Source organism: Perca fluviatilis, chromosome 10, assembly GCF_010015445.1.
Source record: "Perca fluviatilis chromosome 10, GENO_Pfluv_1.0, whole genome shotgun sequence".
In the NCBI taxonomy this organism is placed as follows: Eukaryota; Metazoa; Chordata; class Actinopteri; order Perciformes; family Percidae; genus Perca; species Perca fluviatilis.
Window position 1 is genome coordinate 20,882,504 of NC_053121.1, and position 129,309 is coordinate 21,011,812.

At 41.2% G+C, this 129,309-nt stretch overlaps 5 protein-coding genes and 1 long non-coding RNA gene across 10 annotated transcripts in view; 2 read left to right on the top strand and 4 right to left on the bottom strand.

Annotated features, from left to right (window-relative positions):
- LOC120567463 (dedicator of cytokinesis protein 2) overlaps positions 1 to 41,956 on the bottom strand; it is a 51,603-nt gene extending 9,647 nt beyond the window's left edge. Inside the window, exons 1-24 of the mRNA XM_039814435.1 lie at positions 41,812 to 41,956; positions 39,498 to 39,581; positions 38,935 to 38,975; positions 38,547 to 38,602; positions 38,365 to 38,461; positions 38,131 to 38,279; positions 37,692 to 37,827; positions 36,913 to 37,070; positions 35,368 to 35,449; positions 34,835 to 34,970; positions 34,157 to 34,232; positions 33,934 to 34,010; positions 31,919 to 32,169; positions 31,398 to 31,496; positions 31,061 to 31,133; positions 30,689 to 30,792; positions 28,517 to 28,715; positions 25,331 to 25,428; positions 25,140 to 25,229; positions 24,775 to 24,875; positions 16,601 to 16,735; positions 12,399 to 12,507; positions 11,610 to 11,680; positions 8,866 to 8,972 (exon numbers count right to left, since the gene is read on the bottom strand). Coding sequence (XP_039670369.1) covers positions 8,866 to 8,972; positions 11,610 to 11,680; positions 12,399 to 12,507; positions 16,601 to 16,735; positions 24,775 to 24,875; positions 25,140 to 25,229; positions 25,331 to 25,428; positions 28,517 to 28,715; positions 30,689 to 30,792; positions 31,061 to 31,133; positions 31,398 to 31,496; positions 31,919 to 32,169; positions 33,934 to 34,010; positions 34,157 to 34,232; positions 34,835 to 34,970; positions 35,368 to 35,449; positions 36,913 to 37,070; positions 37,692 to 37,827; positions 38,131 to 38,279; positions 38,365 to 38,461; positions 38,547 to 38,602; positions 38,935 to 38,975; positions 39,498 to 39,581; positions 41,812 to 41,854 — 2,572 coding nt within the window. The 5' untranslated portion in view covers positions 41,855 to 41,956. The remainder of the gene's footprint in view (positions 1 to 8,865; positions 8,973 to 11,609; positions 11,681 to 12,398; positions 12,508 to 16,600; positions 16,736 to 24,774; positions 24,876 to 25,139; positions 25,230 to 25,330; positions 25,429 to 28,516; positions 28,716 to 30,688; positions 30,793 to 31,060; positions 31,134 to 31,397; positions 31,497 to 31,918; positions 32,170 to 33,933; positions 34,011 to 34,156; positions 34,233 to 34,834; positions 34,971 to 35,367; positions 35,450 to 36,912; positions 37,071 to 37,691; positions 37,828 to 38,130; positions 38,280 to 38,364; positions 38,462 to 38,546; positions 38,603 to 38,934; positions 38,976 to 39,497; positions 39,582 to 41,811) is intronic.
- Positions 41,957 to 52,225: 10,269 nt separating this feature from the next.
- Positions 52,226 to 64,600, top strand: hrh2a (histamine receptor H2a). The gene is made up of 5 exons (XM_039814441.1): positions 52,226 to 52,328; positions 59,207 to 60,825; positions 61,193 to 61,364; positions 62,296 to 62,459; positions 63,535 to 64,600. The coding sequence occupies exons 2-4, from the start codon at positions 59,790 to 59,792 to the stop codon at positions 62,303 to 62,305; spliced, it is 1,218 nt and encodes a 405-aa protein (XP_039670375.1). The 5' UTR covers positions 52,226 to 52,328; positions 59,207 to 59,789; the 3' UTR covers positions 62,306 to 62,459; positions 63,535 to 64,600.
- An 8,233-nt stretch (positions 64,601 to 72,833) lies between these two features.
- LOC120567470 lies at positions 72,834 to 78,389 on the bottom strand. The gene is made up of 3 exons (XR_005640582.1): positions 78,278 to 78,389; positions 77,972 to 78,177; positions 72,834 to 74,148 (listed from the first exon to the last, which is right to left on the bottom strand). It is a non-coding gene; the product is annotated as an uncharacterized LOC120567470 (long non-coding RNA).
- LOC120567467 (T-cell leukemia homeobox protein 3-like) lies at positions 76,247 to 79,977 on the top strand. 2 transcript variants are annotated; one of them, XM_039814443.1, is made up of 3 exons: positions 76,247 to 77,033; positions 78,002 to 78,236; positions 78,910 to 79,977. In XM_039814443.1, the coding sequence occupies exons 1-3, from the start codon at positions 76,607 to 76,609 to the stop codon at positions 79,091 to 79,093; spliced, it is 846 nt and encodes a 281-aa protein (XP_039670377.1). In that variant the 5' UTR covers positions 76,247 to 76,606; the 3' UTR covers positions 79,094 to 79,977. The 2 variants fall into 2 exon arrangements, with proteins under 2 accessions (XP_039670377.1, XP_039670376.1); XM_039814442.1 differs by having other exon boundaries at positions 76,252 to 77,033; positions 77,999 to 78,236.
- A 908-nt stretch (positions 79,978 to 80,885) lies between these two features.
- Positions 80,886 to 121,466, bottom strand: LOC120567468 (Kv channel-interacting protein 1-like). 3 transcript variants are annotated; one of them, XM_039814445.1, is made up of 8 exons: positions 121,215 to 121,466; positions 84,946 to 85,070; positions 83,522 to 83,591; positions 83,347 to 83,417; positions 83,140 to 83,247; positions 82,920 to 83,024; positions 82,423 to 82,485; positions 80,886 to 81,932 (listed from the first exon to the last, which is right to left on the bottom strand). In XM_039814445.1, exons 1-8 carry the CDS (start codon positions 121,300 to 121,302, stop codon positions 81,885 to 81,887), a joined length of 678 nt encoding a protein of 225 aa, XP_039670379.1. In that variant the 5' UTR covers positions 121,303 to 121,466; the 3' UTR covers positions 80,886 to 81,884. The 3 variants fall into 3 exon arrangements, with proteins under 3 accessions (XP_039670379.1, XP_039670380.1, XP_039670378.1); XM_039814446.1 differs by lacking the exon at positions 121,215 to 121,466 and adding an exon at positions 105,805 to 106,330; XM_039814444.1 differs by lacking the exon at positions 121,215 to 121,466 and adding an exon at positions 93,856 to 94,117.
- Positions 121,467 to 127,211: 5,745 nt separating this feature from the next.
- Positions 127,212 to 129,309, bottom strand: part of LOC120566893 — a 15,259-nt gene continuing 13,161 nt past the window's right edge. For both annotated transcript variants that reach the window (XM_039813575.1, XM_039813574.1), the window contains exons 15-17: positions 129,275 to 129,309; positions 129,011 to 129,165; positions 127,212 to 128,662 (exon numbers count right to left, since the gene is read on the bottom strand). The exon at positions 129,275 to 129,309 is cut by the window's right edge and continues 19 nt beyond it. In XM_039813575.1, the coding sequence (XP_039669509.1) occupies positions 129,037 to 129,165; positions 129,275 to 129,309 (164 nt within the window). In that variant the 3' untranslated portion in view covers positions 127,212 to 128,662; positions 129,011 to 129,036. The remainder of the gene's footprint in view (positions 128,663 to 129,010; positions 129,166 to 129,274) is intronic.

A 129,309-nucleotide genomic window follows, 5' to 3' on the forward strand; every position in this document is an offset into this window, starting at 1 on the left:
ACATTGCTGAATGCACCAATGGTTTCACTTTTATATGCAAACCTGTGTTTTTATGTTCCACTAGCCTGTGTGATTTAGTTGCATGTTAACGCAGTGCAACAATGCAGTAAATCCATTCAGCCATGCTGTGGAAGAAAGTTTTGCCAACAGGCACTGACAGGCGAATTGAAATGAATGTCTTTGGGCAAACATTGGGGGTGCATTTTAACTTCTTCTCATCTAGCTTTCACCATGTGTAGATATACACACTTGTTCAAAGAAACAGAAATACACACAGGTGCTGACGCACAACTCTCAATGTGTTCAGAACGCACACCAACAGAGCTTCAAGTACTCATCTATATTCAATTGGAAATGTCTATTTATTCTAGCTTTAATCTTGGGCTTTCAATTTTAATACCAATGCGTGTCTGTGTGTCCAAGTGTGATTTGTCCTTTTTGTGTCTGATTTGGTGCTTCACCGCTAGTTGGAATCTCTTTATGCCTGTGTGAGCATGTGGTTATGTGTTTGGGTTACCAAGTTTGTGCGAGCAGACAGCCACCAGTGTTGGCAGGCCACCACACAGAGAGCAGCTTTGATGGCTCAGCAGCCAGCTCATCCCTTTTCTATTCCATATTTTTTTTCCATTTGACAGCCAAACACAATAAACTATAGCACATGATAATGAGATGCAATATCAGTTTCTAAGAGGCATGTAAATCTGAGTTGTCTTCTTCTTTCTCTCCATCCCTCGCTCTCTCCCTCCCTTTGGTTGTCCTCACTTGCTTTCAGGAAGATAGAGTGATAGAAAAGATGATAATGAGGAGGTTTAGAGGCGCAACAACAAGTAAATCTTGTGAGTTGAGAGGGGCTGGGACCAAGCCAACTGTCAATGCGCTTGGTGATGACTAAATGTCTCTCTCAGCAGGTTTTTCATCTCTCCATGTCACTGTGGGTGTCTCCTCTCATCCACTCTGCCTCCATCCCTCATTTGTCTTCCTCCCTCCTTCCTTACTTTTACCCTTGCTCCAACTTTAAACCCCTTTTGAAATATAAAGCCCTACATTTACTCTGTTCATATTTAGGTTGTGGCTGTCTGTCCACACCTCACTTTTTTTTTTAAATTGCTGATTGCTGACATGGTGTGGTGGTAAAATATATTTGGTGAATGATTTGTAGAGCAAGATAACTGTCTTAAAATGGTTTAGTGGGATGATATTCTTTTTCATAGGAATGCATAAAATTGTCATGCCTATGTGAATGAGTGCTCTCCCGAAAGTATAGGACGATAAGTTACAGATGAAAGAGTGCTCTAGTGGTGAATGATGTTGATATACAAGTATGCCTTAAATGCATTTTTACTGTGACTTTTGCTATGATGCTGATGACACCTGGCACAGAACAAATTTTGTCAGCAAAAGCAAAGTAAACACAATCACAGTAGAGGGTGCAGTCTTGAGTAAAATTGCTTTTCTTCACGACTTCTTCTATACATACGCACAAAACAAGACCAGAGCTTACTATAACAAGAACAACATAGATGTACAACTCTATGTACACAGTATGTTGATACAGTATTTGTTCACTTGTCCAGACAGAACCTAGCATGTGTGTCATGTTTACCACTAAAACAAGGATAACAAGTACTAGATTCTGCTTATACTGATCCTATAATCCCTTAAACATTGCTTCAAGATGCAGCTTTTATTTTACCCTGTGTTTCAAACAGCATGCAAATTATCTTTCCACCTTAGTCACAGACTATGAGTCACCCTCTAATTGCCACCCCTCACCCCTGCCTTCCTCCCAAGCCCAGTCTTCCATATGACTTTTAAATGGATTGACCAATTAGTCTGTTGGTAGCATCAGAAAGTGCTTCAAAGTTTTAACGATATCAAGAAAGGTTGTGTTAACCATTATAAACTTACCTGATTTCAGTTTTTTAAGTCCAGCTTTGTATTTGTTCAGACTGGATAGCAATATTGTGATACCTAAGCCAAATCTGTAAATTGTATTTATAATATCTCCAATTTACTGAAGTGTTGAAATCATTTGTTGTAATAGCTTCAATTCGCTTCAACTGTTATCGCTGCTGCTGGATAATGACCCAGCATCCCAAAGGGAATCATTAAGGTTTAATCAGTTCGAGAAATGCTATTGTGCTGTAACCTGAGAAACATAACAGAAAGCTTAGCTGTGCAGTGCAGCAAGTCGCCTATTAACAGGACACTAAGCTGTTCTGTCAGGTTTCTCCTGTCTCTGGTTAACAACAAACCACTCTCACATCTGTACCAAATTAATTAATGGGTAAGTGTGTTGATACACTGACTGTTGTGTCCCTCTACTGTCCTTATCTACATTGGGTTGCCGTTGAGATTAACCCATAGACACAATCGTGGACCAGAATATAAATGAGACGAGGAGGGAGAGTGTGAGACAGAGGCATTTCCCAAAATGATTAAACTCCACTCACTTTGCTCCATTAGCCTCATCCATCCCTCTTTTCTTCCAGCATTTCATCCACAACCTCCCAAACTGCAGTCTCCGCAGACTCTAAATGAATGGCAGAAACTACCTCCGTCTCTCTCATTAAACCTCTGGAACCATCAACCCACAGCTCTACAGTAAGCACAGCTACTTTGGGTCAGTCTGTACAACAACAGTCTAAAATCATTTGTGGCAGATTGCTCCTCTGCTGTGAAACACACACACACACACACACACACACACACACACACACACACCCCACTTTTACCCACTTTACATTCATACATTCATTACATTCTGACAGGTATGGCAGGCAGTTTTTGCTGGGTGTTAGTAAGATGATCTCAGTAAGATGATGCAGTTACAATAAGGCGTGACATGAACATTAATGTGATGCAACAAAAGCTAATGTAATGTAACACAGCATAAAATAATATATTAGAGTAAGACAGTGGGAGGTAAGGAGAGAGGAGAGGAGAGGAGAGGAGAGGAGAGGAGAGGAGAGGAGAGGAGAGGAGAGGAGAGGAGAGGAGAGGAGAGGAGAGGAGAGGAGAGGCTGAGGGGACACAGCATATATATTATGTTTTTTACGATTCACATACAGTATCTGTCTCTTAATAAGTCTATATAGCTAAGGATATAGCTTATGGGCACATGGCGGCTTACTGGACCACCAAGCAACCTGTTACACACTCACACACCCTGAAAGCAGTAAAGGGGATTGCTTTTAAAGTACAGCTCAACCATCTGCTTTGGGAGAGGCTTGGCGAAATACATAACAATAAACGCAGGTCCCTTGTGGTTCATGCAAATACTTGTTTACCCTTAGGATAACCCTCACACATACATCACATAGTTCCACTATTAAACACTGGCTTTTTACATCTGCTTAAAAAGAAGATTTTGTTAAAATATTAACACAGCCTAATCTTACTTTTATACCACATTTAGATTCACATCCAGATTAATCCTGCTTGTTTATATGGTAATATCTTTGCCATCTAAAGCTCTTTTACAGGCCAGATGTAGAAAACCACATTCAGTATCATTATAACTGGGGCCTAAAGTGACCTGTCACTAATGCTGATTGGTAGAGAATGCGGGAACAACAGAGATCACTCAACAGTGATTAAATCCTGACAAAAATAACTGTACAGTACATCACTCATCCATATTCATCAAGCACTGACATGCATATGTTAAGTAATCACTGCAGGGAATATTTAAACATGGGTGTGAACAATGTCAACAATACTGTATAATGTGCTGCAGTAAATCACAAGCAATTTAAGTAATGGGATGGCTGCATGATATGAATGATACATTTAAAAAAATAATCATTTTACACTAGTGATGGCATGGGCAGCTTTTCTGATTTTCTGTATTATAGGTTTTATTACATCATGTTACAGAGATACCTAGCTGTAACAATTTATCTTGCAAGAGCATTTTACTAAAATTAATGGAGTTTCCTCTAATCTGTTTAATATGTACTTCAAGACAGGTGACTGTGACAAAGTAAGATGGCAGCCTGGCTGTGAAAATGCTGAGTTCAGTGTTTCTTCTAGGATTTCTTTCAGAAGCAGGGGGTGGTGTTAGTGTTAGGGTTAACAGAATGTTTGATGATCCCGGGGATTGCGCTGACTGAGGCGGGGGGGCCGCGGGGTGCACAAGCTAGCTAATTCTTATCTCATTTGTGGTTTGATAAACAGTAAATTCATCAAATTCAGTTCCCCATATCGTTATTTTCCAAGCTGCTGCAGCTGTCATATTTTGCGTGAGCGCTCTGTTTCCATGGGAATACAGCCATCGGGGCTTTTGTCCCTGGGGTTAGGGTTTGTCACTCTGTATGAGGAGAAAATGCTGTAGGCTACTTGTGTTGTTATTTGGTTGTCATGACTTCACAAGTGATTGGCGTCCTGTCAATGTTCCAGTTGCTCATCCTCAAAGTTGAGAGAGCGCATGACCGTATGTTTGAGTTCAGTGGAGCAGACAGCTCCGCAGAGTCTTGTAATTGCGCCTTCATGACATTTCATAAAATTCTAAAGCAGCTGCGGCAATAATTATAATGTATATAATGGAAACACTGGGGTTAGTGGATTGAATCAGGGACTTTGGCCAGCTTTGGGAAATGAGTGGGGGAAAAAATGACAGACTCATCCTCCTGCGTCTGTTCGCTCTTTGCTCTCCCTGATCTCTTGTTCTTTTTTTCCCCCCTGATCGGTGTGGATGCTCTCAATCTGTCACAGTGATTGCCTGGCGGCATTATAATTTGCCTAAATTGAGCCATAATGCCAAATTTAAATTTTGTCTCAAAACCAGATTAACCTGTATGACAGGATGCAGACGTGTATCTGTGTGAGTGCCAGTGTGGGTATTGTGTTGGTATACAGTATGTGTTTGCCAAAAGCCTTAATCCCAGGAGCGTATTTTGGAATAAGAGAAAAAAAAATCCAATCCCTTCAAACACTGCCCATGGATGCGACCAGTCATGAGAAAGCCAACCACATGGACAGGCAAAAGCAAGTTCAGCATGTTGGGCGCAAACACAGACAAACATTAATTTTAAACCAGGAATAGAGAAAAAATAATACATGTGACAGGACCTCATTACCAAAATAGCAACTGCTTTCTCCCTGAATAACAGCACACACAAAAAAATCTTACATACATACATACATGGTAGTTAAGGACGTTTATCGGTTTTGATGATTTTCACCAAAATATATGCAATATTTTTTCAGAAAGGAGCTAATTCATTTAAACCCATTTTCATCCAGATTTTAGTCCACATACACCCAAAGTGTTTGTGTTTTCTGCTGAAAGACGATGCTGACCAATGCCTTAGAAAATCCTTCAGTAATAGTATGAGAGGAAAAAACTGTGGAGCAAATATGCTGCTCATTATGGACTTCAGAGTGAGTAAAAAAAAAAAAATTAAAAAAAAAACAAACATAAAAAAATAACAAGGACTGGTTCAAATACAATGGTTGCATTGCATTTGGTACTTTTATAGTCCAATTACCCCCCAGATGTTTTGTAAAATTGATTTATCTGTTTATTTATATCTACAATAAAGAACAAATGAATTCACAGATTGTGTGTATGTATATGTGTATATATGTATATGTGTATATGTGTGTATATATATATATATATATATATATATATACAGTAAAAAACTAAAATAATGATCCCTAAGATCATTTATTCTCCCTCTCTGTTAAACATGAGCAGGTGATCTCTTCACACTGACACACAAAAACCATCCCCTTCCATCATTTAACTTCTCCTACACTGTCAGTGGTTTGACATTCCTCCCTGGAGAGCGAGCTTGGCAGGCCTGCTCAGTCAGACAGTCAGACAGACAGGTAGGGTTATTAAATATGTATTGCAGAGCAGTGATAGGACACCGAAGGCCATTAGCCATGATAAATATATAATCTGGCTCTGCTGCATATTTCAGCTTCCTGGACGATTGGCACCCCAGCATACAAGCCTTCTGATTAGCATCACAATACTAAAATGCATCTCAATTAGACCGAGTGTCAGCTCTCATTTGGTGGGGCAGGGATTGAGATGGAATGGACCAATGTATAAAAGAACAAATAAATATAAATAAATAAGCACTGTGGCAGAGGATGGGAGAGAGGGGGGCTGGGTGTCCCTGACCAACAGCATGCAGGTTTGCTGATAAATTATGTGTGAACAGGCCTTAAACTTTAATCACTCCTGGTCTGTTTAATAGCAAAACAAGGCCAGTCTCTCTTTCTCTCACAAACTCTCCTTTTTTGACTCTCTCCAAGAGGTTTTGTTTTGTCTCAGCACCACCATTCTCTCCTCTCTCCTCTCTCCTTATCCAGCTCAGATCTCTTGTTCCTTCTTTTTCTAACCAGACTTTGTCTCTTCCCCACTCCTCTGTTCCCTGTCCCACCTTCACCAATCATTATGTCATCCCTCTTTCCTCTCTTCCCAGTCTCAATTTTTTTATTTTCACAAAGATTATTCCCTTCTCTTTCTGTTTCCCTCCTGTCTCCCTTCTACTTTCCATCCTTTCCTTCTCTGATTGTTTGTATCTTCTTGGTCTCTCTGCTACCTCTGCCTGACTATCGCTATCATTTTTGCATCTAAAGGTTTTGTTTTTTTTCCCCAACAGGAGACTTCCACCATTTAAAAAATGACAAACACTCAAAATGATTCTTGGCATGAATTTAAAACACACCGGGCTGTGACTAGAGCTAAAAGTATTTTCCAAATCTTTTCAAAACGGTTGCATGACAGTCATCTGCTTTTCCATATTGACTGATAATTCAGGAGACTTAGTCTGCCAAAATTGATAAGTAGCATTTTGGCACGAGGTCCTACATTCCTTTGCTCTTTATCCTGATACTTTCCTGGTGACAGAGTATGGCTCTGAGTGTCTTGACAGCTAGCCAGAGGGCCGAGCCTGTCGTCGCAGCCCCTGGGGTATCAATCATCTGAGCCAGGATCAATACCAAAAGACCGTATCCTGGACCGGCCACTGACTTGGCTGGCAGCATCTGACTGATGAGCAGACCCACTGCTACACTGGGCAAAAACAACATTCAAGGCAGTGCACACACCCATTTAGCATGCACCACTGCACAAACACTGAAATGCACAAATATACTCATACCCAGATATAGTGTCATCAGTCACTCTGAAACAAATACATATAAATGTATTTGCTCTCTGTGTGCATAAATGTATCCTCATACACAACCTGCAATGTCCATGATGTGACGGAATCTGTCTAGCACAGCCCGGCATGTATCCTATCTCAGTCCGACTTGGACGATGACTCAGACCGATTTTTGTCTGAAACCAAATTTGGTCTTCTGCAATCATTCACATCCTACTTCCAATTCTTCAGTTTGAACTGCAGAGCCCCGATTATGGACCCCTTATCGACAACATTAGCACACTCTATCCATCACCGTGTGGTCCTCTGCAGGGGAAACCACCACTTATCAGCCCACCTCAAGCAAATTAGACAGACATAATAGGGCTGAACAGAGGTAGGGGGGTGGACTCAGACTGGTGTGGAGTGTGTGATCATTGCTGTGTACTGCACTTCAAGGGTACGAAACAGACTAGATCATGTGTCCCTGGCAATTAGGCCAAATCTAGTGAAAATCATTGAAAGGTAGAATAGGCATGGTGTGAAAAGTGACACAATAATGATATTATAACTGCAGCGTTCTGAAAACACTTCCTGTCTTATCTGCCATCAGGTGATATTACTTCTTCTCCTTTGGCAGACTGCAGGTATCACCTGTGACATTAATATGGATAACACTTATCTTTCTCTATATTCACCACCAACACCTACTGAGGCGTGAACGGTGTACTCAATTTATGCTTGCAATAAGGTCCATGGACGTTTTCAGTCTGGGCGGACAGAGAATGTCAACACCACAAGGACAAAAGAGAACCATCAGAAACTGCCTATGACTACAAACATAAGTTAAGGTCGATGTTATTTTAGCCTTATGACTGTTTATTCTCAGCCAGAGTGACTTGAATTGATCTTTACAAGTACATTAATTGGTGCCACTTCTGCTGATTGTAATAAGATAGTATCTGACCGGGCTCCATTGCACTGATTGTAATGTCAGTGGAGGTGAACATAGTAGCACTGCAATTGTGTGTCACAGCGTCAACGTCAAATAACCATATTGTTTTCTTTATCTCGATAGAAAAGATCTCCTGTAGAAAAGATCGTTTGGAAAACTAAACAAATATCCTTGTCGTCTTTATTTGAAGGAGAGCTGTAGCAGCACATGAGCTTAAAGTAGGTTAATCCTTTATTTTCTTTACCTAATAACAGACAATATATTTACATTGCAAAATATTTTGATAGAAATTATGCAACATGTTGGGTCAAGTCAGTTCTGTGTAAATGAACTTGACTTGAATGTGTGTGTTCGTTGCAGTACAGCAAATGAGGCATCCATGCATAAACACCAGTTGTCCTTTCACCATTTGGCCAACACTTTTATCCAGAGTGCTTTACTGGATTGCCGTCCAGGGAATGGAACGTTACCCTTGCAGTTTTAGCAGCACCACACTTTGCTGTATCAAGATTAAACCTTTAAAGCAAAGGACATCCTTACATGGTCATAAAGTACATTGGGAACAGCTGTCTGCCCAGTCCTGTTGCTGGGCTGGAATAACTTACTGTATAATAGACCTTTTAAATGTGATCCCAACCTTTAAGTGAGAAAGAACAAATGCTCTAGAGGATCCCACACAGAATGAGTCGGTGTTTCTTTGGTACTGTGCACATCTGGGAGTGTTTTTTTCACCACAACCGTTAAGTCTGCTATTTGTTAGCAGGTCAGTGCTGAGTTCTGTAACAGGAACAAATTACGCACCTTGTTTCTGGAAGAGTTGGCTGCTGACGATTTCAGTCATGGAGGCCACCTTCTGTTTCTGGAGTTTCTCAGGGGGGATGCAGGAATAAAAGTCATGCAGCAACTCACTGGAGACAGAAAGCAGTAGGCGGTGGAATCAGTAATCATCAAGATCATTATACGGGGAAGAGCAACAGGTTTGTTTTCTTGAAAATGAGCACTATACATTTTCAGGAATAATTTCCCCACAGATTATTACATGTGTTTTAATTTGCACAAAAGAACATACTCGCTCTGACTAACAGTGTTGTAGTACAAGTACTTTTGTCTCAGTCTCGGATGAAGAAGACTAGGGATTTTATTTCAAGACTGGTCAAGAACACAACTGCAGGGTAATCACTAAATTGCCTGTGTATCGTCAGATTTATGTTAACATCATTACTGTGATTGAATGTAAAACTTGCTGCTTCAAATCCAACCAATTACATGAATCATTTCTAGTTTGAAATTTGTAACTGTTAACCCCCGTTCCCCACCCCCCTTAACACACACTCCCAAAGTGAATGGAGGTGACAGCAGAAGAAGCTCTGGCTGTCTGGGAGATGTCTGCAATAACATTTTATTTATTATATATTTTTTAAAGAGTTTATTTGCAAAACAACATCTAAAAGAAAACATACAGCATTGTGTAAATGCTGCAATGTAACGCTACCCGACACAGCTGGGACCACCTAAAATTTGTATCTGCACTTAGTAAGGAAGCATAAAGAGTAAGTGACGCTAGCGAAGCTAGCTAGCTAAAGTTATCAATCTGCCTCTGTACCAAAACTATCCCGAAATCTCTTCACCCCTCAGCCAAAGGGATTTAGCGAATATTAACTATACATATTAGTTAGTTGTGTATATTGTATGTTTCAGTTGTCTTGTCTTGGTCTTTTCTCGGTCTCAATACACTCTGTTCTTGGTAATGACTTGGTCTCGGTTTAAGTGATCTTGACTACAATACCGCTGCTTAATATTCACGCCATGTAATTGATTCAAAGATCAAAAACCTGGTCATAAAATATGCAACCACTAAAAGCAAAGTGTAGCGTAGACGTGAGCAAAGCTGTGTCTGCTGAATTAAAACAAATAAGCCAAAGCCTAAACACGCTTTAATGAAGACACAGGTTTGAGTCATCCTCCACCCCAAATTCAATTTATTCAATAATTAAACAGGCTGGTTGCAAGCTCTGATGCCACTTAGAAAGATTGAATGCTCAGAACACGGCAAACCCTCCGTCTCTATGTATTGGTCTGTCTCTCACTTTGTCTATGTCTCCTTAAATTATGCTGCACAGGTTGCAGAAGCACTTTCAGTAATGGTATAAAAGAATGAAATGCACCACCTCTGCTGCCAAACACAAAGAAAAGGTTTGTATTACGTTTAATGTGCAGGAGCTGTCTTGAGGACACGCTGGGGCACAGTTCAGACTTATCAGGCCCACTGATCATATGAGCTGAATTTAATTAAAAACCCCAAATGTCTGCCTATTCCCACATGGACATACAAAGGACACCTAGAGCAAACAAAACACAGGCATAGCTAACAATGTCTGCGCTTGCACCACTCGGCGGATCACACTACAATACAAGAGGCAGGAATGGGACAACACAGAAGCTGAGACAAAGCTTTGATGTCCACCTTATGTGCGGTGATTGTAATTCACATGGCTTGCTTTTGGAAACTCTGCCTGAGGCAATTCTGATCAGGAATGCAATGGGGACCTTACTTTCAAGTTTAGATGGCTCGGGTATATTTGTGCGTGTATGAAGAAGTGCAGAAGACAGACAATAGCGGTGAGTGAATGTGTGTGGAAGAGAGGGAAAGAGAAAATGAATAACATAAAGCGAGAATATGTATGCTGGATTTTAGCCCCTCATCACCTTTCTACCTGTGTATGTGTGTATTTGCTGGTGTGTGTCTGTGTGGCAGGTGTTAAAGGTAGCACCTCTGTGAAACTGTGTTGACATTGAGTCACTCCAGGGACTGAGCTAGCAGATGTGGATAATCCACAAAAACACAAAAGCACACACGGGTCACAGAAAGGTGAAAAGAGAAATGATGAGGATGAGTGTGTTTGAAATGGAACCTGGCCAGTCAAGAAAACAAATTCCTTTCGATAAAGTAACAAGGTCAAATAACAGAGGACAAATAAAGTGCCTGAAATTTCCTGGTTGAAAAAAAAAGGTGTTCCAACTGGTGAAGTATATACACTGAGGTCATTTCCTAGACCAAACTGCATATTCTGCGTTTGATTCGGGGTCAAAGTGAGGTTAAACAAGCCATTCCAAGTCGTTTTGCTCTTCAGGAGGCTGAGAATAAACCCGAGAGAAGAGGTTCAAATGAGTTCTATTTGATGGTTTCACTGAAATTGTCAATTCACTCAGGGGCACATGGAGGAGGCGCAGCAGAGCAGGTGTGTTTGAGTGTGTGTCCTTGTGTACATGTCAGTTTGATGAGATTTTTATCACCTGATAAAAAAGGTACGGCTCAACCAGGATGGAATGTGTGGGGGACAGAAGAACAGGGGTCACTGAACAAAGCCAAGAGGAAAACTTCAGCTGAACTGAAAGCTCCAATATATTCTCTCTGTAAGGTGTGTGTGTGTGTGTGTGTGTGTGTGTGTGTGTGTGTGTGTGTGTGTGTGTGTGTGTGTGTGTGTGTGTGTGTGTGTGTGTGTGTGTGTGTGTCGGTGAGTCTATGTGTCTAAAGGAAAGCTTACCTGAGGAGTTTGGCATCAAACACTTTCTCAACATCATGCAGGACTGTTGGCAGGTACTTCAGAGCAGCAACCTGATGAGACACACACACACACACACACACACACACACACACACACACAAGTAAGTGTCTTGCAATCCTGTGGAAGCTGTTGGTGAATAGAAGGTGGCTTGGTCATCAAACTCTGATCACAAGTGTGAGAAAATATCTGCTGTTGTTTCACAGGGCCACTTGTGTGTCTGCCTAACTTTCTTTGACTCGATCTATATGTCTGCCTTGGTGTAAGTAGTTAGAATGATAGGAAGACATTAAGCAGCAGAATAGTGGCAGTGGTGGCCTAAAGGTTAGAGATGCAAGCTTGTGACCGGGAGGTTGCCGGTTCAATCCCCAGACCAGATAAAATCTGGCTGGGGAAAGTGAAAGAGTTGTCCCTCCCTCATTACCCACCACTGAGGTGCCCTTGAGCAAGGCCCTTAACCTCCAACCGCTCCAGTGGAGCTGCTCAGTGGCCAGCAGATCAGACTGTGGTTGTACTGGGAAGCTTCCAGGTATGAATGTGTAACTGTGTGAAAGTGATCAGGGTGTTCCTGAAAATGAGAGGCTACCTCTCAGTGAACCTTCCCTAAATATATAAAGGTAAAAAAAAAATGTAGTCAGAATCAGGTTGAGAGATCACATTAGAGAGGTTGGAGCATGAGGAGGAGCAGGAAGATGGGACAGGTATATGTAAAAAATTAAAATTAAAACAAAAGGTATGTGCAGAGTGAACACGTCATTCACGGCTCATTACCCTAAGCAGCAGAGTGGTGGTGTAGTCTGTTCTCATCAGGCTGTTGATGGACTCAAAGAGCCTCCTCAGCGAATCTTCAAACTCCGCCTGCTCCTTCCCCTCGTACAGCCTAGAATGGCAGGAGGAAATTAATAGAAATGCAACAGAGGAAAAAGGTAGAAAGACATGACACGAGATTCAGAAAACATGACGTGACATGATTAGCAAGAAAGATGGAGGGAAGGATTGAGGATGGAATTGAAAGAAGACAGAATAGAACGGGGAGGGAAGACAAAACAAGGATGGACAATTCATTCAGGGTTTAGTTCACAGTATCTCTTATACTTGCTTCCTTCCTTCCTTTGCTTGTTCCCTTTTTATCATCTGTCACCGCCATCACTTGAGCCAGGGGTGAGTTCATGACATGATTTTTATATCTAGTCAATTTGTCAAAGTGCATAACCCAAAGGATTATCGTGCAAAATAAGCCAATGCGCCGTCCTACATAGGCACATGTTGCTTTTCTTTTACTAAAGCATGCACTTATGGAAGATCTGCTTCTAATAAACAGGTCAGGTTAGCAGTCTTTAAGCCAAGCCTCACATCCACACATTTCATAAAGAAACCTTGTTTTGTACTGACTCATCCCTGTTGTGCTTCTCTACTTTGTTATACTTTTTTTTTCTAAGAAAATTTAGTAGAATAATACATGATAATGACATGATAATTTGGTGTATAATAACTCACATCTTTCTTTGGAAATCTATAACAAACCTACCTTGTATTATCCCCTTGACAGAGTTTATTCCCGGCTTTAAGGCGTTCTGTTGTTTCTAAAAACAACCAGTGACTCCTCTAGGACATAAATTATTCTGCAGTACTATAGTTGTTTTTCATCCCAGTTTAAATTGATTCCAAGTTAGAAATGATAATGTTTTCTAACTTATCTTCAATTCAGCCAGTGCTTTCTCTGCGCTAACTCAGAGTAATCTAGCAACAAGTGAAATTACACCTAGATCCTTGTGTTTCTATGGAAGTGGGGCATCAACTGAATTAGCTGCAGTTCCTCACTTCTTCTTTCAATAATATGGTTGAAAATGAATTTAACATGAAGGTGCTATATTGCACTTTAACCTTCAAGTCAATATTTAATTTTATTAATGAAGCTGTAAGACCATGACAACAAAAGTGTCTTATACTGCCTACATTACAGTAGGTAATGATAGAGATACCCAGTACACACTTGTAATTCAATGCACTATATTCTATTATAGGGATGCAGCAAACTAATGCAGTATTATGTTGCCAGGGTAAAACTAAACATTACAGACTGCAGTGATTATCACAATCCTCCTCTGACTTAACAAAAAAAACTGGGTTATCTGTGTTGCTGCAACACCCACACATTCCTCTACCATCCCTTCAGTCTAACTTCCTCCACCCCAAGCAAACTTCTCTCTCATCCATCTCTCCGCCCCTTTCCTTCCCCTCGTCTCCTCACTGTCTCTGTGTGATTCAGTGGAGCTGTGCAGTTGTTAATTACAATAGAAGTTATGAGAGCTGGAGGGAAGGATTATCATGTGGCACACTGTGAATTTAGCATGTGGGGGGAGGGATTACGTGGTAACACATGGAGGTATTATCACAGGGCTCTTTGCAGAGTACAGTTATGATTATAGACGCATTGTCCTGCTTAATCCAGTGGCCCTGTCTGTGCATGAGAGTTTGTGTGTGTGTGTGTGTGTGTGTGTGTGTGTGTGTGTGTGTGTGTGTGTGTGTGTGTGTGTGTATATAAGCCATGGGCTGTTGTTACAACTTCTACACACACACAGGCACTCAATACCCACACATGAGCACAACAAAACATATACGTCATACTAGCTCAGTAAACTAATTCTGGAGACAGATGGAGAAAAGAGAGAGAGGGATGAAGGGCAGTAAATCAACAGGGGGGGAGGGAAATGAGTGAGGGACACTGAGGAAAAGTCTGAAGAACGGAGGGAGTGGGAGGGAAAGTAGAGAAGTGCACTGCATGTAGTTGTTGATCAGAGGAGGAAAAGGAAAAAAAGAGAACAACAAGGCAAACATGTCCCCTGTGAATTATGATAATAATATTGATAATTATCCCTGTCTAATCAAATCATTCACAAATGTCTCCTTGTTCTGATTTATAATTTCAGTTCCTCACTGGAACAATCAGTAAAAATGTTCAATGGAGCAATAAAGTAGTGAGATACAAGGTTTCCTCAGGTTTGGTCAGATTTGAAATGCAGATATTTTGCGTGACACATTGTGCAGTGACCAACATTGCTCTGATGCATCAAAAAGTATAATAAAAATGACATTGCTCCTCTAAGGCTGATCAGTGAAACTTTTACAAATGCAAGAATGGTGCAATGAGTCACACAATTACCCTGAGTATTGTCAAATCCTATTTGTGTTTTAGAGTTTATTCATGCAGACAATGGAACAAACATTGTAGACCCCTTAGGGCAATCAGTATAACTCATCAATATAGTGTTTGCTCAGTAAACCTTGGGATTTCTGTATCAAATGGATGGAATAGAGTAAACAGTCTGCCTCACTGTGATCGCAGCTCTTCATGTCATGAACGTTATGTTATTATGAACTATTTGTCAATATTTATGATATGCTCTCATTATTATTATTATTATTATTATTATTATTAGATATTATGTCTTCCAATCACAAGATAACAGTTAGAAAGCCTTTGTGATAACTAAGAAAGATTACATAATCATAATGTAAGATCTCATTCATAAACTGAAGTAATAATAAGATCCTTCATCACATTAATGAGAAAAGAAGTTTATATAAAAAAAAAGATTTTTATGTGACAAGATGAATGCAATGTGCTTCCATAGAAGAAAGTGTGAAAAAAAATGAAAAGTGAAGTAAGGAAGGAGAAGAGGTGAGATTTAAAGATGAGGGGAGGGATGGAAAGAAAGAGGACGAGGTGAGACAGAGGAGAAATATAGAACATAGCAGGTGCTTCGGGGAAGGAAAAAGAAACAAATACATCTGATGAACCAGAATACAGGGAAGTAATGTGAAAGCTACAGAGTGTGAAGGACAGAAAGAAGGTGAAGGAAAGAGCAAGATGTGGTACAGCAAACATCACACGTTCCTAATAGACTTTGCATGAACATGAAGCCAGTTTGACAAGCTAATAAATCTTCAGTGCCGCCTATTTAACTATTAAAGACTGCTGGTCTTGATGGTGATGATGATGGAGCCGTACAGATGCAGTGGCTCCCTTGAATACCTGATTCTCTGATGGCATGCCAAGGCCTTATAGGAGGAGAAATTTGCTGTGAAAACTTTAGATGCAGAGCAAGTTGAAGTTGTCGGCTGCAGGTAGTTGGGGGATGACAGATAGAGGAGGAGAGAAAGAGAGTGAGATTTATCGCTTCAGAGATACCCAAGGGAGGCTGGCGACTAGAACTCACTCAATCCAGGAGCAGTAGAGCTATATACACACACACACACACACACACACACACACACACACACACACACACTTAGAAGTATGCTTAAATGTATGTGTGGGATATTATACGTGCATGCTCATAAACACACACACTCATCCACACTAATACATCCATTCATTGTGCGCAGGATCCACACAAATGCGCACACACTGAATAAACAAACAAACACAAACACCACATTGATAAACAAACACATAAATTTTGACAAACAAAGCCCAGGATGCCCTCTAGAAAATTAAAAAGACAGACCTCATTGACCACACACACACACACACACACACACAATACTCAAGTAACCCATAGGCAAGACACATAACGCTGTATATCATATTTCTGATCTGTCAGCATCAATTCTTGCACTGCAGTTATAAATGATGTTTACATTTATCGTATGGTGCAGCTCTCGGCTCATCACAGTGGGTGTCATAAGTCTCTCCTGCAGGAACTTTGTCTGTCTGGTGTTTCGTTGGCTACCCATTCAGAAGCCCTGCCCTGTCATTAGCTCTCATTCGGACGCTGCACTTCATCATCAATGCTTATTAGCAACGTTAGTGCTTTAATCAGCAGCCTTTTCTCACAGAGCTGTCAAAAACGATTACTCCTGCAGTGTCACTGGGCTCTGTGTGTGTTCAAGGATCTCTATTTGCATCATTGTAGGTCCAAAACGAAATTAGTAGTCATTATCATAATGATCAGTCCACAAACACTCACTGGGAGTAGAGCATGCGTGAGCGGACGATGAACTTGAAGATGTACTCGAGGGCTTTAAGGGTTCGGAGGATGGGCTCACACTGTTCACCTCTGCTGGACACATCCAGATACCTCTTCAACACCGACATCAGCTTTCTGAGAGAGAATGATATGAGAAAGAGATGAGAAAGAGAGAGGGTTGGGGGAAGAAACAGAATCCAGGCAGAAAGAAAAGAGAAAAAGGAAAAGAAAATCAAAATCATTCAGACAGAATTGTCATTTCCTTTCTGATGCTCCACAAGTTGAAGCATTAATCACCAACTCTATTTTTCACTTCCATAGAGCAGAAAGACAGAGTGCAACAGAGTGAGAGTTACAGAACGAAAGGGAGGAAGACTGGCAGGGATGTGGAGGTGGAAAATGGCAAAATAGTATTTCACACCTCAAAAGATGTACCGTTCACACAGCTAACACACAGTTTTATTTGCCCTTAGATGCATGGTGAAAAAAATCATTCTCCAACACATGCCCACCCCACAGCCGTCTTTAGAAACAGACATATTCCGGTGTGTCAAAGCAGTTGGGGTTGTGGGTGGCACAGAGTTCAGTACAAGTTTATGACCTACCAGCATTTCTCTGCCCAAAATTTCAACTGTATAATCTCTATGGCATTCAATTCTAGCATATTCATAACACACACACAAAAAACAATACTTTAGGCCTAAAGAGAGTGGAGACTTTTGGCTTTGTGATGGCTCTATTTCCAGGAAATGGCAGCAGGGGATCACCCAGCTAACTGGTTTAAAACTACCCAATCCTCTTAAACAATAAAAGTCCCCTTAAAAATGAACTCTAGTCTGGCCTCACTGCTATCAGGGTGGCCTTGAAATTATTACCAACATTATAACCACTCATTCTTCCCAGGTTTTGTTTTGGTGCATGGTTTAAAGGCAAGCACAGGAGGATTTATTCTTTTTTAAGAGCAAGAGATATGGAGTTTAAAATGTAGTGAGAGGGAGTTAAAGAGTTTTACATAATAGCCTCTGGGCTGATAGGCGTTAAGCCGCGTTGACCCTCTTAAAGAGGGTGAACACCAACACACTGGCAGGGGAGGGATGATGGAGGGACAGATGAGTAGATGGAGTGAAGAACAGACAGCAAGAGAAAAAAAGCAGTTAAGAGAGCAGGAAGAGTCAGAAATGCTTTTAATTTCCTAACTGAAGCTTTGGCACTTGTAACAAATGTTGTCTCTAGCGCCCACTGAATCAAGTTAAGTGAATTAACAGAGAGTAAGAAGCAGACAGAAGTGTTTGGTGTTCATGCCTGAGTGCTTTAGCTGCTATTCCCCAGAGAGGCAGGGCTAAAACTCTAATCCTGTTCAGTCAAGTGCTCCAAAGGCCAATACACACCACCAGTGGCTGGCAGCTGGATGCAGCACCCTATTAACATTAGATGTTCAGGTGACACTTAATTTACCACAATAGTTCTTTTTCTAACTTCGTTCGGTGTTTCACTATGGGAATCGCCTCGGCGTGACCAACTAAGGAAGCTCCAATGACACCACGTCTGTCCATGACAGACAGGTCGAACTGTGCTAGGGCCACGCCCCCTCATTTAATTACAGTCGACCGGCTCCTTGCAAATCATTCTCGCTTTCTTCCCGTGAAGAAAACTATAAGCTCCTTCAGCGCTTCTGGGCTAGCTTGGTTGGTTATCTGCTAACAGTTCACAGACGGACCGTTAAGGACTACGTCGCCGAACGCAGTTCCCGACCCAGTCTGGATTCGCTGAGTAAGTACTTCGCAAGAAGTTTTACCTGGTGGTTACACACTTGAAGCAGTGTCCGCGTCAAGGCGAACTGCTTCTTCTTTGGCTAGTCGGTATTTGTTTATCGCTAGCTAGCTGTGTAACTCATTTACCCTCGGGCTAACGCGTTACGGCGAGCCTCCCTGGGTTCTTTTGTTAGCATTTGTTTGTTAGCCAAACCCGGTACCGGGAGTGAGCTAACGTGTTACGACGAGCTAACTCTTACGGTACACTGATAACGTTGGCTTGGGCTAAACCCCGTGTGCTAATCTTGTCGACAGGCTAACGTGTTACGACGCGCCTGCTAAGGTTGTTTATTTACGCCGATCTTCTTCCTTTCCAGTACCATGTCTTCAGCAGCGGCCCCCGCCAAAGGGCCGGAGCCGAAGGCTATTGAGGCTGTATCCCGCCTGTGCCCCGCGTCATGCGGGGCATCCATCTCGGGCAGGGACCCTCACCCGATGTGCATAGCCTGCATGAGCATTAAATACGCTCAGGCAGCGCTGGCTGACCCCCAGTCGTGCGCCCACTGCGCGTCAATGACGGAGAAGATACTGGAAAGGCGGCTGAGAGTGGCCGTGGCCAACAGTCATGACCCATGTCTGTCGGGAACCACCCCAAAAGCCACAAGCAGTACCCATCAGCCGCGAGCTACACCCAGCTGGGCGGACATGATGGACGAGGAGTCCTCTGCCATGCCTCCACTTTTCGAGGACCTCCTCGAAGTGGAACCGGGCGGCGAGGACGCAGAGGGTGATGCCATCTCTGATATCCTCGACATGGATGGGATGGAGGACGAGGAGGAGGACTCCACATTCCCCATTCCACAGTCAAGGCCTCCTAGTGCAACAGACACTGCTCCCCCAGTGGACAGCAGCTTGTACGAGGTCTGTAAGCGGGCCGCTGCCAAATTGGGAATACAATGGCCGGCAGCTCAGGACCCCGAGGGGGAGGAGAGAGACCTATACGACGGCAAGAGGCTCCCACCTGCCCAGCCGCCTGCGAAACAGCTTCTGCCGGCGGTGCCTGCCTGCATGAAGGAAATGAGCCGGTACTGGTCCAGCCCATTTAAGAGTAGGCTCCCGACTAAGGGCTGCTCTAAGCTGGAGATTCACGGGATGGAGGCACTGGGGCTGACCGAACCCCCAGTGGTGGAGCCTTCAGTGGCTCATCACCTCCACCCAAACCGCCGCTCTCTCTCAGCTTCCCACAGCATTCCTCTGCCTAACAAAATGGAGCGCCTCACCGCCTCCATGTTTCAGAGGATGTACAGGTATGCAGTGCAGTCTGTGTGCTCTCTAAACGCATGACTCTGCTGGCTGCGTACGCCAGGCTGAAATCCTTGGAGGAGATGGGCGCCGTCAGCTGGACTCAGGGGCTCCTAACCCGGTCCTCTGGGGACGAAATCTGTGTGGTCAACGCACCTGGTGCTGCGCGCCCCTCACGGGGGTGCGCAGGGCTGCAGCCGTGTAATGGGGCTCGCAGTCGCAGGTGAGAGGGCCTTGTGGCTGAACCTGTCGGGCCTGAGTGACACACAGAAAGCAGAGGTTATGGACGCAACATACGACCCCACCAAAGGTCTGTTTGGCCCAGCTTTGGAGAAGATGAGAGAGGCCAGCACCCTCAGGAAACAAGAGGGTGAAGCCTTTGACCTCTGCCTACCCCGAAAACACACACCCCGGCCCCAGCAGGGTCAGAGGGGTGGCTTTGCCGCAGCGGCAGCGAAGGCAAAGCAAGGGGCTGCAAAGCCACATAGACAAGCCGCTGGTCAGCAGACTAGCCAGCAGTCTTGGTCGGACAATCCTTCGCGGCTGTGGCGGCAAAGAGCCGCAACTCCCACCCCGGTGAGGGGAAGAAAAAGCGGCCGTCCTAACCCCCCCAGCTTCTCCCTCCACCCCTTCTACAAAGAGGAGGAAGGTTGGAGAGGTAGAGCAGAGCCCCGAGGTTTGTGGTTCAGGGCCCCTGGTGTTTCACAGTTCTCCAGGAGGCCCCTCTCAGTTTCTCTCCCTCCTCATCCAAGAGGAGAAGAGTCAGGGGCAGAAGGTGTTCCAGTGTCACCAAGCACTTTCACCATGTTCACAGTGTCACCAAGCACCATGTTCAAAGAGGCAAATAAAGCCTGCATTCTCGCATCCAGGCGCAGAGCCAAGGGCGAAATGCTACCCTCAAAACAAAATAAAAATAAAACACAAAACGCTGACCTGCCAGGTCCCTGCAGGGGGAGCTCACGCTCCTCCCAGGGCAGACCGCTCCCTCCAGCCCAGGGAGGTGACGTCACTGCAGTGCGGCTCCAGGGGCCCCCTCTCTGCTCAAGCGGACCGGTGGCGCGCATGCGCAGTTCACCCGTGGGTTTTATCCACTGTTTGTCAGGGTTACAGGCTACAGTTTGCTATGAAACCACCCAGATTCAACGTTGTGTTAGTTTCAGTGACGAAAGGGGATGCAGCACAAGTCCTAGAGGACGAAATAACATCCCTATTGAACAAACGGGCCATCAGGGCGGTGCCGAGCGAGGAATCGCATCAGGGGTTTTACTCCCGCTACTTCCTCATTCCAAAAAAAGGGGGCGCATCACTTCGCCCGATTTTAGATCTCCGTGTGTTAAACAGACACCTACGAAAATACACGTTCAGGATGTTAACACACAAAGTGCTCTGTCGTTCAATCCGCCCAGGGGATTGGTTTGTGACGATAGATCTTTCAGATGCATATTTCCACATAGCCATATATCCCGCACACAGAAAATTTCTGAGGTTTGCGTATCGGGGCAGAGCCTACGAATACCAAGCCATCCCATTCGGGCTGTCGTTAGCACCGAGGGGTTGTCACCAGGTGTGTGGAGGCAGCGCTGTCACCGTTAAGGAACAGCGGTATCAGAATATTTTCGTACATAGACGACTATCTGATCTGCTCCCACTCCCGGGAGCAGGCAGTCAGAGATTCCACTACGGTGATAACTCATCTCACGGATTTGGGGTTCAACATAAACTGGGCAAAGAGCCGAGTGGAACCCACGCAATGTACGGAGTATTTGGGTCTGAAAATAAACTCCCTCTCCTACCGCGTCACGCTATCGGAGGGGAGATTGGCGTCTCTGGGGCAGTGTCTTTCTCTTTTCCGGCTGAGCAAAGCCGCGTCGCCTGCAACTGTGCCTACGCCTGCCGCGGCCTGATGGCGCCAGTAGTGTCTGTGGTACATTTAGGGCTGTTAATGATGAGGGATTTTCAGCGTTGGGTTGCAGCTTTACATCTGTGCCCACGCGGCCATCTCAACCGGAGGGTGAAAATAACTCCGGCGCGCGTAGCAGCCCCTCCGGCCATGGAGAGACACGGGCGCCGCGATCGGGTCCCGCTTAGGGCGGTGTCATCCAGAGTAACCATGACAACGGACGCTTCCCTGTCAGGATGGGGAGCGACACTGTTGGGGAGAACAGTGAATGGCACATGGAGCCGGAGATTGGCCCAGGCTCACATAAATGTCTTGGAGCTTATGGCGGTGTTTCTGGCTCTGAAACATTTTCTGCACTTTCTCCAAGGTTGTCATGTGTTAGTGAAAACAGACAACTCCACCGTGGTTGCGTACATCAACCACCAGGGCGGCATTCGCGCTCTCTGCAGCTGCACACGTTAGCCCGCAGTGCTTTTGTGGAGCAGCGGGAGACTGCTGTCTCTTCGAAACACACGCGCGCAGGCGTTCTAAACAGGGGTGCAGATCTCCTGTCACGGGAAACCCTCTGTACGGGGAATGGACTCTCCACCCACAGGTGGTGGGACAGATCTGGCAGAGATACGGTCAGGCAACCGTCAGATCTCTTCGGCCTCGCAGGAAAACACGCAGTGTCCAATGTTCTTCTCTCTGGCAGACAAAAATGCACCGCTGGGTGTGGATGCTCTAGCCCACCCGCCAACGGGCGCGGCTCTATGCATTTCCCCCTCAGTCTGATCTCCCCCACCCTGGCGAGGGTGAGAGGGTGAGAGTTCAGGGCCGTCGCTAATACTGATAGCGCCGCGGTGGTCGTCCAAGCATTGGGTGGCAGAGATAATGCAGCTCCTGGCGGGAGAACCATGGCCTCTCCCCATTCGCAGAGACCTTCTCTCCCAAGCGGGCGGGGAGATCTACCACCCTCACCCAGACCGCGTGGCGCTCTGGGCTTGGCCCGTGAGAGGTGGAACCTGAATGCATCAGGCCTGCCAGAACGGGTCATTGATACAATTCAAAGCGCAAGAGCCGCGTCCACCCGCTCTCTTTACAGCGGAAAGTGGCGGGTTTTTGAGGAGTGGTGCGAACATAGGGGTACCATCCCTTACCAGTGTTCTGTGGTGGACCTGCTATGTTTCCTGCAGTACCTGATGGATAAAGGGAAAGCTTTCTCCACAATTAAGGTGTACTTGGCTGCTGTTTCAGCTTGCCACGTAGGTTTTGGGGATAAGCCGGCAGGGCAACATCCCTTGGTTTGTCGCTTCATGAAAGGGGCACGCCGCAAGCTCCCAGTTTCCAGGCCCCTGGTTCCTCTGTGGGATTTGTCGGTCGTGTTGGACGCCCTCTCTCATCACCCATTCGAGCCTATGGAGGCAGTGGGGATGAAGTTTGTGTCTCTTAAAACGGTTTTGCTCTTGGCTTTAACCACTGCAAAGCGAGTAAGTGACTTGCAGGCTTGGTCGGTTCAGCCTACCTGTCTACAGTTTGCCCCAGGGCTCTCCAAAGTCTGTTTGCGGCCCAACCCAGCATTTGTGCCTAAGGTGGTGGAGTCAGCCTACAGGTGTCCCTCAGTGGAGCTCTTGGCCTTCCACCCGCCTCCTTTCTCCTCAGGAGAGGAGCAAAGACTTCACATGCTGTGCCCTGTCCGGGCTCTGCACATATATGTGAGTCAGACGGCTGGGTTCAGAAAGGCGGATCAGCTGTTCGTGTCCTGGGCTACTCCCCACAAGGGTAAGCCATTGTCCCGCCAGAGGCTGTCCCACTGGATTGTGGAGGCCATATCGTTGGCCTATGAGTGTAAAGGTTTACAGGCCCCACAGGGTCTGAGAGCTCATTCCACAAGGGGCATGGCCGCTTCATGGGCCCTTTTTAGGGGTGTGTCAGTGAAGGAAATTTGTGCGGCAGCGAGCTGGGCTACACCTCACACTTTTGTGAGGTTTTACAGGCTCGATGTTTCCGGACCGTCCTTGGCACAGGCTGTGCTGGGGGTTACGGCGCCGGGGTTAGGGTGACTCTCGGTTCAATTTTATTTGGCTTCGGGAGATCTCAGGCAATCCGGGAGTGGTCTATATCTCCCATAGTGAAACACCGAACGAAGTTAGAAAAAGAACTTTAGGTTACTTAACGTAACCCCGGTTCTTTGATAACAGAGTGAGGTGTTTCACCAACACGTCCCTCCTTGCATAGACACGGAAAGAAACCTATCTGGAATGATTTGCAAGGAGCCGGTCGACTGTGATTATATGAGGGGGTGTGGCCCTAGCACAGTTCGACCTGTCTGTCATGGACAGACGTGGTGTCATTGGAGCTTCCTTAGTTGGTCACGCCGAGGCGATTCCCATAGTGAAACACCTCACTCTGTTATCAAAGAACCGGGGTTACGTTAAGTAACCTAAAGGTTTAACTTGTATACCTATGGCATGGAGTACGGCATATGCTTGTGATTCCGGATGGGACAACCAACATTAATGCCATGTGTGCATTTCTGGTACCGTACTTTAAGCTGCTCTGTCCAACTTTCTAGGAACCACAAAACAGTTGTTTTTATCACTCGATGACAAAGTATTATTGAGATAATCTAATCATAATTCCGAAGAGGTGGGAGAATTGCCTCATGAAAGATCATGTAGAGAACATCGCTGATACACTGCTTATGTTTTCACACAAAAGAAGTATGGTATGTTTTTTGTTTGTTGACATGAAGTCTAACACTGTCATTACACATAAACTTAGGTCCTACCTAAATTAAGTACTCAGCTGGCATTTTATGGAGCCCAAAGTAAAATGATATAAACCTTAAATAGCCATTTGAGTTCAGTGAGTGTTGCAGATTCAATAAGAAGATGTATTTGCTTACTCAAGACATTAACAGGATGGTTGCATCAGCATACTGATTTGCAACTGACATTTATCTACTTATTATATTTTGCTCTTATACACCTTATATGTTGCATTCCTACAATGTTTATATTTGTCTCGTTGCTTCTTTCATAGTCAGAATGTTTAAAATGTAAATACAAATGTGCCTTTATTTGTCTCATTCACATTAAGTTTTCTGATGAAAAAAGTTGTGTTCTGATGCAAGACATTCACTGTAATGAGAATTTTGCCTTCTGTCATTCAGGAAGTGCATACAAAACGTAAAAGAATGACATGAAAGGAAGCGGGCTGTGATCCAGGAAGTAACCTACTTGTAGGCCAGTGTAGCGCTGAAATGCTGCTTGATGTAGGCCTCCAACACTGTGTTGAAGTGCTGAAACTTTCTGTCAGCGATCAGACCTATGATGTATATCTGGCAGACAGAAGGGAGAAACAGAGAGACTGAGTGGGTTACTTGTTTACATAGCAGTAGACATTTACAAGGCAGATAAGAAGTTATGTACAATCATCTGATAGACATGTCTATTTGGAGAAAGATGGATAAGTAGACGCAAAGATGTCAGACTCGATACGCACAGAGACAGCCTGTCACGAAATCAGCTACATCTGTTGACAAGCCACATACAAAGAGTTACACACACAACACTATCCAGGTAAACACACACCACACACTCACCAAGGCGTCAAACACGAGGATGTCATAGTCGTCAGTCTGAGAGTGTTCCATCATGATGTTGAACAAGGCATCCAGAGTGTCCTGCAGAAACTACACACATACATACAGACAGAAGAGAGGTTTGGTGAGAGCGCGCGTGCGCACACACACACACACACACACACACACAGACTTGTATTCACACCAGTCACCTTGACCACCTCCTCTCCATCAATGATTTTGAGTTTCTCCAGGTTTTCTCTGAGGAGTTCGGGTCGAGTCCTCCACTTGAGCAGCCCCAGCAGGCCCACTGGAGAGGAGACACACACAGAGTCAATTTTCTGTTCAGTTGTCTTAAACGCAGCTGTCTTGCTTAAGAGTGGATGCTGATCAAGGGTATTGTAATGGAAATGTATTCTTTGTTGTATATATATATATATATATATATATATATATATATATATATATATATATATATATATATATGTTTTTAAAGTTCATCTCTGATTGATAAGCAACAAAGTAACAATTTGTCAAGTAATAATTTGTCATAGTAACAGTACCTGTACCTCTGCTTAGTGAGACTTGCAGCTGAATATTGAAAGCCACAGTTACTGTCATTAATTCTACTACAGTTTGACATGGGGCAGATTTCCAGGTCTCTGTAGGGCTGCCCGCTTGAAGCTCACTGCTTTTCCTGTCCAATAATTTCTAACTCACCAAGCCAAGTTGCACATCTGGTGGGTGGCCCTAAACAACACAGTGTGCATGCATGCCTGAGAGTCTTTGTGTGTGTGTGTGTGTGTGTGTGTGTAGTGTACAGGTGATTAATACTGCAGGATAATGTTCATTATAGTGATGGACTGGCTTCCTCAGTAACAGCTGTTACACTGCACCTGTGCCTGATGCACCTTACTGTCTAGAATGTACGTGTGCATTTGTGTGTTGTAAATGCGTGTGTGTGTGTGTGTGTGTGTGTGTGTGTGTGTGGATGTTTGGGTGTGTAGGTGTGTGTGTCTGCCTGCCAGAGTGTGTAGGACAAAATGACGACACTCCTCACTACTGAAACCCATGTATACACACAGTTCGCCCTATACTGTGCTTACTATCCCATGACCATAACACGTCACGCATACCCTCTAGTAGTTCTGGCACCATTAACCTAATTCATGTTATGGAAAAACTCTGGAGCATCACAACTCCTATTCACATAGGTGAAAAATGTTCGGGAGACTTTAATGACTTACACAGAAGCATTTCATGGAATCTCGGCCTAGGAGAATTTAGCATTAAACAGCACAGTATAGTGCCATCCCAATTTCTGAAGTTCCTGTCTTCCTGTAGGTGTATTTATTAAACTCATTCTGGTTAGCTGGACCTTCAATGTAAACAAAGATATTGTGGGCGCTGTAAACACATATGCTTACCTAATTCATTTACCAAACACCTCAGCACAGACCGAAAACAATGTCAGTCTGACAATACTGCAGTAGAGTCTAGAACCATGTGTTAACTACCTCCCCTGACCTTAGCAGGATGGGGGAGCTTGAGGCAGCACTGTCTTATCAGTGGTTATGTCTCCCATCATCTATGGAGACATAGGGCCCTATCTTGCACTCAGCGCAATTGCCTTTGTACACCGACGCATGTATCATTCCTATTTTGCACCCCACGCACAGCGGACTTTTCCCTCCACAGACGCACGTTGGTAAATTAGGGAATGTATTTGCGCTCCAGGGGGCGGTTCAGCGAAAAGAGGAAGCGTGTTCAGGCGCAAACGTTACGTGGTGCTATTTTGCAGTTTCAGAAAACAATTCCGACACTGACCAGGAAAAACCTGGTCTAAAGTCAGTGGCGCTAGTCTAAAGTCAGTAGCGCGTTATTCAGATGCTATTTTAGAGACGAATGCTTGGCCATAATGTAGCGTGTGCACAACGCGCATACACTTCTCTCATCTACAGCAGTTCACATTTTTGAAAACCATACATAATTACAAAGAAAAATATTACTGAAAATGCGCTTCATGTGTTTGTATAGGTCAGGAGGCATTTTCATCAGTACAATCCTTAAAAAGTCGCAGCATTCTTTGTGGCTTGTTGTGTTTTACACAACATTTCCATGAATCATGGATGTGTTGATGACATAAAAGAAGAAATATTAGAGGACTTAAGGAGATGTGATGTTGAACTACTTTGGGATTGGACACTACGGCGGAATCTGTTCTTGGAGTGGCAATGCGCGATGCGCTCCTGATGGAGCGGGTGGACGGAGATAGAGTGGGGGGAGGAGGAAGGGGCACAACAGGAGCAGGTGGTGCGTTTGGAGGCCCACGCTGCATGGCTGCAGCAATCCTCTCCAGACTTGAGGAGACGCGCCCGAGAGGCCACAGCAACATCGCCACCCGGACAGGCAAATCCGCCGTCATAATAGCAATCCGCCACGGAACAAGCGCGCCTGCTCTTAAAGGGAATGTGAGATGACGCTCTGATTGGTTATTTTCACGTTACGCCCAAACCACACCTAGCTACTTCAGACCAACCCATTTAAGATTTGCGTCGGGCGCAAGACTCATTTATCCCGCCGGTATAATAGCAACAGCGCCCGAGATCCGCCCACAAAGCTACTTGCGTTTTGCGTTACACAATTGCGTTTCAGATCGTTAAAATAGGGCCCATAGAGCTGAACTACTCCTCTGCCTGAGACTGGTTATAACCTACTGCTGTTATGTTGGACACTGACCTGAATGAATGAGACCTGGGGTACCACTGTCTCAACTTACATAGCATGAGTTCGTAAGCTGGATGTTCCACCACAATTAACATACGTTTGACTCACCGTTAACTGGCTGGACGTCTCCTTTAACCTAACCTTGTCTCAACCTTTAGTCATCATGACTCAACTTTTAGTACTAAACCTAAAAATAACACTCGGCCTAATGAGGTCAGACAGGGTTGCAGGTTACCTGCATTACACTACCAAGTCTATGGGTTTTCTAAGGAGAAATGCAAATTGCCCAACCATTTGGCCCAAGAGAAGACGGTATGCATTATGAACCAGTAGTGATTTCAGATTTCAGATATGTCCTCTACCAATTTCACAGCCAACAGATGATTCATTGTCTTGGCCTGGCCTTATAACTCTGTTGAAAGAAGATGTTAATTCATGTTTTCTGATGTGTCAGGTTTAATTTTCAAACACTCTGCTCCTCATAATTTCTGCCCTAACCTTTCTTCAACCTTTGTGTGTAGAAGGGCGCGTGTGTTTCTGAATGAAAATGTTTTAGCCTGCCAAGTCTCTAGAGTAGCTTAATGACAACCCGATGTTACAAAGGGGCTATTTGAACACTATTAGACCTGTCCCACACACACACATACAAACAACAACACACATACGCCTACCATTCTGGGTGAGTTTGGTGGAGCAGACCAGGGTGGAGATGCTGAAGCTGTCTCTAGAGCTGACTGAGAGGCCTCCACTCCCTGACACGCTGCTGGAGCTGCGGCTCAGCGGTGCCACCTTGTGGGGGTCGCCATGGTGGTGGCGGGTCGAGGGCAACGACAAGTAGCAGTTCACATCTTCCATGCGCTTGCTGTCACCCTGAGAGGACAATGTGAGCGAGTCATTTTCAACCTAATAATGTTGACACACCAGTAATCGCTACAACTTGCTAATGACGGCATGGTGGCTTTCGCAGCAGCATTGGGACGAGAATTTTATTTTCTGTGTTTAGTAAAGGAAGGAAGAAGTGACAAACAATAACTGAAGTTGCCTCTGTGATCACTATGCCTTATCTACCTCTACCTAACTCAACTTTGGTTTGTAAACTCATAACTTTGGAAACACTGGGGCCAGGACAGGTTAGAAAATTTGGAGCACAAACATAATCAAAACCAACTATTGGTACAGTAATTTCCTTGCTAAAGGTGCTGAAAAGCTAAGCTAAAAAGCTAGAGTGAACACAAAGAAGGGAAAAAGATATGAGGAAAAGAGACAGGATATCTTGGCATATTGATTTTCTGTTTTCTTTATCCGTTTTGTTTACGTGATCATACTTTACCTACATTACAATAAATTTACCATCTTCAAGTCATAGATTCATTTGGGCCTCAAACCTCAACTCTGCCCTCTTTAATGCCAAAGCAGTAAGTAATAATGAGTGAGTGGATGGGAAAAAGCAGGGAATAAGAGATTTAAGCCATGAGTGGCACAGAGATGGAGAGGAATGCAGGGATAACGAGATATAATCGAGAAAGAGGGCACATGCGGACCATCCATTTGGTCTTTGAGTGAATCACGAGTAATTAATCTTCATTGTGTTTGGCATTTAATCAATAGGGGGATTCAATCTTAGCTTAGGCTCATTTGGCAGGAAATCTATTTGGCTTCACTCAACCTGCGTGGCCATAATCTACCATCCAGACTCACTATGTCTGGGTCTGCTTTGATAATGGTTATAACAACTGTTACAGTATATACCAGAGATCTTCAAAAGGGCGTCCGGGACCACTAGGGGGTCCTCACAGTTCGTTTTTCTTTCTTCCAAAAGTTAAAATATGTCTGAAAATATACATAAACATGAACCCAACATCTTATTAGCAAAGATATATCTGCCTTTTTTGTGATTTGTTTTTATTATTATTATTATTATTATTATTATTATTATTAACACAACATTGATAATAGGCTTACTGGCCTGTAAGGTAGCCACTTAGGAAGCCATCCACAAATACAGTTAAGCTTAAGGATTCACTGTGCCACATGTATGTTTAACATTAAAACATGATGTATACATATATACATATGTCAATAATTATTCTTTTAATATCTTAGTACTGTATGTACCATAAAAGGTATGTGTAGGTTTTGGCCGCCCTACACGTCATTGTAGGACCAGTTTAGTATGCAGCTCAATTTTATACAACATGTAGCAGGGGGTCCCTGCTCCGTCTGTCTTTCAGCTATGGGTCCTTGGCCTAAAAAGATTGAAGAGCCCTGGTATATACAGTATATTTCAGACAAACCGTGTATCTGCCTTTTTCTACCATGTTTCAGGCAAATAGTTCAGTATGCTTTAGGGACTTGTAAAATCTATCATTCATTTTTTATTCACGATTATATAACCTCCAGAATTAGGTGGTGAATGGCATTGAGCTGTGGTACAGTTAGAATAATCTTTCCTTTTGATTCATGTCTGACCATGAATGATGTATACAAAAAAAATTATTAACCACCAGTTGGTGAGTCACCATTGTCATCTGACATACTTCTTAAAAATTATTCCAGGTATATTGTAGTTGGGCTGGTTCAAATCCAAAACAGGTTGGTCCAACAAAAGTAATGAGTTGTGACCCCTTCTCATAATAAAAGGCTCACCGTGTCATTTATTACTCTCAGAGGAGCTTTAGCATCTGTATAAGTCTGGAGGGTCAACAGGGGTGGAATTTGGGTGACAATAAATAAGTTGCACATCCACTTTTAAATGAATCAGGTTTTCAATGAGCGGTCATTTGTCTCATTTACTCTTTATTTGTCAGTTTCCTTTCTGCAATAGTTCAATTTCTGTTTTTTACCTTGAAGACTACAAGGTCATGCAGTCCATCTTGTAGAACTGTCCCATCGTCCTTCATCAGACGCACAAAGGCCATGGCAAAGTTCTTCTCGCTCTTGTCCTTGGCTGGAGACGAAGGAGACGGATTTGTAGACAGAAAGAGGGAGGGTCAGGGGAGAAACACCTCAGGGAAATAGAAAGAGAGGAGGGAGGGGGAGAATCCAGGCATGGGAGGAAGAAGGACTACTGATTTGTATAATCAAGTGTGCATAAAGATGCTTAGGGTCATTTCCCAAATTGCTTTCAATCATTCGGTCCTTTCATTGTCCCATAATGCTCAGAGTGGAGGAGACTGTGTGAGATGACATGCATTGGAAGAGAGGCTGATACTCACACTCCTGGGAAGAGCGGTGTCTGAACATGAAGCGTAAATGTATTCTGTGCATTTCTTCCAGAGGGACTGCCACCTGGAGGACATATCATTGTAAAATATATATATAAAAAAATAGCAGGTATCTTCAAATGTTACAAGTATACCATGAAATTGTGGGATTTATTTTTTTGAAAGTTATGGCTGAAATGAGGAATGCAAATGCTATATAAACACCAGACACCTTCATGGAAACTGAAAAAAAGTGTATTTTACAGACAGAGGTAATATTCTACCACCAACTACTTTTGAATTGTTAGCTCTGCAACTCCCTCTACAACACACACACATACACACACACCTTAATTGTCTCCATCCAGCGGGGCTGTTTGACTTGGTAGTAGATGACGGATCTGTACTCACTGACCGCCTTATCCCCTGCTCCCAGACAGATGGAGTTCTAGGAAAGAGGGAGAGAGAAAAAGTACATGTCATATTGAGCTGAAGGATTTTATGTTTGTGTTTGTGTGTGTGTGTGTGTGTGTGTGTGTGTGTGTGTGTGTGTGTGTGTGTGTGTGTGTGTGTGTGTGTGTGTGTGTGTGTGTGTGTCAAAAATGGATTTTCATTCTGGGATAAAGCCACCTCAATGTGCCCCTGACTATGAGAGGGTGAATAAGCGCTTGATCAGTGCCGTGTTTGCTCACTGGCCCATACCACCTTAATCTCTTAAACACTGCACATGCGGTACACACACAATTCTGCACGTGCACACCCTCCCTCAAACTTTACAGGAATACACAATTCCATCCCTGTTTACACAAATCCCTTTCATACTCTGACGTGCTCTGTGCGTCCTCGACCTCATCTCTTCATGCTGCTCACCTGTATGACCTTGCCCTCCTCATCACAGACCCACATGATGACCTCCACGTTTTTCTGTGTCGTCTTGTTGTATTTGTCGAAGTCGCCGCCTTGTAAGGTGAGGTAGATGTCATTGCGAACATCTCCCGGCATAATGATCTCTGGGAAGCCCAGCTTGCGGGCCACCACGGTGCTGCGGTCCACCAGGTGAGGGTATTCCTTCCGAATCTGAACTATGTCCCCCACCAGAGCCTTCATAGTCACCCACAGACCTGGAGGGAGTTGGGGGTAGAGAAAGAGGGTAGGCTATGAATTCTTGTTTTACCAGTATACCTTTTTCAGGGACTTATTAACAACAGGATGTTTGCAATGAGTTCTCTTAAAAATACATATTCTTAGCCCCCTGACAAAGCATTTACACAATCACGAGACTCAGAATTGACTCAAGACTTGTGACTTTTTATACAAATGGCCGACTGATGCATGGTACATATTGTCTAGGGTATGCAGCTACGTTTAAATGGGTTGTTAATCTGAAGAGTAATAACAAGTTAAGTTAAGAAGTTGACTAGAAACTCCATTTCATTGTGGGATTTGATATAAGGATGTCCATAACATAACTGTACAGTGTCACAGACCTGGAAGTGAGAAATATCCTCCGGTTGTATTTTAATAGTGACCAAAGCTGATCACCCAAAACAGCTTCAGAAAGGGTATGTGTAGCGATCAGAGAGATGAATTTAATATCTCACAGAACTTTGTGGGACCAAATATCAATACATTTAAGAACATTTACTTGGAAAAAATAGCAGCCACTCCAGGCTATTTTAAATGATGGATCCAGAGAGGAGTTTTTATTTCTCTCTGCAGTTAAGTAAATTCATATTAAAGCAAAATAAATGAATAAGAAATGTCAAGGCCCAGTACTGTTAAAACTGAATTGAAAACATTTAAAGACGTTTTCAGGACCTACAGAAACCCTGAAACATTCAGCGTGAGAGCTGAACTTAAAGTGAGATCCACTTTGTGTAAAATGCTAGTGCTTATCTATGGGGAGCATAATGTTAAAGTGTTCCAAGGTGAAGCAGGGATGTGAACATGTCTGCTGTTGTTACAGACTAGACTGTAATCAATAATACTATAAAATGTCTGTTTCCTGTTTGCGAAAGGGATGTAAAACTGTTAAAAATAGGCTGGAATTTAGTCCTAAACAATGTGGGCTCTCAAAGCTTTCAAAGAAATTATGTGAGAAAGTATAGACAAAGAACATGGAAAAAGGGGTGAGCTATTTTAGGGAAATTCATAGTTGGTGAGATCTAGACTATGTCACAAACCCACATTTTCAAGGCTAACCACATACCTACAGGGAATACTGTGTGTGTGTGTGTGTGTGTGTGTGTGTGTGTGTGTGTGTGTGTGTGTGTGTGTGTGTGTGTGTGTGTGTGTGTGTGTGTGTGTGTGTGTGTGTGTGTGTGTGTGTATGTGTGTGTTAGAAGTATCTCAAAGTAAGAGGAAGGAGAGTTTAGGGGCGAGTAATGTTAAGAACAGACATCTGGCAGCCTCACGTGCTCCTTCCATATCTGCTCGTATGGGTGCCCCTTTCATATCTAGGTTGTGCCCAGGGCTTTCAGGAGCGAGAGGAAAGATAAAAGCTGAGCAATATGACAGTGCCGTCCAACATGTGGGGTTACTCTATGTGGAACAAGACCGTGCCACCCATAGGGGCTGTCAAAGTCAGCCATAAACATGAGGTAGCAGGCAGCAGACTGTCACTGGACGCCGATTGAGGGAGAAATAAAGTATTATGAAAACATCGGCTCGAGGGTGCATGCTATCCATCAGGATAATGTCCTCCTTTTTTCTCACCCACAGAGCAGAGCAGAGAGAGGTGATGAGAAATGGCTATTTTGTCTGACCACAAACGACTGCAGCATACACAGTCGAGTGGGAACCTTTCATGCGCACAGGACCACTAACCTTGGCAGAATAGTCACAATAGGAAACAGAGAGAGAAGCCTGTAAGTTCAGAACAGTACCTTGTCCACCACTGTCTCCTCGTGATGCTGTCACTTTGTTCAGCAACGTGTGGAGGAAGTCATTCTCAGCAACTACACTGGAGCCAAACAAACACACACACACAAAAATGCACTTGAAAAACACAAAATTGTGCAGATGAAGAAACCTTCACACACAAAATTGCAATATTGCTATTTAATTACAGAGGATTCGTGAGTCATGGAAGGGGAAAACAGGACATACGGGAAAAACGGGATGAAAAACTGCTTCTCCTCATCGCATTCGATCTTCCCTTTGATGAGATCAGTAATGTCCATAACTGCCAAGAAAAGGAAAACAAATGTGTCTGTGATGAGGAAAAATAAATAAAATGCTATAGTCATGTCTGATGTGGATTCACATCAGTTAACACAAAAGCACAGCCTCTGTGAACATTTTGTACATAAATCTCTATCACACACTAGTCTAGCAAAACAGGCCAGACTATTGTACAAACACTGATAGCTGTTTTCTGAGGTAATTGAGGATATAGACAACTTTGTTGAGCCTGTGGGAGCAATTATAGCCTAAGGGTAGGGGAAAAGTAGTGGACAATCACCATCAATGTTTTAGTTTAAATATGGCTGATAATACCTGCAAAAGCAGCAGCGGCGGACAAAACAGAGAAAATTACTCTGGCCTTGAGGGAACAAAAACAAAAATGACTGAAGCAACTAAAGGCCAATATTGTTGGCTAAACGGGTGACTAAACGGGTGACATTTGGCAGTGAAATGACACATATGCACATATACTGCAGCTTTAAGAGAGAGGCTACTAAAAGCAACTAATAATAATACTTTGCACATTTCTTGAACACTTGGATTGGTAATTTAGCAGCCCCATTAACCAAAACAATGTTTTATTGGCTGATCTTCAAGTACCTGCCACCCCGAATGGCCGCCTCAGGCCTTGAGTGCACTTCTTGTTGTTTGTCTCTTTCAGGTCCATCCTGCCCACTCTCACTATCTGGCAGATCAGATAAATCTTGTCTCTGCACAGGTCCTTGTTTCCCAGGTCCTGGCAGAGAAAAACAGAGAAAGGAGAACAGAGAAGAAAGAAAGCAAAAGAAGAAGTATAGCAATGAAGTGAGAATAAGAGATACAAGGATGGAAAGAAGGAGGAAATAGAAGTTGGGAGACATAAGGTTAAGTAGAAAAGAGAAAATGAAAAAACAATGCCATCTTCTAAATCCATCCATTCATCCATTCATGCTCGATGGTGTTTTAAGCCCCCACCGTCAACTTCAAGGCAACCCTAACCCTAATCCTTGCCTAAGCCTAGTGCCTTCCATGTGGCGCTGCCTGGAAGATGACATTGGGGGCTTAAAACACCAAACACCTCCATTCATTCCTAAACAGTGGAGTGTCTGTAGTGCTAAGAGACGGTGAGATAGTGCCCTCCTGTGGTCACTTACTGTAAAGACAACCTTCAGGTTGTTGAGCATGTCAATCTCCTTGGGGAATCCTTTGCTGCCCCAGCGTACCAAGTAGTTCTCACTGCACAAAGCATGGAAAAGAGTTGTTATTACTGTCCTGTAACGCTATAATACACAATATTTAAATATACAGACACACATAGTAATAGAGATTGCAGTTGAAATAAAGATAATCTCATTCCCCATGACTGAAACTTTTCCACCTGCAGGAAGGGATAAAATAAAAAGATAGAAATTCTATCTCTGTCCAAGTCAGGACTGAGCGAGTGCTTGGTCCAGATAAAGCTGGACTGTTTGCCTCCCTCATATTAAGGTACTCTGTCCGGTGTACATGGGAGTGCTATGTGCAGTTTACGGACGTGACATTACATGATTTCTAGAAAAAATTAAGCTCAAATGTTTCAGTCATAAGCTGATAGGTACGTGGATCCACTGTTAACCAGTGCAGCTGCATACAAATTTAGACTGAATCGCTAAAAATACAAGCCCTCTATTCCCCATAGCATGTTCCTTCATGTGCCAAATGCTGATAGAGGGATGAATAGGAAGATAGACAGCAAGACAGACAGACAGAAAGTGTATATAGGCACAGCAGGGTAAATCAAAGCTGAGAAAAAAGTTCCTAAAACATTCCTGTCATAAAACCCACAATCTACCAGTTCTTTCAGAGAGAGACAGCCAGGTAGACAATGTGAGGAAATGGGTAGTACAAAAGGAAAAAGCTAAGCATTTAACCAATCAAACCAACATAATAACATTAAATGAGCCAGGACAAATGCCATGAAAGTAAGAGACGATCGAACGATGGTAGGGTTGAGAAAAACATGATTGATCTTGGTCTATCTATCTTAATACTCCCAGCAGCAGTGGCTGAGACTGAGATATACCCCAGCATGACAGTGAGTGACAGGGCTTAGCATCAGCACTGTCAGGCACCACATAGCGCTGCCAGTCAGTATCTGCTGCCCTATAATTTGTGTTTTCTGTATTCTTATATTTGTCATCCCATTGTTCTAATTTAGTGGGGTTCAACAATGAATGAGAGATGACAAATGAGGGAGCAAGTGAAGAGAAGGAGAGGCATATAGACAGCTGAGCTGAGGGATGGAGGTGAGGTAAAGAAAATCTTAACTTCAACAGTATTTTCATTAATTTCAGTAAATCGGTACTAATAGTGGAGGCTAATGTAAACCCACTCCATCTTAATTTCCCCATATTTTTATTTTATTTCATGGATGAAAAGGACTTATTTTATGATCTTAATCGTTGACATATGAAATTCAGAACAAACAACAATAGCTGTTTATAGTCACGCACTTTGTTTTCTATCTCAATGTAACTCAATGCTACACCCCAAAATTGATTAAATGCATGGAGGGGGAGTTACATTAAATATGCCAGACTTCAAAATCAGTTTATTATTTACATTTAAACTAGCATATGAATCTGGGGCTTTAAATCCTCAAATCAACCTGAAAAGAACACACCCGTATGAGGTTAGGGACTGAAGCTAAGAGAGGACACCTGATGATGGTCTGCTTGATGGGGTCATAGAGGGACATGAAGAGCTCAGAGTCCTCTCCGATGCGACAGACAAAGTTCCTGACGAAGACGTAGAGGCTATGGGTGGGGGAAGATTGGATCCGTGCTGAGATCCCGCTGTGGTCAGTCTGGACGTTGGACTGCAGGAAAGAATAGTTGTAGGAGGTTAACTTGGGACAAGGGTTTAACAGGATAAATTGCCAGCCAAAAGCCTTAATTTCAAGTTCTTCATAAATCTGGTTGGCTGGTATAACAATTAATAATAGTTGGTTACTTCATTCTTGGATGTACCCACTGCAGCATCCAGATTTTGAGTTTGTAAGGGAGAAGAAAATCATGGAAAAAGAAATTCATAATAGAGTACTGTATGTCCTCATCTTACTAATGAGTACATGTGAGGTCAAGCCAATTTGTAAGGAAGGGAATTCTTAATTAGACTTGGCTGGCAGAAATGATTGGCAAGTAAAATGTATTATACATGGCATTTTCATGCAGATAAAGTTTCATTTGACTACTTTCTTATGATAAAAGATTAAATAAAATGACATTTTGATTTCATCCCATGGTGTACATGTCTCTGGGAAGTCTAGTGCAGTCAAACCAGAGCAACATCAAATATGTTGCCAAAGAAATGAAATTGTAATAGCAACATCTGCCGTCACATCCACCCATGAGATTCTCTCTCTTTCTGTGTGCCCCTTTCCCTCATAGTTCTGTTTTTTCTGCTCCCCACTGCACTGCCTTCTCATCTCTTTTCTGACCTGCTCTTCTTTGATGCGCTCATTGATCTTGGCTGTGGCCTCCTCGTGGGCCCGAAACAGACTGATGACACTAGCCCTTTCTGGGTCCAAGATGTTTCCATTCTCGTCCCGAACCACCTGGTCCAGCTCCAGGATCCTGTGGTAGGAAGTAAGAGATACCGCTCAGGTGAGGATTGGGGAGATTGATGGAAGGTGTACAAAGGACAAATGACAAAAAAGGCAACAAGTGGAGGTGGAAATGAGGAAAGGAAGAAGACAAGAGGGGTGATGGGGCAGGAGGGATAAGAGAAGGAAGAAAGATAAGGGAGAGAAGAGTTTGAAAATGTTGAAAATATGTAAACAGGTAGGTGAGATGGGAGATATCTAGTTTGCTTAGAAAGATCAGCTTCGAACAGTGACCATATTGTGAACAAGTGATTTTGCTTTTGAGCAGACATACTTGTTGCCATAGTCAATCTTGGAGGTGACTTTTTGCTTAAGCTCCTTGAATTCGTCATTGGGCAGAGTGCCAGACAGGAGCTGGGAACGCCACTCCATTAGCTCCCACATCAGCCTCTGGACCTGCTTTACACGCATCCGTTTATTGACCTGCACAGGTAGATGTATGGTGTTACAATCAGACATACACACATTCACATGCACAAAGTGTATTTGCTTGTATGTTTGTTTTTACCACAAAGAGCTGCTTCCATATGCTTCCCCACTCCCTCAATGTGGTGGTCACCTCCTTCACCAAGGGCATCTCTGAAGACATCACTACCTCATCACCTCTGTAGTCGCACACACATACATGAAAACATCAATTCATCAACATAACCTTTTGTGTTAGATGAAGATTTTTTTAAGTCCACTCACTCTCGGTTTTCAACGATGACCTCCTTAAGATGGACATAACTGGCAGGGAACACTCCCTGAAGAGAAAATGTGTGGGGGAGATGAATAAGAACAAAAAAAAAATCAGCGGTAGCTCTCATATTTCCTATGCACAAAAATAAACTAGAAAAGATCTCCCAGTTGAATAATAATAATAATAATAATAATAATAATAATAATAATACATTTAATTTATATAGCGCTTTTCACAGACTCAAAGTCGCTTATAAAGCTGGTTGAATGTCATGCATTGTGTTATTGTCACCTTTCTGGAAAAATCTATGTGATACACAGTGTGTGTGTGTGTGTGTGTGTGTGTGTGTGTGTGTGTGTGTGTGTGTGTGTGTGTGTGTGTGTGTGTGTTTCTTACCCGTTGGGACCTGTTCCTAACCAAGTAGCCTCTATACCATCCTGAAAGACAAATTGACTGTCACCTCGCCATATGACATCATAGTGTCTAGACTATATGTTGGAGGACTAAAACCTAGAGCCAAAACTAGGATGCATACAATCTTTAACTGGTATAATAATAACCTATAATAATAATAATAATAATAATAATAATAATAATAATAATAATAATATATAACCTATAACCATGATAGTTATTTATCATGTAAGTTATTTAAATTCTCTTATCCTGTGAAATGTATAAAATACTGACATACCGATAACATATTTTACTTTAACTCTGTAAGTACAATCTGTAAGTAGTATTATCTTTTTCACAATAGTTCCCATTTTGTTCAAGGCAGCTGGTTTATATTTAGGACAAGCCACATGTATTATAATATTAACATTTCTTAAATGTTTCACTGATAAACAAGTACAAAAAACAAAAAAAAAACATAAAAAGGTTTATAGAAGCACCATACATGCAATATACGTATGTGACAATAATAGTATATTTTTTATGTTTTGAGGTATTCTCACCATCACAGACCTCCTGGACCTGGACCGCATCTCCTATCTCGAGGGAAAGCTGCTTCTCTCCTTTGCCAACAAAATTCCACTTAACTGAAAAAGAAATGGTTACAATCTGATGATTGATAGACCGTTGTTTAAAAAAAAAAAAAGAAAACGGAAGTTTATTCCACCAACATTTCCTTCTTTTCTCTTCCTTTTTCCAGACTCCTTTACTGCACCAACAATGTATTTACATCATGAATGTATAATAAGAACATTTACATGAGCGGCACATGACATTTAAAATGATTAACATAGAGCCAAAATGAATAGATTAACAGCTTATCGATTAAACTACTCAATTAAAAGAAAATCACTTGGATGTTATTTTTGATAGCCTTACTCATTAACAATTGTTTGAGTACCAGCCTCCAGCTCTTCAAATGTAGGGCTATTACATATCTTTGAGTTTGGGACTGTTGGTGGCCTACGGAAGAGAATTAGAGCCACATGTGAAACATTTCAGTTCTGAGAATAAAGTCAAAATTCTGACTTTAAACTCTGAACTCAAAATATATATATATATATATATATATATATATATATATATATATATATATATATATATATATATATATATATATTTTTACATGTGGCTCTAATCCTATTTCATAGTGGTCAGATAAAACGAGCAATCTGAACATGTCAACTCGGCCTCTGGGTAAATGTGATGATTAGGGGAAGGCGAGGCAGCTTCATTTACATAGCACATTTCAAACACAGAGGTAATTCAAAGTGCTTCCCACAGGCAAAGAAAACCATTAACATTTAAAACAATAAGCAATAAAATTTAAATTAAGATTTTAAAAATGAGATGAAATATAGAATACAAAAAATGTAATTAAATACAAAGGAAATAGACTAGAAATGATGGAAACTGTTCACTATTTTCTGAAAATTCATAGACTAAATGATTCATCTAAAAATGAATCTGCAGACGACTCAATAATGAGTATAATTGTCAGTTACAGCCTTGGATTTACTGTACAAGCAGTGGTAGTCACAGGTGTTTGCAGTAGGAATAAGCAAGGCAGCAGCAGAAAAATGGCAAAGGACAAGGCAGCAGCTACAAAACACTGCCTCACTGCAAGGAATGCATTGGATATCAGTTTGTTGCAGATAGTAAACGTAGCAGTGAAACTGGCATTGTCTGTATGCACTAACTCACAGGCTTGCTTTGCTCAATCCTATACTTCGTGGTTTTGGTACTGAACAAACAGTTACACTGCTACAAAATGACTGCTAAATAACATCATTCTTGTGTCTGTATAAAAGGTGGCACACAGACTAATACTTCATTTGAGATATATCATTCTTCCAAAATGAAATCGTACGTGCGCACATTGAATGCCATTATGTGGTTTCTACAGTATTTAGATGTTAAAAAAAAAAAAAACGTCCTTCCTTCTTCCACTTCCTGTGTTGTAGTCTTACACAGAACAGAAAGATATTCAGTCTATATATATGTATAGTATACATACAGTAGATACAACACTTCAATGAGTAATCTTATCAGTAATTGATTCAAAATGGCTTATATAATTCATTGCCATTTTCACCATCAATCTTAAGATATAAAGCGGTAGAACAGCTTAAAAATTGTCTTTACTCACCATTTAAAAAGCAAACTATATGCCTGACTTTTGCAAGTAACTAATAAATCAATGCATTATCAGCAACAGGCCAGTGAACCTCTGCTATTAAAATCTATATTAGAAGTCAGAAATCTGTATTCCGTTTGTGTCTGTCTCGCATATCTAACGGCAACACATGCAGATCAGCTCGGCCATATTCAACCCACATACCAGATAAACTACAGGATTTGTTCCTGGTGCCAAAATCAATCTTTCCAAACCTTAAATTGTAATTTTCGAGAATAATTTATTTTCTTGCTTATGCGCAACAAAATGTGTAATGCATAAAGATTGCCTACTAACTGCCACTCATTTTTTAGGATGGTATTTTGTTTTTGATTTTATCCCACACACAATCCACTGTAGCTCTTATAAGTTCTGTTGCACTGAAGTTTAATGGTGAATATGATTTTAGGATTCAAGTTCTTTTGGGGGAATTACAGCTGATGTGTATATCCTAAAGTTCTGTGAGACCGTTAGCACCTGTTCACATCCTGTTAAGCAGGAAGTGATGGGCATCGATTTTTCTTGTACTTATTCACAGCACGGAGTTTACCATCACGACTAAACAGAGAGACACAAAATGTATGTGCGCACACACGCGTGCACACGTACACACACAGTCAAGTGAGCACATACTGACTTACCTACACCATACCGCTCCGTAGTGGTACTCTTCCAAGGAGCCATAATTGCATGTAGCCCTACTTTCTATCTGAGTCTTGTCTTTCTGATTCACCTCATATTTCTCTCTCTCTCTCTCTCTCTTTTTTTGAGGGTGTCTGCTAAACTTCTCACTTCTGTATTATTTTACTTTAAATGAAAGCAACAAGCCCATCCCCCTTTGTCTCTCTTCCTCTTCTGCCTCTTTTCTCTTCCTGCCTTTAGGCCGTTAAGGGGAAGTGGGTGAGTACAACAAGGTGGAGTCCTACAAAGCCCACAGGCCTGCGCAGTATGTGAAGTCTCTCCATTTTGCTTATTTGGACTAAGTGGATTACTTTATCTATAATTGAATGTAAAACATCAATAAATAAATTAATAAGGTGACAATGTGTACAGTATGCAACATTACTGGGGGAAAAAACTGCACTTCTCATTAGAGCAAAAGAGGGACTGAACATGTAGTTTTTTAAGATGCAGATGTTAAGAAATGTGACAGAAAGCAAGTCAACATCTGTGATCCATTCTTAAATCTGAACAAAATAACTAGTGGATACCACGCGATGTACAAAGCCATTGAAGCGTGGATGACATCAATCGACTGCCAGCTCACACTGTGTGCCCTAACCTCTTCTCTTTGTGCGTCATCCTTCAAGCTTGTGAAATCCTAAGTGTTTGAAGCTAAAAGACGCAGAACGTCACGTCACAAAAGGCTACTATCGGTCTTGCTGTTATTGCAAGAGTTGTCATGCAACAGGTGTGCAGTATTTATATATTGTATATTTTGTTTTACATTTAATAAGAATATTATTTTCTAGGTAGTTGAAAAACAACATAAAAGGACTGCAGCTGTGATCATGCATGCAGCAAACGGTCATCAGTTTTAGAGTACCTAATATATATCTCTTCAGTAAACAGAAACAGAAACCAGCAGCTCAAACAGCATCTGGACTCCAGCTGTTCATCAAATACATGGTATATAAAGAAAATGTGTAAAATAATGTAGGTCCTAACTTGTTTCTGAATTTTTCTGAATTTGCTTGTTTCAGGAATTAATAAGATTTCAAATAAATACAGATTTCCCCTGTACCCCCTTCAGATGAAGTTGCCAGGGTAATTTATTCATGCTGAGAACATCCTTAATACAATAACTGGCAACAACCATCCATAATAGAAAGCCCCTTTTTGAATATCATTGACCATTCTCTACACTTTAGTTATAGACTACACTTTTAAAACATTCAAGTTAAAAAACAGGAACATAGTTTTCTTTAAGATAGTAACATGTAGCATTCAATTGCTCCATTTCTAAACTAATAATCATCCTTGAAGCCTTGAAACCCGATTTAATGGTTCCTTTTGGAGTTTTGACCTATAGCCCTATGGAGCTGCTTTTCTATGAGTGGGTCCCTGTTTTGCTTATCTCGTGCCTGTGCATGCGGCAGGTTAGCAAGTAAACATGGATGTAAACAATGCAGGATTCAAATTAATTTGTTTCTGTAGAGACACAAATTGAGAGTTTCTTTAGCTTGTTACTTCTCAATTCAATTTGCCAGTTTTTATTTAAGAAGCATTTGGATTTAGACAGCTTTTATTCTCTTGATCATCATCATCATACGCAACATCAATAAGTGTTTTTTTTGGCTGAATTTGTCTTGCCTAACAAATGGCTGATTTGCTTAGAAATTTGTTACAATTAGCAGAAGATAGTGGACCCAAACGCAGGGATAGGCAGGCAGGCAGGAGATGGTTTGAGATTGAGAATTTATTATAATAAAAAACGGTAGCACAGAGACTGGAAAAAGCACACGGAAAAACTCAAAGGGAAAACTTACAAAATCACGCAGGAAGAAATAAAAAACAATGGCAACAGGCTAAAACATGCTGACAGGACCAGGACCACAAACTGACGGGCAAAACGGACAAAGGGAACACAGAGGCTAAATACAAGAGGTGATGAGCAAACAAGGAACAGGTGATACAAAAGGTGAAACACATTAGGGCGGGGCAGGACAATCAGGCAAGGCGGGAAAATGCAGGAAGTAAAACTAGACACGACAAGACAGAAAACGGACTATCACAATAAAACAGGAAACAGAAATACACAATCCACAGAACCCACAGTCAAAACAGGATAAACAGAAACACACAATGAACAGGGAAACAGAAATATACACAACAGGGGGACTTCCGCTTCCGCCCGCATGGAGTGAGTAGCAGAAAAAGGGAGCTCCTCGAATAAATACATGATTATTGCTCAATAGACTATAGTCAATCGTGTGAAAAAGTTACCATTTTTTTGGCAAAGAGTTGTTGTTACAAACCTTTCGACATGAAACCGAGCTCGTGCAAAAAAGTTACACCGACAATCCGTAATACGAAGACAGAAAGCGGTGAAAGGAAAATGGCCGAACAAACGCAAGATGACGATTCTCCAATTTCACTGCGTGCTCTCAGAACGGAACTGCATATGCACCGAGAGGCTGTAATTAAGGATATTAAGTCTCAAATTGAAAACCTTCATCAGGAGGTGCAAAAGAATCGAGAAGAGATGAAAGAAGACCTGCGTGCTCTCCGAGAAGAAATCTTTCCCGAGCTTGCCGCCCTGCATAAAGCACAGGCCGACTCGACAAACGAAACCACAGAGATGGGAAAAGTGCTAAATGACACGATGGAAAGGGTGACGGCACTAGAGCAATCCCACGAAGTCATGTCCAAAGAACACAAGAAAATGCATGAAAAGTGTATGGATTTGGAGAATCGTAGCCGGAGACAGAATTTAAGATTTGTTGGTGTCCCAGAGGGATTGGAGGCGGGAAATCCGAATCGATTCATCAAGGACCTGCTGTTGGAGATATTCGGAGGTGATGACTTGGGAGATTCCAGTATGACAGTAGATCGCGCGCACAGGACTCTCGCACCAAAACCGAAGCAGGGAGAGAGGCCCCGAGCAATAATTGCTCGTTTTCATTACTTTTCTGACAAGGAAAAAATCCTGAAGCTGTCTAGAAATAAAGAACGTCTCTACTACAAAGGATCCCCTGTGCATATCTTCCCCGACGTGAGCCCGGAAGTTGCCAAACGCGCCCGCGTTCAATCCAGTGAAAGCAAGCCACGAGCGGCGCGCCGGATAAACTACAGTTTGTTCTACCCAGCCAAGCTAGCAATCACCTTGGACGGAATCAGGTACACGTTTGAACACCCCCGAGATGCGGAGAAATTTATTGGGAAGAAGATTCAAACCTGAAGGCCGAACTGTAAGTCTAGAATAAATGATAAGCTGATGTCTGTTATCATTTTCAGCACGCACGTAAGGCGTTTATACTTTTAAACTCATTTCTGGACTCTAAGTATATTAGTCAAGTTCATCGGGAAAGGAAATGTAACTTAATCACCTACCATGTTAAAGATAAAAAAACAAAAGAATGTAAATAGTCTATGTAGAGCTTTTTGTATTTTATTATTGTAGAAAGGAGCTAAGTAGAAAGTCAGGTCGTTTGCTAACTTTTTTGTTTGTACCGTACGATGAGCAAAAAGGGACTTCTAAACTTGCTCTGTCCTTGTTTTTGTAACTCTCAGTTAAGGAAAGGTAAATGGAGCTATTGTTCAAATTGTTCAAGTTGTTTGAAGTTGTTTAGGAAAACGAATTGGCACTTTTTTTTTTTTTATATAACTTCTAAAAATCTGTTCTTTACAGTACTTTTTGAATGATCGATTCTGGCTAGAATGAAAGTAAATGCTGTTAAGAAAAATTCAGTTCGGTTTGTCTCATGGAATTGTAAAGGGCTTAATGGAGCTATAAAAAGGGGTAATGTACTTGCTCATCTGGGGAGATTAGGGACAGATATTGCGTTTCTACAAGAGACGCATATAAGAAACAAGGATCAGGGCCGATTGAAGGGAAAGTGGGTGGAACAAATCTTTCATTCAAATTTTAACTTTAAGTCTAGAGGTGCAGCAATACTCATAAAGAAAAACATACAATTTACTGCAAAAAAAGTTATTTCTGATTCCAGTGGACGTTATATTATAGTAGCAGGAAATCTCTACAACACACCAATATTGTTAGTTAATATATATGCTCCTAATATAGATGATGAACAATTTATTTCATCTATTTTGAACATTTTGCCTAATCTAGATACTCAACTGATAATGGGGGGTGACTTTAACTTCGTATTGGACCTATTGTTGGACAGATCTTCAAATAGAACGGTACCCCTACCTAAATCAGCCAAACTGCTACAAACGTTTATGAACAGCCTTAAAATAATAGACCCGTGGAGATTTACCTTCCCAAACCAACGAAAATATTCATTTTTCTCTCCGGTCCATCACTCCTATTCTAGAATAGACTATTTTTTAATAGATTATAAACTTTTACCAGCCGTTTTACATTGTGATTATGAGGCAATGGTATTATCGGACCACAGCCCCTTAGTTCTTCAGATATTATTTGACACTAAATATGACACTTTTAAATGGAGATTTGATAATAGTTTATTGGCAGATAAGACATTTGTAGAACAAACCGAAGCTGAAATAGGATTGTATTTAGAGACAAATAATACGACAGACGTTTCCAAATCCACAATTGGGTGGGCATTTAGGATTTAAAGCATTATGATTGCGGACAAATCTACTCACAGTGTCTCGATTAAGAAACAATGTAAAGAACCCAAAAAAAAATTAACAGACCAAATTTTAGAATTAGATCAGGAGTATACAGTCTCTCCCTCAGGAACTGTACAATATGTAGAAAAAAAGACTCTCTCCAGTCAGAATTTCAATTACTCTCCACCTCAGAAACTACTGATCGTTTAATGCGGGCAAAAGCCACATATTATGAACATGGAGAGAGAAGCGTAAACTCCTTGCTCGGCAAATCAAAGCGACGGCAGCATCAAGAGATAACTAATAATTTAGGAACAGAACGGCGACGGGACAAACTACATCTGACCCACAAGAAATAAACAAGATTTTTAAACAATTTTATGTCAAATTATATTCCTCAGAATCTGTTAACGACCCATCGTGTATAGAGCAGTTTTTTGAATCACTTAACGTCCCGTCCTTGAATACGGAAGACAAGAATGTCTTGGAACAGCCAATAACTATTAATGAAATAAATCAAGCGATATCCAAAATGCAATGTTCAAAGTCCCCAGGCCCTGACGGCTTTACTACTGAATTTTATAAATCCTTTAGAGATCAAATCTCACCATTGCTTCTAGAGGTTTTTAATGAATCGTTTGAGAAAGGCTGTTTACCGCCAACATTTTATCAGGCAAACGTTTCTTTAATACATAAGATAGATAAAGACCCTTTAGACCCTGGTTCTTATAGACCTATCAGTCTTCTTGATGTTGATAGCAAAATACTGGCCAAAGTTTTGGCCACTCGTCTCGAAAAGGTTCTTCCATCGGTGATCTCCACGGATCAAACAGGATTTATCAGAAATCGCCTCTTATTTTTTAACATTAGAAGGCTATTAAATATCATTTACACATCAAACACCAATCCCACTCAGCCCGAGGTACTTATTTCTATGGATGCCGAGAAGGCCTTCGACAGGGTTGAGTTGGATTACCTCTTTGCTACTCTGGGAAAATTTGGTTTTGGTCCCAATTTTATTTCATTTATTAAATTGTTATATGCTCACCCCCAAGCTTCTATACAAACAAACAATAATAACTCTAGTTATTTTCAATTAAGCCATTCAACAAGACAGGGTTGCCCTCTTTCACCCCTGCTATTCGCTTTAGCAATAGAACCCGTAGCAATTTCTCTACGTGCATCTACAGCCTATAGTGGAATAAGGAGAGGGGGAAAAGAACACAAAGTATCCTTATATGCTGATGACCTGTTAGTTTACATCTCCAACCCCTCACAATCAGTGCCAAACATAATGTCAATTTTAGATAAATTTGGGAAAATCTCAGGATACAAGATTAATTTTTCTAAGAGTGTTATATTTCCAATCAACCCTAAGGTTCAATTCGCCCAAATATTTATTTGTTTTCCAGTGTATCCCAGCTTATATTAATAAATAATTTTTTAGAAATTTGGATAAGATAATTACCCAATTTATTTGGAATAATAAAACCCCCAGAATCAAGAAGATGTATCTACAGAGGACTAAACCGAAGGGTGGGATGGCCCTGCCTCATTTTCAGCTGTATTACTGGGCGTGTAATATAAGAGCTCTCTCATTTTACATACAGGAGGGGTCAATAGAGTAGTGCTATATGGAAAATAAGTCATGCTCACCTTCCTCTTGGCCAGCTATAATTTATTCAGCCTTATCTACCCCCCGTCCATCTCGACTGAGTAATCCAGTGGTTTCCAACTCACTCAAAATTTGGAACCAGATAAGAAGGCATTTTAAATGGCAGGAATGCTCTATCTTAACTCCATTAACTACGAATCATTCTTTTCTCCCTTCCCAAATTGATCCAATATTTCAGACCTGGTTCAAAAAAGGGATACGCTCCTTCCAAAATTTGTTTATTAATAAATGCTTTCCAACATTTCAGCAGTTACAGCAGATATTCGATCTGCCTTGCTCACATTTTTTTAAATATCTACAAGCTCGCAGCTTTGTTCAAAAGAATTTTTCATCATTCCCTAATGAACCATCAACCTCTCAGATGAACACACTGTTTCTACAGAATCCATTTATCAAAGGAGGAATATCCACCATATATAATAAATTATCACAGTTGGAAGGTGATGTTTCACTGGAGCATGTAAGAGCAGCATGGCAGGAAGACCTTGAATTAGATATTGCAGACTGGCAATGGGAAGAAGCACAAGAACGGGTTCACTCTTCTTCTTTGTGTATTAGACACGGTTTAATACAATTTAAGATCTTACATAGACTTCATTTGTCTAAATTAAAGCTATCCAAGATGTTCTCCTCTGTGGACCCATTATGCAATAGATGCAGTCAAACGCCAGCATCGCTAGGACATATGTTCTGGAAGTGTCCCAATATTCGTAATTATTAGATTTCAGTTTTTCAATTACTGTCAGAGGTGTTGGGAAAACCACTGGACCCGGACCCAATTATGGCTATTTTTGGTGTCAATAGTGACAATGTTAAATTGTCTAAAAAACAGTGTATGATACTTGGAGCTGTCACACTCTTAGCACGTAGACTGATTTTGCTCAACTGGAAACAAAAAAATCCACCAAGCTGCTCTGCCCTGATTAGAGATGTTATGCACCACCTTCAACTTGAAAAGATTAAATTTTCCTTAAAGAGTAGGACTGATCATTTTTATGCAGTATGGAAGCCCTTTATAAATTATTTTAATAAGACCGCAATAATTGAACCTTAACCCCGCTACTACTACCAACCTTTTTTTTTTTTTTTTTTTTTTTTTTTCTTCCCTCTTTCTTTTATTCATATTTTTCTTTGTATATTATTACTTGTGTTAAAGTGTGAATTGTTTACATATAAGAATATTTTTGCACACTGTATTTACAAAGTGAATTATTTTTATTTTATTTTTTTTCGTGTGTGTGTATGTATGTGTGCCAATGTAGAAAAATGTAATAAAGAGAATGTTAAAAAAAAGAAATATACACAACAGAGAACAGAAATACACAGAATAAAAATACAAAACAGGGAACAGCAACAGAAATGTCCATAACCACAACAGAAATTATGTAATTTCTTTACAGATCCAAAAAAGAGTGGCAGAGTTCTGAATCATTGTTTTTGGGGGGTTTATTTGTTTTATTTCCCTGGCATTACCTCATCTTATCTTATCAAGTAACTGCATATTTTAAACACACTGTTGACCTGGACCAGGAGCTGTGGTTTAACCTCCCATTAATAAAGATTTATATTACAATGCTAATGGCATTTTAGGTATTACTGCCAATTGCCTTCTTTCACACTACCAGTTTAAATAAACTAGTCCCTTTCTGCATGGGAACACCAGGGCACCACCAAAGGCGTCAAAGCTACGAAATACCCAACCATGGTGTTAATTATAAAAGATATCACTTCCATAGCCGAATGACTGAGGACACGTTGACCCAGAGCTGGGAGTACCAATCAGGTACCTTCACCAACTCAGAAACATCAGAAGGTATGTGGCAACATGGGGGGAGACAGAGCTTGTCAACACACTATGGATTTAACACTGACAGAAAGGTGAGCTTAGAAACACTAACAAGTACGTGTTCATGTGAGGAGGTGACACTTGGAAATAAGTGACACTTATGGCGTTTTTCCATTACATGGTACCTGTTCGACTCGCCTCAACTTGACTCGCCTTTTTTGGTTTTCCATTATGAAAAAAAGTGTTTGGTTTGTCTCAGAGTCTATGGCTCTGGTTTGTCTGTTCTGAGCCACAGTAGAAAAATGGCGTTGTATGGCGGACTCTGTGGAAGACGACCCGCTCCCTATGTAGATATGAGGAGCTCATTCTAAGATAACGATAAACACAAAAGATTATTGGTTCCCAGTGTTTATACACAGATTATATTTCATTATAATGAAAACATATTTATGAATATTACATTCAATTTCTGCCAATAGATCCCACTAAATCCTACACACTGGTCATTTAAGTTAACTCTATAAACTAAGTTATCTAAAGTGTTGAAGAAAAAAACTAGTCTACCTTGAGTTAAAGTCCCCCAAATTTAAAATCTGGATTCAATCAGTCCATCAGTGTGTAAAGAATCTCCAGTTTACCTCCGAACAGTAGATATACTGTAAGTGACTGTTTCTCCATGTCCTTAGCATTTTCAATCAGCCAATATTGTTTCTTGGACAGCCAAATTAGCATTTATAATATAAAAGGCTGCTTTGCAGGTTGGCTCTCAACTAATGCGGCTGTCGAAACTTGACAGACACACAACAGAGCTGATTTATAGGATTATCAGCATTTGACTGTTAGCGTTATATCATGCTGAATATGATTGAAGAGACAAGCTTTCACCTCACATTAATATTAGCTACCCATAAAATGTTGAAGAATATTGTACAGTAACCTATCATTTAGTTGTAATTATCTATCACAGGTCCTGTCACCACCGTTATTGGGCACATTTACTTGAACCTCCCCTTGTTACACTTGACAATAGAGCTACAAGTCTGACCTCACAGGTAATATCATTTGGAAACACAAATGTCAGTTCCGTGAAATGATCACAAACTGTTAACACCGCATTACGTGGTGGTGGCACAGAATGTGTGAAAATTCTGTGTGGTCACCACGGAAAACAATGCCAATGTAAAGTCAATGAGAAGATTACGTAGCATTAAGAGCGACTACGATAGTGAAAGACAGGCAGTTAGATGAAGAAAAAAGGAGAGAAAATGATAAAGAAAGATATGTTATCGCAGAGTTCTGTGTAGTGGAACAAAACTGGAACCTTGTTGCTGTGATACAAGGAGAAATTAGGGTGGAGCTTAAAGGTGTGTGGAAAGACAAAAGTGGCAAATGTAACTGATATAACCAGAGGTGAAGCGATATACAGATGAAGGAATAAAAAACAGACAGCAAACAGAGGGATCATCTATAACATAAATAAAAAGGTACAAAAAGACACAAAGAAAGATTATAATCAGCACCAGCTAAGATTTGAAAAAGGCCACGAGAACTGAGCCTATGACAAGACGGAGATTAAATAGATAGGAAAAGGGAGGCAAAAATGAACAAAAGTTATGAAAACAGACGTGATAATGAGTTATGAATGTTAGCCTGCAGCCCAGGAGATGAATTGACATCGGAAATGATAGAGAAGCCACACCAGGGGCCAAAGCACGTGGAAAATAGATACAGAGGCCGAGAAAAAAGGCTGCACCATAAATAGATAGTTTGATTTAGAAATCTCTATGACCTATCGGGTCATTGGCATCACGCCAGTGCAACTAGTGCCAGTTCTCATATGAGTTACCCGAAAAGCCATCCATGCGTGAAGCTCTAAAGAGAGTTATCAAACTGTTTTAAGTTTAGACAGCAGTGGTATTTGTGTCAGCATGAGACATGAGAAAAATCTTAAAAGACAAGAAATGATGCATGAGTGAATACCATGCCTTCCTGTGTCTCTGCCCACTACAAGCTGGACTTTTTTGTCAGTGATTCCAGTAAGGCTGAATGCAACAGGTTGCTTGGATTATTCAGGGAAAACAGCCCAGTCTCCAAAGACTTTATCACAGCAGCTGGCACATGCAAGTTAGAAGGCATGATAAGAGAATGGAAGAGATATTAAAATCATTTCTAAAGCAAATTACCCTCATGCGAAAGAGAAGAATAGGAGGAGAAGCAGAGAAAGTAAAAGAAAAAGAGAGAGAGAGAGAGAGAGCTGTTTCTGAGTTACGCAGTTCCCTCACTATTTTTCTCTCGCTCTTCTCTTTCCCACACACAGTTACACACGCTTCATGCACACACATCATGAGCGAGACTGTGGTTCTCTCTGCTCTCAGGGGGCACAGCAGAGCGAGTGTTGGCTGTCTCAGAAGAGGATAAGCTGCACTAAGGTAAGTTGACAATTCCTACTTTGTACTTGCTGTAATATATTTGATATGTTATCAAATTTGTGTGTAAAAAAAATAGTTCATCCAGCTGTCTTTGTGGTGTAACAGCATCAATATTTGCTCTAAGTCTGCATCGATTTGCTGGTAAGCATTTCAGCAGCCATACAAGAATATTATGGATTTAAAATCTGGATGAACTAAATTGATTCAATATTTGTCAGATATTTGACTAACCCTTTTATTTACAAAGAATTAAAATGTTGTTTAATTCTCTTTTATCACTTGTAGATATCAGGTTTATATTATTTTAGCATTAAAATGCAAGAACAGGACAAAGAAATGTAAACGACAGAAATAAATATATAGAAGAAGTATGTGTGTGGTTAGTGACATATGACCTCAGGCTTATAGCATCTGTTCCTACTCTGAACGTGTGTCAGCTCAGTTTAGGGAAACAATTAATTCCTTATTTGGTAATTGTGTTTTAGTTTGGATTCATATCCATAGGTTTGTGGTTGTGGTTAATCAATCCTGATCCAGGTGTGAGTATGTGAACTCTGCACAATGACAAATATACAAAGGGGTCATTTAATCAGTAATGAAGATCAGGAAGTGAGATTATTTTGTGTGTGTGTGTGTGTTTTATCTTTCACTTGTTGCATGTCATACTTTCAAGTTCTACATTTGAACTTCACTTTTCCAGTTTCATATTCTAACACAAATACAGTGTGAATTGCTATCGTCGACAGACACATAGGTAAACAGATAGATCATCACAGATGCATACATAGATAGACATAAAGAAAGAAAAAACATACTCTGACCCAAAAAGTGCAGAGGAGTTGGTATTAATGTTATTTTGCTTATTTCCTTGTACTTTAGGACAATGGGATATCAAAGTTGCAAATTAGCAGATATGAATGGTTTATTATGATATGTCTCTGACTTGCTCACAGACCAATTATAATGATAATATCCCCCTTTCTACTGGAGTACTGGGATCTAAAGCATAATAATGACCTCCAAGAGAATTTCATCTTTATTTAAAGCATTAATTCACAAGCTCCCTGATTTTGTCATTAATTTATGTTTCATATTGGCCACAAAGATAAAAAATCTTTATTGTGATGGTTTTCCTGCTCTGCATTCCTGAGAGATTACTCAAATAATCTGGCCAGTACTGTGACATCCCTTTCCTTAGTTTTTATGTTGATAAAGTTTGAGCTTCTGTAGCTGGTGCTCTTTATTTCATATGTTTAGAAATTGTTGTCACTTGTCACTGCTAATGCTAACTAATGCTAACCACCTTGTTTTTCTTCTGTAGTACTATCCGACATTAAATATTAAAAACAAGAAATGTAGAATCTTTTATGAACTGGCACAAATCTAAATAACTATTATGGCAGTAGCCTACAGGATAGCAAAATGGGGCTAACCCAAGTGAACAACGAAAGTGAACCTGCAATGTGTGTATCAGCTGAAGCCACCAACAGAAGAGAGAGAGGATGTGGTTAAGTGTCATGACTTGGGCAGGGAACCATATGCGGTGCTGGGGAGCTCCGAAGACAGATGAAATAGCTACTAGGAAGTGTAACTGTAAGATATGACAGGAAATTAGTTGATTCTGGACCTGTGAGAGTGTGTGTTTTTCTATCCAAATGTCTCAATGTGTGTCTATTTACATTAAGTTGAAGCACTTTATACGGAAGCAGTAATGTTGACATAACAGAGGTTTGGTAAAGACAAGATTGACAAGGCATATGCATTATCCCAATGTGACCTGAACTTATGTATGTCTGTGGCACAGCCATGCATGCTGTTAGTATCTATGCATATTTTATGTGCCTGCCTGTGCTCACGTCTGTCGCTCAGTGTGTGTCGTTTTCATGCTTCATCAAGATTCCACAGCTGCCCTGCGCTGGTGGACACACAACTGTTACCAAGCAACCCACCATCTCAGAGCCCTTCCCCTCTTTCTCACTCTCACTCTCTCTCACACACACACACACACACACACACACACACACACACACACACACACACACACACACACACACACAAGAACATTCACAAAAATGCAGACAGCTATAGATTGCTTTGGAAAAGCAGAGGAAGTGAATGAGCCAAGTAGTTTTGCTCAATTGAATTATAGTAGGATGAATGAAGCATTCAGATGCCTGCTTGCATTATGTCGCCCTGATGAATGCTACTTGCAGGGACAAAAGTTGCTTTCAACATCTGTAGGCCTTTTCAGTATGACAGTCCTCACTAATTAAATGTTTATTGACCTAACAGTTACAATCCCTTGCTTTTCTTTAATGTATAGTAAATCTAGAATAAACCAGCTACAGCTCTGCTAAAAAAGTTCAGAAGATTTCAGAATAAACCCCAGCTACAGTATACTGCCAGCCGTTTCACTCTTATGTTTGTCTAATCCACCAACTGAGAAGTGCATGTCTTGAACTGCTTGTATGTGTGCCATGCAGTACTGCGGACACAACGCTCTTCACTCATTTCAGCAGCATTGCAGAGACAAGGCAAGTGATTTGGGACACTGTTATACTGCCTGCCAACCGTTAGGTGGCAGATATGTTAACTTTGATTGAGTTTTAATGGGCTGAATGAATGAATGGGTTATTTCCTGTATCTGCAATTAGTCTGAAGCAACCGCATAAAAGAAAGTTAATTTTACAACCTGCCGGCAATTTAGAGCTTATCCCAATAGTGCAGCGATTTGAGAGGGCAGAATTATTAAATTTCCTGACTCTGTGTAAACATATTCAAACACTTTGCATTTGTGGCAATACACGTGATACTTATGTGATGATCAGGCTAAAGAGCAGCAGATATTCCATATGTTTATTTCTCAAAAAGACACATCTGGCTGGTAAAAAAAAGGTCAGAGATTGAATACATGGCATTTGGAGGATCTCACAAATCAGGAAGCAAGTCCCAGCTAAGAGGTAAATAACCTCATTACTCATCTCCGGGCTTAGACCATGTCTGGTTAAGAATTCGAGCCCAAGTCATTTTTTTGCCTGCCTTTCATCTCAATACCAAAATTGGGCTCTTTTCACCAGACCACTTACTAAGTAATGGAAGGTGTAGATGGGGCAGAATGAAGTCTCTCCAGCTCATTTACATAATGTGTATGCTGAAAGATAGGAGACAATGAGAGGAAGCTGTCTAGGAGCTCCTTAGGTTAATCACTTAATATTTCATCTCTGTTGTGTCCACCAAATCTTGGGTATTACACACAGAGTTGACCTGTCCCCCTTTACTCACTGTCCTCTACACCACAAACCCATGGAACCTTGTGTTGTCTCTTGAAAAACATGAAACAATATTCAGAAAACCTCTAAGAGTAGAGCAGCCTGTACATCCTGTGGAAAACTCAGCACTCAGCAGTCATTACAATCCATTACAGTCCTCAAGAACCATTACTAAGGCATATGTTTCGGGTTGTTTTATAGTGTGTGCATGCACATGCAAGTTTGTGTGTCTGTGATTATATATACAGATGTAGTAACACTCACCATTGTTTTCCATTGGGGACAACTAATGAGAAGTTTATGAAAGAAAACAGATGGTCAGTGATACAGGAGCATGCTGTCTGAATGAATGATGATTTATTTACAATTTATCATATTCTAATATTAAGGTAAATGACTGTGACTTTCTACTGTAACTGTAGTCTGCACAGACCAACAGTGACTTGATAAAACAAAAAAGCATGAAAGTAATTCTACTAAAATAGGTCTTGTGCTTATTTGTGATTCTTGATAAGTGAGTAGGCAGGGTTGTATATTAATATAGTTGTTATTAAAAACACAAATGTTTATGTAAAAATAAACAGGAAATGAATATGGTTATGCTCTCACACACATGCACTGTAACATGGGAAAATGAACTAATGCTTCTGGCTGAGAGCAGATAACAAGAATGCCTGTGTGAACACATACACATACACACCCTCATATGTCCCAGGGTTGAGACGAGGTTATTGAAAAACTTCTAGTGACCGTGATACATGTCCATATGTGGACATCCCTCACAGGGCAGCGTAGGATCCAAGCCAATAACTCATTCTAACTGAGAAAGTGTGTGTGTGTGTGTTTGTGTGTGAGACAAAGTAAGAAAGTGACAGTGTGAGAGACAGATTTTGATGATGAAAACAGTTGAAATGTGTGGTCTCAGTGAGTCTGAGTCTGGTTCTGTCAGATATAAAGGCTGAGATGTCATGTGCATTTGAGAGCTGCACTTCACAGGTTAGTGGCTGTGTTATCAGTGTTTGCTTTGGATGAAGTTCAAAGCAGCGAGTCTGTGACAGAAATGTGTCCACGCAGAAACAAAGATTAGAAGAGTTCAGAGATTAGAGATGGTATTCTGGTTTCCGTAGACCCAGATTTAATAAAAATCTTTCCTTTATGTGTTTTTTTTCTTCATTATATAGTCCAATGCTCTTTTTTTCGCATATTCATGTAAAGCCCGCAGCCACCCAGCTCTCCACGTCACTCTCTCTCTTTTAGGTGATAAGTGAGCTGCTCTGGACCATGTCTGGCAAATGTCCCAATATCCATTACCGTGTTAGAAAATAGACGAGCAAACATTACCCACCACCCACTGACGCAAACACATGTACTACGCACGCATGCACAAATACACACCCACCCACACACACACACACACACACACACATACACACACACACACACACACACACACACACACACACTAATCAAGTACTTACCCTCATTCCACCAAACACACATTAAAATGAGTGAGTTCACACAGGACAAATAACTCTCTCGACAAGGTAGAAACTTAAACTATTCATAAGAAGTATTTACTTTACAAAATTACGTTTACTTTTATTATTTTTGGCCTGTACTGTATTTATCATCATATTATTATAATTATATCTGACTGAGTTGCTCTCATCAGTCATCTCATCTAAATGTTAATCATATTTAACGATATTGAAACCAAAACAAGACTTTGCAGAGACTACAGAGATAGACTGCTCAGAGATACTTAAGGCTCTGACACACCAACCCAACGACCGATCTTCGGCAGAAAAGACAGTCGGACTGACTGCCTCCCCGAGTTGGTCAAAAAAGTTCCTTGGAACACACCGAAGCAACGCTGACTTGAGCGTACGTTCTACGCGTGCGCAAGACGTAATACTTCTCCATAACAGCAGGCGGCGCAAATCTGTATTGTTGGCCAATGATTGGACGAACGCGTCACGTGGGTCTGGTTTCTCCCAAATTTCAAAACCGACCATTAATGGCGGCTCGCTCGTAATACAATCTCATATTTTACGAAAATAGTTAACCGGAACATGTTTCTGAAAAAATTTTAAGCGAGAAATAGGCAATGCAGTTGCTGTATCTGTCTTCATTTCAGATGGACAAAGGTCAGTTTAAAAGATTTTCGGCAGATTTTGAGAGGCGTTCTTCACGCTCATCCCGCTCGTCATTTCCAGTAACTGGCCATTGAGTCTGACAGTCCACTGGCCAATTCAACAAGTCAAATCGGTCCAAATGAACACCAACGGCTCCTCTGACGGACGACGGGACGGAACACACCAAACAGACTCGGGTCACCGACCTCGCCAGACTGTCCGACGGTCGATAATTGGGTTGGTGTGTCAGCGCCTTTAGCCATGCTGGCTGTTTACACAGTTGCATATCTTGTCCTGAGCTAAACAAACTACTGTCTTGGTTCATGGTTTTATTATAAAGAGATTGGAATTCCTATTAGCTGACTGTCTAAAATAGCAGCTTTACGTTTGCTTGCAAGAAAATGACCAACATGAAATAACTGAACATTATAAATACAAATACCAATACATTTGACAGCGACATGTCTTTCTGTTTTTTTAAAAAGCAACAAAGTCCTTGTAATGCTACATAATCATAATTGTGACTGGATTAACCATGGTGCTCCCATACTTAATTATTTATCATCATACATCATGCATGCAAGGCTTGAGGCTTTAAGTTTAGAATCAGACAAACTACGTAGAATGTTCCAAAACTCAGCAATCATGCAAGCCAGAACTAAATGTAGTTTGTGTGTGAATGTGTGTGTGATGGTATTGCTGTCCAATTCCATTTTTAAACCATTAAAGAAAGGACATTTCTTTATTGTGAAGACATTTTGGCCGGTCCTGTTTGATGGTTGAGACTTGTTCTTTCTGACCATGTTTGTGTGTGCTTAAGGGAAGGCTTAGTCTCGAGAAAAATCTTTTAAATTAATTACGCAGTTTATTGGAAACTTAGAGTTTTAAACCAGTGTTTAAACCTTGCTCTTCAGAGTGTGTTCCAAAAGCAGATTTCTATATTTTTTTTCCAACACACTGTGAGTCATTCTGTAACTGGTTACTAATTTATTATTTTAAATCAGCTACTACATCCCTGGTGCCAAGTCAATACTTTTTTTCTTTCACTTTATTTATTTTTATTCCCATTGTTATGACAGTTTGTGACACTGTTTATCCAAAAATATTTTGAATACTCTATATTAGTGTATTCATCATTTAGTGTACTGTATTTATCCATGTGTGCCCAAGATATAAGCTTGCCTGTGCAGACACAAAAACACACACATGCACTGATAAAATACTGTGTCTCAATATTTTTTCAAACAAGAGTAATGACAATCAATGTATCAATAAATGTTTTTTTAAATGTTCATCCAGTTTTGGTTGTTGTACCTAGCCTAATCTATCATCAGGGATTGTAATGCATCAACTATAAGTAAAGCAATAAGTTATATAAAACAAAAATTACAGTTATAACCAAACCAAAAGAAACTGCTCTTTGTTATAGTAGGTAAGATGATTACTAACTGTGTTTCTCATCACTGTCCACTAGGTGTCCCTACAGCCATATAAGATGCAGTTGAAGCCAAGACCACCAAGAATCAGCCTCACAGACAGAAAGCTGTGTGACAGCCATCAGACATTTCAGCAGCCAGGCATAGTGCTGATTTGCAATTCCCAGTAGCAGCATTTGTCAAGACACAAATGTTGTTCAACCAACTTCTTGCTAAACTTTTTTGATGAATATTGTCATGATTATGAATGGAAATGCTGGTGTGGTCGAGTCACAGGAAAGCTATGGTTCAGGCCCATCAAGAACAGCAAACAGTCACGTTTTTAGCAGCTAAGGCAGAGGAAATATTGGGAGAGAAATAGACAGAGGGATCACATGTGGCCAAGCTCTTAAGTCACATTTGATCATGGAGACATTGGTATTAGATTGTATGCACCTTAATAAATTGGAGCATCCAAACACTGAGTAAACATATGTAATAGCGTCATATGTGAGCCTGAGGCATCTCATGTGAATGTCCTGTTTGCAAAAAAGTTAGACCTCTCATCTAGTTCAAAACTGAAAAAAAAAAAAAATGCAACAATTGTTTGGATAAAGCTCCAGCAGTGATGTCATCAGATGGATGGATGTCTCCAGTGAAGCACCAGTGATAATGTTGTCACAAGTGATGCTGGGTGTTACCCTGTCCCTCTTCATCCTTCTGACTGTCAGTGGTAACGTGCTGGTGTGCCTGGCTGTATGCGCCTCTCGACGCCTCCGCTGCCTCACCAACTGCTTCATCGTGTCTCTGGCGGTGACAGACTTGCTGCTCGGCCTCGTGGTCCTCCCTTTCTCTGCCCTCCTCCAGCTTAACAACGAGTGGCCGCTCGGCCCAGCCTTCTGTAACTTCTACATTTCCATGGATGTCATGCTGTGCACAGCCTCCATTCTCACCCTCCTGGCCATCAGCATTGACCGATACCTGGCAGTGACCAGGCCTCTGAGATACGCCTCACTGGTGTTACCATGGAGAGTTGCTGTGGCCATGGCCAGTGTTTGGGCAGTGTCTGTGGCCGTGTCTTTCTTGCCCATCCAAATGGGGTGGAACACTGTTAATGGGACAGTGCAGAACCACGGGCCTTGGGCTCCAGAGGGGAAATGTCGCTTTGAGCTGAACAGACCCTACGTACTGACAGACTCTCTTCTCACTTTTTACCTGCCTCTGGTGGCTATGTGCTGGACCTACCTCCGAATACTTCGCATTGCACGGGCACAGGCCAAACGAATTATCAGTTCCCGGCCCACATGCATCACCAGCAACAACTGCAGGAACAATCCTTCCACCAGTACCACTGTGGTTTCCAGTGTTACAGCAGTGGCTCTGCGGGAGCACAAAGCCACAGTGACGCTGGCAGCAGTGATAGGGGCTTTCGTGGTGTGTTGGCTGCCGTATTTCATCCTGTTCACAGTGTTGGGTCTAAATGAGCATCCAGATCCAAGCTCTGTACCAGAATTCCCCATTGTGTTGTGGTTGGGTTACGCCAACTCGGCCATCAATCCTATCCTCTATGGAGCCCTCAACAGGGACTTCAGGTCAGCCTACTCCCGTCTACTGAGATGTCGATGCCCTACCTACAGTGGGTGGAGGAGCCGACAGCCGTCTCCCACTGTGACAGCAGGTAAAGCTGTAGAAAGAGCTTAAAGTGTGCAGATACATCTGTGCAGTTTAAAGCTCTTCAGTTTAAGAATCAGGACTTTTCTGACTAGTCTCACATTGCCAGACCTATCTTCTGGTCTGGCTACACCATTTATATATTCTGGGATAGGGGAATAAAATGCTCTGGCTTGTTTGTATTTCTTTAAACCAATCACAACCATCCTGGGCTGTCCTAAGCCCTGGAAGCAGCGACACACGCCGGATGTCAGGCTTTATCCCAGCACTGTACATCCAGGTAGCCAGACTTATTTCTGACCAAGAAATAGTTGTGTGAATACATTATATGTTCTCTCCAATTTTTTGTCTTCCTTTTCTTTTCCCCCTCTCAGCCAGAGACCAGTTTACAGAGGTGACACTGCTGTGTGGCCACACCCCTGCCACCTGCAGGGCAGGTCTAACAGAGCAAAACCTAATGCTTCAAGAAATGAACAGCGGGACAGCCACAGCAACTATTCAATTTGCAAATGGCACTGCTGCCACCGATGTCAATGGCAATGAGAGGTATATTTTTATTTAGTATATGAACAAAAACACAAGATGACATCACTTGACATGATGGAGAGAAGTCTTGACTCAAAACTCATCAAATATGATACAACTACGTTAAAAAGTGTGATACTTAACATCCAAATTGAGGTGAAAATGCTACAACACTCACATTCACTCATAATGAGTGAAACACCATGCTATGAAAAACTAAATTGTTCCACCAAGAAAATACATTAAGCTGGCTGTATGCGACACCTCGCTCTCAGTATGTGAGTGCACTGGTTCATATATTTACCTCATCCAAGGAGGTTATGTTTTCAGTTCGGTTTGTCTGTTTGTTTGATTGTCTGTCAGCAGGATTATGGAAAAACTACTGGCCCAATTTTTATTTAACTTGGTGAAAGAATGTAGCATGAGCAAAGGAAGAACCCGTTAAATAATGGAGCGGATCTGAATCACGGGGCTGATACAGAAATTATATTTCATTTTCATTAACATTGCAAGATAGGGCATTTGTGCTGCATTCATGTGGTGTGGGGATAATTGAAACAAATGATTTCCCGACTGGGAAAATTCACACTATATTAACATTGGGGGATAGTGCATGCCTCGTCAGAGGTCTGCGCTCTCTGACTGCCCTTCTAGTCTGTCTCTTTCTTACTTTCAAACACAATATCTGATCAGTCACACAAACAAATAAATTACACAGCCTTCATCATTGGAGATAGATTTTATTGCTGTGACTTGTTGTTGTTTTTTTAATTGATATAGCCATGCATTATTCTTTTGTTGCTCATTGATTTGACATGTGTCTGCATTTGTATGTACCTCAGAGCATTGAAAATGAGGGTTCTCCCTCAATGGGTTTTCAGGGGTTTTAAATAAATAAAATAAAAATGGTAATGTTTGTTCTCTAATCTTTCATTCCTTTCAATAAACGCAGGTCATGCTGAGCCTGTGCTGGTGAGGTGGGTGCTTTGTTGACTTTTCTGCGGTTGCAACCAAGAACCAGAATCCATCAGCCTAAGAAGAAAGATGGATAGAGATTTACAGCCCCTCTATTTGCAAGCCTTCATTGCCACAGTAGAAGCACCCATAACACACCACGTAAGTAGATACACACCGACATCCCTATAACCCCCACAGACCATGTCAGGCCCAGAACAAATGAACTGTGACACACAGATCCTAGCGGTGTCATCCACAGTGCATCAGGCCATATGGCAATATGCTTATTAGGCCAAGAAATTTGCTTTCAGCAGAGAGGAGATACATTATCCAGTTTCACATCCTGCTCTCATTTCTTTGTTCGCACTTTGTGAACTGTATCGACTAAGTGGTTTTCTCTTTGTATGCGCTGCTTTGTAAAGTGTGTATTAGTTAAAGCAACAAAATTTTGACTACCAATACATTGTAAAGGCTGCCTGTTCATTGCCGTATTTAATCTTGAGATCAGTAACACACTTTAAATACCTAAACTACATTAAAGGTGCAACATTATACAAAACTTTGCCAACATTAGAACAGTGGTACAATATTTTTCATATTTTATATAGCCAGATACAGTTAAAACAACAACTAATGATTGCTCATTATGACTTTAAGAGGAGAAATCCTCACAGCACTCTTTTTATTTACCATTATATCTTACTACTGTCTTAAATCTTTTTGGCGAAGGATTTCTCTACAGCCGATACCGCAGTTAGTTGATTAACTTTTCTTAAGGTCAACAAGGCTTAATTGTAACCAGGATAATTTATTATGATTCATCTTTTGTTAATTTCTCCCCTTTTTCTGAACTATTTGTTTTAATTTTTCACTTACTAGTGAATTTATTGATAAAATAAAACTATTCAAAGTGATTCTCTGTTTTGTTTTTAACAGCTAAAAAAACCTATGAAATTATTGTTTCTTAGAAAAAATATTATTACAGCAGTTTCTGAGTGCTACAATAGTCTTATGTCTAATAGTCTATGTGCACACAACTTTTAACCTCCTTAAACATGAATGTGCAGCCCTGTATTGTGATTGTTGATGAAGCAAACTGACTAATCTCTCTACCAAGACTAGGCGCTAATCCACACTCCCCACAATGGTTAAGTGAATGATTTTTTTCTTCCTGCATATTGTACACCCAAAGTGATTGAATCCTCTTGATTTGTGTGTCTCTTCCACCTGTTAGCAACCACTCAATCTATAATTCAACGAACAAAAATGGGAGAAAATGGGATCTCAGCAACTCCACACCTCATCAGCAAGAACCAACTGTACGCACACAGCTGACCTCTACCTGTCCAGGAGCGAACAAATGATGATGCTTCTACGTAGAAATGGTCTAACAAAATCCTTCCACTGCATCCAACCATCACACAGGGCAATACGTGGCCCAAATATGCTCTCGAACTAACTGTGGATAGTATTAAAGACCAGCCGATTAACTTGTTGGCCATCAACTTCATAAACTATATTTTTTATGCTGACTCAAGAGTGCACTCCAGTGGAAACACAAAGTATCACAACTTCAACCTGGATAAAGTAATTGGAAATAGATGTTTGACAAAATTAGAGAATGGAGAGTGTAGAATATTAGCAGTTCAAGTTATATTTGTGGCTCTTCAAGGGAAAAAGGTGATGAATGGACTTACACTTACGTCTTTATGTAGAATGTGTCACATGTGAACATGGGTGTTAAAAGTATTCACATTCATTACTCAGGTAGACGTATAGTGATAGGGTTTAAAAAGACTTCTGTAGAAGTTGAAGTATCAACTCTAGCTTTTTACTCAAGTAAAAGTGTAAAAGTACTGGTTTCAAAACTACTTAAAGTATAAAAGTAAAAGTAATGTAAGGGGAAAAAAATAATATCAATATGCTTTTTCAAATTAGACGGCGAGTTTTGAAAACAATTAGCTCATGGTACTTGGGCGCGCAGAGCTTGCAGCGCATTCGAAAGGAGTTCTTCCAACCATTTTGGAAAAACTAATTCCAGGTACGGCCAGGGATGTAGAAGGGTTGGCTGGTCTTCCTGGCTACCAACCTCCTCGCTGGTGCTTGCTTGGGACATTTCGCTCGAGTTCTCTCGAGTCTCTGCCACGGACATCTTCATACTAGGTTACATACGTCTGCTATTTCCTTGCTGGAGTGTGACGTGATTTGTGTCATGTGCAGGTGCGATGAATCGTATACAAACCAATAGGGTGTCGGAATGGTATACTGTATGTTTATACTTCTCATCCAACCACAATCAAATTCCCTCTATCCGGATGGCACGATTTATCTGGATAGGTTTTTGTGTTTTTTGTGTTTTTTTGAACGATGACAAGCCGGAATGAAAACAAAGCCAAACTGAAATAGGAGTAACAAGGCTATTTTTAAAATGTAAGGAGTAGAAAGTACAGATAATTGCGTGAAAATGTAAGGAGTAGAAGTAAAAAGTCTGCTGTAAAATAATTACTCCAGTAAAGTATAGATACCCAAAATTTCTACTTAAGTAAGGTAACAATGTATTTGTACTTCATTACTTGACACCTAAGCATGTGAATGTGTAGCATGCAAACTAATGCTATGTGTCTATTTCGAAGAATGTAGACTGTGTCTTTACTGTTGCTCATTCAGTGGCAAATGTATTATGTATTGTATTGTATATACATACTGTAAAAGTAAGCGTGGATTGAATAAATGGCATGTTCTGTTCCTCCAAAATACAAAATTACAACCATACTGTACCATTAAAGGGCAGCTTAAATGAAGAATAGAATATTTACTACCATTTTTGGAGGCAATACACATGGGCTTTAGTTAAGTATGGACAGGGATTATCATGTGGGATGATGCAGAAAACACCATATGAGTGGTAATACAAGTACATTGTAAACAATTCATCACAGCTGTCAGCACACATTGCCTCAAAATATTGCCACATTAACACTTAACCTTCTCCATACTTTAAGCTATTTCCTTTGAGGACTGACACAGAATTGTACATAATATCCATCTGCATGTCAGGTACCAGCTGGAAACAAATGATCGAGGGGGTTTTACAACCCATTCAACCACATGGAAACACTTATTTGGAATTTATAACAACTAGGGTAGGCATTTCTTCAATTCAGATCCAAAGATTTTACTCTAACCATCCCTCCTGTCTGTTAAGAAGTGGCCCCTATCTCACGCATTAAAATATGAGGCACAAAAATCATAGGACAAAATGCACAGTCCTCGGTCAGTCAGAGACGTCGAGCACTTTTATGCTTAGATTTGGTGGAAAAGGATCTGCTCTTTATGGGAGAGTTACCCCCAACACAAACAGTAATGGTAAAGAATAGAGAAGAGATAGCTGTAAACGTACATTAACATTACAGCTTAGCAAAACAACAATACCAAACCCTAAATCATATAAGCAGGAGGTTGCGGCAGCAAGCAATGTTGGCATTACTAATCAGCAGGATAAAGGTGAAAACTTGCAATTTTTAAACACAACTTAGTACATGTGATTAGATGATAGTTTCCTGATTCAGTGCAATCTCCAGCAGGCTCACCTTTGCTTAACTTTGACCAAGATCAGCCAATGGAAACCCTGATGCACTGTGTTTGAAGAATGTATTATTCTATCGTTTATACTTTACAGTACTAACACACTACCAGACAACAAATTGTAGGGTCGCTCTCAAACACTGTTTACAGTTTGTGATTGCTCGGAGTAATATTTATGTATTACCAGGATCAGAAACATAACATTACGTCTTTTTTCGGGCTGTGTGCAAGGCAATTTCGTTGAACAGAAGGGTAATGTGTCCATATCTTAAGCCTGGCAGATTGTAGCGTTATTGTGTTGGGAAAAATACAGACATGCGACTACCAGGACGTATCTCTCCAGCGTGGCAAAGGAAACACAAAGGAGAATTTCACACTAAAGAGACTGTAACTTTGAAAGGCTCGGCTGTACGTTAGAACAAGGACTGGATTTTGTCCCCCATCACTTACAGTGTAGCAGCGCTAGAAGGGATTACTTCTTGAGGAGGAATGATTGCAGGAAACAACTCTTTCCATGTTCTGAGCAGTGAATATTTTATTAACATATTAACAAACAATGTATAATTTAAATGCCTTTAAAAAAGGCTTTTTCTTTTAAATCTGACTCACAGTGAGAAGAAAATGACAAACAGATGCAGTAAATGTTTCATTTAGGGTTTCTATGGCTGAAAAACAGAGTAGTTAATAACTCAGAGCGTTGGTCTTATCTGTGCCCCGTGCTCTCTAACTGTAACAATTTTAATTGTTACAATGTGACAATTATAATGCTTTTATCTCCTTGAGTCTCTCTATTCCTACATAATATCATGTGTCTCTTGGTAATTCTGGTCACTTGCTACCCATCTCCGTCTCTTGACCATTGACAGCTCGAACTACATGAAAACCATTCATCATTGCTTCTTTAACATCAGATTAATGTGGGGGGAAACTAAACATATGGACTCTCTCTCTTTCTGTCACTCTAATGCGCGCGCGCACACACACACACACACACACACACACACACACACACACTACACAGTATACACACACACACACACACACACACACACACACTACACAGTACACACACCCGGCTAGCTCTGTATAAGCTATCAATCATAGATATTGTCATTATTCAACTGTGTCATCGACAAGCCCCTCTCCTTCTCTCTCGCTCCAGTCTTTGTCTCTCTTTCTCCCTTCTTCATTCCCTCTTTTCTCTCTCTATCACACACACAAACACACACACTCACTCACTCACACACACACAGAAGAGAGGGAATCATGAATCATAAATCTTATGAATGCCATCTAAAGACTGCTGCTCAGTGCTATGAGAAAGACAAATGATTGATAGATGTGAGTGACTGTGGCGAAAGCAAAGAAGATGGCCAGAAGGTTGCAACGAGCAACACCGAGGTCAGAAACCGCAGTTCAAGGGTCAAACATATCAGAGGAGGCACAATATGGCCAAGAACGATGGAGAAAATGGGGGGGGGGAGTAAATGGTTGAAGGGGAAAGGAGAGAGCAGGGAGGAGGAGGAGGGTGTGGGGGGATGCTGCCACAGTGAGGCTAAAGCCATAACTCATCTTTTATTAAAAATAATGAAAAAAACTTAATGAGTTAATAATATCATGGAGAAAGAGATAGGGAGTGAGGCAGAGATGGAGGAAGGGACGGAAGAGAGGAAGGAAAAGTAGAAAGGAAATGAGGAGATAGAAAACAGAACAGGGTCAACGTGTGTCTCTTTTCCCCCTTTGGTCATTTATTCCAGTTTTCAAAGTTCACACAAGATCCATTACAGCGGTGGGGACGATCTTAGCGATCCCCCTCTTTCTGCCGACCTAAATCCCAAAGCCTGCTTGGTAATTAAAGGCACTTAACAACCAATTAACAGTGATGAGCTAAATTAGCAGGATATTGTCTCCTTTGACTAGGCTACTGCATTATCAGTGTATTGAAACAGCGATGAACAAACCTCAGTGGCCCGTGTTTGCATGTCGGCAAATGACGGATTAATTACTATTAAAACATCAGCATCTTAATGAGCTTGGAAACAATTAGAGAGGTCGTTAGCATGTGGAGAACGGCTGAGAACAGAAGAAGGGGGGAGTGAGCACAAAATAAGAGAGAAATCTTCATTGGGAAGCAATGCTGATTAAATGGACGTACGGTCGCACTCATCGCCCAATATCTGTGGACCTATTAAATACATGACATCACCATTTGTCTTTTCTTCCATCAAGCTACTTTTCTGCTGCCATTATCTTTCCCCTCTTCTTCTCCGGCTTCCCCAACTCTCTGCCTGCGTTTCGCCTCTCATAAAAGCCTTTTTCTTGCTCTTCCACTCCTTTCTCTACTTTCTGCTTTTTCACTCCCATTTCTTCCTTCCCTCCTTCATGCTTGGGGGGCACAGTCCTGTGAAGGAATTTAATATGCAACTTTTATATGAGAAACCAATCGCATACGTCTGGGTCTATTGGGCTCGCAATCTATCGGCCCGGACGGCTAATGCAATAGAGAGAGCCGGGGCTATTTATCACACAGGGAGCTATCTTTTCCTCTCTCCCTCTCTCTCTCTCTCTCTCTCTCTCTCTCTCTCTCTCTCTCTCTCTCTCTCTCTCTCTCTCTCTCTCTCTCTCTCTCTCTCTCTCTCTCTCTCTCTCTCTCTCTCTCTCTCTCTCTCTCTCTCTCTCCCACTCTGCCCTCACTCTCTCTGTCTTTATTCAAGCCCAGATTCCTGGCTGCCACTAAATCAGGCCAACTATGAGCTATGGCTGCCCAGAGGGCATCTCCTCTTTTATAGGGGGATTTGGATTTTGTATCTACTGGTTCCTCAGTGGTCGTTGAGACTGTGCTAAAGGAAGCTATAAACATTCAACAAACAAAAGCCAACCACTTAAATGTTCCTCCGTCCCCACTGTAATGATCATGAACGTGTAGAGATATATGGATGTAGGGGGATGCATAAACCTGATGAATAACAATATCAATGGTGTTTACAGTGATGCTGCAAAGACTTGTTTGTGAGCTTCAGACAGAAAGAGACATGTGTACACATTCTTTTACAATTATAGTAAGGCGCTATAATTCACACAATAACACAGCAGCAGCAGAACTTCAAAAGTTTCCTGATGAAAAACAAAAGTGACAGTGTGCAGGGGAGGCTGCCCACCTGCAGCAATTAAAATGCCTCAGAAAACCCAAATTCATTTCAACAAATTAGCCACATTACTGGCCACAGTGTAATCGCTGATGGCAATTAATAAGAAATTAGTCACAATCAGCCCTATATTAACATCTCACCCAGGGGCCGCGGCTGGAAATTAATAACCGGAGATTCATCTCTCTTACGGTCTTTCTGGCTCTCTCTCTCTCTCTCTCCCTCTCTCTCTCACACACACACACACACACACACACACACACACAAACACCTTTTCCCACCTATATTGTTAATGAATCTCCTGTAAGACAGATTTTTTCTGTGTGGATCGACTCATATGATCCGCAATCTGCTCATGTCAGCTAGCCAGCTTCCTCTTTACTGGGGTGTGAAAACCCCCTGAAAGACATGAGTGTGTGTGCATGTGTTTTCTCACTAGTACATGTACAATCAACACGTGCTATGAAGTTCATGGACATGCATATATAGAGATAGACAATAATATACAATAGACTGTATACAGTATCTGTACAGTGTGTGTGTGAGAGAGAGAGAGAGAGAGAGAGAGAGAGGTGCTACACAAATGGGATGGGGGCATCGGTGGAGACTGGGCCCGCCTCTAGGGGTCCTCACACCAATCAGCAAAGCGCACCAAGAATCAATTAACACCAGTGGGAGGGGGCAGAGGGTACGGCACCACACACACTTAGACACACGCTGTCCACATGGACACTGCCCACACACATGGTACTGTCTGAGGAGATATCCATCAGATTACACATTGTGCCAATGTGTGTGTCTCTGAGTGTGTGTGTCCCTATCCTGGTGTACCCCGGTCTCTCATGGTGTGAGGTTGGGGAACAGATTGGGGGTCAGCAGGGGGGTCAGGCCAGGGTCACCCCCATCTGAGCCGTGTGTGTGTGTGTGTGTGTGTGTGTGTGTGTGTGTGTGTGTGTGTGTGTGTGTGTGTGTGTGTGTGTGTGTGTGTGTGTCAGTCAGTCTCTATGTGTGTGTAGCCTGACCACCACTTGCAGGGCTCAGTGGCAGGCAGAAGTAAATAAGATGGATGGTGTTGATTCATACTCTGAATTCATTGCTCCCCCTGAATCCATAGAGAATAAATACATCCACAGAAATTATGAAGCAAGGGACCAAAATGAGTATCTCACATTTCATATTGCTCCTTTACTTTTTCTCTCTCGCTTTTGTCGCTCTCTGGTTTGGGGACAGCTGCTGGCAACATGAAAACCATTCATCATTGCATCTTTACCCTCAAATTATTGACAGAGAGGAGGACAAGGAGCTTTATTGGCTACATTTTACAAGGTTGGACGAAGAGAAAAAGTCACCCATCAGTGAAAACATGAAAACTTGAATTAAGCAATAACAAAAAGGTAACCACCATTTTTGGGACAGAGTAGAAGCCGAGCTGAAAAAGGAGAACAGAGAAGAGAGAGCAAGAAAGCAAGACAAGACATTTCCGATACAACAGACAAAACAGAACGGCCAAATAAAGTGATCAAAGAGTGTCTACCATTTGCCCATGAACGTTCCACTGCGAAACCCCACCTCTTTCCTCTCTCTCTCTCTCTCTCTCTCTCTCTCTACACATTGCCGTCTCCATCTGTTAGCCCGTTGCACTCGTCCGTCCACTAACCCCCCCCCCCCTTCTTCCTCGTTTCCTCTCCTTCTCTGGCCTTCCTACCCTCAGGGAGGTAAGGTGATCTCCCTGTGCTGGTGTAAGTGACTGGTATTAGTCTCCTTCTCTGTCTGTCTGTTTGATCCCAGCACTAATGACTCCACAGGGACTGGGGTCTGATAATGGGAAATCAATACAGAGAATAGCGCTCTGGAGTGGCCTCACTTAGCTCTCGCTCTTTCACGCCTCACAGCAAAGTGCCTCTGTGTATTTGTGTGTGTGTGTGTGTGTGTGTGTGTGTGTGTGTGTGTGTGTGTGTGTGTGTGTGTGTGTGTGTGTGTGTGTGTGTGTGTGTGTGTGTGTGAGCATGTGTATCAAGGAAATCTGCATTGTGTGTGGAGCAGAATTTAAATATAGGCCCATTGTCCAAAATACGTATATAACTTTTTATTTTCATGTTTTGTAATTTAACTGAAGGACTACTGAAAAAACTCTGTAGATTATAAAACACTGGATCAAATCAAAGCTACTGGAGAGTTGACATTTTTGGGGTCATCCGGCAGTAATATGCATATGTGGCTGTGTATATCTGAGCGTGTGTGTCTAATCGGTCACTCTTGCGCCTCGAGCCAGACAGGTGGAGCTGGTGGCATGAGGCTGGTGCCCCCCCTCCACCCTGAGGGGCCAGAAGGCCCAGCAAAGCAGGGGGCTGGAGTAGCTCCCTCTGCCAGGCACCAGAGCACTATGAACTGGTGGCAGCTGGTCCTCTGTCCCTCCCTCCCCTCCTCCCCTGCATGAGCGCCCCGCGGGCAGGCAACAGGAGGGGTGAGGAGGTCAAGAGGCAGGAGAGAATGGGTGGAATGGCAGCGACATGCAGGATAATCAGCTTTTATGAAGCGGAGAGGACACAGACAGAGAGAGACGGGAAACACAGCTCTGACACAATGCAACTGACTACAAGCCGTAATGAATTAACACATTAGCGCCATGACCAGGGGCGTTCTGGAGCACTCAGCTGCTCTTAAACACAAACCCGCACTGGCACGCTCCCTCACACACAGACACATAAATCAGTCAGAAGTCATTAAAGCAATAGCAAACTCACGCACTTATTAATTACATCAGTCATTTTGTGGATCCCCCTAAAAGGCCATTGAGTGTGATGATAGACTAAAAATGTCTCCACAATATCAGCAGAGAAACTTTTACTTAGCACTCAGAATAGATAAAGACAGAGATTAGCTCTTAAAAAGTACAACACGCATAAACACAAGAAAATGCGATGGGAATCCTCTCGTCCAAACTAAAGCCATGTGTTCAATTATCATCAGCCCCAAATGATCCCCATTAATGCTTTAACTCTTTCTCTCACATCTCAGTCTTAGCCATCCTTCCATCCTGTTTTTGCTCTCTGCTCTCCGTCCATCCCTATAATTCACGTCTGTGCGGTTTACTTACTTCCCTTTCTCACTCTCTTCCTCTCCATCCTCCTCTCCCCCCCTCCCTGACTTTTAACCAGCGTGAAGAGGCAGCCATGCATTCAACCATCAGACAGGCTTACATGGTCTACCCGCACGCACGCACACATACACACACACACACACACACACACACACAAAGCATATTGTTTCTCAAGTGTAACAAGAATGCAATGTTCATTGAAACAAATATCTACCATATCAGGGCATCTTTATGTGGTTAAATGTGCATACTGATACTTGCAGAAAAAAAGCTTACATGACTGATTTGTATACAAGAAAATCACACTGAAAGTCTGTCTATTGGTTGCTGTTTGACTCCATGTGAAGAATATATCAAATAATCCACCACTATGTTTTTATAGTCAGATGCTGCATTTGAAGAGCAACATTTTTGCTTTCATCCAATACAGTAAAGAGAACCTTTAAGATGACAGCTTTCATATTTGGTAATTAAAATCCTTTAATATCTACCAAGTGGCATTTACACTGACATTTTACATGGTTTATCTGCTTTTTAAGTGTCTGGCAGATAGATTGTGTCCACAGTGTACAGAGCAGTGGTCCTGTGATAGGATGATGATGGCCCTGGCTGAGTCCCTGATGGGGGATCCCATTCCTCTCTTCTCATCCAACAATCCCACTGAGCATGTCAATATGAAACACTATCCCCCCTACACTGGGACCGAGCTAGGCTATCCCTCCCATTACAGACAAGACAGGCTTATATTGATAGGATGAGCCTGTAAACTGCTGCATCTGTGTGTGAGAAGATGCATGGCCTGCTATGGAGAAAAGTGTAAATTAGACTAAATCAAGTCTCCCAAAAGTAAAACACATTTTCTCTATATTGCACTCAACGTGAGCGTGATTTACTACATGACTTTTGTTGTATGTGGGCTGAAGGAAAACGGGCCATAAAGCTTTGTTTACCCAACTTTAAAAATCCACAGCCTTGTAAATGTTGTCAGATGGCCGATGCCAGTGTCTTTCAGCTTAATACTGCCTATATTAAATAGTTTAAATATTTCATAAGGGCGGGTTTTAGAGTGAGGGAGGGGAAATCGTTAGCTGCGGTAAAGTTTCATTAACTGGTCCCCATTTCGCTGCGAGGCAAACTCATCTCCTCTTATTGTAATAAAACAATCTCTCTCTCTCTGGGTGCTGCTATCCACTCATCTCTCTCTCTCTACCGCCTCTCTCCTTCTCTTTTACATCATAATAATACACTACATCCCCTTTAAATGCACTATTACTTACCGCTGCCTTTTCATATTGTAACATCACGGGCACTTTAGCGACAATATAAAAGCGTGTCATTCATTATTCAGAAGCAGCCGGCCTCGTCCCCCTTTTAAAAAGTCAGGCGCGCTGCTGAAATTGATAACGGCGAAGAGACGCGCAATAAAAACGCTGCCCCCGGGTACCGAGCTGCAGCCCAGACCCCCGATTATGCAGATCAAGTGGTAATTTCTCAAACAAATCGCACTCTTTCACTCTTTTGTTGTCGTTTCTTTTTGGACTTTTGGAATCAGGGTGTCAGCTTTTATATTGCCTGTGGAAAAAAACGAGGATTGATGCGCATCTTAATTGTTCGTGTGGGCTGCAGGCTTTTCAGAAACACGAGCTAAATATTTTGGCCTGAACGAGATAACCTCAAGGCTGCTTTGTACAGGGGGCTGTGTGGGGTTTTCTAAGTGGACTCTTGGTATCAATTATTTTTTTTACATTTTCTTCTGTAATCATGAAGCAATGAAATGATCCGACACTGTCTATAACAATCAGACTATCAATAAATTCAGAAAGGCTGGCTGGAGGCGGGTTGGGGTTTCTCCTGGTGGGTTGTGGATAACCGGTGTCACGGTGGTATCTCGGTAGGTCAGAGCTAATGTGTCATAATCACTCATAATCATTGGATTACAACGGATTACTAACACCCAACATCTGCAACCAGTGGGGCCCCGTCTGCTGTACTACAGGCTGGAGGGACTGCCTTCATTCTGTGGAGGAGTCACGATAAACGCAATTATTAATACTTTTCATGAAGTAGTTGTAGGTTGTCGTCCTAAAAGTGGCCATGTAATTGTTATAAATAAAATAAAACTATTTAAATGTGTTTTGTTCGATTCACCAACTGCCATAATTATTGTTGGGGAATTATTCTTGCAAATGCCATGAAGATAAACATAAAAATGTCCACAAAGATGACAGCTATAACAGACCAATTCTCCCCCATCAAAAGCCACCGGTGAGCTCACATATGGCAGGGTGGACCAGCCAGCACTCAGAGTCTGTCCATATTGCCAAACAAACACCTCGGGCCTCGTCCAATCTCATATTGCTTCATAAGACTTTATTGTGAAGGGCGAGATGTGGATCTTTTTTAAAATATATATTACCTACTACAGTATCTTTGCATTTCCGTGTGGTTTTGAGGCGTATAACCTCACAAATTACAAATCAACCATTTTCATCTACTTTATTTTTAGCTGTTTTTTTTAATGCAGATTAACAAATCAGGTAAATTCAGGCTGCATTTAAAAAATGGATTGTGATTACAAAAACACTAAACACTGACATAATAGCCAATAGCCCGCTTAAAAATGTTGACAAGAATACAGCAAAACCCAAATACCAAAAATGTATTATTTACACAGTTGAGATTCAAACACATGCCTACAAAAACGATGATTGATGAACAGGTTGAGCAGATCTTTTAAAAGCCTACGAATAAACCCCATTGTCACTAAATGAATATGTTGGGCGTTAGCTTGTTTAAGTACTGTAATGTGATAGCCTAAAAAGCCACCTGCCGTATCTGAACCCGACGCGCATTCGTCTGTCCCTGCGACAAGTTAGTGAAAATGTGATTATCCGGTCACTTTGGGCGCCTGTTCCATTGAATCTGAGCGGTTAGCAGCTTCCAGAGCCCGGACACTTTATCTGAAGTAGCCCATGGCCTTCCCTTGTCAGGTCATTTAATGTGGCACTGGCCACCAAGAAATAAGGCCACACAATGCTTTACCCTGCTCAATAGGTGCTGGTGATTCACTGCCAGTGTTCAATTAGGCTGCTGTCCTTTTATTTTAAAGAGAGATATGATGGGTTTTGTGTGCGTAATTACGCACAGGTAAAATGATAATCTGACTTTATAATTATATTTTGTCTCAATAATCTCACACGTACCATATTTAATAAAATCTGTTGAAATGGATTATTGATTAAATGTTTTTCAATGATTTTACATTATTTTTTCCATAACTAGACATTCAAACCATCATGAATGAACGTGGGTGAATGCTCTGCAACTGGTTATAAGATGTGAACATTTAAAGCGTTAAATTTGACGCATACTGGAAAAACATTTCATAATTTTTGGTTTGAGCTTAAAAATCTAACATTTTGAAACAGTTGGCCAATAAAACGCCACAGTGCAGGCGGATGTCAAAGAAATGTAAAAATAACTCCACATATGATTATAAGGCGTGGACGATGTGAATGATTTTAATTAAAAGGAGTAGAAATTCAGACCGACATTTCTTCCTTTTGGTCTCTCCTTTATAATACATCCATGACGAATAGTCTTCAGGTTATAAAGCACTTCCTAATAGCTTTCAACCAGTTTTCATGAAAACTTATTATTCACGTCACGTGTATTCCACATGTGTCAAACGATACGGATTGAGGAGGTGACAGCAAGAGGACAAATGATGCGCACTTGTGTCTCGACTGAAAAGTGGTAATAGGCAGAAGCATCAATTCATCGGATACTAAGGTGTGTAAAAACTTTTTCCATTGGATATCACTTGTCACCAAAACTTATAAACCCGTGAGGACATGTATGGAGACGAGCGGAACACAGACAGATGGCTGACCAAACACCACTCGGTGGAAACGATAAGAGACGCTTAAAAGAACATTGACCTTCAGTGATCCCTGGTGCAATTATTTTACATATGCCAAATAAATTTCCATGAAGCTGTCGAAATTGACAACATCAAATTCTCACTCATTCAGAAGGCATGACGATGCCATATCTTGCCATATATATATCAAGCTGACGCCCGTGGTTATGGGAAATATTGGTTATTGTGCCAAATTGTGGGCTATACCCCCATTAACATTCAATCAGTCATTCCGGTGCCAGCCAATGAATGGTGGAGAGGGATGGAGGAGGACGGAGCTGCTAGACTGAGCGTTTTGACGCGCTGAGAGGAGGACAGAGCGTCGCATCTCTCCAAACGCCCATCAAACTTTCACCACAGCATGTAGAGAGGACCCAGTCCTCTGAAAGAGGCCTGTTAGAGACAACAAGGACACGCTGGATTCTGGGCAGACGGCTGGACAGCGATGGAGACACTACTGGCAATTACTTTTGGTACAGTTTGACCCTGCTGCGATTCCCCCTGAAAACATCTTGTTCATTTTTTTCGTCCTTTTTGCGACAGATCGACAGGAATGGAGCAAGCACCCAGCGCGCCGAGCCCTCCACCAAAACCAGCCCATCACGAGCCCATTAGCTTCGGCATCGACCAGATCCTGGGAGCTGGTACAGAGCCAGAAAACGGGCGCGCGTCTGGAAGACAAAGTGGATCCGATTTAAGCAACGGGGACGGTTATTACAGTTTAGGAAGCCCGACCGGGGCAAGCGCGCCCTCATACACCGCGCTGTCTATCTCCCTCTCCGGTATAATGCCTCCGGTGGAGGCGTCAGGTTCATATGGGGAGAGCAGGAGTCTGGGAAGCCGGGGAGTAATTCGAGTCCCGGCCCACAGACCCATGACAGCGCCGGGACCCCCGGCCCCCGTCCAGAGCGCTGTCCCTGGGTTTGGAGGGCTGTGCTTCCCCTGGATAGGAAACAGGTTCGCCAAGGACAGAATATCAGGTAGGCCAGCTGTTCCACCTAACGAGTTCCCCTCATTAATATTGTATAATGTGTAAAACAATAGTAACTGCTGCTGACTAAAAAACAAAACAAAAAACACCTGTGCCAAATACTTGTAAAGGCTTTTACAGCCAACTGAAATGTTGTCACTTTAAATATTTTAAATGGCTTATCGTTGCAACATGACCTACGTTTTTCTTTTAATATTTATATTAAAATAGAGTAGCCTATACTACGTTTACACATTATTATTTAACGCCCAGTGTCATTACTGACTTCACTTGTGTTTTAGGAGTTGAATATGTAATTTCTACGAAAAGCAAAACAAATCAAGCTTTCTTTTTAAATACCTAAAGAGCTGAACTGTTATGATTTATTGCTGTAGTAAAACATAACTAAATGTTATTAATATGCTAAATTGAAGATAAATAAAAATAAGCCTATTGGGCTGCCAAATAATTTACTTTAGATATTATAGAGAAAAGGAAAATAAAAAATAGCCTACTAGGTCTATTCTAAAATAATAAAATGTGTGATATGTTCTCTATATTTAACACAAATGTTAAACAAATTGAAGATGAACAGGAGCCTTCATTAGCAAAGGTCTATAATATAGTATGTGAAGAAAAGATAAATAGGCCAACAGGCCTGCTGCCCTCTCTGTAATTAGCAGTGCGGATATTATCCGTTAAAGCTCAAACACCTTTAAAATGAGTATTCATTCATTTTTTCATAATTGCATTGTTTCCAATACTTGGCCAGACTCATCTTTCACAATAAATTTCATCTCACATATTTCACATATGGCTTACACAGTCTAAATAGGGAATTGTTGTCAAACAGGGCAGATATCTGTGATATATGGCCTTGAATTTCCATACAGAGTGGGGAGTGAATTAGTCTGTTTGGTGCTGTAGGAAATCTCATCTTCCACTCACCGGTGTGTGTCTCTCTGTTCCCTGCAGCAGCTCTGGTGCCGTTCGCCGTTACGCGGCGGATAGGACACCCGTACCAGAACCGGACACCGCCCAAACGGAAAAAGCCCCGCACGTCCTTCTCCAGAGTTCAGATCTGCGAGCTGGAGAAGCGCTTCCACCGGCAGAAGTACCTGGCCAGCGCCGAGCGGGCAGCCCTGGCCAAGAGTCTGAAAATGACAGACGCACAGGTCAAAACCTGGTTCCAGAACCGCAGGACCAAGTGGAGGTTGGTATGACGTTTCATATTCAAGTCTAAGTTGTACTTACATTTGTAATCGCATTTCATCACACTTCGCCGTTAGAAACCCGCACTACAGTCTTTTTCCGCAAAGACTTAACATCTGTTTTAGGCGTCCTGCTCAAAAATCAAACTTTCCTCGTTCTGCAGATGACCCCACGCGCCATTTCCTGTGCATTGAGCCCGTTGACACGGAACAAAAAAGCTACAGGATAAACAATAATAATAATAATAATAATAATAATAATATATATATATATGTAATTTATATATGTATGTTTTTTTAAATCAGCGTTCATATAGTTTTATTATCTTTTCTTTTTTCTCTTCATATTCTTCGTCTTCTACAATTCAACATTAATATTAAATATTAAGTAGAGAAAAAAAATTGTAATCCCCAAAATGTAGTTTTTTTTCCAATGAATTATTATTATTATTACAGAGAGTCAATTCGCTGCTGTATCTTTTTTTATTTTGATAATTTTTCATGTTTGAAACAAACCTTAACATTCTTTTATCACTTAAACATTTTATTTTTATTCTAATAACCTATCACTGCTGTTTTATGCAGCTTATGGGAATTTTCGCAGTCTTTGTTGCTGTCCTTTAAGTTTACATAACTTCACTTTTTGTTTAATTTTTTTCTCCTGTCTTTTATCAGGAGACAGACAGCCGAGGAGAGGGAGGCGGAGCGTCAACAGGCCAATCGCCTCATCCTGCAGCTGCAGCAGTCCGCCCTCCAGAAGTCCCTCAGCGAATCAGCGGTGTCGGATCCACTGTGCGCGCATAACTCCTCCCTGTATGCCCTGCAGAACCTCCAACCCTGGGCCGAGGAGAGGGAATAGAGACCAGCCACCACGCTGTAATCAATAAGCATCATCTAATATCCCTGGGAGGATACATACATTAAATTAGGCCTACATGAGGACAGTGGGACTTACTTTGATCCATGCAATGGATAAAAAAAAAAAATGTTGGACCAGGTAAACTGAAGAATGGGTCACAGGCAGCCATTTGATTGGACGGTTGTGAAAATGGACCTGTGGGTGAGTGATGCCTGTTCTGAAAGATAAACAGAACTTTCTTGGAATAAATCTTGCAAGTCTGTACTGGGAACCGTGAGACTTTTTTAAATCCAAAAAGGAAACAATACTTGTCATTCAAAATTCTCGTGACCCTGTAATACTGTAATGTACTTATTCTGTTCATAAGAATAAGATAATTTACCCCATAGACTTGAAGGAGGCAATTCATTCTCCCCAGTAAGACACGATTAAGTGTTTTCTGAAGCTCTTGCTCTCAACAACCAACTCCTTATTCTGCAACACTTTGAAAGGGTTGGCTCTGTATTTTTAGGGGAAGAACACCAGCCATATAAAGGCAAGGCCTACACCCCAACACATATACAATAGAGTACTTGCATAAAAATGTGTCTGAGTTTTAAATAAATCTCCTGCTATTTTATCAAAATACACAAAAAGATGTCTTCACGAAAATGCAGATAAAAGCGGGTTCAGAATTTTTTTTTTATTGTACTGGTGCTTAAGCGTTCTTCCGATCTCATTTATAAATGTACCCACTTCAACTACAATGCACCACCACATCCACCTATACATACACAGGTGTGGTGCACCAACTTAGCCCAAGAAAATTATGCCTAAAATGTTACATTATGGGGAAGAAATGCTTTTGTGCAAAGTAATAAAAGGAAAATAGATGTCAGGATAAGAGGAGAGAGAAGTGAAGAAAATATGAAAGAGGCAGTAAGTTGGGAAATTAAGGGAGTGATGCATGTTCAGTGATGGTGGTGAAGTTTTTTCATATGCACATTATCATGCTTTATTTGTGTGTCCTTTGGGATAGAGAGGCACAAATGTACAACTCTTTTTGTACTTTCATTGTATATGTGTAAATAACAATATAAACTGTTCTTGTGACCCTTTTTGCCCAATCTCTTTATGATGCACCATAAAAAAAATATTTTTTAAGGTTTTATTACACCATAATTATAAGCTAGAAATTTTTTTTGGAGTGACAAGCTGACATGACATTTTTTTTTCTTGAAAACTTTATTGATAAATATAATGATTCTATACAGTATTTCATTACACACATTATTTCATTCTGACAGTTTTAAGATGTCTATCTGTTTGTGTCTTCCTGTCTGTCAGTCTATCTGGGTACATTTGAGATGAGCCGCAACACATCTCAGCAAGGGTTATCATTGGTAGCACAGTGAGTGGGCATGACAGTAAATCATTTATAAATCTGCATTTTTGTCCTGCTCAATCTTCCAAACTATGGCTCTTGTTCGAAACATGGCTTCCATTCCTTCAGAATCAGTGACAAGGTCTCTCTCATCTCCTGTCTTATTTTCTCATCTTCCTCTATTCTTTCTCCACAATCCCTCCATCTAGCGCTCATCTCCTGTCTCTCCCTCACAGTGAAAGGTTGGTCGCTCTGAGTTGACATTTTTAATGGACAAAACAGACGACAAAACTCTCCTCTCTGGATGGATTGTGGTGTCCACAAGATGAAGCTAATTGCTTGAAAAAAATGTTAATATTCAGGCAAACAGAAACTTTACATCAGGACACCACAAACACACGGACACAGACACAGACACACACACACACATCACTTTGCATCTGTACGCCAGTAAACCTCTAAATTGACTTTTTATTTAACAAAGAGTGTCAGATAGAATAATTACAGTTATATCCAATTTGACAGATAGACAGACAGATAGTCAGAATCAGAAACACGCAGACAAGACTGTTCCACACGGCCACGATACAATACAACAGTTAAATATCTACAGTTGAGTCGTTACAACATTGAAACACTGACTGACACCACTGGAACACCCACAATAGGTGTAGAGAAGACTGCTGCAAGCTGTCACGAGACTTAAGACTGCAAGCTTAAATTCAGCTCTGCAAACCTTTCCAGGCCTGTGTCTGAATTCAGAAACGGATGAGGTGGCTTTGTGAGATGCTACACCCAGACCTTAGCTTTTCAAATGTATCTACTTAGCTGAATATATTGCCACCAAGTTTTTCATGGCACATGTATGTTAAATATGTAGTAGGCCTCTGTCTCGCATGCTTCACAATATTGCTCACATTTGTTGTATTGACACAGAAATTCATGATGAAAACAGCTATTAATTACACCTCTAATGCACAAAGTATGCATTGGGTTGATCTCACTGCTTAGCTGCTTTTAGGAATTCCAGTCCTGCTTGAGAATGTGGTTCAATATACAGAGAAGTATTCGACTAAATGTGTGAGAATCAGTATTTACACGATGCCATGAAATACGCAGTCTGAGGCGACTGTAAGCGTAAGCATAACGACAGCAACAAACGAGGGAGATGGAGACGAGGTAAATTGTTACAGAAAGGTCAAATGAAGGGTTTAAGTCCAAAGGACATTTTTCAAAATGTTTGTCCCTTAGGATTTGTTACAGCAAGATGCCTTCCATGAAGATTTGTGGCAACCGTCCCACACAAAGCTACAAGATCCATGTTTTGTCTCAAGCTATGCTGTTCCTTTTCTCTTGCATGTTCATCTCTCCTGCTTCTCTTTCTTCCTTGTTCCATTCTCTTCTCTCGTTTGGCGCTTTCGTCTGGTTCTAGATGACATTTTCAAAGAGCTGTAGAGACCTCATGATGTTTTCATCCTGTGCAACAAAGACGAAAAATTAAGAAGCTGAGTGTGAGGAGAGTCATACAACAACCACCATTTCATTCAGTTTTCTGGCCATTAGGGGGCAGTAAAAGCCTGTAAAATGTCGGTCAGTGATCTCTCTGCAGATAAACACTGATATAAAAGGTTGCAAAGGCCATAATTAATAGCCAGTATAGTGAGACCTGCAGAGGAGGAAGATAAGCAAATAATCTGAGAAACCTCATGTAAATAGTAAATAAAGTAAGTGCAAATATTACAGTAGGCCTTTCACACGGCATACATTTTGTCACAGCAGAAAAAGCACAGGTGATCCGAATTATATTAACGATGGCCCCGTTTTAACAGAATTCATCCATCATTAATTTAATAATTTACACCTGTGTCTTCCTACTGAGACATGTCCAAATGTCTTCAGTGAAAAAGGTCGATTGGAGAGGGATCCTTAGGATTATGTAACTTTAATAAGGAAAAAAGGACAGTACCTCTTGACAAGAGAGGATGAATTCATCCAGAGTGACCACACCGTCTCTGTTTTTGTCCATTTTCTGTGGTGAAGAACACACATACCGTCAATCCATTTGTCAAAGGTGTGTCAGAAATTAAGATGTTAATCAAAGGTACAAACGCTATCAACAAAGCTTTTGTAAATAAATACACGTCCTACTAAAATCAGTGGCCTATTCTGTGAGTGTGTCATTGTGTCATTTTGGCAACTTCTTTGTTACTCAGCTCTCTTTGCTGTGCTGTTTCTGCTGTTTTGTTTTTTTTGCAAGTTTAGTCTATTGCCACTCTTTTATTTTTCATGGTGTACTTTGCTGCTCATGCTAACTACCCTTTTTTTCTTGCTGGTGCTGCTTCCGTAAATGTAAAGCATGTGTTTGACTGATGCATCCTTGTTTGCTTAATCATCAAAAATGTGGTGGTGTTGTTGTTGTTGGCGTTTTTATTAGACTCAAATAAAGTACTCAGATGTTGTTACCTGAAAGAAGGCATCCACATGCTGTTTGGGTGCGTCATTTTTCAAGGCAGGGTAAGTGTACTTCCCCATCATGTCGTATATCGCTCTGACGATGCCTGTCATCTCCTATCAAACAGACACATAAATGGGACGGTAAGTGTGAGATTAACATAAAAATACCCAAGCACAATTGGAAAAAAAGAATGGAGGTTAGGCATGTGCATATACACAAAACACACACCTCTTTGTTGATGTATCCATCTCTGTTGACATCGTAAAGGTTGAAGGTCCACTGTAGCTTCTCAGTGATGGAGCCCCTCAGCAGGATGGACAGAGCTGCTACAAAGTCCTGATGGAGACAAAAAGGACAGAATGAAACACCGACAAAGGAGGGCTAGTTTGGAAATAAAAATAAGAATATTACTTGAATAGGAAGAATCGAGCAAACCTCAAACTTTATGGAGCCGCTTTGTGCTGTGTCAAATGCGTTGAACAGGTAGTGTGCGTAGGTGCTGGCATCTGCAGGAAGAAGAATTTAGTGTGTCAATACACTGGGTAGAAATAATACAGAGGCCAAGACAAGTGTAGACTCAAACAGCACAACACACACTCTCTGTCGTTACCTCCCTGTGGGAAGAACTGGGAGTATATTTGCTTGAAAGTATCCTCATTCACGACGCCACTTGGACACTCCTGGAATGAGAGCGGGAGACGGAAAGAGAGGGTGAGGAGGGGGGAGATGTAAAGTGCAGATACCAACCTGGACAGAGACTGATGGAGGACTGAAGGGTTTAACATATGAAGAGTGTTGATGGAATAAATCAAACGTTGATGGGAGATTGGCTGTTGGTTAAACCTCTATGTGATAAATTTTTTTGAAGTACAACATAGTTTTAAATATTACCAGTTTGTAGTTGGTACAAAGCATTCATGTGTAATACCATCAAAAGTAAAACAGACTGCAGTTGCAAAATATGTCCGTCTGTCCAGGGTGTCACTACTGAGTCTAGTTTTTACATAGAGCTTTAATTTAGCTGTAAGTTTGCAAAAGAGACACCAAAAGTGTCCCTAGATGACACTTGGTTTTATTTTAATACTTTGGCATGTATTACAACTTAAAGGCATATTTAAATGGTTAAAAAAAGAAAAAAGAAAAGACTATTGCAAACAAGAGCTACATAGAATTAACAATGCCAACTATAAAATGAAGAAAAAAGCACCAAGCGTAGCGGTAAACAAATAGCAGCAATGAAATCTAAAGAGGTCATGAGGTCATTTTTTATCCAATGAAAACGCCCTTAATTCATCCTCTAATGTGTGCCTTTCATTGGAGAGACATACAGGCTTAAACTGTGGACAGCTCCTGGTGCAGATATAAAGTCTAACTGATTTACCAGAGGAAAAAGACAGGTGATTAGTAAAACCACTTCATTTATATTACGTAAACAAAATGTGTTTGGTTCAAAGCAAGTGATGGTCAAAGCATTACACACCCAAAAAAAAGGGAACTTTGGGAAGCTTATATTCTTTTATAGAAGCACCAGTTTTTGTTACGCACCTGTTATTTGCTCAGTTTAGAGACAGAGATGATGGATTTTACCCAGGAGGCCTAATGAATCTATCGCACAAGGCCATGTTTGATCCCTCCATGTCTGTCTGGACTTTAACCTGTACAGTATATCGGGGCAGCTATGGGTCTAAGGTCAGTTACTGCGCAAGCCAGGACGACACTGAATGACTGAAGATGTTTAGTAAATCTTTTGTTCACACATGAATGAAATCATTTTCAAACATAATATTTCTTGGGTGTTTTTTTTTTTTTTTTTTTTTTTTTTTATTTTCACAAACAAAAGGGAATTACCCCTTTGGTTGTTTTTAAAAATTTTTTTATGAATTAAATAGACAGAATAGAGAAAGATCTTTATTGTCATTGTTAAAAAAAAAAAAAAAAATTAAAAATTTTTAATTACAATATACTGTAAGTAACAAAATAAAAAATAGCAAAATATAAATAGTAAAATATATAAAAGAAAGTGCAGTCACTTACATTCTTAAAGCCCCGGTAGAGCACTTGGAGCTCTCTTTTGCTGAAGTTGGTTATAGCTTCTAGCTGGTCGAGGCCCTCGGGTCGATGGCACACCATGGTTATCTCCAAGTCATCATCAGTTTTGTCTGAAGAAACATAAAGCAATATTCCTTAACATAATTCATACACAACAAACAACGAAAGATTGAGAGAGCAAAAGAACGGAAGGGTAGATTAAAAGAAAAAGAAATTTAAAAAAGAAGGAAGACACAGTGTTCTGAATATCTTAAATACCTATTCTACTGGATAAGGCAGAAATAATAAGACTCTAGTTTTAAAAGGGAAGGAGACGAGGGGAGAGGTAGAGGTAGAGGTCAGTCTAACAGCTCCATGTTCCTCCTCTCACCGGCCCGATCATTAACAACTCATTACTCTCCCCGCCACAGGGGAGGGGAGAGAGGACAATCCACTGACTCTAAACCGCGCGTGCACATGCGCACGCACGGGCACACACACACACACACACACACTAACATAAAAGCACATTTGTCTAAACACATACTCCCTGAAGCAATCTACAATGTAATCATTATGCATAATACTATAACTATGCATAATTTAATATAATAATAGTCATACAAATTCAGAATATGATAAAGTGGTCATAATGTGCAGTAGTAAAATGAAAGACATTAAAAAACACACACAGGTGGTTAATAACACGATACACTTCGTTCAGTCTGATTGTCCGTCACTGACCTGCCTGAGCTTGCTCAGCTGTGTTTGCTTTAGTGTGGAGCATCTGAGAGAGACCTGAAGTTATCATCTTCTCCTGCTTCATTATATTTTGTTATATAATCGTAGAGTGATATGAATGTTTTGGAGGATAGACAGTTGGTGTGTCAGTTTAGATTGCTGCTGGCATAGACCTCTAATTATTTATAAGAGCTGACTTCCCATTCATAGGACTGCATGGCGATCAGGTACAATTTCCTCTGTCTTTTTAGCATTAACAAATTACAGTCATCAGTAAACAGATTAAAGCACTGTCGTCGGAGGATTTAAGCAGGCAGCGGTTTGAATGGGTGCTGGTGGCGCAGGTACAGTGAGCGAGCTAAAGCATTTAAAAAAAGGCTCCTGTCCTGCTTTAATGAAGTGTCACAGAGTGCAGTGTTCACACTGTCCTTGGCACTCCAGATTCTGAAACATCAACAGTCCTAAAATAGAATGTGTACCAAGACCATTAGCGCTTTGTGAAGCTTTATTACACCAATACTTCCTCAGCTCTATTCTCTCAGAGAATCATGGGTAGCAGGTCGGCATTTTTACCGTGCCAGGCAAAGACAACTTCCTCTCACTGCTTAATTAAACCTCAGTCAACAATCCAGTGATCCCATTTAATACATTAGCAGACTTTTTCATGTCTGCGTAGAAGTTCTTTTGAAGTGGGTTTGAATTTAAATGTTAATTATGATGGTATGTAAATGATGATGACATCCCTCTAATCTAATGTTGCACTGTACACCAGGTACTGATGAGATTGGTGTCACTGTGCATGCTGATACGATTATTTAGCAAAACAAAATACAACTAATTTTGAACTGTTACAGCTCACATAAAATACAATAATATAGTATGTTCTCCAGCAAAAGCTTATTACACTATGCCCACTAGTTTTCTACATTGTGGGTGCATTATTACATCATGACTTTGAATAACTTCTGTTTAGTTGTTAAGCAGCCACTCTTTACATCGCACACACACACACACACACACACACACACACACACACACACACACACACACACACACACACACACACACACCCCTGAAGGCCATTCAATTCATCACTAAGGCAGTTGAGCGTTTCAGTGTCACATTAGGGTGGAGGTTCACAATCATGGTTCAAGGTGAGATCCTTTACACCCAATTAGGGCACACTTCCTGCTTACACAAAAAACTACCACATCTCAAAGTGTAATGTATAGTTGCGTGAGAATCAGGATCAGTTACAGTAGTATTCAGGTTTAAAATGGTTTTCACCTTCACTCAGTCCATTATCCGTTATGATCACATTGGTTAGCAGAGCAACACTTTTCAGCATGTACAAAGTTATATGTGCATGTCGTTAAAAAAAGCCCAGAAGGTGAAATAATGCAATAAATGCAAAGTTATGATTATATTAAGAAAACAAATAGGTATGTAGAATACATTAAAAACACTGGCTAGAAAGGATCCATACATGAATACACACACACCTATACAACTTGAGATTTGTACAATTACAAGCTGTGGAACACATCCAGCAAAGGTAAAGTTGTGATATGAACATGAGTTATCTCATTTGTTATGACTTTTAGTATTTATGTATTAACACTGCTAACTTTCAGTTAATTGTAGCTGTTTTAGACTCCGTTTTCTGTAAACTGGATGACACTAGATATTGAAGTAAATGTTCACCGAGTATGAGAGATTTAAAATATCAAAAGCAGCAGAGAAAAAAAAACACACAAGCCCTCTACAGCAAGCCTATACTACGAGTGATTGAAGGCAATAGTTAAAAATTAATTACAGTACATGCAGTTGAGAGTGCAAACAGTCAGTCTGCAGCTTCTAAGATTTACATTAATTCACTGTTTGTTTATGTATTTGTATTCCATTGATTTTCTCAGAAAGTAGCAGCTGAATACAAGTGATCTAAGTTCCACATATCACATCATGACTAATCCAGATCTTTAAAAAGAAATCAATAACTTGCTCACAGACAGACAGTAGTAAAAACCTTCCAACTTTGCTGATAGTGCTTGTTCGGGTGATGGTAGTTGTAGTATTGACTCACCCTCTACAGTGATGACTCCCAATAGGTGCAGCATTTTGACGGCCCCACAGCACAGCAGAATGATGGCTATAGTATGTAAGCTGTTCTCACTCTGCTCCTCTCTTTCCATTTCTGATTCACTTCTTTCTTTCCACTGGCCTCTAGAAGCTTTTTGTCTCCAACAATTCCTTTACGTGGCCCAGTTTTTTTTTTTATCTTTTACCATGTTCTGTAGAAATATGCAAGAACAAACACATTCTAAACTTTTTAACTTGCTATAGCTTTTTCACCCAAATCGGACTACAGTTAGCTACAGAAAGCTGTTTCTCTCACCTCACCTCTCTCATGCCTTTAAACTTTCTATCCATCCTGCCTTCTCCTACAGCCTCCCTTTTTTTTTTTTTTTTTTTTTTTTTTTTTTTTTTTTTTTTTTTTTTTCTTTTTTTTTTTTTTTTTTTTTTTTTTTTTTTTTTTTCTTTCCTTTTCTCTTTTTTTTTTTCCCCCCCTTTTTTCCTTCATCTCTTTGGGGAACGCAGCTCTAACTTGTGGGTCCGACCTGAGCACACTGTAACAATGATAAACTCACCTTCTACTGTACGACCGTATGTTTGTCTTGTAACTGTTCACACATGTGCGTGTGTGTGTATGTGTGTGTGTGTGTGTGTGCTTGCGTGCGTGTGCATGAGCAGATCAGCACTTGATTAATTGGCCCCATTAAGACACACAGTCATCCCCGAACAACAGAAGGCTTAATAATTCACTACAAAGGGACTTTTCTATAACCAAACATGACTGAGTCCTTTTAAAATGACTTACTCTACAATGTAAACAACACTTTTATCTAAATCAGTAATTATGAATACACCCAGTGAGACAACAGGATCCTTCCCCCTTATAATGTCTTAATATTGTAATGCGTCTGACTGAGAAGAGTATAGATATAACCTGCTATAGCCTGCGAGTACCAGCAGGGGGAAGCAGTAACTTACACATAGGACACCAGTGTGCGTCAAAGCTTCTAATAAAGATGTGTTGCACATTTCATTACATGTGTTACCTCAAATTTAGCTGATATGTTCAGTCATAACATGATAAAGCTCAGAAAATCTGAACAAAATGTCAAAAATAAAACATACCATGTTCTTAGCATAAACATTAAATAAACATTTTCTGTAGTATCTTTGAACTGTGACCAGCTGGCAGTCATTCTTGTCCAAATGTGAATGTAAAAAGGAGCTGTGATTGCCCAACGAGCTGAAGTGTGTAGTCACTGACTCGCAGGCTGCAGGGGGCTCTGCTGTATCGAGAGGTTTCCCACAGAGTTGTCAATTGAAGGTTTGCTTTATTTACCGTTCTGGGATTAAAGCAGAACTGCTGGGTAAAATTAAATTTAGTGGCAAGAGTAGCATTTAATTTAATTTGCCAGACATTTAAAAAATGCTCCATAGTGTACACATCACTTGTTAAGGATGATATATTGTGTTCGTTCAAGTAATCAGCCTTCAGCTGTCTCTCACTGTGACCAATCAGCAACATTTCTGTCATGGTATAACACACAGACATAGTGAAGGAGAAATCTTTTTTTTTTCACACCGACACTCCTTTCCTTTCCATGGATAGTACTGTGGTATAGCTGGATACTATACCACAGAATATTAAAGGAAACTTGTGACGCATGTTATATTTTCCCAAAGCAGACCTTTAAAACAGATTAAATTTGTGTAATGTGGCCTGAGTGCTTACAACTTCATCTATATAGCATATTTCATAAAAAAAATGCACTAGAATGTGCAGTGATAAAATATAAACATAAAAGACAGATGCTAATTATAACTAAAGCAGAGCAGAGCATAAAAGTAATTATTAATTTACACGTAGGCTGCGTGTGTGGTTTTCGGACATTTCACACATCAAATATAACATGTGGTGTGATGAATTTAAAAATATGTGATTTTTAGACCTTTTCCATGTGATAACATGATTATTTTGTTAACAAAGTGGTTGCAGCAGGCTGCAGGTCTGAGATTAGCTGAATATAAATGTTGTTCCTGAACGAGCGCTTTTACTTTCAAACAAAAATGTTAAAACAGTCACTTCAAAGGAAGGCTCCTGCTTAGTGTCCCCCTGACCCACTGGGCCTTTGCCTGTTCAGTAATCCATTCACAGATATTAGGGAGCGGATGATTCACTCCTGCTTTCCTTTGCCAGTCAAAGTGCACAGAAACAATTCTGTTTTTCTCATTGTTGAAAATGTGAATAATTTGGTTCTCAACGAAGATAATTGGCAAGGTCTAATTGCAAGATTTTGATATAAGAAACCTCTTTTAAAAGTGTAAGATTACCATTAATAAATGGCAGTGTATAACTGAGTTGTTATAGGGCATACTTACTACTACAATTTTTTTTAATTGTTAGAAACCTGCACAATTCGTGTTCCAAACCTAAAAACTTAGGAGGTTATGATAACCAAGATAAAAATCTACATAAAACTCCACCTCAACAGCTTCACTTCCATCTGTTAAACAAGCTAGTATAAGGCATGGAGTTTGACAGTAACCAAAACCCAGAACCCATTTCTTTCAGAGCTTGTTTTGAGTATTAAACCATGACCTTAACTGTCAGCAAAGAAAAGACTGCCTGTCACTGTCTCCAGCCAGCATCCTGTCACAAAAAATACCTCATACATCAACACACACACACACACACACACACACACACACACACACACACACACACACACACACACACACACACACACACACACACACACACTTGCTCCAGCCCAGAAACAGGATTTAACTCATAGTTTTCCTCTGCTGGCTCTGGCTCTGAAACTGAAGCTTCTCCTCATCCAATCCTACTTTCTCCTCCATTTCTGATCTCTCTCACTCTGCCAAATTCTCTCGACTCACTCTGCCACTCTATCTCTGCCATGCTCTCTCTTTCCTTCTCATACAGTGTCCTGTAATCCTTGCCAGAGAGTGTGTCATTTGCATAATCTGAATTAGCCTAATCTGCTGTCCTGGCGGCGATGGAGAGGGCTCGCTCTCACCAACCTCTTTAATGGCGGAGAGGGCTCTCCAAGAAAGTAGCAGCTCTACTGGCTAAGGGCTCCCTGGTGATATGGAGGACTTAAAAATAGATTCCGTCTGCAACTGTTCTATTTACGCCATGCAAAAGCTGCACAACATAATCATGTTCCACAGCATGAATTCAAGCTCTCATTTTGAGAGGCATTGTTTTCCACAGTAAACATCCAACCCAGTGGCCATGGGGCCAATCCCTGAGTGGCCTTTGGGTGGTTCACTGAAAGTCCAATGACTCACTCTGCTTTAAAACACACACACACACACACACACACACACACACACACACACACAAAAAAAAAAAAAAAAAAAAAAAAAAAAAACATACCCACACACACACACACACGCACGGGCCAACACATGCATCCAGTCGCACACCCTTGAACAAGACAAACATGAGCACATTATTTCTAGGGTCATAGATAAAATATTAGGCACCCGTGTGCATTAAACAATATACACTCCCAAGTTTGCATGCTCACCCATCTCCCCCCCCCCACACACACATACACACAAACACTGTTTGCTTACTAACCCTCACTGTGATTGAGGACTGAAGTGCTGGAGGGTGTTTGCAGTGTTGTGTGACTGACACACACACACACACACACACACACACACATACATACATACATACACACACACACCTTATGTCACTTCCTCACATATTAGTGTGCCACTACTAAGTATGTTTGAGAAGAGTTAGTCAAATGCTGCTCATGTACACACATGTAGCAGTATGCCAATATTGATCTTTGAGTAAATACACGTCTAGACTCTGCAGAAGTACACAAACACGTGCACACACACTGCTGGATGCCAAGTGAGGAGAATGACGAGATGACTTAATAAGCACTCGCACCAGCTAATGGGAGCGTGGGTGATGGAGAAAGGATGCACATGAGAGAAAGAATGGAGGCATAAAAGAGAGAGAGGAGAGGGAAGAGAGTAAGCCAGGAGCAAATTGTGGCGGTGGCATGTGAGTGGGGGGGAATTTGAAGTCAAGATAAAAAAACAAGCGTGGAGAAGGAGTGGGAGGGAGAAAAGGGGGGAAACAACAGTGAGAGGAGACAGCAGCAGGGTAAATTGAAGAAAAAAGATGTGAAATGATGAAAAAAACAAGAAAAGGTTGAGGGCTGAGGAGCGAGGAAGCAGAAAACACAAAGAAAGCTAGATAAGAGGGGGAACCAGAGGAGTGACAGAGAAGTACAGGAGACAGGGAGATGATTGAGACAACATTGCTGCAGGGAGTAAGTGAGGGAGACAGATATATAAGAACTGAAAAAGAAATGAAAAATTCACCAAGGAAGGGCGAAAAATGCCTGGTGAGAATGTTGCTGGAGAGATGAGTGGTCAGAGGCCATCACAACAGATGTGAAGGAAAACACAGAAGCTAGCCTGCCAGACAAAAACCAGGCAGACAAGACAACAGGTGGGAGGAAACAACAGACAAAGAGAGGCTGTCAGGAAGAATAAGAACACTTGACAGAAAATAAAGAACAACAAGCAGCCTTGATGAAAACAGACAGAATAGACAAGCAGGCATGAAAATATTCAGGGAGACGCAGGACTCAGACGCAGCGAGACAATTCTTTTTTCTTCTTCAGAGCACAGTGATGAGCTCGTGCTCAGAGGATCAATCATTGTAGGAATCTAATCTCACAATATTACAGCCGTGCACCGTCTCGCTTTCAGTGTCGCTGTCAGTATCATGATCCCAGATAACAAGTTATCTGCAACACCACAGAATAGGGGGCTGCACACAAACAAGCCCTGCTGCACTAATCCTGCATACATCCAACATGTTAGAGCGAGAGAGGGGGAGACGCTCAAGCACCACAACACAACACCAGAATTACAAATAACCTCCAAATAGCCCCAGCTTTACACATCCACACAACCCATTCTTTTGTGTTTTTTTGCCAGGCATTTGTTGGGGTAAATAAGCTTGTTTTCCATTTGCGGGAGTCAGATTTCACCCGTTTGCACAATGCATCTACAATCACCTCATTATTCAAAATAGCAACACATTGATGCCTTGCCTTTTTAACACCCACAGGGTTAGGTGAGAAAAAAAGGCTCATTAAAAAGGAGAATATATATGAACTCACTGGGAAATTGTCCTGTATGGTCTAATTTGCACTAAAAAACTGATAATAGCCTGCCTTAACAAGTACGTTTAAATGACTGCACACAATTAATAGGTGATATTTTCACTGTGACAGTGGTCTTCTGCTCAGTGTGCCCATTCACTTGAGCAGGCAGTTTAGATTTGTTATTTATATAAATGAGGTTTACCGGCTTAAAAACATTTCTCAGAGGCAACAGGTCTTCACTTTTGTTGTGTTTGCATATTTGCATCTCTCACTATCTCTTTCACATGGCCTTGACTTACTTTGGAATACCCCAATCTCATCAAACCTCCCTACCCCTCCCACCCAAAAACTGACATCTATTGTTGCCATGGCTACCGTGCTTCCAAGGTAACAGCAAGAAGGAACAGCAGTGTGTGAGCAGAGTGACAAATACCTTCAACATGCGTGTTTACCAGCGTTGATGCCCACATCTGCACACACTGCTGGACAGAGAGCAGCACACACATACTCAACCACACACGCATGCATGCAAACACGCACGCAAGCAGACTCAAACACAGTAAAAGAAGCCGTCTCTCCCTCACTCTCCTCCCTTGGTTTGCTCTGTCAAAAAAAGATAAGCTCGACAACATTCACGTGGCTGCACGCACACACTGTCGCACTAAAACTTTGTTGTGGAATAAAAGGATGCTCTTTTTCCTCTGGGAACACCTGTTGGTCTCTCTTTCTCTCTCTCACACACACACACACACACACACACACACACACACAAACACACACAAACACTACGAACCATATGCCCTCTTTCTTTCACTGCATCCTAAAATACGAGCAGTTATTAATCTTTGGTCTGCTGCTTGCACGCGGCGCAGTATATTTGTACTGGAGTGAGTGAGTGTGTGTGTGTTTGTGTGTGTGTGTAGTCCCTCACCCCTGGACAGCCTCCTCGTCTTGGCTTGCATTGTCAGCGTACCCATCACAGCCCCCATGCTTGCTGTCGTCGTCGTGGAAACAAGCGCGTCTGTATGCTGAAGTCTGTATCTCTTTTGACACGTGTTTGGACGGTAGGAACGCACACATACTCCCTCGCCCTCTTTCCTCTTATCATCCTCCTCTCCCTCCCTCCCTCCCTCCCTCCCTCTCTCAATGGCTGCTCTCGACAGAAACCCCTCTATCATCCCTCTTTTCACGCTTTCTCACTCCATCTCACAGCGCTCCTCCTCTCTTTTTCTCTCTCTCCTCTTTTTCTTCCCACACTCTCCCACTCTCTATATCCCTCCCTCCAATTTCCTTGTTTTTCATTAGAGGTTGTAGCCTCCCTCCCTCTCTCCCTCTCTCTAGCTCCCTCCCACCTACACAAGCAAGCCAAGAGCCAAGCAGAGCATCAGTGATTCATATGAAATCGCCAGGATCTTGTTTCACTAAATTATAAATGAATACGAGTGTAGGCTACCCACTGATTTGAAAACACTCCGGGAATCACTCTGAGAAAAACAACAACAAACATGCCCTGTTACATTTCGCACCTATATACATCTGTATCCCTCTGATGGAGGACAAATATGCAAATAGATGCAGCCTGAAATATTGATTTGAGAGGTAAATATGAATTATGGAGTAAAGGGAAAACATGTGGATGTGACAAAAATTATGAAGGGCCCTCATCCTCACGGTTTGTTCATGAAAAGGCCACTTCAATCCATCAACACCTTCATTCACTCAATCCATCATTCCTGTTCATCCATCCATAATACCCCTATATATATACACACACACACACACACACACACACACACACACACACACACACACACACACACGTTAACAGGGATAAAGGGACAGAGAGTGTGTGAGTGATGGCAGATTGGCTCCCAGGACAGGAAGAAAGGAAGGAAAAGGGACGGGTAGGCAGGCAGCAGGAGAGCAGAACGGAGGGAAAAGGCTTAAAGTCAAGGATGTAAGAAGAGAGAGAGATTAAAAGCAGGAAAAGGCAAGACATGAGAAGAATGAGATATTTAATAGGGTAGAAATAGAGGGATCATGACAAGTGTCAGATTATACTGCAGGAGTGTGCTCTTGCCTGTGAGAACTGCACACACACACACCAGATAAAATCACATTTTAATTAAGCCTGATCGAAACAAACATGGTGTACTTGATGAAAGTACAAACTAATTCGAAGACAGTTACAGATGACAACATGTGTGATAGCAATACCACACTATTACAAGTAGAAGTCCTGCATTTTGTACTACCGTATTTTCCGGACTATAAGTCGCACTTTTTTTCCTACTTTGGCTGGTCCTGCGACTTATAGTCAGGTGCGACTTATATATCAAAATATATATAATTTAACATGTTTTTAAATGTTAATTCATACTGAAAACAGTACCGTCTACAGCCGCGAGAGGGCGCTCTAGGCTTGTAACAACTAGAATGCTGCTGCTAAAGACAACTGAGAAAGAAAAGAGATAACAAACTGAAGGTAGTAAAATATGCCACCGCAAACGGTAATCGAGCAGCAGAAAGAAAGTTTGAAATGAGGGAGAAACTTGTGAGGGACTGGCGAAAAGGTGACTCTTACTGCAATGAAGAAATCAAAGAAAGCTAATCGGCTAACCGCGGGCTGAAAGCAAGATGGCCAGAGCTGGAGGAACGAGTCGGGAGGGGCTTGTCAACGGTGCAGTTACGTCTCCACGCCTTTTAATACATCCATGCTCCACGCCCTGGTAGCTAGTTGTTCTGTGTGCTATTGTATAGTTCAATAACTGTTAATGTGTTACGTTAACATACCGGACACCTACCGTATTCAGCCTGTTGTTCTGTGTGCTATTGTGTGGTTGACAGATGGAAAAAAATAAATAAAAAAATTCTAAATAAATGCAACTTATAGTCCGGTGCGACTTATATATGTTTTTTCCTCTTCATGACGCATTTTTTGAGTGATGCGACTTATACTCCGGAGCGACTTATAGTCCAGAAAATACGGTAAGTAAGTAAATGTACCAAAGTAGTAACAGCAAAATCATCTTAAAGCTACATTGTGTAAGAATTTCTCCCATCTAGTGGTGAAACTGTATATGACAACCAACTGAATATTACTTTCTAGCCCTTCCCATTCCGAGCGTGTTTCAACTCCTTTGGTGGCCAAACCCAAAATTAGCTCTTAGTATCTCCATCGTTTACGCGCAGCTGTTCTAGCCACTCCAATTGGTCTTGTTGCTTTGCCTGTCACGTTGTTGTTTTAATTCTCTTTTTCGCTTCCCTTGCAAGTAATCTCTCTCTGGCATTCGTCACGTGCCACTGAGTTTAAAATTGCGAAAGGCGGAGGTATGTCCCTCTTTGGCTAATGTATTTTAAAGATGGAGGCGCTACATGGCTGCCGTCATTCGAGCGACTCGCTGTATATATTCTGAATGATTCTGAATGGCAGATTCTACGCTTAAGAGAATACTTTGATTAGCTGGTGGATTACACATGAATGAGCACATATTTGTGAAAGAACAAAGTTTTTTTTGTTAAGAATCAACTCAAAAAATTACACAATGTAGGTTTAAGCATAAGCGTGAATGCAGACTGGTCCCTTTCAAAATGTTTTATTGCTATTTACACTCTATGGCCACTTTATTAGGTAAACCAGTATAATCTAATGCGATACAATACAACTGCTCTGCCATAAAGTCTACATTTATGATGACTAAAAGAATAAAATCCTAGTTTTTGTGAATTTAATTACATGTGTTAGCATCAAGGTCATAGTTAGTGGTGTGTTGTGTTGGACTGCATTATAAGGTTTCTAATATTCTGCCCTCCTCATGTATGTAAACAGGGAGGACAAAGGAATTAGAAACACCTCTCAAAATGATGTCCAGTACAACACCTTAGCCGTTAACTATGACCTCAAAAATGAAAATATATTTTAATTTACACATTTACAACAATGTCAACATAAACTGAACACTATTAAGGTCAAATTAATGGCAGAGCTGCTGAATCGATTTGCAATAGATTGTACAGGTATGCCTAATAAAGTTGCAACTGAGATAATTATATTATATTATCATAATTATCAATGCAGTACTGGGAGAGACGCATAGTTGCTAGTTGTGGTAGAACAACTTTTAACTTCCTTATACAATGTTTGGTCATATTTTGTAAACTGCGTGTGTGTGTGTGTGTGTGTGTGTGTGTGTGTGTGTGTGTGTGTGTGTGTGTGTGTGTGTGTGTGTGTGTGTGTGTGTGTGTGTGTGTGCTGGATGCTCAGATCTCATCCACTCATTACTGGCTGATGACACAAGCTTTCCAATATAAGCCACTAGCCTGAGGACATGTAAAAATGTCACTGTCAACTATGATCAAAGTTACAATTTGCTTCAAGGGTGAAAACATTTCAAATCTTATTTTTGCCAACACATGAGCAAAACATAACACATTTTACAGCCAAGTTTTTCATACTTGATTTAGAGAATAGACACGCTTTTCCATCAAGCTAGTCATCCGTAATAATGCTTCTGCAAATGTGGCAACTGCTCCGAATATGGGCCACTTTTTGTCTGCTGATGGTGAATAATGAACGAGGCGTGATTGTTTGGAAGCCATATGGGAAGATTTAGCTGGAAAGATTTAGTTTGGTGAGTAAAAAAAAACTGCAATCTGCTTCTATGAAAATCTGCTCATGAATGCTCGGATGTGTGTGGTTTTTTTGCACAACAGCGAGAGAGACAGAATGGACAGCAGCAGGGAGTAAGACTTTCACCCTGCCTACACACACACATGCTTACACACACATGGAGAAAGACACATATGTACGCACATATACTGCACATTCACCAGCCGTGGACAGAAAGAATAGCAGATTATAGGATGAGGTGCAATGTAGTGGCATCAGCGTGCAGAACCATGGAGCATGACCATTTCCTGCTACACAAACACATCTCTTCCTCTCTGCTATATGAGACACTGCATGTTTTGTGCCTATATGAATTTACAGGCTATCAAAGTAAATGTTTCCTATCTTCACTGAACCCCATTTCATCTTTAGCCTTAAACCATATCTATCCATCTCTCTCTCCTCTCTTATCTGTACATTTGTCTCCAGGCATACAGCCAACACCGACACACCTTTATCTGCCCATCTCTCCCTATAAATCTCTGCGAATATATCAGCCTAGTGTTCTTGTAGTTTCAAACACAGCTCCCAGCTTGTTCCAATCTCAAAATCTCCATCACCCTCTATCTCTCTCCGGTCTCTAACAGGCCCGTTTCAACACACTGATAGAAATATTTCTCTTTCTAGTAATCACTTCAAAGTATGTATGTAGAGCAGATAAAGAGATCCAGAGGTTGGAGTGAGTGAGTGAGTGAGTGAGTGAGTGAGTGAGTGAGTGAGTGAGTGAGTGAGTGAGTGAGTGAGTGAGTGAGTGAGTGAGTGAGTGAGTGAGTGGTGAGAGAGTGAGTGAGTGAGTGAGTCAGTGAGTCAGTGAGTCAGTGTGTGTGTGTGCAGGTGTGTGTGCAGGTGTGTTGGTTTTTGTGTTGGTGTTTCCCTGCAGGCATGAGGGACAGGCTGCAGACTGTTTTACAAGACCGTCACTGTCACACTTTTGAGGAAAGGGAGGATAAGAGATAGAAGAGAAGAGCAAACAGCATTAATAGGAAGAGGTAGGACAGTAGCGCATCAGGAGGAAGGAAAAAAGCAGCGAAGGCAGAGATGGAAACATATTTGGCAATGAAAGATGAAGAAGGAGAATGAGGAAACACACCAAGAAAAGCTTCCAGCTGGAGATTAGAGTGCAATGCAGAGAGCGAAAGAAAGAGAAAGAAGTGGGTAACAAGAGCTAGGAGAGTGGGCGAATGGCATCGCAGAAAAGAAAAGGCAGAGAAGAGAACGATTGAGACATGCAAACACTACATTTCCAGAGAAGGGGATGGAAGAACAAAGAGAATGAGGGAAAAATAATGGGTTGCAAGCTTTTATTAAGATCAAACCGCCGGATGGAAGCTTCAGGTCTTCAAAGCAGCACATTCAGACCAACCTCAGCGCTAACCCGCAGGACTGCAACATAAAAACTCCCCCTTTTCCTCCTAAAAGGCTCATCTCAACAATTATGGATTATGAATCTATCATGAAACTGTCTTGTTGGCACACCCGGCTTTCACTATTACTCATCAGGGACAGCGTGGCTTTGGACAGGAAAGAACATATCTATTGGGAAAATCAATACTAATATCTAGTGTTGTCCAAATGACTTCTCACACTTGCCAGCTCCCATCACATTATGAAAAAGGGAATAATTAAAAGAGCCTCCAATATTGATCTGTCAATATCTCGGGTGAGAGGGAAAAGAGAAAAAGAGTGGTGGAGAGGCATAGATAAATGTAAGAAATGGTGATGGGTGTGAAGAGGGGAAATAATGTGGAGTGAGAGAAAGCAGGAGATAAAGTATGAAAAGGAGCTATAGAGTGATTAAAAAGGGAACCAATGAGAGAAACTAAAGAGACACAGAGAGAGAAAGACTGGGCAAAGGGAACAGAGTCATCTTCTCATTCAACGCAGTTTCTGCTCCGCCATTATGCTGCGTTTCATTTACCTCGAGATCGGGACTGGGAATGACGTCACACCCGAGTTGATCACGTTCCAGTTACAAGTCGGAAAAATGTGGGTAGGGGGGCTGTAGCCAGGTTAGCCATTGTAAGCAATACCAGTTGATAACAATGCATTAAGTGGTATTTTGCACATGCAAACACTGTAGCAACATGACACAAATAAGACAGAAGTGCTAGAAACAGTATATTCATACAGCTATCACTACTGTTGATGCGCCAAGCAGCCATATTGGATTGTAATGTCGGGGTTAGTGAGGTTCTCCTGACTTTCTGAGTGGGAAATCCAACTTCAGGGGGCATTCCAGTTGACGTTTTTTGACTGGGAACTCAGGAAAATCCGACTTCCCAGTTCAACTGGAACACATCCTAATAGATAACTAGTTTGACATGGGACAAAAAAGAGATTTCTTTCCTGCAGGATTGAAAGAGGAACATAAAGAGCTCAAAGTGACTAAAGTCACTAAAGATGCTGAGTTCCAACAGTACATATTGGGTAGGGTTGAAACAGTACATTAATTGATAAATCCATTAGTCAATCGACTTGCACCTTAAATGAGAAGATTTGTTGAACATGTTTTGCAAAATCTGATAGTAAACTACATTTCTGTTGGACCGATGGTCGGATAAACAACCAATTTAAATATGCCACCTTGGCATGACCCTTAAATTGTCAGACATCATATATTAGGGAAAATGATTGCCAAAACAAACATAATTGCCCAAATAATAAGTTAGCTGCAGGCCTACGGTGCAACAATTGGAAAGAAAAAAAAGTGTTAAATTGTAAACTTGCTAATTTTGTATTTATTTGTTGCTTTGTTTTAACACATGTAAAGATGAATATGATATCAAGTGCATGACACAACTGTGAACCATGAGTCACTGACCTGATGCTTGTAAGGGCATCAACATTATTTACAGCAAAAACCACACACACACACACACACACACACACACACACACACATGTATACATACACACACACACCGTTATTATTACATAAATGATTAGAGTCAGATGAGATGACGTGTCAGTGGGTTACTTCCAGTGTAAATTGTTCAGCGGAGCAGTGAAATAAACACTACATAAAGTTTGAATGTCAGAGATGATAAATGGCCCCCTATTGCTTATTTCTTTTTACACATTCACTACATTTTTTTTGTATCTAGCAGATAATTGAAGCTGTTCATCTTTCCTCTGTCCTTCCTTCACACGGCAACAGATTTGTATTTCTCAGCGGTCACAAACCAAACTCAGAAGTATAGATTTTTGGTGACATTTGGTCCCCTCAGTAATAGCTTCTCTGGTGACAATTTAAAAAAATTAATAAAAAAATAACAGCTCTGTGACATTACTTAATTAGTTTTTTGTTTCTCTGCTGCCACATAAAAAAAAAAAGTTAAAAAAAAGTTCCTATAGGGCTTAATTACATTTGTTGTGTTGCATAACCTTTATCCCCTCATTTTTATATTACACAGACACTGTACAGGTTGGTATGGGAATGCAAGCTAAATAAAATTAAAAACAACATAACACGTCTTTCCAATGTGAAGTAAAAGTGAGTCTGAGGAAGTGTTTGGAGTGTTTTTATTTTTGTTTTACTCAATGGATTCCAAGAGCTATACTGACTACATGCTCAATGGACAGCTTGCTTACTATTAATGTCCAGTAAATGTTAAAAAGAGAACAATTTTGATTTTAATTCAACCTTTCAGTTTGTCATAGTGTATGTGGTGTAAAATGTTACTTTGGCAACATCTACAGTTGAGTCTCATTTCAGCTGTCACATTCATTTAGTTCAAGTGACTGCAAGTGATGTGCGCCACTGCTGTCATAACTGTGCATACAGGCCTGACCATATAGTCGGAGTGGCTATCTATATTCATCAACTGCATTTCTCTCACTGGCTCCAGTCTTACAAAGGCCGGAAGGCAAGCACAGGGCTGAGCTGTCTAAGGAGATACCATTGCATGGAAAATGTTGTTTATCTTTGAAGAAGTGAACAAAGCATTTGCATGCAAATATTATGCAAATAAAGTATGCCTATCTTTATTTATATTGATTTCTTTATTTAATAAACTGCTCCAACGTGGGTTTAATTTGCAACAGTGAAAGATCAAACGCTGACAGAGGATCTTAAATGACAGACAGATTATTTTAAATGGAAATTATGCTTTCTGCAAAAATCTAGTTTAGACCAGATTGTAAAGAAATATGAGATATGAGGTTGTAATATCACAATTCCATCATCACACGCTCATACTAAGTTACACACTTACACAAACATGCTTCTGGCATGGGATTAACCAGAAACCCGTTTTCATGTTGCCATGTGCCTAATAAAGCTCTTTTGCTGTCCTAATTGGCCCTTTTGGTGCACTTCTTTTGATGTGCAGGGATGAGAGAGAGGGGTGGAAACTGTAAAGCATATTTAAAAAAACAGGGCTCTTCTCAGCTATTTAGCCCTGCAGCAGATGGAAAAATTGAACCAAACATACTTGTTCTCCAGAAGACCCACATACACACTCACGTACACTCACAAACACATTTACTTATATTCTGTCGGCCCCAAACTACAACTCTACATGAAAGCAGTTAGAAGGATCTTAGAGTAGGGCAAGGCTATCTTCTGTTCAAAAACTCACAAAGAGATGTGAGGGTTCTAGAGAGTGAAAGAGACACACGGAGAGAGACAGAAACCCTGAGATAAACAGCAAAGGCAGAGGAATAGCCATAGATCAAGAAGATAGAGCGGCTCTGGGAATAGAAGAGAAAAACTTGAAGGGGAGGAAAACATAAAAGACAAAATGAGGTAAAATGAGGTGAGACCGAGCAAGACAAAGAGAGAGACTGGGAAAATTCACTTGAAGGAGTGAAAGAGTAGCTACAGAGAAATGAAAGTATAGAGGCAAAAACAAATGGAGCGAACGGCAGGGAGATGAATGTGTCGGCAAGCTGCAGGTTTTGTAGTTTATAACACACCCGCTGGGAAAGAGTTTGGGCACAGTGACAGTGTATATATTTCTTTTTTGTCCCAGGTGACAACACATACAGATACATTCTTTAATGTTAACCTATAGCCATATGAGCTGGTCAGGACTCTGGCTAATATCTCTGTATATAAAGCTATGACTTTATGCAGGCCACAGCATCAGCTTCCTTTAGTACGCCATTCTAAAAACAAAAACACCTGCTTCAGTCTGTACAAAAATTCTCTGGAATTAATTTCAGTCAATTCATCACTATAAACGGCTCTGAATAGGACTGTAAGTGGAGTACATTTGTTTAGAGCTTTTACACCAAAGCACTGTACAGAGTGCCTCTCATTCACCATGTACGGCACAGGCCTGGATATGGAGAGCAATTGGGGTTTAGTGTCTTGCTCAAGGATACTTTAAACTGTAGACAAGAGCGCTAGGGATCAAACCACCAACCCTGCCATTCAGAGTCATGGCCGTACCCACAATGAGGCCACTGAGGTCCAGACCTACCTTTACCTTGTTGCGGTCCATTGATCCAATAGTGAATTGATAAACAGTCAACAAAAGTTAAAATTTTCTTCTTTCAATTCAGTTTGTGTAATGAAATGGCCACGTCAATCACATCTCAGCTCATAAGGGAAAACATACGGGACAAGAGTGAGAGAAAAAGAAAGCGAGAAGGTGATGGAGATGAGAGAGGAAGAGCTCACTGCGTAGTACTGCTCACTGTGCCCAGGATAGGATTAGCATTATGTCCCTGTGCTGTTTAACACAAACTGACCTGACTCAATTCAAACAATGTAATTACTACAGAGATATTATGTTCTTTGGTAATTACAGTCACACATATAGGCTTAATTTAACAACAACGCAAACACCTAGCATGAGGTGTTAGTGGTGTGAGTCTACATAGACATGGTTGAACCCTGGCCTCTCTTCGGATGATCTCCACTGCCCTCTTCATAGATAATCAACACACGGACACACAAGGTGAAGGCACCTTCCTACAGGTTTGAATGCATGCTGTAAGCTCCACAATAGTTCAGATAGGAGTCATTTCTTAAAATAACTAAGCAGCTCTGTAAACCAGTTTGATAAATAGTTACATATTTATTGTTTAATCATCTTACGTAACTACACTGTATTATATGCTGTCAGAGGGGCCTGTTCTTTGTTCTTGACTCAAGTCCCAAGTCTTGAACTAACAGGTCTTAAGTCAGGTTCAAATACAAAATCGAGTCCTAAACAAGTCGTTATGCACCACTGCCATTCCACATCTGTTAACAGAACAACAGTTAGTATAGACAATTTACAGAAATAATGAACACTTAGTAAATATACTGTTTTTTGTTGACCACAGCATAGTCTCAACATCTAAATGTGACAATCTCAGATATCATCTGATGTCTGTCTGTTGGTCGAAACTGCCAAACGCACCTTAGTAAGAATATATCTGTAATATATCTATTATCTCTTGTCAGGAAAATATTACATTTATGATTGGCTGCACACTTTTTGGTATAATTTTCATTCTTTGTGCTATGGCAGGAAATCGAATCAGTCCAGGTCAGGAGTGGTTAGGGTAAAGTTAAGTCATGTCACAATCCACAGTCTTTTTGATTTTGTCTCATCACATCTTTTCATGCAAAATTAATCCTGCCCTGCTTTCATTTGGACACTTTTTATAACAGCAGCAGATGGTGAAACACACACACATTCACTTGACACTCACACTGCAGCCCCATGAGGAGCAACCTTTCCTCCTCTCCTTAACTTTTCTCAATTTTTCAGTCCCACTTTTACTCGTCTACCGCCCTCTTTCTTACACCCTTACAGTACAAACTTCAAGGTGGCTGCTATTTAGAAGTTACCCGAACTAGAGGAGAGCTTTCCCCCCGTATAAATGCTAAAAACACATCTCAGTTGATTTGTAAGCATTGTTGCCTTCCCTAACTAGTAAATGGGATGGAAGACAACACGGCTTTCTCTGTTGTCTTAGTAATCTTTCTATAGGTTTCATATTTTAGGCTCCACTTTGAAAATGTGTCTCAAGTATCTGTAGGCACAAATCTAAAGTATCTGCTGAGACCTGTTGCCATGCACTGAAAAGAGACACAGGTCGGGAATTAAAATAAACAACCCACGCAGGATGCTATAAATGCCTGTATTTCATCAAACCATTTATTGGCTCTCTAAAGTGATTTTGCAGCTATTTCGAATACTCAGTGTTGTCTGACTGCAGTGTTTGACAGGTATACCCCAGAAAATACAGACAGCTGAGAAGTATTTTCCTTACACAACATTCACAGACCATAATTTACATCACTTGCATCGCCTCCACAGTTTTTGTCACAGCATATGTAACTCACAGCCTGTTTTGAATAGATCTCACTGTGGGTGAATGGTCCAATAAGGAATTTCTGCATTTTTCTCCCTCCTCTTTTCCTACATGTGACAGTGTGGTGATAAATGATCTGACTCCTGTTTTCTGTCTCTTCAGTCTGTGGGATGCAGCTCTGTGTCTGCTGGAGATAACCATCAGGTTTAAGGTCAACAGACGCAGGACAGACCATGGCCAAAGGCTGACGGATTACACCACACTGGTTTACTGCACACACACACACACACACACACACACACACAGCTGCCACAGCCGGCACACAATATACACAAAATCCATGCCCCACTTACACACTCCTACATTTCACGAGTGAAGTATGACATAAATATTTTGATGGACAAAGCTGCACACACTTATTTATGTCTATGAACACACACATTAGAATGCATGTGCCAAGTGTCAGTGCCAGTTTCCTCCTGTCAAACAGTAGTAGGGCAGACAGGAAGCAGGTTGGTTTGGAGAGCAGACAGGGGTAAATACCATCACCTTTTATAGACATGCCCAATGGCACAGCTGCACACACACACACACACACACACACACACACACACACACACACACACACACACACACACACACACACATACATTGTATATATTCCTAAATCCACAAGGCAGATGGCCTGGAGATTGCATCATAAACCAATAATGAATAAAACTTGTTTGCCGACTTTACATTGCTGTATGTTCAGCTCATTCCCATAATGCACTTTTTGTGCAATATTAATGATTCAGAGCAAATATACACAACTCCGTCATAAGGCACAAACACGCAACATGACAGGTGCTCCTCTCATATGACAGCCGTATGCATGTGAACACACACACACACACACAAACATCCTAAATGTGTGTTTGCGAGATAAATTTCATCATTTGAAAAAAGAAATTCTTACCTTTGAGGTAGTTCACCTGCTTGGATTGCATGGTAAATGTTCCCATCACGACACCCATGTTGACTTCTGGTCGCAAACAGGTTGTGTGTGCTAGCTTGTGTGTGTCTGCCCGCCTATAATCAAGGTGTGCTAGTGAGTGTGCGTACAGTAGCTGTGTGTGTGTGTGTGTGTGTGTGAGTGTGAGTGTGTGTGTGTTTGTGTGTGTGTGTGTGTGTGTGTGTGTGTGTGTGTGCGTGTGTGTTGTAATTAAGTTAGTCCATCAGCCAGCTGTTGTATGTGTAGAAGTACAGATATCACTTCTCATGCTGCCTCACAACCACACTGCTCTGCTGCTTCTGCTCGAGGGTGTGTGCGTGTGTCCGTGTAACTGACTGAGTGAGTGAAAAAGAGAGAGCGAGAGAGAGGATGTGTGAGAGAGAGGGAGCGCGAATGAAATAGAGGGCGTACACGCACTCTGAAGCTACCTTTGTCTACGCCGTCATTGAAGCTGCCTATTTTACATTCTTTCGATCTCGATCTCTCTCTCTCTCTCTCTCTCTCTCTCTCTCTCTCTCTACCGTGCAGACCCTCCCTCTTTCCTCCTCTTCCTCTCTATCATCCCTCTCTCTCTATCTCTTTCAGTGTGTGCCCCCGCCACCAGTCATTCCATCAATTTCTCTGTGCCTCTTTATGGATCTACCTCCCTCTGTCTCTGCTTCTCTCTGCTCCCTTTTCCCTTACTATTCGTCTCAGTCACTCTCTTTGTCTGTCTGGTGGGGAAAGAGGGATTGCACACTGTTGCACGGTAAAAGACAGAGACAGAGAGAGGTAGAGGTACTGTAGAGGGAGAGAAGGGTGTGTGTGACAGGAGGGGAGGACAAAACTCTGTGTGAGAGAGTGTGAGAGAAAAGGAAAAAAAAGAGAAAATTATGAGGAGGAAGAGCAGAAAAAGGGAGGAGAAGAAAAGAAGGAAGTGACAGAGACAAATTAGTAGGATTCACAAACGGCGGGGGAGGCAAAGTGAGGTGGTGAGGGTGGGGGTGAAGGGGGTGAAAAGGAGAGATAGAGAGGGATGAAGAGTGCCAGAGGTGAGGGGAGATAAGGGAGGGCTAGACTGATCCATTCCGCTTTTCTATACAGCAGGCAAACGGTCTGACTGTGGAAAGGGTTATTTGCTGCTTTATCTCTGTATGTATGTATGTATGTACGAGTCTGGTGTGTGTGTGTGTGTGTGTGTGTGTGTGTGTGTGTGTGTGTGTGTGTGTGTGTGTGTGTGTGTGTGTGTGTGTGTGTGTGTGTGTGTGTGTGTGTCAACGCGCTTCATCAGACATGTTTTTGCTCTGGAGTCTGCTGATGAATCCATCACACAACCAGGCCACACGCCCTCTACGACAACACAACCAGGGGAATCACGCCAGTCCACCACACACATGTACTACTCTATTAATCACGCTTAACCCCTTGCTGCCCTCGATGTAACACCCTGCTGTTAAGATTGGCGTGCTGCACCGACGCCATCGACTGCAGCCCCTATTGAAATTCCTCACATGGCTTTAGTTGAGAAAACAATTTACAGCCTAGCCATCGCTGTGGCTGAGCTGAGGCCATCAAGGCCAATGATAAAGCCATTAGGCCATAGCATTCATTAAAAGCTACTGCACGCTGCACGCTGAGGATCGATGCAGAGCAAAAACAAGAGAGATGGAAGAAAGAGGTGTAGAGTAGATGAGAGAAAGAAAATAAAGAAGAGAAGAGAGGCAGAGAGAAGTAGATAGACAAAGAAAGTGACAAAAAGGAGGAGGAGAGCAAGGCGAATAATGAGAGACATTTTTGGGTATGCAGGAGCTCACCCTCATCACACACACACACACACACACACACACACACACACACACACACACACACCCCTCCTCTTTCTCAAAATCAAACAACACATTTCACACACAAGCACACATCCAAACACCCACATGTAAGCTTGGCAATAAATAAATGTAGAAAATAGGTTTTTAAATACACACTACAGCAGCGACACACAGACACGCTGATTAAATTCTGAAAGCTCGGCTGAACAGACGAGATAAGGGAGCGTGATTTGCTGTAGTGCTGATGTTTAACTTCGGTGGAGGGGTTACATACACATCTATCAGAGGAGAGAAAGCATTTGGTTGATCAAACACATTGAACAAAAAACCAGTGGAAAAGCTGAAAAATAGGCCGTTTTGATCAGGCTCTGCAAAGTTGACATTTTCTGGTTTTCAAATAGCACTAAATGAACTCATTTGAAGAGGAAAAAATGCAATCAGTGAGTAAATGAGATAGAATAGAACAGGGAGTTTGACCTTGGTAAATGTAGTTCACAAACTAACCTAAAGAAGATGAGATGGTGTAATACAACGTACTGTAAAACTCAGCTTCTAAATGTACTTTGTGGTGAGATTGGTATGTCAAATATAATAGAATAGAACTATATTAAACACTGAATCCCAGAACCCATAGGCACTGAAAGAAAACAAACCTTGTACAAAGGTGAATTGTTCTCAGAGTTACACTAAAATATATCTCTTTTTTTTGTTTCTAAGCTGTAGCAAAAATGGATTAGAATTGTCTTAAACTAACATTTCAGACATACTGTTTGAGCAAGGAGATTCATTCTTGAACTTGGCAACTCCAACCATATCCCACAAGCTTCTTCAGCAAATGGAGGTGACCAAAGTACAGAACTTTGGTCGGTGGTAATAAGTGGGATTTCCGCTTACACCCTAAAGATAGTAAACCCAGGAGAAGAAGACTTGGGTGCTTTACTACTAAGTGTTGTAGACACTACATCGGTGAAATGGCAAGGGCCCTGAGTTACCCTGGGAGTGAAAGAGCAACAATCAGCTGTCCGTAAAAAAAAAAAATGGCCAAAAGAGGTCACAGCATCAATTGGAAAGGGGTCAAAGTCTTCGACCAGTAGTCAGTGGATGGGTGGAATATATACAGTGTGGCCGCAACAGGGTTTTTTCCCTTAATTCTAAACAAATGTCATTTTGGGGCATTTTCTGAAACAAATAATGTGGTGATTTTTCCTAGACAGGAGGTTTCCTGGAATAAACTTTGTAATTTGATTATTATAATTACAGGGAAAATGGAGACTTTATTTATTTAGCCTGTTCGTGTCACGGATACAATGTCGTACTCAAATGCTTGACTCAACACGGAGTAAAAGGTGAGTATGTTTATTAACGAATAAACAATCCAGCATGTGGTCAAAAATGCAGGCAATAAATCAGGAAACAAACACTAGTAAACGCTGGAGAGTGAGACACACGAGGAGTAACAACAATCTGGCAGGGAACAAGTGAAACAAGGGGGTATATATACACGGGGGATTGGAAATCAACTACGCACAGGTGAATCACATTAGGGCAGGGACAGGTAATCGCAAATGGCGGGAAACAAACAAAGGCAGGAAGACAAGTGAAGGGAATGAAGACAAAACAGTAAATGTCAAAATAAAAGTCCAAGAAACAAACAGAAAACACAATAAGAGTGGAACTGGACGTGACATTTCGTCACATACAATGGTACAGCACAACGTGGTGAAACTCAATCTCTGCGTTTAACCCAGCCTTAGAAGTGCCGCATAGCGCCGGGGAGCAAGTTCTCGTGTTCTGACACTTCGACATGCGGACAGGAGGAGGTGGGGATCGAACCGCCAGTCTTTTGGTTGAAGGACAACCCGCTCTACCTCTGAGCCCCCTATTGACTTCCACAGGAATTTTGTTTAATCCCACATAAATATTTATAAATCGTTAATTTATTATTGCAAATTGTACTCATGTATTCATATATGCTGAATTAGATGTTTAGCAACTGGAACTTAATTGGAAGTGTACTAACTGACGCTCTAGTTTACATAGAAATAATACCAAATTACATGGTTCTTTCCTGGGAACGTATTAAGAAATGTTATTGTTTGGAAATTATTAGGAATTTACAGATCAGTAAAATTAAGTCAACCTTGAGTTGATCTTCAGCAATATCTACTGTAATCATTTCCGAGGAATTTAATTTAATTTAAAGGAATAAAATCTTTGAGGTATCCTGCTGAAAAACAAACAGACAAAATAATTAAGGCATTAACGTAGTGGTTTAAACAAGAAAACCAAAATAGCTTTGCAGACCTGCACTTGTAGTGCAATAACACTAAACGGCAACAGGTTTATCACATTAGGCCGAGCGCCAAACTCTTCCAAGACATTAAGCCTGACATCGTCTGTGCGGCTACACAGTCCTGTCCAGGGTGCTGTGGATCATTCTCAGTGCAAGCCTACCTCTCTTTCATCATTTATTAACCATTACACAATGGACCTTTTACTAGACTGAGATGGCTGCCTGGATGAATGGATGGAGGGTAAGGGAAGAAAAGGATGGGGTTAGACAGTGGAGTAGTAAGAAGGGGGAAAGGTAGAAAGCATTTGACAGCAGAGAAAGTAGGTGTTGACAAGCAGAGGAAATGTGGCAGGCAGGCAGGCAGGCAGGCAGGCAGTGAATAATAAATTGGCTGGTTAGCTGCTGCCCGGTCTTATCAGATGAAGGAAAGATGGAAACTGTCATAGTGATGACCACACAGAGGAGAGGAGATTAAAGCAATGAGAGCAGCGGATTGGGAGGGCAGCATGGAGGGAAGGAAAGAGGGAGCGAGTGAAGAAAATGAGACAGGGGGGCAATAACTGTAAGAAGGAAGAATAAGAGAGTGAGATGAGAAATTGGAATGTAGGATAGATGGGAGGAGGGTAGGGAGGGAAGGTGGGGAGAAGCGAATTAGAGCAGAGAATTAGAAGGACAAAGTTGATGTAGATAAGTGAGTAGGGGTGGGGTCGATGGAATGAGGGAGAGTAGAAAATGATAGAAACAAGATGGCAGGACAGAACAGAGGGAGGTAGGAAAGGCAGAACACAGAGATTGAGTGCTGTACAAGGAGGGAAAGCTGCACCTGGCCACTAACTGGTTCAAAGGGGCTCAGTGTCGTCTGAGTCATCAAAACAAACGGATTGATTTAATGGAGTGAGGAGTGGAGGAGACGCTGACAGACATGGGAATGAGGTGTAATGCCAATTTGCAAAGCCATTTTGCCTATAGAATGCCACTGTGCTACAAATGCTTATCATCATCACTTGAAGGATCATTTCCCCCAAATTACAAAAAAATGAATGTACATCTATAAGTGTCAAGCCATGCATCTAGTCTTGGTTTTGTTTATTATACCAGCACAATGGAGATGAATGTATATTTGCTTGTGGTGCAAAAAACATTGAAAATTAATCTACATTTTTATATTAACAATGAATGACATGACCACATGTATGCGAGAGGGGTTTAACACCCACTGCACACTACCGGCTCAGCAGCAAATGGCTGCCAAACAAATTTAGAGACCAGCTGGCGAACATGGTGGAGCATGTAGCAGCTACAAAGCCAGATACTTCCCTCAGGAGTTGGTGGAGACCAAGAAAGATCTAAATATTGGACTCACATTCGCCAGGGGCCTGTACCAAGAAGCTAGATTATCCATTTATCTTTGAGCTTAACTCAAGTTCTCCAGTAATACGAAGCTGGCTCACTTTCATACTTTCAGCCAGTGTAGATCACTATGATAATTTATGCTGCATGGCTCCGGGTAACGTCAGACCCGACCGCTGACCAATCACAGCACTGGAAAAGACGTCCTCAATCCCATATCTATGATCATTCCTACAGGATCCAGACACGGACAAAAATGTTCAAGGAAAGTGATAAGTAATACAGATCAATAGCTTACATATTTTTGTAGATCAGTCAAATCTTTTTGTTGGTTTTCCATTCAAATCAAACAAACTTCTTCCAAAAAAAAGGATAGGCTACTTAATAATGATTAAAGTGGCATTTTCATTGTACACCTTAAAAGGTAAGAATATGACAGTGTTGAGTTTACAGCTGTCTCTGCTGTCCCACAGACTAAATAGTTAATCAGTTACTGTAATAAAAAAAATAACAGGCAGGTTAATCAATAATGAAAATAATCGTTAGTTGCATCCATTTTATTTCTATGCTTGTAGCATAAAATGATGTAAATGATCCAGAGTAAAGGGGAGATATGTCTGTTGCTAATATTGTTTCTGTATTAATTAGTGCTAATTGGCAAATTAGCATGCTAACATGCTAAATTAAGATGATGATGATGGTAAAAATGATACTTGCTAAACATATTATCATTGTTATCATGAGCATGTTAGCATGCTGATGTTAGCAAGGGCCACAAACAAAATACCATTCGCTGTCACCCTGGCAGAAATCTCAGAGACACTCAATACCTGGAGAAATTAAACTTATGTGTGTGGCTACATACAAAAAAGTGAGGAAACCTGCTTTTTCACCATAAACTTGGGCGAGCTGACGCTAACTAATTCAAAACAAGATGTCTGGTGACTTTTCTGTATTGGTGCCCCCAGCTCTAACAGACTGATCAGTGGTTATATCTGAAAGAACAGGGACCTGTATGGGTGAGTGTTTCAGCTTTCTCTCGTCTATTTCTCTCTTCAAGGCCATGGCTGCTGTTTTTTTTTTTCAGCAGTGAATCTCTCAGGAAGATTTACTGCTGTACGCCGCCCACATACTTTATGTGACCTGTCAAGATGTGAAAAACTCAACTTTGCTTCCACCATCTGACCTACTCCCTCTGGTAGATACACAGATTTAACAGAGCTCCCGGTCCCCAAAACCCGGTCAGCTCGAGGTGAACATGCATAGGACATAAACCAGTAAGCAACACACTAACACCAAGCTGTTAACCATTCAATTTTCAGCTTGCTTTAAATATTTACTGTGTTTTTTTTGTTTTTTTTGCTATAAATGTTTTACAGACAGCATCACCTTGCCTGTGGCTGCTACTGTACTCGAGCCCTGTCACTACTATTCCTGGACGCAGACAATAAGCACATGATACACCAGGCTGTTAGCTTCTTCAAAAGTTCAAATGAAAATTACATTTTTGTTTACTGCAGGTTAGCCTTTTCTTCTTTACCTAACATACCCAATTGGTTTCTGTGAACTGAATACAAACACCTCCACTGCCTCTCCCCTTCTGTCTCTCGTTCTCTTCCTCCTCAGCAGATGAGAGTGATGGAAGTGTTAATTGTATGCATCTTGGGGATTGATTACAGCGCTGGGGGGCAAGAATGGTGTCTCCACCCCTGAGAGCTTTATCCATATGAATTATGTTGCATTATATTTTGTATTAAACATGCACGGTGTCCCCTATGGCACATTAAAAGTGCTATGACAGCATTGTGGAGCTAAGCAGCATCACACACAGGGAAAGGCACACACACTAATATGCACACCAAAGCTTGTGTGCACAAAGACACACATGTGCTTACTTACAAATGTGCAAAGAGTGCTATCATGCACATACTGTACAAACACACACACACACACACACACACACACACACACACACACACACACACTGCTTCCCAGCTCTCTGTTCTCATGTACTCATCTATCCTACTTCCAATCCTTCTCTGAATACAGAAGTGCAGTTAAGTTCCCCCAACTCAAAGAAGGATGACGCGAATAGCTTATAGAATAGAATATCTAATGAAGAAAAAAAGGAGCTTTGTGCTGAATGTTTCATTAAAGTGTCTATTTGTGCTTTCAGTTTGTGTTGATTCTAGCGACCGCTTTGGACAAAAGCGGTAGTGTTTTTACCACACCTGCTGTCATAAAGGTCTTTTCTTTATGGTGCTGTATTACATTATGTATAGTCTATATTCACAACGTTACACTTCCTGGATTGCTCCCAGTGCCGCCCGAATTTTTTTTTTTTGTGTTGTAATTTTAAACTCCGGTCTATTGATTAAGACTATGGTTAACTGCTCCTCAGATCTCTGCAGGGTAAATCCAGACAGCTAGCTAGACTCTCTCTCCAATCTGAGTTTTCTGTAGCACGACTAAAACAACCTTTGAACGCACACATGTTCCACCGAAACAAGTTCCTTCCCGAGGCTATTTTGCAGTGACATTGTGGCTCCGCCCAGCGCTTAGCACCACCCAAGATAATTGTGATAGCGCATTTCATGAAACCCAAGGACGTTTTACACAAGTACAGGGGGACAAAAAGAAAATAGTAGGCTAACACAAACAGACTTTAAAGAAATAAAAACCCAGGAGCTAAATGGAAGGGGGACATAATTTAATGTCGGCTACTGGCGTACAACCACATATTGCGCATTGTAAAGTTATTTTATGAATGAAATTCACATATTACATAGGCTACCTGAGGGACAATTCGGGTCGGTTTTTAATCATTTACAAAACCGTAACTGTCTCCATCTGTTGAAAGCCCGGCTGAGTGTGACTGAGATTTCACCCGTTGTCTTTCACTTTCCTTTTTAGCTTTTAGTTGCTCTTTGTTTTATTTCCTTTTTCCTGTTATGACCCTGCCCCAGTATCAGCCATAACTACAACATATAACATCTAAAATAAAATACATAAAATAAAAATACAATTAGGCCTATATAAAGAAATCTCCTACTACCCTTTACCTGGCTGGATACTCAGTAACACATGGCTTTTCCGGTGTTAAACCGAAATCTGTGACCCATCAGAAGGTGTTCTCTGTAGCGCCGTCTACCTGCCGTAAATCATTTAGTTTCTGTTAGTGTGGTTTGCTTTTAGAGGTCATTTTTGATCATCAAATGAAAAATGACCCAGTTTTAGAAACATTCAAAAGTTACATATAGTTACTTTAAGCACTTTATGACGAACACTTGTGGCTGATGCCATGGTGAACCTTCAGTTTGAAAATCTACCTCAGTGTCACTCATTCATCAACAATCAGAGGAAGAGCTGCTTCATCAGCAGGCACTTTGAGACACTGAATATTTAATGCTTTACTTGGTTAAAACTCAACTTCACTTTGGTTCTGAGCTTCCCTGACAATGTGGGATTACAGTAATTGGGAGGAATAAGAAAGAGGAATCTGGTGCCCTCTGCTGAGCAATCTACTCATGAATGGGAAGAAAAGAGGCATAAAATACTGAGATTTAGTAAAGAATTTAACATTTTGAAAAACCTTCCCAATAATAGAAACTATCAGCCATGGCATATAAATAAGACGTTTCAATAATAGTTACCGAAGTTAATACCCAGGTATTAAGCCACATTAAAATGTAGGACAGTGGGGTCATTTTTTGCTTTTGTATGTTATTGTCAATGAACAAAACCTTTTTTTTCTTTCCTTTTGGAAATGAGCTCCTCCAGTCAAGTCAGTAAACAGATAGGAAGGAGGAGAAGGATGATTAAGATTGCATGTTGCTCCAACACAAGAGCGCTTTGAAGACTGAGAGGAGTCAGCACATTTTAAGTTTTTTGTTTTTGTTCCTCTGGTAAGTTTCCTCTGAAGTGGGTTTGTTTCTGCCAAAGATCTCTAGGGACAAATGTGGAAAAGTTTAAGTAGATTTCAGTTGTTTTTTTACACCATTTTTGCTTCATGAAATTGTGTGAGTTGGTAAACCAGACACACAATGGTATGCAATACAGGCCATGAGTTGGATTTAAAGGCCCAACTGGTAATACTGACAGCTAGCGTTTAAGATAGTTACTGCAGTCCAAATTCAAAATACTGGACAGAGTCATCTCCCCTTCCCCCTCCTCCCCAGACTCGAAGTTCATGGAGGTTGCCAGGTTGAGAACATAGCATCAATGTTGCTAGACGCTTACTCCACAGCACAGCGGAGTAGCTAACGTTAGATGCTGGCTATGTTGACAGTCATAAAAGCCTGTGCTCACGCGGAGCTCTGTACTCAACTGACAACCACCCTATCTTGGCTTAACCAACAGCTGCTGATGAACAGGTCATAACTTATGGTAGGCTACTCTAGCTAATAAAGCTAGCCCCTTTCATAACGTTAGCCTAGCTGCTACTGATAGATTGAGACTGACAACATTAGTGGAGATAACATTACAGTTCAATACATTGTGAAGAGTGACAACATTAGCTAAGGTATAGCTACACTCTTGGTAGATACCTGGCTGGGCTATCCGCTAGCCTAGGTAATATCACTATGCCGCTGCTTTAGCCTATGCTACTAACTACAGGGAACAAAGTATAACTATTGCAATGCGATGCAAGGGTAGTTTTATTTCAAACATTATTCTATCAACAGACATTTACATCGATAGTCTGGCGTTATAATTTATTTGCCTCGGGTGTACTGTGGAGTGGGTAAGAGGCTAGCAGTTACTGTTGGCTTGCGCTAGCTTAGCACCAGCAAACTCTGCAACTGGATGGACTGGATGAAAAGGGTTGAAAACGGTCTCCACAGATAAATAGCACACTGGCTAACTTGGAAATGAGGTACTATGTCCAAAATTCTGAACCACCCCTTTAAAATTATGGCAACAACCGCTAAAAACACTACTACCTCGCCATCCTCCTTCCCCGACTGACAGACACACATTCTCGGCTTTAAATTATGGCAGCAGCCGGTAAAAACACCACTACCTCGCCGTCCTCTCTACCCCACTGACATACACACTTCCTTGGCTTAAAATTATGGAATCAACTGCTAAAAACAGTGCAAACTCATGGTCCTCTCTACCGATTTATTTGATAAATTTGCCTGAAGCTAAAGCTTACCTGTTCAGGAGGAAATTAACCAACTCGGCATTCTTTTGGGCTCTAAGCTGTCTCCATCTATCAAATACATCTCTAATATTTACCCGGGGTTCGTCACGTTTCTGGTCATGCAACTGTTAGAAAGTGTGTTTTTTAGGTCAGGTAGAATCTATGTCCATTGATCCCGTTGTTTGTTTGCTGCCTCCATGGCTGTACTATCGCTACAGCTGTAGCGCGCTGGGTTTACGTTTTTACAGGTAGCTATATCTGGCAACCCGGCCTGGCTGTCAGAATGGGCATATGATAACAACACACATGCCAAAACACAAGCAGACAAGCAAATTCCGTCACAAAACGTACATTTCAATGGAGAAAATACTGGCTTTAGCATTGTTGTCAGAAAACATAGTATTTCATCTTAGCATGTTACCTTAATATCTGATGACATATTGTGGTCATGGTCTGGCTGAAGAAAAGAAGGGATTCATTTGTATTTTCTGTTTTGCTATGGATTCCCAGACGGTTTTGTTTGCTGATAGCTGCTGTCAGGTGCCCGGACCACCACAGAGCATGCTGTTCTGCATCCAAACAGGTTGTATGCCAGAGGGAGGCACCTGAGGAGGACAGGCTGTATGGCTAGGATAAGTGAAATCATGCAGGCTGTTTTCAGCCTGGCATGGCTTCACAGGATGTTTACAGGGTTTTCATGGTTGACGGGAGGCTGAAGACAAGTTTAGGGCTAAGGCAGAACAGAAAGTGACAGTCTGTGGTATCTTTAGTAGCGATGCTGTGATGATGTATGGAAGAGGAAATCCGCTGACACTGTTCTTGATTATAAAAGTTTATTACATCAAAGAATTCAGCATCAATTTACAGACGCAGAAGATCTGTAGAAACGACAGTTCCCAATTCTCAAAATGGTCGCTCTAAAGTTCTGCTGTTAAAACCAAGGGGGTAAGCTTCGCTTCAGAACTCAAGCCATCTATAGCGCCATTTTGTTGCTACCTGGCCATCACCTCCTGTTAGCATTCCACTGACCGCCATTTTTTTTTTACGTCACTTGACTGCAAATAACTTTACATCTGAAGCGTTTAAAGACTCTATTTGTCCGTTGTTTATTTCTAAAGAAACACGACAATGTATAAAAGGCTCCATTACCTTGTACCTCACGTTATGGCTCCGTAGCAGACGTTTTTGTAAAAATAGGCTAACGATTGTGTCATAACCAAGTGACTTACTGTCGCACAGTAGAGGAATTACCGTATAGTACAGGAGAAGCTCGCAGGCAGTTTGGACTTACATTAGCTGTTTAGGTTTAATTACTAATGTTAACTAGCATGTTATTAGCCTGTGCCTATGTTATCTCCTTACATATACCTACGCTCTCCGTCTCTGTAAGATTGGGAATGATTGAGATTTCTCTTGGCACAGCTACCAGAAGACTTACAACTTTCAGACACGTTGCTCACGTCACATTTACGTTGTGTCTGTCAGTTGGAGGCTGCGCAGTAAAGCTGAAAAAGTGCTTCTAATAGCCTTCACTGGTCTCCGTCCAGAGCAACGGGGTCTATTGGTCCATTTTATATTTGTCAATGGTTAAAACATGGTATATGTTCTGTGCATTGTGTAACATAAGGTGGGGGTAGGAGCAAGAACTTGACCAATAGCTACGATCCACATGGAACTGGTCCAACAAAGACATCTCTGTTTTAAGGGGGGCTCCACTGATAACACTTTCCAGATGTTTCAGCAAAAGTGGGGTAAAGTTTATTTGAACCCCTAGCAGAAACCTAAGCTTAAAGTTGTAAATCTTCAGATATTTCCCCCCTTCGAGACTAATTAAGTCTCGAAAACAAAAAGAGTAAGATTATAACAAAATAACAATAATAATAAGGAAACAAGATTAGCAAAATCCGAGTCAAGTGTGTTTGACAGGTATAATGACAGCCCATCAGGTTAGCATATGTTATTTTCTTTCTGTATTTTCTAGTGCAACCAGCAGAGGTCAATGCTGCTCTGATAGTCACTCTACACAGAGCTGAATCCTGTGAGTATACCTGTATTTGAAATGCCTTTTAGTTCACTGAATACACAAAAATTCAGTATTTTCCATGCAGCTCCTGTTACTACTGAGATAAGAGAATGTATTACTATGGCTCTTAATATGTCCCAAAACACTAACTGTTAAAAGTAATCTGAAAAAGAGTCTTTCAGTTACAGTGAAGTGTAGAAAAGGCAGCCAGGCCCGTTGGCTACAAACAGTATTGGCCTTGTATACCCTTTTAATGTCAGCATCTTACCGAAGAAAAACGTGGTGGCTGTGCTCGGCTCAATACCCTAAAATTTGCAGTCATTGACATACTTATAATTGATCACACATGAATTCTGAAGGGAAAGTTCACATTTAATTTTTGGAGTGAAACTGTTGTACTTTGGCCTTTATAGAAGTGGATTCTTCATGCTGTGACCTTTGTATTATTGCTTACAGCTCCTATACAGCAGCATATCTGTTATTTTTTTGTAAATAAAAGAAACACTTGCTGTAGAACAAGTAGCAGCAGGGGAATTGTACACATTGATGACATCAATTTACTCATCATAAAGAGCGTTGTAGAGCTAATGGTGTCTAATGTAAAATGCTAACAAGTTGCATCATGGGAAGTGTAGGATGTAGGAAAAGTCAAACTATCTAGGCCTTTGCTGCTTCAATTTTGAACATTATTGTTTTAATCTGTCTCTCACAAGTTCACAAACGTTATGGAACTGCAATACTAAATCAATGGAATATCTCTTTAAGAAGAGAGTGTTCAATCTAGATTAAATAAAGTCCTTCAACAAGCTGTGCACATTCTCCTCAGCATTTGTGTCATCTGACCTTCATCAGCTATCTGGATAATTGATCTTTAGAACAACTAAATATCTACACCCTAACCCTTTTAGACATCATTAGGTGCCATCAGAAAAACACACAAAAAAAAACATTAGATTTGACTCTTGTTGCAGACAGACATTTAAAATGCACAGCACTCAGTAAAGAACTAGAGCAAAACTTAAATTTCAGCAAAAAAATGCTCAATATCACATGTTCACTATTTGCTTTTAAATTACACCAGCAGAACCATTGTCTATGTAATTAGTTACTTCCATCCTACTACAGTATAAGACGTGACTGAACAAGTCCTTCATCACACTTGGTGTTCATCGATTTAAACAAAGAGGGCACAGAGCAGCTTCTCTTCATGTCCAATAAAAATGCCAATGTCCCAAGTTGAAAAGCAATGGGTAGTAAACTACAAAATTGTAATGGCCCTTTAAGGAGCTGGACTGTGTGTGTGTGTGTGTGTGTGTGTGTGTGTGTGTAGGCCATTTGCATTTATGGCCATTGTCTAATCTGATATGTTGCAGATGTAGCTCGCACTCCCACTGGAGCTCTGAAAAAGAGCAGATGTAGAAACGTGGGTGTTTTAATGGTTGTGTATTAGTGCCATGTGTGTTTTTTACATATGTACAGTATGTACATGTCTGTCTATATTTGTGTGTGTGTGTGTGTGTGTGTGTGTGTGTGTCTGATAGAGAAATACTTTATGTTACTGCTGCTTCTTTTTTGACTATGTATGCGTTTAATTCTAAGTAGTAATTTGTTACACAACCAAACCTCAGGAGGAGCTCCTGTGTGTGTGTGTGTGTGTGTGTGTGTGTGTGTGTGTGTGTGTGTGTGTGTGTGTGTGTGTGTGTGTGTGTGTGTGTGTGTGTGTGTGTGTGTGTGTGTGTGTGTGTGCGTTTGTGTGCGTTTGTGTGAGAGAGAGAGAGAGAGACCTTGAGGGCATTTCTACCCACAGCGGCTGAATGCTTGAACCATCCTCAAATGTGTGTAAGTGGTTGTGTGCATGTGAGTAGTCTTTGTGCATCTACTGTATGTGTGTGACAGACTTCAATGATGTTTCCCATCCCTCCGGACACAAAATGTCAATTGGCTCAAAGAGAATTATACTGTAAGTGTGTGTGTGTGTGTGTGTGTGTGTGTGTGTGTGTGTGTGTGTGTGTGTGTGTGTGTGTGTGTGTGTGTGTGTGTGTGTGTGTGTGTGTGTGTGTGTGCATCCAGGCTGCTACGGTGTTGCATACAGTCTCTGATGCTTTTTTGTGTATTTCCCTGCACTGCTTCAACAGTAACAGCACCTGAATGAGATTTTGTTTTACAAATACCACTCTAATGTTGCATCCACACACAAAAACACAGGACCCTGACATATAGGCACTGAAGCATGGCAGGCACACACACCAAATAACAACCAATGAATCACAATATTAAAACCCTCCCCTTTCTCTTAGCAATGTGTGTACGGGCTCCTCTTCCCCGTTTTATTACTCACATTCATCACAAGCGCACACACACACACACACACACACACAAACACACACACTCTCTCTGCCCTATATCAACTTTATCTCTCCTCTCTATTAGCTGCTTACTCCCTTCATCTCTGTCTCTTTCGGTCCTCTCTGGAGAACATACTGAACAGAACGAGGTCAACTGCAGACAAGAGTGGAGACGGAGAGAGTAAAGAAAAGAGTTGTACGAGCTGAAGATGAAAGATGAGGTGGATTGGACTTTCACTTCTGCTTTTGTGACACTAATGCCTGCAACAAAATAACTGTTCACAAAACACTTAGGACTTCTTTCAGTGCTTGCAACTAATATGAATTCATGTTAAAAAACGTACACACATAAACATGTGCGTGCACTTGCACAAATTCAAACCAATAAAGACATATTTAAGCACTGACATACCTTTATTGAGATTCCCAGTGACCAGTTTGTGCAGGGACAAAGCAAACTTGACAAGTCCCTGTTTGCAGCGCTTGGCACACCCCGCCATCCTGACAGTGACCTGGGAGACGGCGGGCTTAGCAGGGCCAGGGGTTTCCAGGTCCAAATCAGCACTCGCAGATCGAAATAGCAATCAATACAACTTCTTCTCGTGGAGTGTATGAATTCAACAGAGTGAAAGAAGCAGAGGAGAGCGTGATCCTCTTACTGTGTCGCCTTTCGTCCTGCTGTGCTGGAGGGAGAAAAAAAAGGAAACAAGGATCCCCCCCTGCTTTCCCTCCCCCACTCCTTCTCCTCCGCCTTCTCCATCCCACCTCTGAATGTTTAACGGCCAAGTTAGTGCTTGGGAGCGAGGTGAGCATGGAGAGAGAGAGAGAGAGAGAGAGAGAGAGAGCGAGCGAGAGAGGAAGTGTGTTGAAGAAATAAACTTAGTGTCAAAGCGAGACAACTATAGATAGTTACAACCTAAGTTTATAAGAAAACTTCCTTCCAATCTGCAGGCAGCCTGTGAGATTGCATCATTTTAATGAAGCAATCTCATGAGCTCTTCTTGGATTTCTCTCCCTTCATCTTCTTCTTTTCATTCCTCCTGCTTATCAAATGTATCCCCCCTTTTAAATAGGGAAGCAGTAATCCACTTTCAGCACCAGTGACAATGGACAGCTCCTCACAATGCAGAGCAAACACACTGGGCTCGTTCTGTTTCTCTCTCTAGGCAAACACACACACACACACACACACACACACACACACACACACATATAACCCCTCCCACATTCCTTATTAAACATAAATACTCTTCATCAGTTGAAAAATTAGCTGTGTGTCTATTTATGACTATTTAAAGTCATATACTTATGACTAAATACATTCACAAATAATACATTTCTTTTTGGCAAACACCACATTTTGATCTTATTTTTTAAAAGTGTTCAGAGGAAAAAACATTTGACATACTATTCACATATGAGCTGATTGCTGCATAAATAAAGTGAAAAAAGAAATTATATATATCATATTTTTAAAGAATAACCAGGAACAGTAAGGTAATTAAATATAGTAGAAGTACTCAGATAATTTACATAAAACTGCAATGTCCTCAATTCAAAATAGAATTATTATACTACTATGTACTTCTTATACTCAGTATTATGAGACATAAAATAGCATAATTAAAATAAACCTAAAGTATCCAGAAGTAGAAGTATTCATTAGGCAGAATGGCACCTTTTCAGGGTGTTTTTAATATATATATCTATATATATATAGATATATATATCATCCTACTGGGTTAGTATTATTATTACATTAACCCTCTGGAATCTATCTATTCATCTGTGAAAACACTGAGCAGGTTTAATTTAAAATAATAAAACTGTATTTATATACAGTAGCATGTACAGCCATGCAGAGAAAATCAGTTAAAACTGCTCATGTCTTTAAATCATCAACATGTGTGATTTACAGGCATACATAGACTTTCAGTAGAACTGCTATATAATAATATTTGGTGTTATTATGATTAGGTATTTGTACATATCTAATAGGAGCCTGTATGTTATGCTTTGGACTTATAGCTAAGTTTGTGGTGAAAAAAGGTTAAAATGCATATGTATGGAAAGTTTAAAAGGTGATCACATATTTTGTGTGTAAAATCTTAATCTGCAAAGTAACTGTAATTGTGGCTGAGAGAAATGTTGTGGAGTGAAAAGTTGCACAACATGGAAAAAATCAAGTACAGGAAGCCTGGAATCGTACAGTACTTGAGTAAATGTACATAGCTACTCTCTGCCACTGCTACAATCCTACACTAAATGTTAATATTGGCTATCTCAAGATCCCTCTACTTTATTGATTCCTTTGATCCCAATCTCAGCTCGTTAATATACCTCCAGCCAGACAACAGGACTGCCAATCTATTTATCAAGTTGTATTTGACAGATCTTGTAATGCATCACATGTTGTTGGCCTTTACCAGGCCTCTAATCAATCTACACATAACTCAAGATAAATACTGTGACTAAAAAATGGAAAAGAAAGAGGAGGAGGAGAGAAGAACAGAGAAAGAGGATGCAGAGACGTAATCTTATCATGTCCTTCTGGGCTATAATTAGTCCTGCATCACATATACTGGACTGAGGGCTAGCACGCAAAATGTGGGGGAAAAACGGCAATAACAGCAAATTTAAGAGGAGGAGAAATGAAGAAATAGATCTAAACAGACACTATGGGGTGGAGAGAGAGGCAAGCAATGAAACAATATAAATGCAAATGAAAGGCATAAAAAAGAGAAGAAATAGAGAGAATTAATGGAGAAGAAGGGGAAGGAGCTGTGGGGTCTGCCAAAACAAGGGGGTTGTAAAAGTCCCAAACAATCTCTGGGTTGTTTGCCATGGAATGGTTAGGCAGACTCTGTTCCACACTTCATGAATTCAGAGGAAGGTGGGATAAAGACAACATGAGAGCAGAGTGAAAGGAAAACATCAAAGGAAGAGGAGAGGTGGGGGAAATAGAAGCAAGTCAAGCGGTTGAGCGGAGAAAAATAAGGGGGAGGATTGTTTTCTGAGGCGCCACTGCTGTTTTGGCTATTAAGCATGAAGAAGATTACCGTGTGGGGGAATTAGCATAAACATGCTTCTCTATTACCGCCCCCATTGTTCATGATTAATGAGATTTGGGTTGCCTTTGCGCACAGATTCAAGGATGTAATAGCGGCTAATTGCTTGTCTCTTCCCAAATTAGAAGTTGCACTGTTTGATGTTTGTTTCAGCATGGATTACTTCAAAGTGATAAAGCTTTTGTTTCTCGGCCTGGTAGGAGGTGGAGAATACCTGATGGGCACTTTGGATGATGAAGATGTGGAGAAAACTAAAAGAGAACTAGAGTGGAGAAGAGAAGAAACAAGAGGAGCTGGAGGAGAGATAGAGTTTCATGACGGCAATAAAGCCCTTCAAATTGAACTGGAAACATGGGGCAAATAAAAGAGAAAAAAAGGCAGTAATATAAAATACGTGGGTGAGAAAATGGTAAAGATGAAAGGAAAAAATGAGGATTGTATGAAATAGACTGAGTTGAGTCTATTGAGAGATTAAGGTGTATAAAGAAACGATGCAAACAAGGAAGACTGGCTTGAAGTATGAAAGTGAAAGTATAGAAAAAGAGGACGAAAAGAAGAGACGGAGTGAAAAGAACAGAGGACAGTGAGAGAAAAACAGGGGGGGGGGTGGAAATGGGCAGAAAAAATGAGCGAGACAAAAAGAGAGGAGATTGCTTTGAACGCTGTAGATCTGTCAGAATTGAATCACTGGCGGCCAGCTGTAAGCTCTGATAGTGCTTTGCCTCTAAATATAACAGGCACTGAGATGGACTGATATGGCCACAACAACAGACACAGAAATGGTGAGAATAAAGGAGGCATCTTAACACTGAGGAGAGAAAGATGGGATACAAAATGCCATCTGTTCACATACAAAAAGCATAAGTGCTCGGCGGTTGGTAATTGTCTTTTGATGACATTTTTTGTGTCATAATCTGACAATATCCATGTAAGTTCCAGCATTCACTACACACAACAGAATAACAACCACAACACTGCTGTATGCCAACTCAACACACCAAAACAAAACCTTCCAGCATCGAGACCCATCTGCCCAGACACAGCAGCGGGAGAAACCCACTTTTAGAGCTTATCTGTGGGTGTGAGCAGCAAACATTGCCCTGGAGGCCAGATCGCCACCCCACTTGAGCCCAGGACGCTCAGGGTGTCTGTGGCATGATGGAGTGACAACGTCCCCTCTGGATGAAATTAAAAAACTCACCACACCATCGCTCCCTCTCCTCTTTCTTATCTGCCCCCCACCACCCCACACCCAGCTAATGCCCCAAAAAACACACACACGCAAGAGGGAGATATCCCCTGAAGTGCTAATAAACTCTCAGCCACATATGCAGAGCACACACACACACACACACACACACACAGCCACAGAAAGCTCCAGAAGTGTCTTTAAACGTCACAGCAGAATATTCTCACAGGAAGCTTGAGCCCATCTGTCATTGACACCCCCCTGACAAGTCATGCATGCACACTTACTTTTAACTACAGCTCCTGTTTTCCTCCCATCTCCTCCATAACTCTCTACTGTAACTCCAATGTTGGCCTACATGGGTAGAGTCAAAGCTCCATATCCTATATGGTATCCTATATGTTGGATTGTGTGTTAATAATGAAGGTGAGTGTAATGAGAGTCCCGTGGGTCCAGCTGAGCTTTTTGTAGGCTGATTCAGGGGCCCGTTGTGTCAAGCAACTGCACTGCAGTTTTTTTCGCAGCTTCTTTTATTGGTGCAGTGCAGGACCCACTAGGAGGGTCTGGCAAAGCGAGACTAAACCCAGCAGGTATATGACAGGTGTAAAAGATCCAACATGCAATGCAGCAAAAAATGCACCCCATTCAATTTATGTAGGATTTGGACAACTGTTAAAGAATAAAAAATGTTTTATGTATACTGTATAATATACAATATAATTAATAGAATACGTAAATACACTGTCGGGCTTCCTTTACTCATCTGCAGTTTGATATTTTTTGATGTTTCTGTGATGTTCATACATGTAAGTGGTGGAGTATGTATTAAAATACTTTACTTAAGTAAAAGTAGCACTACTGCAATATAAAAATACTCCATTACAAGTATAAGTCCTGTAATAAAAAAATCACTTAAGTAAAAGTACTTAAGTATTTTTACCAAGCAAAAGTACTCATAATGCAGATAAATGGCCCTTGTGTGTATTATTTATAATATTATTGGATAATTAATACTGATGCATTAATGTGTCAGTAGCATTTTAGTGTTGTAGGTGGTCCAAGTGGAGCTAATTTGAACAATTTTACATGTCAGGTAGTTTAATCTACAACTGCATCATATTTTGTGAAGCTGTCAAATAAATACAGCAGAAGAAATTGCAAGATATTCCTCTGAATTGTAAAGGAGTAGAAGTATAAAGTGCAATAAAATGTAAATCACAACTAATATCTCAAATTTGTACTTAAGTCCAGTACTCGAGATACTACTTATTTACTTTCCACCACTGCAATAAACTGACATGGTGTAGAAACATAAGGGATAAGATGTCTAACTTTTAATTTAAAATCTTTTGGTTCATCTGTATGAGACGTTTTTGTTGTGTGTGATGTTCATACAGAGTATACTGAGAGTAAGACAGGAAAATAGCAAGAAGAGCAGAATAAAAGATTAAAAGAAAAATCTCTCTCTCACACACACAGTACTCTTTCTGCTGAGCATGAGCAATGACATTCTCAGAGGAATTCCCAAAGCTGATGAGACCAGCAGGTGATTTTTTTTTTTAAATAGCTGCCGATACTTCTTCTTCTCTCACTTAGGTTTTTGGTGTTGTGCCTGGTTTGTATTGAATGGGAGAGCAGACACTAAGATGTTTTAGACTACTTGAGCACATCTTTGTTTCCCTCTGCTCTGGTAAAAGCACCTTTCAGATAAAGTGACTGAGTTTATACACACACACACACACACACACACACACACACACACACACACACACACACACACACACACACACACACACACACACACACACACACACACACACACACACACAAAAACACACACACACACACACACACACAAACACACACAAAAACACACACACACACACACACACACACACACACACACACACAAAACACACACCACACCCACCCACACACACCCCCACACACACACACACACACACACACACACACACACCATCTAGTGTTCATTAGTGGGAAGTGTTTAGGTTGAATAGTCAGGAGTAAAGCTAAGAGTTTCATATTTAATAATCACTACACAGCAAGTTTAATTAGACAAATGTATTATCCCTGTCATTCATCTCCAAACATCAACTTTTCTTGAGATAAGACACATTTTCACATAATCAAATGGGGTTAAAATGGTTTATTTAGCTTAAGAAGCCCAAAAATAAACACTTCAGTTTATTGGAAGAATTCTTAATCACCAAATTGCGAGATGCATGTTTGTTTGTTTTTCTGGACAGCAACGCAGTAATCCTATTGCCAAATCTCATCTCTATTGATTCTATTCTGATTTTCACAAAAATCTGTGAACCAAAACGGATGTTTTTACCTCTTGTATCAGTCCACGTGCACGCGCACGCACACACACACGCGCACGCACACACGCACACACACACACACACACACAATATTATATAAACATTTATTCTCTGTACAGTCGTAAGGAATCAAAAGGGAATCAATATTTTCTGTTACTGATAGAAAAATACTTTTGCTGCACCATGATCACGCCACACCCGTACATCCAGTAAAGTAGCAAAAGAACATCATACTGTATGTGTTGTGAACACTGTATAAAACAATAGGAGCGTGCAAACATGACATCTATTAGGTATGAAAAAAAGTGTCACTCCGACAAAAAGACATACAGTTTGTGGTACATTGACATATTTTTTATAATATTCTTTACAAAAAAATATCAGTGACAATCTCATTTTTTTTATTTAATCTTCTAGATATCAGTAAGGACTGTGTGCAAATTTCACAACTTAAATAAACCTGTGTTTGAAGTAATCCCATAGACCTGTGAGGAGAAGGAAACATAAGTCTTTGGAGTGCATCATTTTTTTCTCATATTTGGCTTCATGTGTAAAAAATATCAAGTAAGATGACCTGCGGGTACAATGTTGCTTCGGCACATTTTACAGCATGTGTTGCTTTAAAAAAGGCTTTTGATACAGTAATTGTCCCTTTAGCCAACTCTCAATGTCCCAGAGTCCAGAGAGGCAGCAGCGGGGATCTCCGATGAAGCAACATGACACATGATCTCTCGGTGTTAAACACAGTGTTAAAATGTGCAGCAGATGCAGACGTCCCTCCAACATTTTCTTTCTAACGATGTTAGCAAATGTTGGTGTCACAGGCAGCTTTTGACAATGTGATTGACTTTTTTTTATCAGTTTGTCAGGATTTATTTGATTGGCAGCCACTCTGGCCTTTCACCTGGCAGTCACAACATCCCAAACCATTCAAAAGGTGAATCCAGCGGGTGGGACTCTGAATCAGGACGTTCTTCCAACAAGGATCAAGCGATTCTTCACCTGCTTTTAAATGCAAATTAACTCTCAGCGCAAAAACAGGGGTCTTATTTTGTATGACATTGTTTTGAGGTATAGCGGCCAGCCACTGGTCACTATGTGTAAATAAAGTATAAAGTGAGACAACGTGAGATTTCTCTGATTGGTTGACCTGAGCCTGAGGGTATCCCAGCAGTTTGACGGTGTATCTCCCTCGCTGTCTGCTGAGGTGGAGGTTAGGACGGCCCCTCAGAGGGCTGCAGCTATAGATGGCTGTGCACTGAAGGGCGGACACAGGACAAAGGGAAAAATAGATTGTCACACAGAACAGAGGAGAATGAATAGTGTTGGTATGAAAAGGTATCATTAAGGGGACATATCATGAAAAACTCACTTTTCAGTGCCTGTGCACACACATTTGTTTATCTAGAGTGCCTCCCAACCCATAATCTGTGATATAAGAAAACCCCGTCAATTTAGTGTGAGCTGCCTAGATCAGGAAACATGACAGCCATTCAGATTTGGCTCCCTTTCCTATGTCACATGTCGCCCCTTTTCGGAGTATCTCCACCCACGGCTTGAGAACTACTTTTGCAAATACTTCCTTGTTGACCTTTGCGAACATTACCTTTGTTGTAGTCAGGACACTGAGAGTCAGTGGTGGTCTGTTCTGACTGAAGTCCTGTACATGTTGTGGACAAAGTTTGAACTGAGACCATTAGAGCCCAGCGTTTGGACACTGATGTGGACTGGGACACTCAGATCGACATTCTCCAGAATGCACTGTAGAAAGAGAAACAAAGTATGCAGTACATGAATTTCTGTTATCAAGTTTCATTTTTTAGAGTCATAACAGGATACAATAATGCACAGCTTTTAAAGAGAGCGATACCTTGGTGCACGCTGAGCTCATGACTGATTTGTGGA

Bases quoted from the DNA above. Each gene is read 5' to 3' on its own strand.
- hrh2a (XM_039814441.1), top strand. From the start codon at position 59,790: ATGGATGTCTCCAGTGAAGCACCAGTGATAATGTTGTCACAAGTGATG. The intron at 60,826-61,192 runs GTAAAGCTGTAG...TCCCCCTCTCAG, and splicing joins GTCTCCCACTGTGACAGCAG to CCAGAGACCAGTTTACAGAG.
- LOC120567467 (XM_039814442.1), top strand. From the start codon at position 76,607: ATGGAGCAAGCACCCAGCGCGCCGAGCCCTCCACCAAAACCAGCCCAT. The intron at 77,034-77,998 runs GTAGGCCAGCTG...TGTTCCCTGCAG, and splicing joins CGCCAAGGACAGAATATCAG to CAGCTCTGGTGCCGTTCGCC. The intron at 78,237-78,909 runs GTTGGTATGACG...GTCTTTTATCAG, and splicing joins AACCGCAGGACCAAGTGGAG to GAGACAGACAGCCGAGGAGA.
- LOC120567468 (XM_039814444.1), bottom strand. From the start codon at position 94,102: ATGATAGAGGGGTTTCTGTCGAGAGCAGCCATTGAGAGAGGGAGGGAG. The intron at 83,418-83,521 runs GTAACGACAGAG...TTCTTCCTGCAG, and splicing joins CCAGTTCTTCCCACAGGGAG to ATGCCAGCACCTACGCACAC. The intron at 83,025-83,139 runs GTGTGTGTTTTG...TCTGTTTGATAG, and splicing joins ATGGATACATCAACAAAGAG to GAGATGACAGGCATCGTCAG.